The following is a 124,869-nucleotide window of genomic DNA, read 5'->3' on the forward strand; positions in this document are numbered from 1 at the left end:
TACAAATTAAAGAGATAAAAAGTGCTTAAAACTTAGCAAATAGTCCTTTTCAAAGCTACTAGGAGGGTTTTTTTATTTTTTCTTCTCCCGATGACCGGGTAAATAAACAAATAAAACTGTGTTTAACTTGCATATAATTCAATTATTGCGTTAAAATAAAAATTTCTTAGCGTTTGGAACAGTTATGTTACATTATCTTTTACTAATAATAAAACTGAAAGTCTGTGTATCGGGATCTCTGTATCTCTATTTGTTACGCGCATAGCGCTTAGACCGTTCGACCGATTATTATGGAATTTGGCACAAAATTAGTTCGTAGCATTGGGGTGAGCACCTAAAAGCGATTTTTTGAAAATTCGATTTTGTTCTTTTTCTATTCCAATTTTTAAGAATATTTTATCAAGCAAATTATCACAACATGGATGAGAAAATTTCCATAACGTGGACGAGCAAATTATCATAACTACCGTAATATGGGAGAGCAATAGCAAATTGGTGAGAAATTCATCATCCATTATTTGTAAATATACAGGCGAACCAAATGGCCTTTTAATTTCTTACTATTGTAAAAGCTGTACAGATACCACTAGTCACAAATAAAACAACATAATCTGAAGGAAAAAGTTGTTTGTTGGATTTTCTGTATAATTGCTCCCATAACTGGTCAATGTGATTTCATTTACAGTAGAACCGCCTTAATCCGGACTAATAGGGAATCCAGGTCGTTCGAATTAATAAGAGTGCGGATTAAACAAATTAACCTATATATTGAGCCAAGATACATAAAAAATACAACTGTACACATTAAATTGTATTTTAATTTCAAAAGAATGAAATATAAAACTGAGTAAGAGAAAATCAAGTATAGTAATTGCATAACCCAAACCTCCAAAAATACATTATTGTGCCAACTCGCCTGTTATTTATACAGTATGTACATCTAAACGCCTGTTTAAATTAAGCGAAATCCGATTTAATTGGATCCGGATTAATGGGGGTTTACTGTTTGCGCAAAGTTATTCAACTCGTGCCGACCATCAAATTTAACTTGTTGGTCGGGCTTCTTTGAGCTCTCTGTAAATGATGTTTTTCAACAATGGCACTTTCTCTGCACTGAAGCCTACTTTAGACATTCCACCGATCACTTGGCGATGTTGGTTGAAATCAGGCGTCCTAATTGTGGCTACACCTGCGGCCTTTTCATGATTATGATTATTATTATATTTTTATGATCGTCAAAGTTTTTCGTGATCTTTATTTTTCTTCATTTACCTCTGACCCGTGCACATGAAACTGTGCCAGCAAGGGAATGCCCAGTTTCCAAAAGCGATAAGAAATTTCTTTCGCTTATAGAATATTTCTTAGGTTTGCGCAAAATCTTTCGATTTCGCTTTTAACTTGTTGCCAAAAACAATGGAAGACAATAGTAATAATAAAAATGAATTTGTTAATAAAAATGACAAATTAATTTCAAGACTGGGGGCTAAACTAAGGGAAGCGTAGATTTGTGGATTTTAGGTTTTTGAAAGTTTTCAAATAATGCAGATTTTTAAATCTTTCTTTCGTTTAAGTCAAGTCATTAATTTAAAAACAGTTTTCAAAGTTTTTTTTTTAATTTATTTAGCTACACTTTAAATTTTATTGGTTGCTTTAGAATTAGCCTAAATATAAAGATATTCATATCAACTGCGTTTTTTGAGTGTTGTAATCAGGAAATTATATACTCATTTTATTTCATACTCTTGAATGCAAACCAAGCTTATAGGAATAGTCTTTAGATTTTAAAAATATTATATATATTTTACTATATGCTTGCTTACCAATTTGTCTATCATCACGTTACAGTTTTTCCCCTTTTATCATAGTAACGAGCATAAAATATCAGTTAGTGTAAAGAAAATTCAGATAAACTAAAAAGTCCCCAAAACCAATCAATCATCTAAGTTTTAAAATGTAAGTATAATGAGGTTGTTTCCTTCAGTCAAAAGTAGTACTTTTTGTCACTGAAATTAATAGAATAAGCAAAAAAAATAACATGGACCCAGAAAATTAAAATCGCGCTCTATGCTTGCTATCAACCATATCGTTGCCAATACACGTGAGTAGAGACGCGAATTAAATATTTTGCTCTGTGAATGGCAACACAGAATTGTATTTCATCATTTCTGAGCATAAACATTAAAAGTGCGCCAATGTGAGTATTTTTTAAAAAATATTTAACTTAAAAAAACTACTTAAAAAATGCTTAGATACTATGTTTTTAAGCATGCTCTTTCAGAAAAAAATAATTTTAAAATTTTGGAAACGACCCCGTTCTCAAACCAGACCAAACCATCAAAATATCCGATCAGTTAAGAAAAATATCAGTTGAAATTCAAGAAATATGCTTTATTTGTGAAACCCAATTCATAGTTTGTTTTAAAAGCCATTTAAGCAGTTATCTTAGAAAAAAGTGCATTTTGAGTGTTGTTTAGTTTTCTCGCTTTTTGTAATCTATTTTCTTCATTAAAATATTCAATTTTTTCATAAATATGCCTAAATTAGGTGCAGAAAGAAAGAGCGGAGAGTGAGATAAAGCGTGTGGATGAAATGGTAGTTCAGAATGTAAAAAAAAAAGAAAAGATAAAAGTTTCGCTTTTATCGTGTCTTTACGAAATAACATTTTTTTTTCCTTTTTTTTAAAGCATTTACTCGAAACAATATTAGAAGGACTGACTCTACTCCAACCATGACAAATGGAAAGTACAATTTTTTGAACAAAAGGATATCAATATGTGCATTTTACCTAAAACCTTCAGCCATGAAACTTTTCCCGCGGAAAGTTTGCCAATCTTATATTACAAAGAAGAAGAGAAATCCACTTTTAACGCTATCCTGACTCTTTCCCTGCGCTGAGTTCCCAAACCACGTGGTTTCGAATGACATCCATAACACGCATAGGGACATTTTCCCTTTGCTTTTATCATAAATAACCCTCCTATCAAAGATCATTACTCCACAGAAGAACAACAGTTAAAACAGAGCGATATAAGGGCTGGAAGATGGATTAAAAAAAGAATATACTGCTCTTTCAGCGCCCATTCGTCTTGCTTTTTAATGGCCCTTGTCAAAGGAGCCCAGATGCTGGGCGATATATTTCGCTTCAAAAGACGAATCGATAAGTAGGCCGCCGTTTTTAAGCGAGGATACTGTTTAATTTCCATAATTCTTTCAAACCGTATTTTGTCCGTCCCTGTCAGCGAATGAAATGATGTCACATTAATGTTCTATATAGCTCGTGATATAAAGAGTTATAGGGGTAGAATTCGTTTATTAAAAAGATATAAATAAAGCGGTTTTTTTTTTTTTTTTTTTTTTCAATATTTCAAACTTTAAGACTTTCTTGACACTTAGGTGAATCAACTTTTGAAAGGGCGGTTATCTGGATGCGTAACTAGGTGAAGAGAAGTTATCTCTTGGCATTCTTCACACCACAGTAAACTCGGCAGGCACAAGTGCCGCTACCATTCTCATCCCTATGAGTTGAATCAACTTTTTAGTTGATTCAACTTCTTGGGAGATTGCCGAGCGTTTACTCTACACATGACTTCGCAAGGCCTCCTTCACACGAGGCAACTTAGGTGAATCAACTTTTGAAAGGGCGGTTATCTGGATGCGTAACAAGGTAGAAAAGAGAAGGTATCTCTCGGCATTTTTCACACCACAGTAAACTCGGCAGTCACGAGTGCCGCTACCACTCTCATTCCTTATGAGTTGAATCAGTTTTTAGTTGATTCAACTCCTTGGGAGATTGCCAAGCATTCACTCTACACATGACTTCACAAGGCCTCCTTCACACGAGGCAACTTAGGTGAATCAACTTTTGAAAGGGCGGTTATCTGGATGCGTAACAAGGTAGAAAAGAGAAGGTATCTCTCGGCATTCTTCACACCACAGTAAACTCGGCAGGCACGAGTGCCGTTATCATTCTCATCCCTATGAGTTGAATCAGTTTTTAGTTGATTCAACTCCTTGGGAGATTGCCAAGCATTCACTCTACACATGATTTCACAAGGCCTCCTTCACACTAGGCAACTTAGGCGAATCAACTTTTGAAAGGGCGGTTATCTGGATGCGTAACAAGGTAGAAAAGAGAAGGTATCTCTCGGCATTTTTCACACCACAGTAAACTCGGCAGTCACGAGTGCCGCTACCATTCTCATTCCTTATGAGTTGAATCAGTTTTTAGTTGATTCAACTCCTTGGGAGATTGCCAAGCATTCACTCTACACATGATTTCACAAGGCCTCCTTCACACGAGGCAACTTAGGCGAATCAACTTTTGAAAGGGCGGTTATCTGGATGCGTAACAAGGTAGAAAAGAGAAGGTATCTCTCGGCATTTTTCACACCACAGTAAACTCGGCAGTCACGAGTGCCGCTACCATTCTCATTCCTTATGAGTTGAATCAGTTTTTAGTTGATTCAACTCCTTGGGAGATTGCCAAGCATTCACTCTACACATGACTTCACAAGGCCTCCTTCACACGAGGCAACTTAGGTGAATCAACTTTTGAAAGGGCGGTTATCTGGATGCGTAACAAGGTAGAAAAGAGAAGGTATCTCTCGGCATTCTTCACACCACAGTAAACTCGGCAGGCACGAGTGCCGTTATCATTCTCATCCCTATGAGTTGAATCAGTTTTTAGTTGATTCAACTCCTTGGGAGATTGCCAAGCATTCACTCTACACATGATTTCACAAGGCCTCCTTCACACTAGGCAACTTAGGCGAATCAACTTTTGAAAGGGCGGTTATCTGGATGCGTAACAAGGTAGAAAAGAGAAGGTATCTCTCGGCATTTTTCACACCACAGTAAACTCGGCAGTCACGAGTGCCGCTACCATTCTCATTCCTTATGAGTTGAATCAGTTTTTAGTTGATTCAACTCCTTGGGAGATTGCCAAGCATTCACTCTACACATGATTTCACAAGGCCTCCTTCACACGAGGCAACTTAGGCGAATCAACTTTTGAAAGGGCGGTTATCTGGATGCGTAACAAGGTAGAAAAGAGAAGGTATCTCTCGGCATTTTTCACACCACAGTAAACTCGGCAGTCACGAGTGCCGCTACCATTCTCATTCCTTATGAGTTGAATCAGTTTTTAGTTGATTCAACTCCTTGGGAGATTGCCAAGCGTTCGCTCTGCACATGAATAAACTAGTTGAGTCAACTCGCTTCAATTTTAACAGCATTCGTGGAGGGTCATTCCATACGAAATGAGCAAAATTCGCAAAAAAGTGGTGGCCGCATGGTAACAGATTTTGATGAAATTTGGTATACAAGTTCCTTTTATGCCTATATAAAAAGATCTAAAATATTTTTGCTTAAAATTTTTTATTTGAATAGTTACATGCGATTGAAAATTGGTCAAATTAAACAGCATTCTCATAAATGCTAAGTGTTGCATTTTTTCAGGCTTGTATCTTATTAACTGTTTAATGAAAACATAAAAGTTATATGTTGTTGCAATCTATGGAGTAGGGTAATTAATCTGATATCAGTAAAATTTTCAAAGTTATTATAGTTAACTTTTAACCGAGTTTCAAAAACTGAAAATATTTAAATTTTCTCATAATTAAGCATTTTATTTTTTAATCTCAATCTTTAAGGAATGCATTAGCTTTGATGAAATTAATATCCAATAATGTGCTAAGTATCATAAAAGAAATACCTTACTTTTGAAGTTGTATTTTAACTCTTGGTTGCATTCGGTTGTTTCTAAAGGGGTCTCTGCCCCTTTTTGGGGGGAAATCATTGTTAATTTCGATGTAAACTCAAGTGGTGTTATAATTTGGCGGACACTTGGCGATAAAGACCAGTCTTTTGCTCACAAAGTTTTGTCGCGAACTGTTTTTTTTTTTTTTTTTTTTTTTTTTAAATGTGTTCCAACTTGGCTACTGTTGGAGATATTTAGAGAGTAAACTTTTGAATCACATTAAAGTTGCCAGTAAAGGGGAAATGACATTAAACTGGAGTAAAAGAAAGTCATGTGATGCACACATCAGTTCGTTTTATTTTATGTTTCCATGGTTACGCTTTTTAAATCCATCTTTCTCTTTTTATTTTAATTTCTTGAAAGTGTTTTAATATCTGTTGTCATTGTTTGGAGGGGAAATTTTGCATGATGGTTTTTTTTTTTTTTTAAATTTAAACTTGATTGATGACCGATAAATGTACGTCACTTGACACAATTTTTATTTTCAAAGTAGACCAGGCAAAGCCGGGCAACGCAGCCAGTTAGTATTATTGAAATGACGATAAAAAATTTAGTGATCAGAATTTATTTTATGCAAAATGTAAAACAATATCTAAAATGTTCTGTAAATATTTCTTTCATTGCAAAAATGCAATTTGCGAGCAAGAACGAGCCATTGACGGCTTGAAAAAGAAAACAAAATTGTTACCTGTTCTTTTGTTGTAAATTATATCTATTACAGATTGTTAAAGTTCGATGATTTTCATTTGTTCTTTATTCTTCATTACAGTGTAAGATTACTAAAATGCCTTCATATATGCAGAATTAATTTAACTATGAAAAGGAGATTTTCTAAATCCACGATTGAACTCTGCTTTACAGTAGTAGAATTAATGAAAAACAAGCTGATGACATCACATGACTTCCATTTACTCCAGTTTAATGTCCTTTCCCCATAACTGGCAATTTTAATGTGATTCAATAGTTTACTCTCTAAATATCACCAACAGTGGCCAAATTGAAACAGATTATTTTTTTAAAAATCGCCAAATTTTTCGCCAAGTTGGCGACAAATTTGGCGATTTTTGGGCGACGGCGACCAAAAGACTGGCGATATATTGTCGTGTCCGCCAAATTATAACACCACTTGAGTTTACATCAAAATTAACAATGATTTCCCTCCAAAAAGGGGAAAAAGAACCCTTTAGAAACACCCGAATGCAACCAAAAGGGGAGGTGCATAATTAGACCCCACTAGGAGTCTACGTACCAAATTTCGACTTTCTAGGACTTACCGTTCTTGAGTTAGGCGGCAAACATACGCGCATACGCACATACGCACATACATACGTACAGACGTCCCGTGAAAATTCGTAGTAATTAACTCGGGAATTGTCATTATGCATATTTCGCTTGTCTATACGCTCTTAGGCACTTAACCACGTGTGGTCGAGTAGAAAAAAAAAACTCAATAATCATTCGGGGGTGAGTAAAATGGAAATTAAGGTCGATTTTTGAGTGAAATTCTTTTCGCAAATACAATACTTCCTTTTTTTTTTTTTGTAAAAGGAAGTAAAAATGCCAAATAATTCGAAACTTAATTTGAGATTGGCTTACGTGTTGACGAGCGTTGAGAGTGTTAAACGGCCAAATAAGATCTTTGGCCTTTGACTCGGCCTTTTTCTAGTACGACAACGCACATTTAAGGTAACTACTGATGAGACTTTCTTGTAGGTAGTGATGGGCCAATCCCTGGGTACGCCACTGACGATGCCATAATATCGTTGTTAATAACTAATTATAACGCAATCCTTACTTAAACAAAAGAAGCTGAAATAGTTTCCATCATCAACCTTCAAAGTGGCGAAGTCATTTAGTTCCCTATTCTACGCACCATGGCAATAAAACTCCAATAAAAACAGAGTAAATAACTTATAACGGCAGTTTACTCTTTAAACATTCTTTTCCAAACTTAAAAAATTAAGGAAGTTAAAAAGAGTTTAACTCATAGTAATTAAATCGACGAAGCGTCAGAAATGGAGTAAAAGGATTAACGCACTCGTTAATTAGAACAGATTTTTTTCCCGCCATTTCTGATCGTCAATCAGACTTAATGAACTCACTGATGAGACTCTGTAATGAGTATCGCAACAACTAATGAGCATTATCTTTGAAAGATAATTGAAAAGATGAGTTTGAGAGATACAACTGCATTTCAGACATGTTTATGGTTGGAATGAGTTTCTTTTTTTTTTTTTTTTTTTAATTATTTATATAAGTACTGAATCTAAGGGCAAACTTGGTTATTAATTTCTAGACTACGGTCTTACTAAAAAGTTTTCCGTCTCGCTTGAAGTGCTTGATGAGCCGATAAATAGCGCGTTGAGATGTTTGTGGTGCGTTACATTTTTGAAGTATTTATGGTTTAAAAAATGGAAAAATGAGTATCAGATGCAATAAAGAATATATTTCCTGCATAACTGAAAAAAATTTTTAAAAGAAAAAATAATTAATTTGAATTTTGACATCTTGAATTCAAATTATGTTTTCCGCAATCATGAGTGTGTGTATGTAGGCGTGTGTGTTTGTGTGTGGGGGGTATGTGTATGTGTGTGTAGACATATGTGTTTGTGTCTCTGTGCAGGCATGAATGTGTGGGTAGTTGTGTGTATGTGTGTGTATGTTTTTGTATGTGTGTATGTGTAGATGTCTGTATGCATGCGTGTATGGGTTTGTGTGTTTATGTGTTTGTGTATGTGTGTGTAGGTGTGTGTAGTTGTGTGTGTAGGTGTGTGTAGTTGTGTGTGTGTGTGTGTGTCTGTGTAGTTGTGTATGTAAGCGCGTGTGTGTAGGACATGGATGCAACATGGAGATAGTTTTCGCTACAGGAGCAGCATCGTGAGGAGCCGGTCGACGGTGGTGGTGCGGAGGAAGGTGGGGGGGAAATAAAATGATAGGACGTCAAAAACAGTCAAATAAAAGCAATAAGCAATCGTGATTGCTCAAAAAAAAAAAGGGAAAATGAAGAAGTGTAAATTGAATTGCATTAAATGCTAAATATGTAAATGTCAAGTGTAATTTTTGAAGAAATAAAGATTTGAACGAGAAGTCAATTTTTTTGCTGTCTTCTAAAAATATTAGGTGAGAGTGCCCCAAAGCGGGTAGGTCTTCCAAAGCGGGTAGGCCTTCGTATGCTCCCCCCCCCCTTATGGTGTGTAAGCGGCGATGCGCTGTTATGTCGTGTTTGCATAAACACCCCCGAGTTTTAATCAGTCCCTATGAACCAGCAGTGAAGCGGCATGGCGCAACCAAGCTTAAAATTAAAAAAAATGGTACATTTCTTTAAAAAATGAAGTTTTGTAACTTGTAATTAGTCGAATACCAGCTTTTTTTTATAGTCAACAATATTACGTTATTCTGACACTATCGACCTACAAACTACAAACTCATTTCGTTTGTTTCTTCTTTTAAATTTAAGGTTATAATTATTGAAATAAAGATTAGATTTTCTATTTCAATACGATAAGTATAATTTTTAAAAGTTATTTTTTGGATGGCAATAAGATAGTCTATTAATTTAATCAGTTATTTCTTTATGTTTTGTAAACAAATGTGCTGATTTTAAATTGGGTAAGTACAACTGTTTTACTTTTTTTTTTTTGGAACTACTTTGATATACCCCCCCCCCCCCCAAATCGGAAATTTGGCGACTTTTTTTGTTTTTGTTGACACAAAACTTTGTTGCCACAAAAATTGTTGCCACAAAACTTAAAAAAAAAACTCAAAAAATGGTACAAAATACAAGAAAATACTTAATTTGGCAACAGCAAAAACCTAAAAGCTGAAAAAACCTAAATTGGCAACACCAAAATAAGAAGCAGCAACCCTAAAAAGTCCGTAGGAAATGCCAGATTTGGCGCGTAATTTTTGGGGGTGTATATCAAAGTTATACCTTTTTTTTTTTTTTTTGTAATGGCAGTCAGCTAGTCAACTATTTTAATCATTTGTAACTTCATATTTGATTGGCAAATGTACCAAATCACATCTATTTAAGCTTACCCGCTTTGGGCTCCCTGGTAGGGCAAAGAGGGTTTTTCAAATGTTTGTAAAGTTTGATAATAAATAAATATTGTGTTTGAAATAATACAAAACTCACTTTTTATTTCTAAGTTTAAGAACCCTGCTAGGAAATAAAACCGAAATTGTTGCGATAAAAATTCAAAAACTATAATTTTCGAGCGTTCTTCGAAAACCTACTCGCTTTGGGCAAACCTCCCTTATTTCCTCTTTTACTATATGATCACCGACCATTTTTTTTCTGAATCCGTCTGGTACTTCCTGAGAGTTGGGATTTACGTTATATCTTAGAAAACTCCACCACCATCGCACGATTCATACCGAAATTTCGTTCGATTTCATTCAGTAGTTTTTAAGCTAATGTAGCCTCAAAAAACCAGTCACTCACAAACAGACACACACCGAGACAGGCAGACATATTCCAAAAATGGTCAAAATGGATTCAGTGCACGTCAAAACGTTTACATTCTTCGAAATTCAAAATTTTTCACAAATCCAATACTTTCTTCCATATATTAGATATAGGAGAAAGTAATAAGAGTTCAGAAGTTTAATTCCTAACACCTGTACATGAATTCACGCACTTTTTAAAAATAAAGCTTTAATTAAGCTTAAAATCGATTATAAACAACAAAGTTTCATGTTTTTTCAATACATTAAAGCATCAGTCGGAATGAGCTTGATATCAAAACATGATGAAGCACAAAGAAATATTTTTGCTTGCCAAAAAAACCAAAAATAAAACTAATTGTAGACGGAAAAACTACAGAAAAGAAACAAACCTTTAATGCCCCTTTTTCTACATATTTTCTTAAAATTTCATTAACTGGAAATCGGAGCTGTAGAAGTAAGTATGTTAGTAAAAATCGCGTGATGTGGCTTTACCCCTACTCTATGAAAAAGGATCCAAATTGTTTTTAAAAGGGCATTTTGCGTGATGTACAACCATTCAACATGCTTTTAACCTGGTAACAGAAATTAAAACATTCACCCGAGAAATTAAAAAATATTTTAGTTTGTAGTGCAAGAAAGTTCGCCGCTTACTTGCTGCATAGTAATCAATCCTCGTTTCTAAAACTAGAATCGAGCTTTTTTTGCGTTTAGGAGATTGTCTTAACCTTACCTGCACTTTCTAGGCTTAATTAACAAAGTTTAATGTAATTTTAAATCTTCTAAAGGCTTATTACATTAGAGATAATGACGGTGCTGTGTTTAATTGAAATTAAAATGTACATTTTATTGTTTTTTGGAAATTTTGCAATTGAAAATAATTAATGTATAAAGAAAAATTCGGGAAAAACAATCAAGTTCATCAATCATCGCGTTTCATAAATTTTATTTAAAAAAAAAAAAGTCACGTAAATATTAATTATCGTTGCAGTCAAGTTCCGTTCAAGAAAGAATGTTTAGGCTCAGATGCTTTAGGGCCAGAGCCTAATTTAAAGGAAACCCCGTGAAGTTCGGGCTTAGGGACCCCCCCCCCCCCCTCCAGCTTGGGGAGCGCTCAAAAATTACAAACAAAAAAAATCATAATGAATGTATTTATTTGTTCTGCACTATAAATTTTTTCGAAAGATTTTTTATTCAATTATAAGCTTAAAAATTAAATCGTTATTGCTGGCTCTATTTTAATAAGATTTAAGAGTTCAGCGGATGTTTATGAAAAAGAGCTGGTTAAGATATTCTTTTTAAAGTCATTAATTATTTTTATCTGCAGTTCTTTGTGGGGCATTAACACACATCCATGGTGACTCTCTTCATTTCCATGACGGGATCTTCTTCCACTTGCAAATCAGAAAGACCATGTGGCATTGTCAAGGAATGGTTCAAAATTTTCTGCATGAAAACTTTTGGTTGTTTGTCATATATATCGGTATCCTTATTGGTTTCGTTCTATTTTGCCACTTCTAAAAGCTCTTCTTGTAGTGAGCTCCGCATAAAACCTTTTAGAGGTTTTTAATTAATATCTTCGTTAATTAATGTCATTCAAAGATGCAACATAGCTAAAAACACTCTCGATCAACTCTCCTTTCGAACTATTTTTTTTATTTATATTTTTTTTCAAAATCGCCCCATCCGTTTAGGCGCTAGAGTGCCACAGACAGACAGACACACACACACAGAGATGCGTCAAACTTGTAACTCCCCCCCCCCCCCGCCTTTGTGTGTCGGGGGTTAAAAATAGGTTAAATGCACAAAATATAAATATTTAAACACAAAATCTAATTTTTTTTACAAGTTATATATAGTTTGTTTCTTATTTATATAATTTATTGTAACATTATAAAGGAAAAAAATAGCATTTTGGAAATAAAAACATAATATTGCATTTTCTCACTTTCCAAGAAATTGGGTGCTTCAATGTTCATGAATATCTGTTCTTAAAGAACCTCAAAACAGCTTAACAAACATCCAACATGAACAACAATAGCTTAGGCATGAAATTCTGATTTAGTGTCGAACTTAAGCGAACTCGAGATGAAACCTTAGAGCAGAAATTTGTAAATGGAGGGAGCTAGACCAATCATTGGCCAAGCAAAAGCTTGGGTATAGAGCTCCAGTCACGTGACTCAACAACGACGAATGGTTGACATGTTTTGCGTGAAACTAGCGAAGGAAATCTAATTTTTTCCAATGCTTTTCTTTAAAATCTATCATGTCATTTGAGGTCTTTCCTTCACGAATGAAAATCTTCACTCCCTCCATGTTATCTCTGCTGAATGAAGAAACCATCACGTCTTTATTCCCGGTGTATTTCACATCACGTCTTTCTTCGCCACAAACAGCTTCTGAAGACTCTGTTACCAATTTGAGACAGCATTCCGTCGCTTGGCTGTGACATAGGTATTTATGAATGTCGGAAATGCAAACTGCTTCTCCAAATTAATTTCTCCTTGAAGTAATGGCTTTAAGAAAGACTTAATGGCAGAAGGGTTTTTTTTTTTTTTTTTTTTTTTTTTTTTAGTTTTCAGGAATTATCGGTAAAGATATCAAAATCTGCGAAGCTCTACCAGTTGTGAACTTCGAAATAATATCGTTAGAGAATTTTCCTTCAAGTTTGACTGGAACAGATATTAGCTCAGATCAACAATATTTGTATGAAATTTGCCCAATCTTGCAATAAAAAACCTGATCCTGTATTACATTCTAGGTGGGTAACGACTGCTGCTCGACTATTGAGATTATGTTTCAACAATGAATCTGAATGAAAATATGGTTGCTTTGTGTACATACGTCAAGAAAGTTTACGCTCCTGTCTGCTTCTTCATAAAGACACACTCTTCCTGTTTAAAAGGTGCACATCGTATCTTTAGAATGATCGCATTTTCCAGATACTTGCCAAACAGCTTAAGAACGATCGTGGACAATGTAATTCTAAGTGATTCAATTTTTTGCTCGCGCAGAGAACATATTATTATCAATGCTGGCTGATAAAAGAAGAGATATTCAAGTTCTGGCCTACCGCAGGATTTTGTCAATAACAGACCAGCTAAGTGAACAGTCAGCTACACTAGTTAGACAGTTTGGCCCAAGTTAAACTACAATTATCGAGATTACACTGAACTCATAAACTGGCAAATAGAAAGATATGAGCCTCCACCAACGAAAAAAGTACCCACGTCTGCCATTAAGTCTTTCTTACAGAAATTACTTCAAGGTAAAACTAATTTGGAGGAACCAGTTTGCATTTCGGGCATTCATAAGTCCATGTCACAGCCAAGCGACGAAACGCTGCGTCAGATTGGTAACAGCTAGGTTTCAGAAGCTGTTTGTGGTGAAGAAAGACATGATGGTTTCATCCATAGGTGGATTTATGGGGGTGCACCACACCCCTAATATTTTTGGTTGGATTTTCCAAAAAAAAAAAAAATAATAATAATAAATGGAATATATTTTATCAGGAAAAAAAAAACAATTTTTTTCATCGGGAAGTTTTTTAATCTTATACTTTATACTTTTCTACAGCTACAATGCAAGTTAATTTACTTGAAAGCAAACCCAAAAATCCAAATATATACAGTTTATTGTGCGATTCGGTCACCGCACAGTGCTAGTGCAAGAGAAATTGTGCTGCATACTAAGAAGTATTTTTATCCATTTAAAAAAGATTGATAATAAATATTTGCATGCATCAAATAAATACCTTTCTTAAACTATTTATTATTCAGTGCTGTATTATAGAATAATTGTATGCTCTGTAATTGGATATTTAATGGTTACTCATTACAATTTCTTTTTCTTTGAAACAACCATAGGTAATAAAGTCAAAAAGTATGGTTGTTGTAATATACTTCCTCAAAAACAAAATAAACTGTTTGAAGTCCTTACACATTATACAGTAAACAGTGCTGTAAAATTGCTCTAAAATCAGCTAAAAACCAGCATTTGTACTGCAAATTTTCAAAATTTTCCGAAGGTAAGCCCCCGAAGACCCCATGCTTGTCCTCGAAAATACCCCCAGGGCTGCCACTGATTTCTGCTACTAAAAATAGTTGCTTTAGTAGTCTTTAATAATAAAAATAGTTACTAGATGCAAAAGATAATTTCTATAACAGTCTCACATTTTTTAAAAAAATAGCATTTACATCATATTTATGCAATGATGCTTCAATAAATAGACACCACTCACAGCAGTGGAATAGACCTATAAGTGGAGCAAATTTTTACTAAACAACCCTTGGAAAAGAAAACTTTTGAAAACATTTCCCAAACTTTAGTATAAATTTATTGAATAAACTCTAGAGAAACCAGCACTGACAAATCACCTCGGTGGGCACAAGGACCCTCGGAGAGAGATGTTAATTAAAGACAACAATAAAACACTGACTATAAAAAGAGCTCCAGTTTCGATAAACCTAACCTGGCAGCATTGTAAAGGCTATGCAGATTCTAATCACAGCATTACGACACTGTCAGGTTAGGTTTGCTCTTGCCCTGATAGAAGGGTCGCATTCGTGATATTTTCGATCGAGAGAAAATTAGCTATCATTTTCAAAAAATGAATGACTTGGATACAAGAAATTAGGAACCAAAAAACAGAAAAGAATTAGTAGAATTAATAGTGGAAACTTTTTTCTGAAATCGCGATTGCAAAAACGAAACTTTTTTCCAAAAATATAAACATAGCATTTCTGGTCGTGAATGATTTCTCATTTCATTTTAGCACTTTTTAAACATTTGATATTCCCACTATTTTAAACGATTGCTTTCAAAAAATAACGCAGTAAAATTTTCCTGGTCTTTTCCTAGTAAAGCGAATTTTATTTTATTTTATTTTATTTTAGTTATTTATTTTTTTTAATTTATTTATTTTTATTTTATTTATTTATTTTTATTTATTTATTTTATTTTATTTTATTTTTATTTTATTTTTTTTTAATTATTTATTTATTTTATTTATTTATTTATTTATTTATTTATTTTTTGGACTTTTTTTTTTCCCTCCCAGGAAGAAAAAAGACCCATCGTTTTTACGTATTTCAATTACATTTACTAAAATAGTCGCCGTTTGTTTACAATTGGATGCAAAATAGTCGGGTTTTTTCATATTTTGACAAAACTAGTCACCGATCCCCGATATTGTTGCACCCCCAGAATTCACAGCCTAAATCCGCCTATAGTTTCATCTTGAGCAAACTAGAATCTAGATCAAAAATGCCTAAGTTCGACACTAAATCAGACTTTCATGCCTAAGCTATTGTTGTTTGTATTGGGTGTTTGTTAAGCTGTTTTGAGGTAGTCCGAACCAGGGACGTAACTAGAGGGGGGCAAACGGGGCTTGTGCCCCGGGCGCCAGATTTTAGGGGCGCTAAACTGACAAAGCTAATGCTCAAATAAATTTTTGAAAAAAAGAAAGAAAAGAAAAAATTATTAGAGAAGTCCAAAAAAAAAAAAAACTCTCCGTGCGGCGGCAGGCAGAAAGCTTGCATGGTTTAATGTGGTTAAAGAATGTATTAATAGATCGAAATAGAGCGAGGAGGGCGCAGTAAACAGCATGAAAGTATTTTCTTTGAGTGACTAGTACTTGTTATATCTTATTTAAAGAACCTGCCTCTCGCAGAGGAGGAATATACGAACAAAGCTATGGGAAGTACAAAACAGCGGAAATGCTCAAATGTCATTTTTCTACAATTAAACATCATAAAGCTGCCAATATGATGTCTTCCTCTCGTTTACAATGACCGAGAGCTTGTCTACCCCACTGGCCCTAAGAGAAAATCGTTACACTGTTCCATTGACCTAGTTTAGTTTACAATTTTTCTCATTCTTGGTGAAAAATCTCGCACTATAATAATGGAGATTCACTTTAAAGTGCGAGAGGCTGCCCATTTTTCTTTAGAAAATACTAACGTTTTTAGAGATAAATTCAGCTGAAATGAGAAATTTTAGATTTAGTTTCTACATATTTTTGCCACCCACACAATATTTTAAATATGCTTAAATCATCTACTTCAATTAATGTGTTAGAAATCAACAATTTTTTACACCTCTCAAATTTTGCTTTGGTACTTTTGATGCATATTTATATTTACAGTAGAAACTCATTTATCTAGCTCCCGTTTCTCCAGATCTCCGGCTTCTCCGGATCAAATTCGTAGAGTTAAAAAATATATTCACTATAAACTGATAATTCTAAATTAATGATAGTAAGAACGAAACTATAAATGTGCCAAATATTCACTTATTTTGATTAAATACACAACTGCTATAACATGTATATAGGTCGTGCAATAAATAATAGTGATCTAATGAACTACGTGACGTATTTGGAGCGTCAGTCTGAGTCTGACCTGACATCACTGCAGCTGAACTATTAATGACCAAGTATTTGCGAGTAACAATCCTATGTAATTTTTCTGCAAAAGATCGTTTTTCCCTGCTAATAAAAGATAAGTCTTCTTATTTGCGAATTAATTACTGCTTATTATCCGTACTATCCGGATTTTCATTTATTCAAATTGTCTTTGGTCCAAGTTAGTCTAAATAAATACTGTTGTACTGTAAATGGAAATAAGCTGAAAAGAAACTCACTGAAAACATGCAATGTTAATATGTTTAAGATTTGTGTTTTTTAAAAAAGGTTAATAGAAAGAGTTTTGATATCAAGCACATTAGGTATCTGTTTTTCTAAAAAATGTTTTTCATACGTATGCTAAATACCAGAGGTGAGGAATGTGCGTCCTTTATTAAAAAAATAGCTCTTTTAATAATTAATATTTAACTATACAGATTATACGGCAATTTAAAATGTGTTGCATGTAAAATTTTCAAGGTAATGTTCAAATAAGAAAATCTGTTCGATTCGAGCTATTGTATGTTGTCGGATTAAAGTCTATATACTAAGTAGAAGCAATATTCAATTAATTTCACGAGAGAAACAAAAACACGTAGCCCACTAAATTTTTCATCGGAGTTAAAAAATTATTTCACACGTTATTGCGACATATGTTGAATACTGTTATTTTTCTTACAAATGTTTTCATAGTAGTATAATATAAATACTTAAAAATAAATAATTGAACACATTTCTGTTTTTGTTTTCATTTGAAGTCGTAATTTTAAATTCGCATCCCGATATATTAAAAAATAATAATAATAATAACGTCAAAGAAATTGTGAAAAGATGCCTGTGGCGGGCCTGCGTCCAGGAGACCTCAAAGCACCTACAGCCTTAAAATCTTGTACAAAATTACTTCGATCCCCAAGGATTTGAATCTGGGGTTATTTACTTTAAATTTCTAATTAGTTTTTTTTTTGTAATTAATTTTTAGGCTAAAATTTCACATAAATTGTTTTTAAAGGGATGAAAGATTTCTCACATCCCATCAAAAAATTAGCTCTTCACTTAAACTCTATTTTCTATGGGAGGGAGAGGGGAATTTTCACTTTGTTCGAAACGGAACTCGTAACGTGTTTTTCAATCTGATTCTTTCTCACAGACGATTAAAATCTTCGTGAATCAAATAAGGTTGTGAAGCAATCTTCGGGGGTTGGTATGAGTCAGCGAGCAGGGGGCAGAGCCACCTGATAAAAAAAATAATGCAACAAGTTGTTAATTACTCCCTTGTGAAAATACAAAATAGTTTCAGTTGAAAAAATTCGTATGTCAAATAATAAATAAAATATTTAACTAATTTTACCCACTATCGAAATTTTAAAAAACGCAATCCAGTGATAAAACTGTATAAAAACTTATAACTACGTAAAAGTCGCATTTATAGGCTTAACAATACATGCTGCCTCCTTATCACTGCCTAATTTATATTTCTAAAATAATAATTTTTTGATATTCATTTTTTATATAGGGGGGGCGCCAAAACGAGGTCTTGCCCCTGCTCGAAAATGACCTAGTTACGTCCCTGGTCCGAACTTAATTTTGGACGTTATACTTGGACTGAGCGGTTCAGTTTGGACTTTCTAACGGATGTTAAAATAACATTATATCTCTGGATTAGCAAACAGGACTTCATGCATTGGTCGTTGTAACGGAAAGGTTGTAGTAATGGAAGGTCGATCTGAAAAGCGTTGACTGTATTACATACAAATTATCCTACCTTTGCTGCTTCATCTTTTTAGCATTTTGTCCCAATGTATCTTTCTTTTACTCGCCATAATAAAAATTAGTTTGCTTGCGTGAAGTACAGAACTTCAACTATCTTACTATAATGCAGTTTAGATTGCAGAAAAGAAAAAATCCTTCTGGAATAGTTTAATGACCAATATCCGGTAGTAGACCACATCGGAAGTGTTTCCAGTACATTCAATTTTCCAGGATGGGGAACTAAAGCAATCTGCATAATGGTCCAAGTCATAAAGTTTGATTAGTACTCCTAATTGTACACCTGCATTTTTCTTTTGTCCGATTTTTTTTTCACACGGTCATCTGCTTATCCACTCCCAAATGCCAGTTCTTATCTCTTCTCATTGATTCTAGGAAACCGGCTCCGGCGGCCTGGATCAAAAGGCTGACCACTTGTGTACTCTTGAGTTTTGAGGGATCCTGTGGTGTTAAGCCGTTTGGCAGCAATAGCAATGGAGAGAGCGGGTTATGAAAGAAAGAAAGAAAGAAAGAAAGAAACAGTTGGGGCCTAAAATATATTTTGTTAGAATTTAGAAAAAGAACTTTTTTCAACTTTAAGATCGCTTGGAGCCCCTTGAAAGTCTCGGGGCCCTTAGGCACCCGCCTAAGTTGCCTATTTGGTAATCCGGCCCTTGATGACACGTTCTAGGAAGATTGGGCGCCGCAGATTGAGCGCCATCGATTGGGGGCTGCCAGTTGGGCGCCGGGAACATTGGGCGCCGGGCATATTGGGCGCCGAGCATTTTGGGCGCCGGGAACATTGCCACCGAGCATTTTCAGCACAGTGCACATTGGGCCCAATTTTCCCGTCACCCAATATGCTCGGCGCCCAAAGTGCTCAACGCCCAATGTTCCCGGTGCCCAAAGTGCTCGGCGCCCAAGCCCAAAGTTCCTGGCGCCCAAAGTGTTCGGCACCCAATGTTCCCGGTCCCCAATCTTCTCATTTCGGTTATGACAAGCTTAGGCCCATCATTTCGCTAGGGGGAGTGGGAGCAAAAGCAGTGGCGTGCAGATCAATATTTTTTAGGGGACTAGTTGGTTACGGTAAATTACGATACACAAAAGTAAAAAGATTTATAGATATATTATCTTCCCTATTATTATCAACTTCAGTGTTATGCTTCAAAGTTGATGAGCAACATTGCTCACTAAGATGAAAATCTATTCTAGTTTTACCAAAAGTTTTCAACTGAGTAATGACTTGGTAGTGTCCTTGGGTTTTTTCGTGACGAATCGTTGCCTTGTGGAAATTGCTCATATCTGAAAATCCATTGGCATTCAAGACGCCTTTTTCCTTTTCAAAAAGGACGCAGGGCCAGCAAAATAATTTTTTTCTTGACTTACAAGCAGTCAGTCATTTAACAGTCTCAAAGTAATCTTTCTTAAAATGCCGATTGTAATTTTTTAGCTTCGCAGATATTGCTAGGTCAGGATGAGTAGGCCTGCTCTGTGAAATTATTTGAGCTTTGTCTTGGTCAAGTCAAAGGTCCGAACGAACGGATTGCGAGAACGTCCAGCAGGCAGCAATTCTCTTCCGAGCTCCGGGACAGTCTGTGCTGTTGCGCATGCTCCTCAACTACGTCCAGTTGGGGACTTGTTTTTTCGACCGAGTCCCCTTCCATTACAAAAGAAAAACACAATGGACGCAGGAAAATAACTTTGACTGGTGAATTTGTTGTTTCCTGAAGCTCACATAGAAACCTGTACACTAGGTCCGTTGGTTTAAAAAATGCATGAAATAATCAAATAAGCTTTCGAGCGAACGCCAAGGATCTTAAAGCTATATGAGATCTGGGGAACAGGTTCTTAAGAGCTAGTCCCTCGGCAAGTCCATTTAAGACGTCGCACACAGGGGAGAAAGGGAGGGAGAGGCAGTAAAAGAAGTAGCGTTTTCTAATAAACTTGTTTTTCTGCTCACGTTTTTTCTTAATAAATTATTCTGCAAGGTAATTTTTTTGAAGGGGCAAATATTTAAGGGACCAGCCTAGTCCCTCTGGTACATGGGCGGCACGCCACTGAGCAAAAGTGAACCAAAAAAATGAAAATACCAGATTTTGCCTGACACCTGACGTCACTGCGGGTCAAAAACGTCGCTGCAGTGCATTATGGGAACTGTAGCAAACGAAAATCTCGTACTGCAGCGCATAAAAGAACTTGCTTTTATGCGGCTTATAAACACATCTTTCAATTTAAAAATGAGAGATTTTGGAAGTTTTTGATGAACGGTTCATTTTTATACGAAATACTCTATTATCGTATTTTCATGGATTTAAGCCTCTTTGATCCTTATCAGAAACAGGTAGCGCTTAATTTTTGTTCTATCTTCTATCATGAAAACTATCCCATTTTACATAAAACACCTTAAGAGGAGCTAAAAGCGATTTTTCTACCAACAAACGCTTGGCAAAGCATTTAACTTCTTCGCGACCAGCTGTTGTCAGGGTGTTCTTCTTCAAAGATGCTCCTATTTTAAAAAATAAAATATGTGATTCAAGCATGTTCTTCTGACAACAAAATAAAATTTAAAACTTTTGTAGATTGCGTTCGACGACTCTGACCGGTCAACCGGTAAGTAGCTTGTTCTAACCACAGCGTTCTATCATCTACCGGTAACATCATCGGTTACTATTTAAAGATGTTGATTGGTCGATTGAAGCACGTGATTTTTAGCTGTCACGTGATTGGTTAACCGGTAGCTACCGATTGAGATCGTCGAACGCAAGTGTAGAATCACCTCATTTCTTCTTACAGCTTTTGGCAACTCGAGATAGGGAAAGTGTAAATATTTATGTTTTCTCCAGGAAGGATGAACTGTTGGAAGTTTTAAGTTTCATGTTGAAAACAAAGATTTAATTTATAAGGAATCTAAAATGCTAAACTTATTTCTCTCCGCGTAAAATAAATTTTGTAGGCTCTATTTTGTGCTCTTTTTAATAGGTTGTAAATAAAAAAACATGACTGCAACCGAAGAACCACGAAAACGATTCAACTACATCTATAGTTGTAATATGGGTTCTAATTTTCGAATAAAAATGTAAGTATTATTGTTGCTATTATTATTTGGGACTCTGTTTGTGCTGTTTATTTTTCTTTTTTTCCCTTTGGTTATTTGTTTTGTACAAGAAATAGCAGTTTGTTCGAAAAATGTCAAAAGACAAGAAACCAACATTAAATTTCGTTCCGGCTTTCAAACGTTAATGAATAATTTTCTTTTTCCCTGTGACAGAGTATCTATGCTAGATATTTAGAAAATTTTCCAATTGTTTGTGCCTATTTATAAATTACAGTTTTGCTTTTAGACTAGGAATTACGAATTCATTAAAACTGTTTCTACAACAACATGTCTAAATTTGTTGGAACTTTATTCATCTGAGTGAAGCTGATAACTTGATTGCCATATATATCTTGAATCTTCAGGATCCCAATTCTGTATTACTTTATGGGTAGCCTGTGAATCAATCAATCTTCCATGTTGATGCTCCAGTTCTTTTTTTTTTTTTTTAATCAAAAGCAACAATCAATTAGGGAGAACAATCAGTTGAGATTTCAGACATTTGTAGATTTCAGATCAGCAGATTTGTGGTGCTCCTCTGTAATAATTTTTAAAACATTTAAATTGTAAAAGTCCTTGTGGCAGAAAGCTGCTGACACAGTGACATTGTCACAGAATGAGAAAGAGTTAGTGCAGAAAGATTTTGCACTAAGGGGGGAAAAAAGGAAAGGGAAAAAAAAAGTCAGCAATAAAACTATTCTGCAGAACAATACCAAAGGATCTGTTTCATGGTAAAAACATTTAACTGAACTATAAATTAAGGAAAAGTCCTGATTTTCTGTGAAAAACAAAATACAGTGAAATCTGTGTAAGTTGACCACTTGCGGTGCAGTACTGTGGTGGTCAATTTATAAAGAGTGGAAGCGATTTTTTAATTTTTTGTCATTTTTTGCTTCATGTTTTGATTTTTTGACTAATTGACACTTACTCTTTCTGTTTAACTCACTCTTATTGTTTAACATTACTTTGAAACAATAATTAAAAATGTTATTCAAATATTTTTGTTTTTACTATATTCGACACTAGTTTTAGAAATTCCATATGTGTCAGCTAATTTTCTCTGGCTTTCTCTCTTTTCCATTAATTTTTGTATTTCATACTTTTTATCAATCTTAAGTTCAACTAACTTCCTTTTTGAAGCCATTTTGTGTAAAACTTATAACACAAATCACAACAAGCCCAGTTCATAAAGGCAGCTGAAAATAGAAATGTCGTATCTCTTAATGCCTTGCACCAGAAATAAGTAACTTTACTCTTTAGCACAATTCCGAGTGCTGCCACAAAACATTCCAACTGGAAGAAAAGACTTTGCACTTTTCTACTGACACCTGTTTTCATTGAACAGCGAGTAAAAAAGGCTATCTCAAGTAGAACAACAAAAGAAAACCAAGTTTGGAGAATAAAGAGCAGCATATGCTGCTGTTTTATTTAGTTGGTAAAATGCTGGTCTGGCATCAAAGCAAAATTATTCTTGGAAAGCTATAAAAAAATAAATAAAATAATTTGCTTAGTTAAGTTTAAAAAAATTAACCAAGTGGTCAACTTACAAAGGTTTTTTTACTATACTCCAAACCAAATTTAGTGTATATTTGTGGTCAAGATATACAAGTGGTCAAGATAGAGAGGTTGTCAAGCTACAGAGGTTTTCCATAATTATATAAGATAGGACTAATTCTGTTCCAGACAAAAGTGGTCAACATAGGCAGGTGGTCAACTTATAAGAGTGGTCAACTTTACAGGTTTCACTGTATTTGCAACATTTTACAAAAAAAAAAAAAAAAAAAAAAACTTCGGTGAACACCAAATCGAGCAGTCATTGGTGACTGGTAGCCTGCAACATCGGAGATCGGGAGATATGGCATAGATGAAAGCCGGTTTAATCAGAACTTCTCCCCACGTGGAGCGATTTTAAAGCAACCTTGTGTTAATCTATAGCCTACGAGGATGCACGCTGTGGTTGGTCAAAGAAGAGTGTTTTCGCATTGGCTTCGCAACGCACATGTTTGTGTGAAAGACTTGTGCCGACCTATTTTCTTTTTGAGCTTTTTCTCGTCTCTGTTGAAAAATTGATTTAAGCTCTTAAAAAAATGGCTTATTTGCAGTGTCGTGGGTTGAAGCAACAGAAAACAGATGGAATATTTGATAAATTGTGTGGTATTTTGAGCTGACCAATTGTTATTCAGATAGGGGTGCTTATATGAATGAAAATCTTTTCTCTTTGGAGGAGTTATAGATTTTTTTAAAAAAATTCTTTTTTCTTCATATGGGAAAGAGAACTTTTGTTTGCTCCAGTACTTGATTTAAATTCTTTTTTTCCCATGAAGGAGAGGGCAGGGTGGGATTTCTTTTTTGCTTTAAATGCATTAATTTTTACTTTAAATGTTGCATTAAATTTTGCTTTAGTACTTTAATAAAATCCTATTTTCTTTTAGGGGATGGTTGAATTTTCGATTTGTTCTGACTAAAATGTGTTTTTCAATTAAATTTATTTTCCTTTTGGGGGGAGGGTGATACTTTGTTTATAATATTGTGTATTTCCCCCCCAAATCTCATGCATGTTTTAGTTAGGTTTTTTTTTTTTTCTTTTTCAAACTGTAATGCATATTTTAATTAAATTCGTTTTCCTTTTGGGGGAAGTTACTTTGTTATAATGGTGTAATGCATATTTTAATTTAGTTTTTTTTTATGGGAGGAGGAGGGGTGATCCTTATTTATTTTCGCTTGTTTGCGATGTTTTAGTTCATTCTTTTTTCTTTAGGGAAGAGTTTTTTCCCTCCGAACTGTAATGCATATTTTAATTAAAAATTGTTTTTTCTTCGGATCTTATTTCTTTGAATATTGAATAGGCGTTGCATCTGTATTTTTCTGGTATTAAGAACTGCAGATAAGTGCTAAGAGATTAAAACTGAAAACTTAAATATGACAGTGGTATCTCTGTTTAAGCAATCACCCCTGCTATAACATAATAATTTACATTTAGCATAACTTAAATTAGCATAATAATTTACATTGCTTTTGGTTAGATTTGATTTTTTTTCTCCACTTACCAATTGCTGTTATCATGGTGTTAATATTTTTAACCATATAGATTTAACTCAAGGTCCCCTTTTTTCTCTAGCAAAAATTTAAAATCTGTTGGAAGCCCTGATACTGAGCTTTAATGCTTTTTGTTTTTGTATAAATGAATTTACTTAAACAAGAAGTTGTGCAAAATTTGTTAATAAATAAATAAATTTTTCACTTTTGAAATGAATTGCAGTTTAGTTTGTCCATTGGTTCATTTTTCACTTCACGGAACCTTCTTGCAAAAAGAAATTTGGTTCAAAAAAATTTGTCGCAGAAAGTAAAATAAAATTCTGACAGAGGGGTAAGAGTAGGTACCTCAAAATTTTCCAAATAAAAAGTAGGGATAAAGGGAAGGATAGAGGAAATGTTTTGGGTAAGATCACGGGGACCTCCTGACCTTCCATGGGGTTCTCATAGTGTCCCTCATCATGTTACTCACATGTAATTATTTTTTCAAATCTTGTAGTTTGATTTGATTTAGAATGCCCAGTGGAACAACTTCATTGAAAAACATACTTTTTAAATGTAGGTAGCCATTACTTACATAACTTTTTAAAAATAGCTACCAAAACTGCAAAAGTAGCTACCGTTTTTTCTGTGACTTTACTAGTCAGAGACAGGACAAAGACAAGTTCCAACAGAACGAAGACGGCTCACTCTTCAAGAGCATAATTGGCTGTTTTAAAAAGGGAATATTTCCTATAACTTAAAACACTGGATTTGGAGTGTCTTGTCCACTCTCCCAATTTAGTCCCTCGTGATTATTTGTAAACTGTTTAGGTTTCTCTCATTATGAAAACCATCCAAGGACCCTACAAGCTCTGAAAGTTAACATTTGGACAGAAATTTCCAACTTACCTACTTCTATGTTAGAAGGGATCATGAGAAATTCCAGAAGTCAACTTAATCAGAGAACAGACAATAGGGGCTTCATCTACCTAATGTGAGATTCAAAACTGTGCAAAACAAAACTTTTAACTAAAATCTACACTGTTGAAAAAGTTATGATTAAAAAAATTGGTTTTATTGAGTTTGGAAATGAGGAAGCTATCTTGCCCAACCTGGACATTCAATAAATAATCAATGAAATAATATGGCCTTTTTGTCTTGTTTCTTACAATCTGATCTTAAGTTTGATGTTTCTTAAAGTTTTTTTTTTTTTTTTTTTTCATTTAGCTTTTTTTGTAATGCAATATTTATATTAATTTTATACAGTGGGACTCTTGAAGGCAAGCCTGAAAAGCCAAACTACAGGGCATTAATAAATGATCCTATTTTAAAATACTCAGGACTTTCGGAAGATAAATGTTCAGACCTTTATGTAACCTGTCAAGTATATGCAGATAACAAACCATTAGCTTTCCCTACACAAACTTCATATAAGCCCTTCACTACAAGGTGGAAGTAAGTTTTTTTTTTTTTTTTTAACAATATATAATTTTCTTGATCATTTTCCATCGTTTTGTTTTGACACTTAACATTAAGCATTATGAGTTCCTATTTTTTCATGAACTTTATATTCATCTTTGATAATTTTATCATGATATATTCAATATTTATTTCTTCAATTATGATATTTTCAATATTAAAATTATATTAAACATGGTAATATTCTCCGTGTGGTGACCGGAGAAGAATTGTCCCAACATAGTCCATGCGTGTCGTAAAAGGCGACTAAAATGGATACCCAATCTAAGGAGTGAGGGACCTTGCTGATGGATGGATGGCATCTGGGTTGTATGATGTCTAAACGGTACCCTCGAGGAACCGGGCGAAACCTCGTTTTAATTTGCCTTGAACTCATACAGGGTGGTTGTGCGGATGTTGACCTTTTACCACCGCCCAGTTCCTAGCTCCTTTGGAGCTGGATACCGGCTTGAAGGAGTGAACCAGCAACCTTGCTGCTGGAGAAGGTGAAGGGTGCAGATCTGCAACCCACCTCGACTGGTGAGGGGACATTTCTGCAACCCACTGACACTGCAGTAGGGGGGCAGGGGATGCTCATTTATGCACAGAAATGCAACAGGCGCAGGTAGGAGAGGAGAGGCTGTTACTGAAGGTGAAAGCCACTGGGCCAGCCATTCCTGAGAAGGTAGGAGAAACCAAACATCATCAATCGGAGGTTTCAACTCCTTCCCCTGCACAAGCTGCTGCATCTTAAAGAGTAAGGACTGGTCAACCACAGTCCTATGCTCAAACAGTGTGTACATTTAAGATGGCTGTTGTGAAAGAAACCTTTCAGTCGGAGAATTTATCTCCCGATGACATTGAATATATTCAGCTTGTCTTTCTAAGGAAGACAGACCTGATTCTCTCTGAGGATCACATGCCAGAAATGCAATAGGCTTCTTACCAAAAATAGTATTAGGAAGGCTTTTGATCTTCTTACTGGACTTTACACCTTAAAGAGTGGTACCTTGCTATAATAGGTGTCAGTACTGATTCAATTTGCAGAGGTTACCGCTTTAAGGAGGAAACTATTACTCACCCTGTGTGATTGTGAAGTATTTTCTGCCTATAGGTTTGAACACTTTGATCATCATTTGCTTGAACAATGCAAGATTCATGATATATCTATTAGGTGTTTGCTGAATACTGCTTCAGCTACTGGTCTGTTTTAAGACTTCTGTTTGGGGACTAGTACAATTGACCTTTGGTCGCAGTGCTTGGTTCGGTTGAGCCCCCCTTCCCTTCATTTCATTCTTCATTTCATTCATGGTAATATTGTTTATTTATAATTAAAAAGAAAAAGTTATGTGCTATATTTTTATTATGTATTAATCATTATTAATATAACAAAGTAGTAGAATCTTCCTTTTTAATTTTATTTTATATTCATAAAATTATTAGTAATGTAACAACTTTATTTCATAATAAAAAGGCCTAATTAAATATTAAATGTTGGTCAGAAAAAAAGAAATGTCTTATGAATGTGTGTGCGCCATCTTAATGCATATTTGTTATTTCTGACTCATATAACTATGTAAAAGTAGCAAATTGAAGGAAAATGAGTAAACAGCTAGTGCAAATAAACTCCATTAAAATTGGTAAAAATATAAAATGAAATATTAGATCAACTTAAGGTTTCTTTCATTATTTATAAGTCTGCACATTGTAATAATAATATAAGAAAATGAGTGATTTGAGGATGCATTTACTATTTTGAAAACTTTAGTTTGTGCTGATTGAAAATATCCAATTTATATCAAAATATCAGATGTTTTTGATATTTTCAAAAATATCATGATATTTTCGAACCCTGCCGTCATTAAAGATCAAAATTGGAAAAAAAATCTGGTTGCCAGTGGCAAATGGAAGCAAATTTATTAGACGCCATGTGTTTTTTTGTTTTGTACTCGCCACTTTTTTTGTGAATCAAAAAAGTTACAAATTTACTTTATTGTGCTACTAAAATATAAAAAAATATCGGTCTTACTTAAAGTTAATATAGAACTATATATAATACCATCATTGTCAATCAATAACTCAGATTAGGCTGGGGAAAGTGCCGAGAATGCTGATAAAATTTTAAATTGCAACTTGGCAAGTGGCTACTACCAATATTTATCTTTTCCAGTCATCCATTAAGTAACCTTACTTACAAAAAGATCTGATAATAAAATATGACTTTGAACAGTTTCACTATAAAGCAAAGCATATTTAAGGTAGTTTTTCTAACTTTAGTAACTTTTTCCTTTTGTTATTAAACTTTCTTTTGTTTTAATTTTTTCTATTATATGTGTATATATATGTAAATCTAATGTTAAATTCCTTTTTTTTATACCTTTGAATATTTTAGTTGGAATGAATGGTTAGTTTTACCCGTCAAATTCTGCGAGCTTCCAAGAAACGCTTTGTTGGCATTTACTGTATGGGACATATATGGACCAAATCAAAGTGTACCTGTTGGTGGTGCTACAGTGTCTGTGTTCGGAAAGTATGGGTAAGTCTCCCTTTCATGTTGAACATCTTTTTTTTAGTACACTCACTTGTAACAAGAGCGAAGGGACTGCGCTGTGTGCTCATTAATAACTGAGTGCTCGTAAAAAACGAGTTTGAAAAAATCATGAGTTCATCCACACTTGCTTATTATTATTATTTCTATATATCAATAGGCAAGGCGTTTTCTTTCGGTACCGATGTTTTCTCTGCTTGTGAACCGATATCCTTCATTATTTTTTTGTTCAGTAGCTATTGCCGAGTTTTGGTGTCATCAATAAAAATTTTTGAAATCGAACGCTAATTAATGGAGACATTAGTTAAAAACGCATTTTCGTCCTAAATGGGTCTTTTTACGAGAACGGATGGTCTAATTTTTTCAAATTTGATATGGTTGGAAAGGTCTTTAAAAAATACTCTTAACAAAGAAGTTGTCAGGACGAAAAAGGTCCAATAACCTAAATCCACTAGAAAAAAAGTTATAAGCATGTTTTAGTTAGCGAAACGTAAAAATTTTAATTTTATCTCTTTTCCATTGTTGAAATTCATTGTTGGAAGCTTGAAACAATAAATTCATTTTTTAAACCACTTTTTCTACACGAAAAATGTATTTTAGTGCTTCGAGTTTGGTATGGTTGGAAAGCTCGTGAAAAATATTTTGAAACATGTCCAACCCGGTTTTACTGTTCAAAAAGGCCAAGTGGCTAAATTGACTACAAGAAGTGCTAGAAGCGATTAAAAGTTAGTGAAAATTCATTTTTATTTGCTTTTTCACACGACATAATTAGCGTGAAGAAATTGCTGGATAATATTATGTGTTTCCATTTCTCGCATGCTTGAGAGTAAAGAAATGAAATTCTTGCATTTGGTTTCATTATTGAGGCTTTTGGGTAACTACGGGCATTTAAAATGTTTTCATTTTGATTATGTTTTTGCGATTTTACTATTTAAATAAATCATTTTCCGGAGTGAGGGAGGACTTTCAGTTTTGATTAAATCACCTTCTGAAAAAAAAAACAAGCTCCCAATAATACCTGCATTTGCTGTCACCACACACTAATCTCCAGGTGACGTCCAGCGCTTTTGCATGGACAATTATATGTTGCTGCAAGTAGAATTCATTCATTTGACTGTTGGAAATTTTATATTTCTAACGGCAAGGGTCATGCCTACTTTTACAAAGAATATTGTTTGTACAGAAGTTTTACGTATTAAAGAGTTTTGTGGCATCATTTCATTCAGGAAGACTTCCTTAATTGTGAAATTGGTGAACTTTATCCATTGGTGTCAAAGGTTTGGCACCAATGCCACGGCGAGAACTATATTTAGTTTGCATTCGTAAAAAAAAACTAGAGAAATGGCTATTTGCAAGGAGCTGACTACGAATGACGTCCCTCTTTAAGGTGGGATTCATTAAATTGTAATCGTTCGTGACAAGGGGGAGGAAATAAATGACAAGAGTGACATACAATGCGGGGAATGTGACGTCAAGCGTTCTTTTTTTGATAACGTTTATGATAAACAGTGTGACATGTGGCAAAGGGAAGAAGGGGTACGGTGCAGTGTGAAACTTTGTGACAAAGGGAAGAGGGATCAAACATTTTGCAAATTGCATTAGTCAGTAATCCCCTAAACCATAAACAAATTAAACACGATTTTTTAAAATAAAATTGCACTATTATTGCGACCTCCAGTGTTTTTGAATGGACAACTTTTAATGTAACATGTAAGATTCATTCACTTTACTATTTGAAATTTTATTTCTAATGGCGAAGGTCAAGGCAACTCAATAATATTAAACTTTTCAAAAGAAATATTGTTCATCCAGAAGTTTTACATATAATTTACTTTGATGTACTTTGCAGCATTATTTCATTCCGGAAGATTTCGATAATTGGGGAATTGGCACTCTTCATCTATTGGCATCAAAATTTTGGCACCAATTGCAGCGCAAGAAATGTTTTTTCTTTGTACATGTAAACAAAGAGTAGGGAAATATATATTTGCTTACGGTTACCACAAAACAGTTGCAGTCTATGAATGAAGTCCCGCTTCAAGGTGAGGTTCACGAAATAGTAACAGTTTGTGACAAGGGAGAGGAAAGAAATGACAAGAGGGGCATACATTGGGGAGATTTGTGACAACAAGCCTTTTTTTAATAGAAACGTTTATGAAAAACAGCATGACATGTGACAAAGGGAAGAGGGGGTATGGTGAAGTGCAAAACTTTGTGACAAATAGGGGAGAGGTTTGAAAATGTTGAATAGTGGGACATCAGTTATGCACCGCCCTTAACCATAAACAAACCACAAAGACGACCTTTTTTAAAAAATGTACTATTATTGTGACGTCCAGTATTTTGAAATAGACAGTAATATGTTGCCACGACTAGAGTTTGTTCATTTGTTACTTAGAAATTTAAATTTCTAATGACGAAAAAGCAACTTACTCAATAATAGTAGACGTTTTTTAACTAATATTGTTCACACAGAAGTTTTATGTATAAACTGAGTTTTGACTTCATTTTATGCAGAAGGATCCCAAAAAACTGGCAAATTGGCAATCTTTATCCATTGGCATGAAATTTTTATTTCCAATGCTAGCGTGAAAAATGTTTTTCCTTTGCATATGTAAACAAAGAGTAGTCAAATATCTATTTGCATAGGATTGGCACAAAGCAACAGGGCATACAAAATAAAATTATTCAAGCCAAGAATTTGACGACCACACTAACTTCTCAATAGGGTTGTTTCCTTCTGTCAAAACTACTAATTTTAGTCATTGAAATTGGTAAAATAAGTAAAAAAAAAATAAATAAATAAATAAAAATAACGTGGAGCCTGAAAAAGTTTTTATTTTCCCAACAGTTATTTTTTATTAATTTTTTTAAATGTCCAATTTTGGAAATAAGGCATGGTCTTTATGTTGTTACAAGTGATGTACTTTTTCATGCTACTTCATCGCCGCACTAAATGTTTACGCTTTGCTATCAACCACGTTTCCAGGTTACGATAATTTGCGATGTGCACTAATGGCATCAGTAAATGGCATTTCATTGCTTTTGATTCCATGTGCAGGAGGGTAAAAAATGAATTTAATCTGCACACCGATTAAAATAATTCTTAAAAAATATTAAAAGTTTTCAAATTATTTAAAAAATTGTTAAAACCCATGTTTTTAAGCATGCTCTTTCTGGAAAAAATGCTTTTAAAATTTTGGAAGCGACTCCATTACTGAAATATCCCTTTTCATCCATTTATTTTGAAATTAACGGACAAAAAGCAAAATTGGAATAAATTATTACTGTGTGGTATTGTGTGTGTATAAAAAAATTGTATGTTTCCAGATGTGCGGTAAACATGAGTAAGAGTAGAAATTAAAATGTTGGAAATAGTTGAATTCATGCAAGTTTTCCGAAATATTCATTTATGAAAATAGTCAAATTTCAACCACTGGGGGAATACTAGTTATTATTATTATTTCTAGTAAATTGGCTTTGAACTGCCTTATTGTCTCATTGTATCCATCTTTCTTGTGTTCCTGAAAAAATTGACCCTCAACTTCGAAAAGGAATTTGTTTTTCCGTACACCAAAAGCCAATGATATGAAGGTGGTTCAGTTTCAAATTCTTCATACTTAAGGCAGTGAGAAGCAAAGTGATGTAAGTGAACATTTTCATGTTTTGAGTAAAACGCATTTAAAGATAAGGTCCTAGGTAAGCTTTCATTGAAAAGTTTTTCTAAATGATGCTACTATACCTACCAAAAATACTAGTACTATCTCGTGCCCCAAGACTGAGCAGGGTTCACCTACCATTTATACTGGTTATCTCCAAATTTTTAATCTTGCCTCTTACATCCCTTTGCTTCTTGCTGCCTCATATGTTGTTATCGTCGCCACTTTCATTATTTTTCTTATCTGCATTTTCTTGAATTTAATCTGCAGTATCCTGGAAAGTATACCTTGGAAGTGATACCATATTTGTGTCAACAAATATTTATTATTCAAATGCTTCTCTATTGCGCGAAAAATTTGAAAGAAAAAAAAGGACCGTCATTACTTGTGCACTTGTTCTTTAGGATGTATGACTCATTTCTAACTTTCGGTTGATCCTAGAAATTATAAACTGAGCTGAAAGTCAATAAAAATATTATGAATCACAAAAATATTGCCCGCTTTAAGCGGAGGTTTGCTCGTTAAAAGCGGGTTATGCTCCCATAGACTTTACATTGTACCAACAAAATTTTCCTGATTTCCTCGCTAAATCCAGGTTTTCGTTAAATCATGGCTTGTTACAGTGCGTTGGACTGTATACTCTTTGTTTAAAGTGTCTATTATTTACGTTTTGTATTTAGGGCTCTTCGACAAGGTATGCATGATTTACGTCTCTGGAATAATGTTGAAGCTGATGGAAACTTGAACACAAAAACTCCTGGAAAGACTGATTGTGCCAAAGAACAGATGAATAAATTATCTAAGGTTTGAGTATTGCCTTTCATTAACAGATTGAATATATATATATATATATGTATGAAAAAAAAATTCTTTCAGTGTTTTTTTTTAATCATAATTAATTTCAATATTTTCTAAATCATATGTTGCTTTACCAATATGTTTCTAAATTGTATCTGTGTGAGCAGGGACATGCTTAGAGTTTTAGCGGTCCTGTGGGAAATTTTGTTTTAATAGTCGATTGCTAATCAGTTTTGTTATTTATGTATTATTTCCTGAAACATAACACATTTCATTAGCAGTTTTTTTTTTTTTTTTTTTTTTTTTTGAGGAACAGTGGCAGGATTTAGCCTTCCTGTGGCCCTAAGCTATTTCAGGTTTTAGGTCTCTTTTGTAGTCCGGACAACTTTTCTGTTGGTAGCAAAAAAATGCTATTTTTTTAAAGCCCCCTGCCCCCAACTATGTTGTAGTCTTTTTTCCTGTGATACATAAGGCCATGCCTGACTTTCTTGTGTCATTTTATTAATGCGCTGTTCTGTCCTTCTTGAATTGAACTTAAGGCTGCTCTTCAGTGAGGAAGGAAAACGACCTTGGTTGAAAGTGGTCTTTTTCTTTAAACGAGAGCAGTGTTCATCAATGAAGTGATTGACACTTCAACAACCAATAGAAGAAGCGGTGACCAATGAAAGTGTGGATCATGTGACCTTTTGATAAATTAGTCCTCAACTGGCTTCAAAATAAAACAACTTGAAGGTTTGTATGCATTTACAGTGATTGCGAAGTAATTGAATTGGTGGTGTTTGGAATCAACCACTTTAATCAAATCCTTAAAAGCAGAACAAAACCCAGCACTAACACTAAAAAGCTGCCCGATATCTGAATCAAACATGCCGCTTTAAAGAATCAAGTATACAGCACTAACCATTTGTCACAGCCATGTGGGGCAGTCATTGCAGTCTTTTTTTTTTTTTTCTTTGCCTTCTTTTAATATTTCCCCCCCCCCCTTTTTTTCCCATAAATGACAAAAGGAGTTGAGGCAGAGTGTTGCACACTTTTAGTGAGTTTTTGAGTCAAACAAAACCAAGCGACAGGACTTCTGCGCTCTAAGCTTAGTCACTGATAGCATTAACGTCAGAGTAAAGAGGTGTGACTTCTAAGAACTATATGTAGTTTTATGACATTGAAAACAGAGTGTGTAAATTAGTTACTCCCTATATGATTCATAAAAGCAGCAATCGCTGTATTTCGTTTTTAGTTACTTGATTCTTTTATTTATAGCTAACAAAGAAGCATCGAAATGGACACATGATAAAAGTGGATTGGCTAGACCGATTGACTTTTCGAGAAATTGAACTTATTAATGAAATGGAAAAACGCTCTTCAAATTTTATGTTCTTAATGATTGAATTTCCTACAATAACAGCTAATGGTGCAGAATATACAGTTGTATATTTTGAAGAAGTAAGTTATTTCTTAATTGTTTTTGTTTTGCTTTGTTCTCTAACTTTTGTGTTATTATAACCATTTTATACAATTATAATGATTAATTTCTTTAACTTCTGTTTATATTACTTTTTATTTGTGTCTATTTTATAGCCATTTATACCATTTATACACATTGATTAATTCATTCATTTTGAAGAAAAATTACTCACCTTAAAGTATAACATTTATGTCAGTTTCTGTACAAGATTAAAATAATTTACAAATGCAATTCACAATTAACAAACTAGCATTAGGTCACAGAAAAAGGAGAAGAGAAAAACATAAACGAAGAATTTAATATTTCCAACCATCTAGTTTTAAAATGAATGAGAAACATGTTAAGGGGTCATCTGTGAATCACATCACACTTTGAGAGGGAGGGGTTCATGAAAGTGAGAATTTAGGACAGGGGAGTAAGGGGGGGTAACAAGAAATCTCGAATGTATGCACCTCTCACTATTATTTTTTCCATTTCGTATTTGGCTGCACTAAATTAGAGAAATCTTTGGTTTCCCTAATGTTTAGCTTTTCCTTTTCTACTGAAAGAAATTGAGTCAACAATACTTTAAAACGAAAAGAAAAAAAAAACCTTGCCGAAATGTGCAAGTAGCTAATTGGTTTCAGAGATGTATTTGACTCACTTTATCAAGACGCCTTTTGATGTAAGGCAATGGAGCTGATTTCTTTCTCTTCGTTCATGCTTTTTGGGGAGAAAAAAAACACACACACACACACACAATTTTGACTTATAGAGTCACTTTAACAAAGGAACTTTGACGACAGTCGTGAAATAAAATTCAACTTATTGAATATTTTGACTCAACCAAATTCGGCTTATCGAAAATAAATTGCATTAATTCTCCATTCAGTTAGACAGGAATAAAGATTCAAGATTCACTTCAGCTTATCGAAGTTTTTGGCTCATCGAAGTTCGACTGACCGAAGTTTCACTGTATGCTGATTTTAAAAAAATTCCAAACTTCTATTTTACAACCAGCACAAATTGCCGTTACATTTTCTATTTTTAACCTTAAATATTGTGCTTTTTACAAAATGTTTAGTTGCATTTAACAAACATAGCATTTTTCTGTATGAAGATGATAAAAATGATTGTTTAATTAAAATATTGTTGATCTTTTTAATGCATTTAAAAGTTTTTATTTCATTGTAACTCATATGTTGCTAATACTCCTCATTAATAAAAGTTGAATAAGGGATACAAGAACAAAATTCATATGCCTTAATATCACTTAAACACATAAATTAATTTTCCCGTTGAGATAACTAATTTCTCTTGTATTCTAAGTTATGTATCAAAGATTTATTCTTGTGCCTTAATTAATAGGATGGAGATGATCCTTGTCAGGGCAACAAACAAGTCGAGATTGTGATGGTTCCAGATCCTGAAATTTCTACTGTAAGATTTTTTTTAATGCTCAAACAATTCCTTATATTCATAATTATCAAATTCAAAAGTCAAAATCAAATCAAATTGTATATAGTAGTTTGAATTAATTATAATATGGGTCAAATATGTCTTGGAATATAGTGGTGCAGTGAAACTTCTCTGGAGCGACCACTCTCCGTTCCTGAAAAAGTGGTTAATGGAGGTTGATCGCCCTTAGAGGTCATTTTTAAAAATGCAAAAAAAAAAAAAAAAAATAATAATAATAATTTTAATGGTTCCGATGCAGCTTCAACTTTCTTGAAAGGACGACACAGTTCTTGAGAAAAACACAGGAGCTTTATTTACACTACGTACAGGAAAGATCGTCAACAACTGCTAAATTAATCATCAGCAATTAAGCAAACATCAATCAACACCGTAAAATCAACCGTTACACACGTATTTAGATCCAAATACGAAAAACAACACAGCGAGATGCCTCGTAATAAACAGAGCTAATACACTCTCAATACAACTTCTCAATCGAGACTGACTTTTTATGCCACAGAGGCTATTTATAAGTCCTTGAAAAGTTTCCACAATGTTCCATTGAGAAGTTTCAATAACATTCTACAAATATCTCATACTTTCTTTTTATTCATTCACAAATTTTATCAATGAAAATAGGGGAACCGAATATTTTAGTCAAATGTTAGGGGGTTGTATATTCATTACAAGAAACTATTTACAGGTTACGTTACAACAATAATTTTGGATGAAAGATAATGGAATAAACGTCCAAATTTAGCTAGATTACGACAAATCAATCTCAAAAATAATTACTATTTACAGAATTTGTAACAAGAATAATAAATAAATAAACTAACTGCACCTACAGAAATTATTTATGTTCTGCTTACAGTATGTAAAGGATATTTAAATAGAGAAATTCGGTGCCAAGTTTTTTAATTTGCCGGTTGTTAGGAGAGGTTTCGATGGTCTCTTTCAGATAATTTTTAACATTGAGTGGATAGGGAGAAAAGTCTGTTTTTAAAAATTGGTCATTAATGAAGGTGGTTGCTAAATAGAGGTGGTCGCTAAATAGAGATGATCGCTCATAAAAGTTTCACTGGATTTCTTTTCTCATTTATGTGTTGGAGTGCATTCCATTTAATGTGATGGCATCTAATGTGATGACTCATGACCAATATTTTTAATTTGTCTTAACACTGAAACTTTTCCATTTTGTGATAAATATTTTGATTTATTGCTTTTACGTACTTTAAAAAAATTAGTTCATGTAAGACATATAGTCATAATTAATTTAAATATTTTCCTTCAAACATAACTTGCTTATACCTGTACACAGTATACAATCACTAACTTGCTAAGATTATAATTTTTCTGAAAACTTGATAGGGTTGACTGATTCTCAGTTCAATGCTCTATATAAAAAGGTTGTTTTAAGTTTTTTTTTAAATAATAATAATAATTCCTGTGTGCATTTTGAGTTAACTTTATAAAAATTTTATCAATCTTATAAAGTGCACTTCTTTGATAGTAAAAAAGTTTGAATAAATAATAAAATCAAATATCCAGTACAGTTTGAAGATAATTATTATAAATCCAATATAATGAAGGAAACTGTTATCGTGATTGATAATTGTAGATATTTAAGCTATTATTTTCATGCAAATGAATCCCAATAGTTTTGTGTGATCATGATTTTTGTGAAAAATCTGGTTGCGTTAAAAAGCTTTTCATGAAGTGAACTTTTCTGTGATAATAGATTTAATTATAGATATTGTGATGATAGAAATAAACTCTGATAGAAATGGTTCACTTTTTTGTGTATGAAAAGAACTTTAGAAGCTAAACAGTTAACCCTTTTAATTTATACAAGAAATTATAATTGCTGAAATTATTGCTTTGTTTACTTCACAACTGAATTTATTTTTCTACTGTAGTTTGAAATTTATTCACTTAACCCTGAATGTTATGCATCTTACATTACCTCACATATCTCAGATACCACCAATTTAAATCTACAGTATCACTTCGATTTAACGATACCTGATTTAACGATTTCTTCAATTTAACGATACATTTCACTGGTCCAGATTTAACTGCAGACTGTATCTTCACCTTGTTTTAAGAATAACTTTTTCCAGTCCCTTGACAATCGTTAAATCGAGGTTATACTGTATTTAAATAATTGTTTCAATGAAAGTATTTGCCTCATTTTGATTAGAATGTGTTTATTTGTATGTCCCCAAAAATGTTGTCAAAGTACATCAGTAAAATGTATACATTGCTGTTTTATGCAGCATAATTTAGTGGAAGCCAAACATCACAAATTAGCCAGAAGTATTCGAAGTGGGCCTAGTGATAAAGACTTGAAGCCAAATGCTGCCACGAGAGATCAGTTAAATGTAAGTGTATAGTATGTCCTTCCTTTATCGAATGCTTAAAAAGAAACAAAATTTGAATTGATTGCTGAAACTTTTTTTTTTTGCTTGTTGATGACTGTAATTTATGCATTGATGTTTTCTAATCATAGCATTAACATTGATATTCTTCATTAATGTAGAATGTTAATTATACAGCAATCAGTTTTTTTTTTTTTTTTTTTTTTTTGTAGTAAGTTACCGCTCTAAGCCAGGGCTAAGACAGAAACACATAAAATACACCTCCAGCTCAGTTATTCCATCTGAGAACTGCAGTTTCGTGCTTTTTAGCACTTAGCAGCCCGGAATAGGAAGTAACTTAGCTGTAAGCGGAAAATCTCTTAAAGGAGCCAAGAGAGCCAAACAAACTGGTAGCTAATGTAGAATTAGCACCCCAGACGAGTGACCGCAACAGTGGTGTGTTTCAACTCATTGATTGTGGCGGCGCGAGAGCAAAAGTAAACGTCGGCGATGCAGTTTTGCGAGGCCCTTTTAATCATAAAATATTGTGAGACAAATAATTGAATTCATAGAATTAGTTTTTGTACTAACTATTGGCACTTAGGGTTCCCAATTCACTTAATTGCTGGGACAAAAACATTTCGTGATTAGTAGCACAGTCAAAAAGAAGTTTTTTCGTGGTGGGGGGAGGAGCCGGCACTTTGACTGTGGAAAAAATTACTTGATAGAAACGGGGGTCTGGGGGTTCTCCCCCGGAAAGATTTCGAAATTTGTAGTTTAAAAACGCCATTTTGGGCTTTCTTTGCTGATGTTAAGGTAAAAAAGGTACAGGGGGTCTCGGTGGAAATTTCTAGAAATTGAAGCCTTAAAAATGCAATTATAGGCCATATTTATTGACTTTAGGGTCAGAGACTGTCCCAGATCGATTCTTTAAAAAAAAAAAAAAAGTCAAAACCAATTTCCTGCAAATTCTCGAAATTGAAGTTTCAAAAACGGAATTTTAGACAAACTTTGAAGATTTTACCGGAAGGAAGGGAGATCCCTCGAAAATTTTTGAAAATTATGGTCTTAAAAACTTAGGAATATTTTATATTCAGGAGCCATTCCACTTGAACTTTCTGTTAATGAAGTTTAAAAAGCCTAATTGCTTATGATATAAAAGAAAGGCGATATGGGGACCCTTGCCCGAATATTTTCTGAAATTCAATCCTTAAAAATGCGATCGTATTGCCATATTTTGTAATATTACGCTCGGTAATTTTTGAAATTCAAGCTAAAAAAACGCAATTTTAAGCGATTTTCGACGCTGTTGAGCATTTGGGAGCTTTAAGCTGGAAATATCGCGAAGTTTAAGATCTGGAAACAAAATTTCAGTTGCTCCATAATGCTTTCGGTGTGTGTGTGTGTGTGTGTGTGTGTGTGTGTGTGTGTGTGTGTGTGTGTGTGTGTGTGTGTGTGTGTGGAGGGGGAAGAGTTCGGAGGAGCAGCATTTTGGATATTTTCTTACTTTTAGATGAACTTAGGAAACAAAAGAAAAAAGAAAAGAACTGAAAAGAAGAGAAAAAAGAAAGGGGGGGGATAGAGTTAGCTGATCAATTAGCTGTTGCCAATGAATATTTTTAATTCAGGCCCCGACAGAATTGGGCCAAACATTTGCTAAGGCTGACTCTATGCAGTCTCTCCTGCACGCACTATTTTGATTACTTTTGCGTCTGTTATATTTAATGAGAGCTTCAATCGAAAACATGGAAATATCTTAAAACTTCTGAGAATTTTGCGAGGCCCTATCTGCGCGAGGCCGTCGGCAGTTGCCGACGTCGCCGACGCCTAGCGCCGCCACTGATTGAAGGCAAAGCTCAGTTACTCGGATGAAATAACTGAGCTGGCGGTGTATTTTATGAATCAGTTTGTTTGCTTTTTTATTATTTTTGTGGTTTACATTTATCATTCTACATTTTAAAATCACTTATCTACTTGAATTCAGGCAATTTTGCATTATCCACCAACAAAGTCTCTATCATCTGAAGAGCAAGATCTCATATGGAAGTTCCGTTTTTATTTAACCAGTCAGAAAAAGGTTTGTGTTTTTATTTATTATAAATGTTATTATTTTATTTATTTAGTTCCTGTTCCTGGTTTCCAAACATATCAAAGTTTTTTTGTTTTTTTTCAAAATTTAATGCGAGTTTGTCTATACTATCACAGCAGTGCCCACCTAGGTGGGGTCATGGCACAGATTGCGCCATTGAAATTTTTAGGGAGGTTGTTGGAGGAGAATTTGTCTCCTTTTTAGGGGGCCTCTTGCTTTTGGGGGATGGTCGCGATATTTAGGGGGGTTTGCCTTTGATCTTAGGGGGTTAGGTAGGTACCCTTGACTATCATGCCACAAAGCAATTTTCAGGAAAACTCTATCAATCAATTCAAAAACAACCACCAAACATCTGTTTTACTTTGAAACCAGATCAACCTATGCTTTTACTATTTCAGCAGGGTACAAACATTATTATAATAAATTGCATTAGCCTCATCGGATAACATTTATTGGTGGGGACCAACTTTAACACTGCTAATTTCAAGCTGCTTCAAAAAGAAAAAAAAAGTACAAGAAATGCATACATAGTAAAAATGGATTAGCATTGTCATTTAATACATAATATTAAAAACTGAACCATCTTGGATCAGCATATTTCACACAAAATAAAGAAACTTTTCCTAGCCAGTATAATGCCAGTAGTGTGATAAAAATAACTGTGTTTATTTTCCTCTCTAGGATTTTTTTCTAATGAAGTGTTAAGACAAGACAACAGGATTTAATCATTTTTGTGTATTTTGAGCTTAGTTAACCTACTGAAGCATAATTTTGACTCAGAAATGGGGGGTCCAGGGATTTCTTCCTCGGAAAATTTTTGAAATTATCAGGGTTCGTACGGGTCATGGAAATCCTGGAAAGTCATGGGAAAAAAATAAACGAATTTCAGACCTGGAAAAGTCATGGAAATTTATTTCAAGTCATGGAAAAATGTCCTGGACAAAGAGAAAGTATCAGTAACTAAAGGAGCATTAGAAATCTTGAGTGATTTAACAGTATAGCACATAAAAGCTATTATAAGTGGAAAATTGAACGATCCCAAAATTAAATCTGAATTTTGAAATCTCATTGCATCCACTTCTGTCGCAGTCGCTTGCCTTTTTTTGGATGTAACTTTACTGCTTGGGCATCACTTATTTTAAATTTACTGTTATTTTCGACACTTCTTATGTTTTATATTCTGTAGTAGCGAAATTTCACGTTCTTAGTTTTGCCACGCCTACTCAAAAAAAAAAAGCAATTCAATTGCATCCGAGTTCGATTTCATCACTTGTAAGAACTTTATTATTAAACTTATCAGAGTTTATCTTAATTTGTTGAAGATTTTAGAAAATAAAGATCTTTAGTCAGGCGATAGAATACAGAAAAAGAGAAATTCTAATACTTTAAAACATTAGTGCCCAACATACGACCCGCAAAACTAATCCATGCGACCCACTGCTACATTCAATGTGAGGAATCAAACATGTACTAAAATTTCTGCACCTATTAATTTATATGCATTTGAAAAAGTGCAAATAAGTAAACAAAACTAGTATGCTTTTGAATCAGAAGATTGACTCATTACTAAATGGTTTTTTCAAAAAAGATCTGATTTAGAAATATAAAAAACTATACTATGTGGCTTTACTTTAAAGAACCAAAATACTGTCAAGTAACATGGATGATTAAATGCACTGTCGACACTAAAAGGCAACTTTTGAAGAAAATTTATTAAAACTTAGTGATGACTCATTCAACCTTTGTCAAATTCAATATCATTCTGCCTGTTTATAAATAAAATATCAGACATTTAAGAATCATCATATTCGTTTCAATGCATTTTTACTTTACTTACATTTATATGATGAAGACAAATAAGAATAGTTTAGTTTTTTAAGTGTACAGTTATATATTTTCCATTACGAGTAAGTGCTTCAATGAAGCTGTGGCATTCATGTAGACGTTTTGCTAATGCTCATTTCCAAACATTATCAAGTTTGAGATTGAAAAGTGCTATTCTCTTCGAGTAACGAGGTCATGAAAATTTTCATTGAAGTCATGAAGAAGTCTTGGAAAAGTCATGGAATTTTTCCATCCAAATAGAGTATGAACCCTGAATTATTGTTTTATAAACTCAGTTTTAGACGATTTTTGGTGATGTTTGAGAGAAGAGAGATTCGGGGGCCGTCTCCGTATTTTTTCCGTAGTTTTAAAAACACAATTGTAGGCCATGTTTGGGAACAAAAAGTTTTTTGAAGTTGAAGATCTGAAAAGGTTGAATTTAGATTACTTTCGATAGTGTAGGGAAAAGGAATTTCAAGGCTGCTTTCCTAAACTTTTTTTGAAACTTTAGGTATAAACGCAACGTTTTAGATGCTCTTTGGTTAGGAAGAAAGGTTCAGGGATCTTAGAAATCTTTTCACTGTTGAAGCCCTGAAGACGAAAGTCAAGACGATCTCTGATAGTGGGGAGTGGGCGTTTTTCCAATATTACGGTGAGGGCCCTCTCCTGGTAGTTTTTCAACATTGAAATTGTAAATATGCAATTGCAGACTATTGTTGCTGACGTTAGGGGAAGAAATGGTATTTAGATACTCTCCCTTGCTTTCAAAATAAAAGTTTCAAAACACAATTTTAGGCGACCTCTTACAAAACTTTATACGCTGTAAATAATCTTTATGATAAGTGTGGTGGATGTCGACCATAAAATCTTTTGCTTTATTACTGGAAGGGATAAGGCTTGAAGAGAGTCTTTTTCATTTTCAAAACCATTTGTCTGCTTTGGTTTTCTATACAGAAATTTTCAATTTCCAGCCGGATATTTATTTGAAATACCTCTGCGACTTCAGTAAAAGCACTTTTAACATTTTGAACTAGTGCAATGTACTTAACACCAGTGACGTTGCTATTGGGGATGGGACGAGGCCATATCCTTTGGTCGTCACCCGTATGTTTGGTGAAACCCAAAGTGAAATGTAAAATTTCAAGTTTTTTAAAAATATGAAGGTAAAGTGCATTCTTAAGACCACAAATTTAAAACTTTTCCTGGGGAAAAACTCCCGGACCGCCCCTCCCCCTTTTCCTACTCCTCATCATGGAGTGAATACTATATTCAGGATTAGGTTCATGTTGTCAATACTTAAGCCTAGTCCATTTTTAGAATAGGTAATACTAGGCTTATCCATAAAAAAGAAATAGTGATTGGGATGCGGTAATAAAGCAAAAGATTTTATTACCGACATCCACCACACTTATCATAAAGATCATTTACAGCGTTTAAAGTTATTTTTATTTCTAATCAATCATGATGGGAAATAGTGATCTGGAGATTTTGTATTTAGATGAAGTTTTGATTTTTAAATTCATATAAGTTGATGTTTTACCTGAAAAAAATAATTTAACAAAACCCCTCCCCCACCCCCTTTTTTTTTAAAAAGTAAAATCTGCTTGAGTGAGGCCTTGAATAAACGCAAGCAATTTGTAACCATGGTTGCCTCTTAATAACCTCCATTTGACCTCTTAATAAATATTAAAACAATGAGTTAGCTTATTCTTGTCGTCATGGCAATCTGAAAGAGCAATCTCAACTTTTGTCAAGTGAGGATAGTAAGCAATTCATGATTACTTAAAAAATCTTTTGGGAAAAGGAAGTGAGCACAATTTGAAATGTTTTTTGTCTGTTCTGTAAAATTAAAAAAAGGATTGAGATCATTTTGATACTGAATGATTCAACTTTACTAATGGAAAATTTAACAAATGAGGCAGTGAGATGCAAAGGGGTTCAAGTGGACATTTTCACGTTTCGAGTAAAACGCGTTTAAAGATTAGCTCCTAGGTAGGCTTTCATTGAAATTTTTTTTTTCTGAATCATGCTATATAGCAGCAACTACCAGGGCTACTAGTACCATCTCTTGCCCCAAGACAGAGGTTGAGGTTCACCTACCATGTGTACTGGTTTTCTCCGAATTTTTAATTTTGACACTTATATCCCTTTTTCTCACTGCCTCCAATGTGAATCATCAATACTAGTTTTATTACACCTCAAAAAGTTGTAATCTTTTGAAATTTAGGTTGATATTTTTTTCTGTAAAACTTTGTAATATTATTTTTATTATACAACTTTTTGTTGGAATAAATTTACTATAAAATATTGCACCTCTTAGTTCGAATAATAGTTCATTTGGTTGTCTTATTTATGACCAAAATCCATTTACATTTAAAAGAATGCAAGTACTAAGCACACATTGAAGCATTATGGATGAAAAAAGAGAGATTTTAAAAGTAAAGTAAGTTTTATACAGTTTAGAAGTGATTTAAATTCTGATCAAATGAGCATTCAAAACTTAGCATTATAAAAACCTAGACTTTTTGGAACCTGAAAAAGTGTAAACAAGTTGATAACATAATTGTTGGCCCATTTTAAGTTAATTAACAACAAAAATTTCTAACTAGGTTATTTGGATAATCTCTGTTGGATTATGAAAGTTTTACTACCTTCAACATACCATTCACTGCACACTTAAAATCAGTGCTGTAGCTGAAAAAAAATTATTTGGGGAATGCACCTTTTTATATCTATTGAAAAAGAATTATTGGCATACTTAAAAGAAAAGGAAGATTTCTATTTTAAATGCATAGATAAATTTGCTACAAGGTCCTGAAGACTTAATTACATAAACAAATAAGAATTTGACGATATTTAATATTGTTTATGGTTTTTCACTTCAATTTTTGATTGAAATTTTAAATTTAAATTTTGAAAATAAATTTAGTTAAAAAATTAGAATAAATAAGTAATGGTTTTTTTCAAATTAACTGTGCAAATTTTCACATGTCAGTGAAGCATATGGTCTGGTTATATTAGTTTATGTTTCGGTAAGATAGCTATGACTGATGCAGTGTGTAACGCATTGCCACTGCTACATACTTACATTTTTTGTTGTTTGCTGCAGTAATTATGTCTGTATTTAGGCTCTAACAAAGTTTTTGAAATGTGTGAACTGGAAGATTCAGAGTGAAGAAAAGCAAGCTTTGGATTTGCTGGCTCGTTGGCAAGCGATGGACGTTGAGGATGCCTTGGAGCTACTGTCTCCTCAATACACTCATCCTCTTGTCAGAAAATATGCAGTTACTAGGCTTAATCAGGCCCCAGATGAGGTACATTTTGAAATTTTATAATGAGGTAATTTTTTAATTTGATGCTTGAGTGCAAAAAGAGCTGTAGGCCTAAAATTTAGTGTAAAAAAAGATGTTTGTCTGCATAATGTGTAATTTTTTTCCTTTAGTTTTGTCCTTCTATAAAAGAATTATTTAATGGCTGACAAGTTAACATTGCCTGATTGTAATTAATTATGTTTGTTTACAGTGTATTTTTGATTTGTTGCTGTTTTTCGTCATAAGCATTAGAAACATTTCTTGATTTCCTGATCTACTTTATATTTCTCATTATTAGGGTCATCAAAATTCATTTGATATTGTTCAACTCTTTTCAGTCTCAAAACTTGGTTCATGGCAACTAACATAGCAAGGAGTTCATTCCGAATTATAAAGCATTTAAATAAACTATGTACCTCTTTTTTTTTTTTAAAGTAGTCGAACCTTGTTAAACTGCTTCCTCAAAAAACTGCCACCCTCTTCGTTCGCCAAGAAAGGCGGTGAAAGAAAGATTCTGTATAGGAATGCAATACAAATTCCCTCCTTAAACCGCCAAACTGCTGTCTGCCAACCACCACTGATTTTCGATAGAAACTGCTTTCTCGGCGTGATAATATTACTGTTTAAACCGCCATCTTGAAAGACTATGCTAAATAATTCAAACTTGGATCCATTTAGGAGAGTGATGCTCATGAGGAGGCACAGAGGGAAGGCATGAAATGTCACATACACCTGCCACTAATGAGCATTGTTTCTCCATGAATTCTTAACTTGATCTTATCGGCTCCCCCCACCCCTTTCTTCCTTTTCATTTCGACATTTCTACTCGTCTATGAAAGCATTCATTCTTTACCCCCTTTTCTGTTCCGTGTGGGAGAGGGGATTGAGGCTTAACTTGTAATTGACATTGTATGTAAACTTAAAGGAACGACAGTTTGTATCATAATTCTGTAACAATGGTATTTTGCCTTTCTCTGCTTATGTGGAAAGTAATCGTAAGCATGCACAAAAAAAATTCTAATTTGTGAGTTTAAGAATAAAAATCAGTTTGCAAGCTATCAATTTATTGCTAATCATTCTCAATTTTTTTTCTTTTTTTTGGGACGGGAAGGGGGGGGGGGCGAAAGTTGCCAAAGAACCGTCAGTGACATACTGCAGGAAAATCAAATGCTGTTATTTTTCAAACTGCATTTGCAAAAGAAAATGCTTGTTTTTCATGAAAACATGCATTTATGCAAGATTGGGGAAAACTTGTTAAATCGCCACTCTTGATTTCCGTCAACTTTCAGCCCACCAATTAGGTTGGTGGTTTAACAAGATTCGACTGTGTTTCTTGCTTTTATTTCTGTCTCATTAGTTGATTCATAAAGTTTTTATCCTTGCAACAGTTCAGTGCAACTTCATATTAAAAGTAAATGTTAACTCACGCAACAATATTTTTACAAATCGTTTTTTTTTTTTTTTATTACTTTTGTTCTTCTTAATTATTTTGTTATGAGTATTTATTATTTTAAAAGTTACCTCAAAAAAAAAAATTCTTTTAATATTTAAATTTTATCATTTGCTTATAATTATATCAATACTTTACTTTAGTTTTCCTTAATATGCTCGATTGTGCAACAGTAACACACTCATTAAATTTCTTGCTTGAAACTTGTTTTGGATACAAATACAGTCGATTCATGCTTCAACGCTATTCGACTTACGGGAAATGGCTATAATACACTTTTTTCACGAATAAAGAATTTTTAGAGCTAATAGGAATTCCTCGCCCACATCACAAAAATCTTTGAAAGGGAATCAAGGGACTTATGCATCAGCTTTCTTATGGACTATTAAATATTGGTTTCATAAATGGGCTTTCTCTTAAGCATCATTTCAAACGGAAGTTTCCCAAACTGTACTATTCTAAACATTGCTTTGTTGGTGTAAACAAATGACCACTCCAGATCTTTTCTTTATTTATATTTTTTTCATTCTAAGTGTGAAGTTGATAAAATATAATTTTACCTAAGCACACTGTTTATATAAAGTTTGTGAAAACGGAAAAAAGAAAGTTTATGACAATTAAATAAAAGGCAAAGATTTTCGATATATTTGAACAACTTAAAATGCGTCAAAACTAATTACTGTATGTACTGTGCAGAACTATTATATATTATTATTACATACCATACATAGAATACTGTTACATTTTAATGCCTCTCTCTCCCCCCCCCCATTAATTCTATGCATCGTATCAGTATTTCATGTTAAACAGCAGCTTTTGTTTTTTAAACAGAATAAAGATTCAGTTCTTTGTAAAAAACGGTAATATGAAATTAATAACTTGGTTAAAACAGTTTGAAGGATGTTTACAAGTGTCAAAAATAATTGGATGTCTTATAAAAAAAATTCTTATACATGCCTTTTTCCACGATGCGAAATTTCGAGTTACTTGAGGGGTCTTGGAATGCATCCCTCATGTAAATTGAGACCCAACTGTAAAATGCGAAATATTTTGTATTATTTTAAATTTTGTGAAAAGGTTTAAAAGACCAGTGAGATCATTTGGCACTAACAAAATTTCATTATGCCAATATTATGAATGTTGATATTGTTTTTATGAATTTGGTGATTACCCAATTCTTCACTAAAATGAGAGTTTGCTAAAACAGAATTTCACTATTGCATCATTTCCTTTTTCTGCTAGAAAAGAATAAAATTCATTATAATAGTGCATGTGAAGAAGTTTTTAATGTCCCCCCCCCCCCCCACGCACACACAAATAGTGGGTAGGGAGCATTTCAGGTTTTTGCCATTTGCTCATTTTTAAGCATTTATTGAAATTATTAAACTTTGTTACTTAGTTTATCTATCTTTTATTTTTCAGGACTTATTGATGTATTTATTACAATTAGTTCAAGCACTAAAATATGAAAATTTTGCTGAAATTAGAAAAGGATTGTCACTTTACCATCCAGAGTCTGAAGATGAAATTGAGAGAGATAGGTGAAATATTCTTTTTTCTATTACAGTCAATTTTTATAAATGTCGACTCAAAAATTTCAAATTTCTTCCACTTTTAATAAAAAGTTCTAATCAATGCCCCCTTTATAAAATGCCCATAGCATTTGCTCTAAAAGTGAACTGCTCATATATGGATGCCTCAATTGCCAAATCGATTAACTCCACATTTTAAAAAATCCTCATTTTTGCTTTAATAGTGCTTTTCCAATGTTTAGCATGTGAATTTATATTAAAGTTTTGGCTCAATACATCTTCAAAACTCCTCCAATACTCCTTCATTCAGGAAATGTTTTTAAAGGGCCCTTCAAACTCCTTCATTTAATTCAGTAAGTTACCGCCCTATAGCCAGGGCTAAGGCAGAAACACATGAAATACACCGCCAGCTCAGTCAATTCCAGCCAAGGACTTCAGTTTCGTACTTATTAGCACTCATCAGCCCGGCATAGGAGTGACCGAGCTGGAGGTGGATAACCTCTTAAGGAAGCCTTGTTTGGCATTCTAGGCTTCCTTAAGAGGTTTTGCTAATAAGCATGGAACTGCAGTCCTCGGCTGGGATTGACTGAGCTGGCGGTGTATTTCATATCCTTCATTTTGTTTTTAACTCCTTCAAAACTCCTTTTTTTTTTTTTTTGTTCAAGACTACTTAATTTTCCTCTATGACAGTAACTTAAAATACTTTGATTGAGAACTTAACATTGTCATAAGGGCAAAGGTATAAGAATGATTTTGATGTTGTAATTTCGTATATTTATGTTTTTCAAAAGATGTGATTTACAAATTGATCATAGAAGTTGTAAAAGTTGAAGGTGAAAATATTATTAGATGACTAAGACTTTTCATAAGTGAAGTAAAACATTCTTAAATGGTACTTGTCTATTTTTTCAAGTTTTATGATTATTGCTTTTCCTTCCACGAAGCTTTCAGTAGCAAAAGTCAGTTTGTCTAATTATTATTCAAATATTTAAAATACATACGTGGATGTACTATACTGATGTGCTAAGCACAGATGTGGTATCTGCACATTTTATCAAAATTGAGTTATTGTCACCAGGTGGTCGTTAGTAATTTAATTTACCTAAATCTCAAGTTTTTTGGCAATTTGTAAACGCGAAATATTAAAAAAAGCTTTAAGAAAAAAATTGTAACCGCAAATCTGCTTAGTTTGCTATGGCAATTTGAGCCTAAGTGACAAATACTAAGCCTTTAAAGTGGTATCTGCGCAGTTACCACTTTTTTCCTTAGTAATTTGCAGATACGACTTTTATACCTTAGTAGAGCAGCATATTTAATAATGTAGCAGTTTATTGCAACAGAGTACTAAAACTAATTTATCGTTAAATAGTTGATATAGGTCGAAAATAAAAACATACTACTTTGGCTGAATGTTCAAGTAAATGTTCAGCTTCTTCTTTTCAAATTTTTATTTATATTATTTTATTCTTAAAAATGAAATGCATTAAAAATATTCTTATCCAATTCTTTCATGAAAATATGGAAAAAAAAGCATTTCATTCTACGACCAATTATATTTTTATTTAAGTATCATCTGCTGTCAAAATCATCTTCATGCTGGGCAAATTGAATCTAGAAAATAAAACATTATAAATGATAACATCAACACATTCTTTGAATATAAAAAACAGAAAATTATTATGGTTTACATTTTTTAATGTCCAAAATTTTGAAAAATGGTATTTTTCAAAAGGTAGATCCTGTTAGATTTGTATTAACAAAATAAAATGGAAGCTAAGTGCAACTAAAGCAGAGTATTATTTAAAGATACATTAAGTGCGTTTTACCTAAGCTATTTTTGTGGTATCTGTGCAGATACGCCTACAAATGCTTAAGTACTAGTCAGTTACGGTGAAATTAAACTACCATATGAAAAGGTTTTGAAGAGAAAATTTGTTGTAACTGCATTCATTAATTTTAAATTAAGACTTTTACAAAAATACGCTCTTATGTGGTTAGATAAGTTATTTGCCGAACAACTACCGCGAGTTTAACATTTAATTAAGTTACAAATCAAAGAAACGTGTTGTAAAACTTTAATCATGAATTTCTTCTTTTGAGCTCCACTGCAGATACCACTTTTGTGCTTAGCATGGCAGTATATTAAGTGATTGTGTTAAACAATTGCTTAGTAAATCGCAGTTATGATATTGTAAAAAGGGTCATCCACATCCACAAGGGATGTCATGCCTTGAGGGGGAGACAGGTTCATGAAATTGACAAGGGGAAGAGAGAGGGTGAAGAAAAGTGACATCACACAGTTATTATAATAATATGGCATGTGTCAACAGGAGTAGTAAGGTGAAGTGTGACACTTTGTGACAAAGGGGAAGGGAGTCAAATATGTTGAGAAAAAAAGTCTCACATCATTTAAGAATAGTCCATGAGTACTCCTTCAAAATCTCATTTTACTCCTTCAAAACTCTTCCAAAACTCCTTCATTTTATTTCTGAAGTTGAGTATGAACCTTGATTTCTGGCTATGCGATGGCAGAAAGTGTAACACGACGACCACCTTTTTACTCCTATGGATAACACCTTCTTCTTCATAACGACTCTCTATTTTTTGTTTTATGAGTTAGTCGAAATGGCAAGTTAGGCATCCATATAGTGCCATAAAATGGTCCAACTATAGGCCTTTTTTCGATGTTTTTAATGATAATTCCATATACATCTTTGATTTAGAAATTTGAAGACTTTAGCAATGGTGTAGCTACACATCTTTTAAAAAAAATCTAAGTTGGAAAGAAGAGGAAGGGGAATTTTTTCCCCACGGGTTCATAGATGTACCCCTACGAAGTACAACTATGGGCCACCTCATTTTAACTTAGAAAACACAGTAAAAACTTGATCTGGCCTATTGTTGTCTGAGACTACATGTTGTCCTTTGCTTGAAACTGTATAAAGAATATTTTAGTCCATCAATTACCTTTTTTTTTAAAAAATTTTTAAGACCTAATAATTACTTGTTTTGAGTGATTAACAAAGTTCAACATGGTAAACGTGGGTTTTTATTGTCTGGCTAGGTTTTGACATAGAAATATTTGAAAACTAGAAAAATCTCACCAACTAGAGGTTAAGTACCTATACATAGGTCTCAGAAAATACGTAGGTCAGATATATTTTAAACAAAATCAAAAAAAAATTGAAAACTAAAATGCAAAATCATGTTTCTTATTCCAAATCTAATCAAAATAATTTTTAAAAATTATCTCAGTTTGTATTTGGTCCAGAGTTCAGTCAGCACCTTCTTGAAAAACTCCTAGTACGGGCTCATGAGTACGAGTGATAGGGCGACCCCAAGCCTTCTTCTGCCTTTTCTTGCCATTATTTACAATAAATAACACAAAATATGACAAAAGCATCCCTACAGAGAATAAAATGAAGCTCCAAGTCACTAAAAACCGTGAAAAATAGGTGGCCCATTGATGTACCCCGACATTCCCATATTCAATAAATGTTGAGAGCTTGTGAAAACTACGAAATATTTTAAGTCAACAAGCGTCTTAATTCATAACTGACAAATTAGTAAAGCAAATCTGAATATACCAGATCTTGGAAAACAGTATTTATAAGTGGTCTGCCCAAAGGAGACTTTTGGCTCTTCCACGAGTAAGTCAAATAATGCACTAAGAACGACTGAGTTATCTAAGGCATACAAAAACAGTGGCAATCTCTGATGAAGCGTCTTTGACTACCTCGTACATCCCTGACTGCACTACATGGCCTACATGACTACACTACATGCGCCTTGACTACAATACATGGTGTTTTTTTTTTTTTTTTTTTTGAAGCTTGTAAGTTCAAAAACGAGGCCACTAGAGAGCAAAATCATTGCCATGGCAACAGTGGCCCATTGTTGCCTCCTTGACCCAAAGTTGTACTGTTTTACACAATAATGTGGTAAACAGCACTACCCAGCTTCAATCCAACTATTTCATTGTTATGACAATGGATGTTTTTTGTTTATATATGTTTTTCTCTCTCTTAAGGGCACTTTCGAGTAGCAGTTCCGAAAAAGGCGATACTTATGCAGATCATCTGAAAGGCATATCCTCTGTAAGCTCCGAGCCAAATTCTTTAGAGGAGCAATTTTCATCTTTAGGCGTAATTAGTGTAAGTTTTTTGTTGATATATTTAAATTTTCATATACTGTCAGCCCCGCTTAATCGGGTAATGGATAAACTAATACCCCCCTTATATGAATAAAACCTCCCAGAACCAAATATTTCCCCAAAGACGCAATGTTAAAGATCCCCACTTAATTAAATAGTTTCCCCATATAATCGAATAACATTAAGGAGCTTTCGCGAATATTTTTGCTGAGAAATGTTTTGAATAAATTAAGTACAAACAATTACTGACATTAAAATATAAATTAATATTTTTCTCCGACAATGGGCAAGAAAAACAACATTCATATTCCATCAAAACATTTCTAAGGTTCTACTAAATTTCTTTTGCCTCCGCCATTACAAAAAAAAAGCATTCGATAATTAAATTAAAAAACACAAAGAAATATACATTGATGAAAATATTCCGCGGATCCGCGATTTTCCGCTTTTTGTATTTTTTTCATTTCCCGGCTGCCGAGCATTTTCAAGCGATCGATCGCGATCGCGTTCTTCCTGTCAGGATTTTTGCTGACTCACATGTTCTTTCTAAGGTAGAAAGAAGAAAGGAACTTCGTTTCGTGACTTAGAAAGCGTCAGCGGTTATGCATTTCGAAATCCAATTGCATCCGCTTCCATAACACTCGCTCATTTTTGTCTACTATGCCATCCTATCACTTAAACCTTTATAACTTTGTGTAGACTACTATTTTCAACCCTTCTTGTATGTATTTTATTTTTTACTGAAGACTTTTATGCTCATTGTTTTGCCACGTCCATTTCACAGCTACTTTCTAGCGATCGCGCAAATCCCCCTCACCTCCCTTCTGCCCCGACCTTCCCAACAGGATTCTTGCTGAGGCACATGTTCTTTCTTGAGTAGAAAGAAGTACTTTTTGCTGTTGGTGAAGAGGGTGAAAGGAGTGAAGGGGGAAATGATGGAGAGTGGCGGTGTTGGGTGCAATCGTTAGATGTAGCTTTTGAAATCCGATTGCATCCGCTTCTGTAACACTCTCTCATTTGTATCTGCTATTAGTCCAGTCAAATTAGGTCATGACCCGGACATTCAAAAAAAAAGAATGTGCACCTATACCAAGTTGTTCAGTATCATGAGGAGATAACGTACCAAAAAGTCCCAAGAGTTTGAGCGTCGGGTTTGGGAGTTACAGGGGGGCAAAGAGGGGGCTCAAAATGCAGATTATTGCTTTATTTCAGCTGTATCTTCAACACTATTCCTTTTCATGAAAGGGTAATTGAATAAAAGTTGAATATGGTACATATAACTAATGTTACAAGTAATATTTTTTGCAAAGATCTGTCTTTGCCCCCCCTATTTTTGAGGTATACATTGTACAAATGAAAAAGTTTCCTTGCTCGTGTCTTATTGTTTTTAAAATAACTATTTCTGCCAAATATTATAACAGATTAAATTGAATTTTGGGAAGTTCTTTAAAAAACATGATCCAGATTTAGGTTTCTTGTGGTTTTTAGCTGTCTTGTTCCTCACCATGTGTTTCCGTAATTTGGACGATTTGCTCAAAAATGTTTAGTTTTGATAATTGAAATACTTTACTTCCTTATTATTCAGTCTTCAAAATTTCATAAAAGGTTTTAATTTCCTGGTTATTAATTGATTAAACCACATCTTTAACTCTTCATTGGCCGAGTTTATAAGACGCTGGATTTTGTATGAATGACATTTAACTTCTTAGTTAGAGTTTCATAATTTCAATAATGGGAATTATATACTTGAGACAAAAACACATTTAGTGTGTCACTTTTTTTCCGATTTTATATCACGTTCTACATTTTCTGCCATTTTAGCTAATTTTTCTTTTGCTAACATTATAGTCATACATTCGGGACAAATTTTTTAGGACCACGGAGGAATGTACCGCAATGCGGCTTTTTCAACAATTTAATTTTGTTCTTCAATTTCATTTGTAAGCAAAACTTTCACAGAAATACCTTAATTTGGAGACAAAAAATTTTTTTACATTCTTTTAAAATAGTACGTTAATGGAAATGCAAGTTCAAAAGTGAAAACCTACATTTTTCTTGAAGTAAACAGAAAATATATTTATGTTATGTCCCCAAGAAGAACAGAAACGGGTCGAATTGAAATGTAAAAAGATAGGAACAGACGTTAAACATACTTTGTCGAATTTTGACTGTACAAGCGATACCAGAATTGATTATTCATCAGCATTCTAATGATTGTTAGTCTGAAATACTGAAATATTATGAACGATCCCAATTAAAAACGTTAAGCGAAAATAGTAGACTGAATTTCCGTAAATGACCAAATCTAAGTGTCAAAAATTGATGGCTACTTTTAGAACCGAAGCAGCACCGCTAGTGACATACTTGTTAGTATTTCAACCAGAGGAAGGGAGGGGGGGGGGAGATTTGCAAGTATAATCGTTGCTCTTGCCAAGAAAAAAAAAAGGTTTAAAAAAAATCCTTTCCTTTTTTAAATTAAAGTAAAATGTTTGTAATTTTTTCTTAAACCTTTTCAGAAACATAACATATTATACATTTGGGAGCAAAAGTCTTAGTTTTTACTTTTAAAAATGTTCCAAGGAAAAAAGCAATTCAAACTTGAAAAATGCCAAAAACTACTCTTGAAAATCAAAACAAACATCATTTAAATGAGTTCTTTCATATGGTGCATTTATATTTTTTCTGCACTCAACAGAGGTTATAGAAATAGAAGCTGCAAATCTGCAAAGTGAAGAGAAAACACAAATTATTTTTACAAGACTTTAAGCAGGCCCCTCTCCTCCTACCCGACTGATAGAATTTTTGTAAATTACATACGTTTTCACTGAAATTCTAAACAGTAAAGGGTGGTTAGTTGCTGAAACATATTTGTCCTGTCACAAAATTGTTATGAAAGTGCATTGTAATAGTTCGGCCAAATTTGATCGAACCAGTTCTAATGCTTGCAGTACCTTTAAAAGCTGAATCTGGAATTTTTAAGCAGTTTTTCAGTAATTTTTGGACTCCCTGAAAATTATGAGGGGGAGCTCTAGCTTCCCGAGCCTTTTTGGTAATCAAGCCCTTCGCTTAAGGCGCAACGTCTTACCTTTCAGATTTTAGAAACTACCCCTTTTCTATACATTCAACATTCATTCCGACATCCGATTCACACTGAGACCTAAAAACAGACGTACAGAGCAGTACAATGCAAAACTGTGATCGTTAGACCACCAAATTTTCTTTCTGTTTTTGTCCTTCAGACTTTTAGAACCGATGTGTGTGTGTGCTTTCTTTCTATATTTTAAAACTTTGAGGATTCCTAATGATTATTTCTGTGCATAGTATATTATTTTATTATTAAAAAGAATATGTTTCAAATTCACAACTTGGTGACACCTGTTAAGCTATTTTTATTAATTAAGATTCGCTAAAGTTCATAAGTAATACTATGTATTGAGTTTCTATAGTTTCTCAAATTTTTACTAAAAAATTACACAAAACATTTTCAGCTTTTAAATTTGAAGTATTGGTTTTTATTTAGTTTCTTAAAGTTTTTTGGTTTCTTAGGCCATGGAACCACCTAAGCGATCTGAAACCCCCCCCCCCCAACAGAACCCCGCATTGTACATAGATTCGAGCCTGCTTACAGTAGAATTAAACCTCAATGCCATCTTTACGCCACTTTAACTTAAAACCGAAAAAAAAAAAAAAAAACTTTAAATATATTATTACTATTAAGTTTCTTAGTATAATATCCATCGGCATAAACGAATTTATGAAATTTCATATTCTATAGCACAGCTCTGAAAAATCCAAAGCGGATGCACTTTGGAATTTATTTCTTATTCGATGAACAAATAATTGTCAACGTTATTTTGAATTGAGATACGTATGATTAGGACCGTCATTTCATTTACTCATGGGAGGGGGGGGGGCAAAGGGAATACACTCGAAAATGTCATAAAAAACAATAAAATACCTGCAATGAAACTTTTGCATTTGTACAATGTATATATCTCAAAATCCGTAGGGGAGGTAAGGGGGGGGGGGGTCAATCCCCCCCCCCTTAATGATGGATGTGTGTAAAAATAGTACTTGCAGTGTTTGTAATTTGTTCCACATTTAACTTTTATTCAATTACCCTTTCATGAAAACGAATAGTGTTGGAAATACAGCTGAAATAAAGCAATAATCTGCATTTTGAGCCCCCTCTTTGCCCCCCTATAACGCCCAAACCCGACGCTCAAACTCTTGGGACTTTTTGGTACCTTATCTCCTCATGATACTGAACAATTTGGCATAGGTGCACATTCTTTTTTTTGAATGTCCTGGTTCGGCCCTTTTTCGACCTAGTTTGACTGGACTATATGCCATTCTACTGCTTAGACATTAATACCTTTTTGTAGACTAATATTTTCAACCCTTCTTATACTTTATTTATTTTTATTTTTTTTTATGAAAACTGCCATGCCCATTCAAAAATGTTTATCCTATTCCATTCGAGTTAATTTAAGCTAAAATCATTCTTCAAATCTAGTTTTAATGCTTATCAGGCTTACCAAAGATATAGCTCTTGAAGATCTTAAGAAATTCAAATTTATTTTAATTGTACTGTGCTATTTTATTATGACAGACATGTAAATATAGGAAGTTAAAGATGCTTATGTTCTCAAATCATGACATAGTGTTTCAAACTTTTTTATCATTTTAAAAATAATCATTTTTATTCTAGTGCCTAAAATGACAATCAAAGCTTAAAAAGTTTTAGATTGGGTTTAGTTTTTTAATGATTTTTATAGAATATATAAACCCAGCTGCTCCACAAAATTTCAAAATGCTCCTCAAATTGTTTCTCCAAGGTTAGCCACACTGATAATGTCATTTTGTAATTATGGTGTCCAGTGATTCAGCTTGTATTAAGTGTTAAATTATATGGAAGTTTTATAGCATTAGATGTCAAATTTTAAAGTTTTAATTTCACCTGATTTGTGGGCTATGGGAAATTGAAAGTGATAAATGGAATTGATATATCTGTTAAAATCTTAAATAAATGCAAGTTTACTCTATTTATTCATTTGTTAGCATTTCTACTAGTAAAAAAAAGCATTTATCTATTAATATTTAAAAAACAGTACGGTATCAATATAATTTCGCATAATGTAAAAAATATGCTCATACTCAAATTTTAAGTTTCGCAATTTTTCCTCTTTTTTGACTTTGGGCTGTTTTCATCCCTGAATATATACACATTTTAAATAATAATAAAGTGATAAATATTAAATGTAAAACACAGTAGAGTAGGAGGGGAAAAGGGAGTCAGAAAAGTGTTCCCAGAAGACCTTGAGCAAACAATTCACTATTATGGACTGTTGTAAGTTCTTTTGATAATTTTCATACGTACTTGTAATATACATACTAATTGTTAAACTATTTTGTTCTTCAACTTACTCCAAAAACCTTTTGCAGTATAACTTTAATTATTTCCTTTATATAGCTATTGATTTATTATTATTATGTTTTGAGACAAATGTTGTCAATATAGAAAGGTAAAGAAAATTTCCCCGCTTAATTGAATAAAATTTCTTGGAACCGACAATCTTTACTAATAATAAAGCTGAAAGTCTCTCTGTCTGGAGGATGTTTGGATCTCTGTGACGCACACAGCACCTAGACCGTTCGGCCGATTTTCATGAAATTTGACACACAATTAGTTTGAAGCAATCGTGTGCACCTCGAAGCAATTTTTCAGAAATTCGATTTTATTAATTTTCTATTAAAATTTTAAGCCCTTTTTCACATAATCTTTACTAATAATAAAGCTGAAAGTCTCTCTGTCCGGAGGATGTCTGGATGTCTGTAGGATGTCTGGATCTCTGTGACGCACATAGCGCCTAGACCGTTCGCCCGATTTTCATGAAATTTGGCACAAAGTTAATTTGTAGCATAGGGGTGTGCACCTCGAAGCGATTTTTCGAAAATTTGATGTGGTTCTTTTTCTATTCTGATTTGAGGAGCAAAATTAACATAAAATGGACGAGTAAACTACGAAATTACCATAACGTGCAACCATAACATGGGCATAGGCCAATTGGCGAGAAAATTCACCATAAATTATTTGTAAATATACAGGCAAACCAAAAGACCTTTTAATTATCTATTACGGGCAAAGACTTGCGGGTACCACTAGTGTTTAATAAAGTGGGGCCGACAGTACTTATTTGTTTTAAATGTTCAAATGACCAACTATGTACTAATGATAATTCAGCAGATTCTTCCTAAAATATATGTGGCCAAATTTTGATTTTTCTTACAATCTTCTTATAATATATCAACATAGCTGTAACAGAGCTGCTCCCTTCTCCTCTTCTCAGGGCCCAGCTTTAGCTGTGGCAATACCAACATGGCACCGTACTAATCCTGGGATTAAGAACTACGTATCCTTGACAATGCTGCCAGGTTTTTACCCCAACTATAGAACTTTTGAAGAGACTGGCAATGGGGCATTTACAGATTTGGTAGCCTATCACAAGGCATTTTTAAGAGGTTCCTTAAAGATGAATAGAACTATGTAAAATACTTTTCATGTGACGTTTTGGATCCCTTCTTGGGCCTGTGTGCCTTGGGGACCTCTCACAATTGTAGTATTTACAATATGATAAATCTGCCACTGGACGCTGGGCATTGTAATAGAAAGTATCAACTTTCTAAAAAACATTTTTGTATACAAAAAATAATTTGTGCTTGTTGGGTATAACTGTACAGTCACACCCACATCATGTACAAATCAATGTTTTCTTTACTAATAATAAAGCTGAAAGTCTCTTCGTCCGGATCTCTCTGTCTGTGAGGATCTCTCTCTGTCAGGATCTCTGTAATGTGCATAGCGCCTAGACTGTTCAGTGGATTTTCATGAAATTTGGCACAAAGTTAGTTTGTAGCATAGGAGTGTGCACCTTGAAGCGATTGTTCAAAAATTCGATGTGGTTCTTTTTCTATTTCAATTTTAAGAACAAAATTATCATAAGATGGACGAGTAAATTTCGAAATTATCATAACATGAAAATGAAACCGTAACATGGGCACAAGCCAATTGGCGAGATACGAAATTATCATAACGTGGAACTGTAATATGTGTACCAGCTAATTGGCGAGAAAATTCACCACACATTATTTGTAAATATACAGGCAAACCAAAAGACCTTTTAATTTTTCTATTACGGGCAAAGCCGTGTGGGTACTACTAGTTAAAGTATAAAAGAAAAACAAATGTTTTGCAAAGTTGATTATGATGCATAATGTTTTCTTTTATTCAAATATATACAGATTTAAAAGAGAAATATGTACGAAAAAATTTCACACCTGTGCAAATGGATTGAACAGTTTATATTTATGTATGTATGCATGTGTGTGTGCCTGTTTGTGCGACAAAAACACAAATTTGGTGTAAAGATTTTCAATTTAATTCTGACACTGTTTATTATACTTTTAACTGAGAATTAATTACTTAATGTGCCTTTTTCTTTCTGTTGTTATTTTGCTATTTAAACCTTAAGTTTTTTTAAAACTTTTTTTTTCTCTTTTTAGTGTGATCTTGCAACATTTTTGATAAATCGAGCTTGTGCTAACGAAACGTTAGCTAACTACTTCTATTGGTAAGAAAAGTTCAAGTCTGTTATTATAATTAAAATTTTTGTTCCAAATAAATATCCATTATCAAATTCCGTAAGGTTTTATCTTTATTTTTAACATTTAATGTACCTATAATATTAGAGTTCAACTTTTGTGCTCTAGTTTTTAAAAGTACTTTTATAGTATCCTTAAAATACGTCATTAACTATTTATGTTTGTTTGTCTGAGGAAAATTAATTTCATTTTTTTATTTATTCACTAGAGCAAAAATACCCGGCACCGCCTGGGTCAGTAATAATTGTGAGAAACAATCGCTACGTTCTTTCGTTTTCTGTTTTAACTGAAAGAACTCAAAACACACCGATTTGAAGTGATTAAAAATCGAGCTTCTTCTTTACCCATAAAAATAAAATAGCAATAAATATAAAGAACGGATGAGTATTCATTTAGAAACGAAAGCACGAATTGAAGCATATAAAAATTTGAAGAATTTCCAAAATATGAACTAACAAAAACAAAGATCACTAAAAAAAGCCGTGCGCTTTATTTAATTAAATAGTACACACACACAAAAAGAAAAAAAAAAGCTCTCTACTATGTTTTCCTAAGTGTGCAAAAAGTTACGAATTTTCGTTACAATGGGTTTTATATTTAATCATTTAAAAGAGAAATTACATGGCATTTACTGTTTTCCATCAAAACGCTTTTAAACTAAATTTTTTAGGAATAAATTATAGCCTAAGTTGCTCCCTGATAATGTAGCTATCTGTGGTGAAAAAATGGTTAAAATCAGTCCAGTAGTTTTGAAGATTACCACGGACATACATACATACAGAAGTGTGCGAATTAATGTGAACACAAATGAAAAAACGCATTTATCGTTTATATATTTCTTTAATCAAAAAACAATATTATGTATTTATTATTTTAATAGGAAATGTGTCCTTCCTTGACCTTAATAATATCTTGAACACGTTTTGGCATGGAATCAACAAGTTTCTTACAGTTTTCTGATATTTGCTGATCTCGAAACTCTATCTGGATAACAGCTTCTATCAATTTTGTTTGTGAGGTGCAGTCAATTTTGCAAAGCCTAGCTTTCACTATAGCCCACAAATTTTCTATACGATTAATATCCGGTGAATTTCCTGGCCATTTTAGGCATGAAATTTTTTTTCCTTGAAAAACTTCCACATGATCTTGGTCATGTGACACGGAGCCGAGTCTTGCTGAAAAATTGCTTCATTGCTTACATCAACACTTTCATTCTCTGGTCTAACAAGTCTCTATATTTTTGAGAGTTCATCATACCTTTGATTGGCACAAGGCATCCGGTACCTTTATAAGAAAAACTGCCCCAAAACATCTTCTTTGATGGATGTTTAACTGTTTGATCAACATGTGCCGCTGTGAGTTTTTCGTTGACACTTCTTCGGACATAACGAGATCTTTGCCCTTGTAAAAAAATGGCTCTCGTCTGAAAATAAAACTTTCCTCCAGTCGTCAACAGTCCAGCTAACATATTTTTTTGCCTAAGCAAATCGCTTTTTCATCATAGCAGCTATCAGTAACTGCTTCTTTTGAGGTCTAATTGATATTCTTCCACCTTCAATAAGACATTTCCTTACGATTGAATCGTGAGCAACAAATCCAGCATGTGCTAAATCTTGCTGAAGTTCCTGGCTGGTTTTACTAGGGTTTAATTTACTTTCTCTTATCAAAAAACCTTCATCCCTTGCTGTTGTTTTTCTTTTTCTCCCACATTTTCCTTTTCTGTTCACCTCAATCGTCCCAGTATCTCTTTTTTGCTTTAAAATTTTATTGACAGCTCCCAAACTCACATTACACTCCATGGCAATGTCTCTTTGAGTCATGTATCTGTGTTCATGCAAAGTAAGGATCTTAGTTCGCTTTTTTGGAGTAATATCCATTTTCAAAAGCAAGTTATAATGCGTCTGTGCAAATTAAAGTCACAAAAATCAATATTTTGCAAAAAAAAAAACTAAAATGCACGGCGTCCGTAGCATGATATGTCGTACCACTAACTGACTGACACATTGACAAAACAAAATGGCGGCTGTATTGACTTAAAAGTGTTGCCAATTACGAGACAAAAACAAAATTGTGTAATTTTTGTTCACATTAATTCGCACTCTACTGTACATACAGAAGTAGCCATTTAGGTATAAAGATTAATCTTCATGTTAAAATAATCACCTTCAAGTTGTATCAGTTATTGAGTACTACTGAGTATTCATTTAATCCTACGACTTAAAATTCCAAGTCCTATAAAACTTTCAGTCGTGTTTACAAAGACAATGGAAATACCGGCTAAGAACAGGTGGTTTTGTCCCCTTCAGAACTGGTTTCCACTACAAAACTACAATCCTTTCTTTCTTGCATAGGGAAATGGCCAGGGACAGGGTTGATTTAGAGGCACTTATAAGTCGGCTTTTGGTCAATATAAATGCACACATTAGTTTTATTTCAGTTTTTAAACATTGAATTGGCAGCTTTTGCTTAGCAAACATCATTTTGTGCCTATCAGCTTTAAAACTTATATTTGAAAATACTATTATTTTGCATCATAATTGAACAGGTTGCAATTTTATGGTTTCTTGTCCCTCCTCCTAAAGGGAATTTGTTCAGTTGTTTTTCATATTGTCTTTCTTGCTCTAATAATAAATATATGTCATTTTGTTTTTTTATTAATAATGAAACTTCTGTACTTTATTTATTTATTTATTGGAAAAATGCTTAGATTTCCTGCAGATTCTTAATAATTTTGACTTGTGTCTTTCACATTGCTTTGAATTGTATACTGTAAAGTTAGCAAGAATTTGTGATGGTGATATGATTTTTTAGAGGTGTTCTTTTGACACTATTAAGGCTTTGTTTATGTGTAAAATAATAGTACATTGAATGAGCATAAACAACAAATGATTGTAACACTTTAATCAGAATTTATACTTAATATATTTTGTAATTTAACTGTCCCTTTAGGTACCTTTTGATTGAAGTTGAAGAACCTGAAAATGCTGCCAAAGATGCACGTGCCAAAGAAATGTATGAAATTGTTATGAAGAGGTTTAATCTTGTCTTGCAAAATGTAAGTTCAAAACTAATTATTTCTTTTATTAGCTCCTTCTCTTAGCATTGAAAATTTCTCTGCTTTGTAATAAATGTTTTGAAATAAGGTTAGTCATTTCATTCCTTTGTAAACATAGGGAAGTGCTGAGTACAGGAAACGAAGACATTTATTGGTGAGAGGTCGAGAATTTGTGGAAAAATTGCTGAATCTTTTGAAGACTGTTGCAAGAGAAAGTGGTGGACGCCGTAAAAAGGTTTCATTTTACGTTATATAATGCCATATTTAAAGTTTTAAGTAATATTTTATTCTGACTCTGCCCTGTAATGAAGTTTTCTCATTATATTTTTACTTCTTGAAAGCATGCTTAAATGAAATGCTCTTAACTTGTGCTGGTGTATTTTGTGTGCAGTTGGATTTTGAATGCCTGCTATTTTGTTTTTGCTTCACACTTAAATTTTCACAATAGCTAACCAACAAGTGATTCATGCGAAGTGATGTATGAAGGTTTTGATTTTTGTTCACTTGAACCTTGGAGCAAAGGTGAAGTCTTTGTCTCTCTGGTGTACCGAATGCACCACACAGAAAAGTCTGATGTGGAGTATACAAAACAAAGTTCGAGAGAAAGTCGGAGACTTAACCACATACAACTCAAAGTGTTGTGCACATGCAACATATTTGTTTGCAGAGATCATTTCACAAAAGTTTTAATGTGCAAAAATATTACTTCACAGAACAAGGAAGAAAGCAACACTGAATAAATACTTAGTAAGGTTTTTGTATTTTAATTAATTAATAGTTGTTTAATGCCTAATTTTTTAAGTATTGTTCATTTATTGTAACACATGGTTTTTGTAATTGGTGATTTGTAACTAATCCTATAAAACATAAATATTTTTACCTAGAAATTTAGAATTATAGGCTGTAGTGTACAATATAAATTGCGGGACATTTTGCGTACGTGAATTGATGCAAGTAGTTATTCATTTGTCAATTACATTTTCTTCGGAAACTTAAGCAAAACTGCTCAAAATAATGGATTTTGATTGCAGTGTTTTATATATTGTTGTATAATATATATAAAACCTCATTATAGTGAATACCAATGCAATAAAGTATCCATTATAATGAAGTATAGGTTCAGTCTCATTTTAACAAAATAACAGTTTCTCAAAAATACACTACAACAAAATAATATGATATGACAAAAACTTTTAGTTGTACTATCATAGCTGCCAACTTGTAAAATTTAGCCTTATATTGTAAAACTTTTGGAGGTATTGTAAGTTTGTAAGATCTTATGGCATAACTGTAAGATAATTAGGTTTTAGATCTCTGGTATTGCTTTTTTTTTAATGAGTTTCCTGTTAAGTTGCTTCAGAAGAATAGAGAAACTGCAGATGAAGAGCCTAAGATAAGATCCAAAGTGAATTTCGCTCTGTACAAATAGATGATTTGCCCCATGTTGTGCTACAAAGGGAGAGGATGGATAAAAAAAAATAGGCTGCTTTGAAGAAATTAGTTGATGTCAATGGTTCATTGAAGTATGAAAGGCTCTCCTTTTATATGCTTTCCATTCTAGCCATACCTCACAGCAATGAAGAGTGCGAAAGAATATTCAGTAGTGTCAGAAAGGCGAGGACAGAGCTGTGCAGCTCTGTCTGATAATAACCTAGATAACATTTTAATCATTAAAAAATTGCAAAAAAAAAATGTTTTTAATAAGTTATTGAAATAAAATTTTTGAATGTTGCTAAGTCAGCAACTTATGAAAGCTTAAGTTCTAGTGAAAGTAGTTTTAGCAAAAGCAGCCGACTGCATTAATTTACGAAAGAAAAAGTAAGATAATGCAGCAAGTTATTAGTTTCTTCCAAAAGAATATTTTTAAAGATTAATATTAAATGATGCATCTTACAGAAAAATATTAGATAATATTTTAAAAGTGCACACTTGTATTCTTAAATTTTTAAATGCACAGGCCTGCCTTTTTGAAACTAACTGCTTGTTGTAATCCTATGTTTCTCTTTTGTGAATCCAGTTTTTTTTTTTTTTTTTCGTTTTTTTCTGTGCTGATTAATTACAAGTAAAGATTTGAAAATATAATGCTTTTAGTTTTAATGGTTTGTTGTGTGTTGGTTAAAAAAGTGTACAAATACACCCAAAGCATGCATTGTAAGATTTTTAAAGTTGATATGTTGACAGCTATGTACTATCTTTTTCACTAGGCTTTCTTTTTTCTGTTGACGATCTTTTCTTTTGATCCTAAAAGTAATAAAACTTATCTCAAAACCAGCACTTATTTCTTTTGTGAATTCTGCTAACAGAGGAAGTGATAAAAGGGAAGGTTGACATTTTCAATGAAAGTTATTTTTAATTCTTCATTAAATTCCATTACTACAAAATTCCCATTTCAACGAACAAAATTTGTGTTCCCTTAAAATTCATTGTACAGTAAAAGACCATTATAACGCACACCTTGGGACCAGAGCTTTTGCATTATACTGGTTTTTGCATTATGTAGATCATTTCACAAATTTTGAAACTAATATTCAGAATATATCTATTTATTAGCACTTCAGAATGATTTTTATCTGCAATGAGTATTAAAGCACCAATATTACAATTTGTCATTCACAAATAAATATGTTTCACAATCATAAGAAAGTGAATGATCCTGCACTTCTGCTAGCATCATAGTTTGCATAACAGCTGCATTTTCAAGAGCCATCTGATATTTTCTTTTTACTGTGAACACTAATTTTTATTTTAAAACTTTGAATTAAGATGGAAAGATGAAAAACTGTTTTAAAACTTAATTTGCCTAACAATTTTTATGTTTGCAAGATAAAATAGAGGGAGTTTTTTAACTTTAAAACCTATTGTTTACTTCTGAAAAGTTGTGCGGTTTATAGAGAATTGCATTATATAGGTCGACGTTATAATAATCTTCTACTGTAGCAAAATTTTACTGTATTTCTCATTTAACTTATAAGTTTACTTCACATTTTTCAATTTATCATTTTGTATTTCTACTTTTCAGATTGAGAAATTACAAGCATATCTGTATGACAAAGACATTCACAAAATAAACTTCTTGCAATTTGAACCTCTTCCTTTGCCTCTTGATCCTTGTGTCAAAGTTAAAGGTATCATTCCAGAAAAAACTACTTTGTTCAAAAGTGCTCTTATGCCTGCTCGCCTTACATTTTTGACGGTTGATGACAAGGAGTATGTAACCATTTTCAAGCTTGGGGATGATTTGAGACAAGATCAGTTAATATTGCAGACTATATCATTGATGGATAAGGTAATATTTTGTTTATTCCAAAGCTCTGTGTCCAATTTAAATCGCATTAAATTCTGCCATAAGTTTACCGTATTAAGACTGAAGCTTGCCTAAAACAGATGCATTTGAAAGTTTTTATGAATGGTAAATTACAATGTATTAAAAAAGTCTTAGCCATTATTTAGGCATAGATGATAGAACGTTTAGGGACCATCTGCTCCTCTCTTTTTCCGTGGGAAGTAAGAGCTTAATATATTAATAAGAAAATATGGAGAAAAGAATAAAAATAAATAATCAACAGTGAATCAATAATCCCTGACAAGAGGACGAAAATTAATTTCAACAAGAAAATGAAGTTTGATTTTTTTTTTTTTTTAAACATTTATCTTTTTTTGAAAAAAAAATTGTAGGTACATTTGTGTTAGTCCCTATCTTCTTTTTCTGTAACTGTAACAACATTTTTTATACTTTCTATTCTAGGAAAACTCGAAAATATTCTACTATAAATCTTATTGCTCATGAAAACTACAGTTTGTAACAGATCTTATTGCTTCATATTTTTTTTTTCTTTTTAATTCAAATTTGGATAGAAGTTTTAACAAGTCATCAGACCTTTAATTAAAAATTTTTGAAAACTATGTACAGTATACTCTCGATATCTTGAAAGCCTTGATATGACGAGAAATTATTTTTCCCCTTGATTTTAGGTATTTATCTAATGTTAATTTTCATTCTTATGTCAAAGAGTTGTTCAAAAAAAACTTGTTATGTTGAATATTTTTCGAAGTAAAGTATAATTTTTTCGGGAAAACTGCAGTTTATTGTCTTAAAGCAACTTGAGGAATGTTCCCAAAAATTTCTCACACCCTTCATTATTTTTCTCAAGAATTATAATAAGAATGAATCGGAGAAGTTTTTCTACTGTCACTTTCATTTTAGAGCCCGAGGATGTGCCAGAAAATGTAAGTCATGAGAAGCCTAAAAAACCTACCTAAAACTTTTCGCCCCCTTCTCACGCCATTTTATTGGACCTTTTGACAATTTTCACCTTTGTAAAAAGGGGAGATGAACGGAAAACCCCTTTAGAGACACAGGAATGGTGCAATCCTCTGTCCAACTTCTTTTGTTCTCTCGCAACGTGTTTGAAACCGTTCTGCAACTTGGTAATCCAAATCTTTGATAAGTTCAGTTGTGGTAAATCACTACATTTTGCTACTTCACAAGAGCGTTCTTTTTAATTCTTTGTTCTCTGTGATTTTTGGCTCATTTAAAAAAAATAAAATTTTGTTATTGTATTAAGACTTTTTTTTCAACTTTCTTTACATGTTTCCACTTATTTTTAACTATTGTGACTAATTTTTAGAATATTCTTTTTATTATGATTATGACCTTGTTATCTCAAAAACTCAGTATCTGGAATTTTTTTCACTCTCTTTGACTTCGTGATATCAAGAGTATACTGTACAAATAAATATCGAAGTACTTTTTGCAACTTCCTAAAATTTCAAAATAGAGCATGTGTTTTATTCATTCTGAAATTGAGACATTTTTCCTGGTTTGCATGCAAGGGGGAGGGAAAAAGGGGCACCCCCCCCCCCCCCCCCCCCCCCCGAGATTTCTAGAATGAGGGACGAAATATATGTAGGGACGTAGTCCAGTAGTAATAGCGTTTGGGGTCAAACAAATTGCAACAGTAATGATTCTTGTGGGAAATGGTAGGTAACATGCTCCTAATGAACATACTAAAAATATACATCCGTACTGTTGGGATAAATATGTCTTTTGGCCGCCGTTTTGAAAAATCACAGAAAAATTTTTAAATTAAAAAAAATCATTTGTGGGGTCAAATGATGGAAAATTTCCAGCTAAAAAGAAAGAAAATATGAGATAATAAAAGAGAAGTGAACATACTAAAACTATTCTCCCATTCTATCGCAAATAATGGTATTTTTTTAGCTGCCATCTTGAAAAATCATGAAAAACATTAAAAAATAAAAAAAAAAATCATGTGTGGTATCAAATGAAAGGAAATTTCAAGCTGAAAAGGATTTTTTTGAAGTGAAGTGAACATGGTAAAAATATACACCCGTGCTAACACGAAAAAGTGGGTTTTTTTTCGGCAGCCATCTTGAAAAATCATGAATCATTTCCAAAATTTAAAAAAAAAAATCATAGGTGGCGTCAAATAAAAATAAATTTCACACTGAAAAAGGAAACCATATTTTTGAAGCGAAGTGTTTTTTAAGAGGAAATGGATAGAAAATGGTAAAACAATTATGCTTACATGAACTTGTGTTAGCACCACAAGTGCTAATGCAATTCTTCAAAGACCATAATCTATTTGCTGTTCTCTCAAGTCGTTTATGGAACATTTTTAAAGGAATGATAGATAGCAAAAACAAAGTTACTGCCGAAAATTCTGATGTCATTAGAAGAAATATCCAAGATAAACTCATCGACAAAGGCTTTATTGCAGTTATATTCGCTGTAACGATGAGTAACGCGAGTACTGAAAAAGGGTCATCATTGCTGGTGAGAATCACTACGTAAATTCCCTTCTTTTAACACAGAGCATGCTAGCATGTATCTCCTTAGACAATAACGCTCAAGATGCTTGTGAATTTTTATACTACGCATTATCTACTTTGCAAACTACATTATTTGACCATAGTACTGAGCAAATGAGAAAAACAGATAAATCTTAATTGGCAAAATAGTTAGATACCTTGAATCTTGAATGAAAAAATCCATCTGCATGAGAGTACTTCCTACTCTCTTGATGGTGGCGCATTGGTTCATAAGTTACCCTGATCCACATCTAAAATATTTGGAGATATGAAAGTCAACACGAAGCATATGAAAGCAAAAGATTTGGAAAAGAGAGCATAGTATTCAATGGGTGTAAGAAACCAAATATAAAAGCATTTGACAAAAATTCACCTATAATTATTCCGAAAAACAATTTTCTTTCCAATTCTGTAAACAAACAACGTTTTGTCAACATACTAGCGAGTTATTTTCAAAGGAGAGGTCATTCTGTGATTCAAGCGGAAGGTGACGCAGACACAGTGATAGTGAAAGAAGCTGTAAAAATTGCCCAGGAAAAACTGTGTGATGATAGTTGCGGATGGTGCAGACATTTCAATTTTTTTACCTGTCAATGTAGGGACTCACCAGATGAATTATTTTAATACAGTTTGCCACACAATCTGATAAAGTTCGTGACATTCAAGCCATTCAGAAATCTATAGGTGGGAAAGCCTTGTTATGTTTTCTGAAAATGCCATAAGGAATATACAGTAATACTATTTCAACTATTATATTTATTAACACTTAATCCAACATCCGCATCCAAGTTAACCAATTATTAATACAACTGAATAATATCTGTTATCATGAGTATCCTTTGTTCTTAAAATTTGACTCTTAAGACTGTTGATCATGCCATTTCGGATCATCGAAAGATGTTACTTTGGAATATTTGGTTGAAATCGGTTGTAAGATTATTGTGTCACTATATGTAGGTAACATTGACACAAGCCACTTAAGTGTGCTGCGCTATAAGCTATATCTTTGGAAAAAGACTTCAGTTAAAAAAGAATTTGGCATAGCTGATTTGCCCCCAACACAAAATGCATCGAAATATCATCGAGTACATTTGCAGGGCTTTATTTGGGAAAACCTTGAATTAAAAATTCGTGATCCCACACTTTCTGGATGGCAGTTGGTAGATGGAGAATTTCAGCCAATATCCAGACCTGAGCCCAGCGCTAAATCAACTCTTACTTGCCAAAATATACCAGAACAACCATGTAACACTACAAAATGTATATGCTGTCGATATAAACTTCCATACACGGTAATTTGTAAAAACTGTTGTGGAAATAACTGCACAAATACAGGTGACATTTTGAATTTGGATGAAGATAAAAATGAGATTTTATTTTGAGAATGTAAATATTTTATTTTATAAAACTTCTTTGAATTCATGATTTTGGTTTTCCTTCCTACTTTGTTTTTTTTTTTAATGTATTTATTTAACCTTTTTGAAAAATGTCCTCGGACGCAAAGTTACCCACAGTTCTTATACCACTTTTATTAATAAATAATGTTTTTAACACAACAAGAGACTTCAGTGTTTCAGCTCCTATTTCATTATTTCCTTTCTTTTCAATCTAAAGCCAAATCATTTTCTCTTTGAGCGAGAAGTTTCCTTTCATTTGATACCACACATAATGTATTTTATTTTTGAAAATTTTCCATGATTTTTCAAAATGGCGACCAAAAAAACGCATTTCCCACTTCAGTGTGGATGTAAATCTTTATTCTGCCCACTTTACTTTAAATATCTCATTTTATATTCCTTTTCAGCATGAAGTTTCCTTTTATTTGATACCACACATGATTATAAAAAAAAATCTTATTTCAAGATGGCGGCCCAAAAAAAAAAAATGCATTTTTCACTACAATATAGATGCATGTTTTTAAGCATCTTCACTTCACTTTAAGTGTCCATATTATATTCCTTTCCAGGGTTAAATTTCCTTCCATTTGATATCGTACATGATTTTTTTTTAAATTTTTAAATTTTGTTATGAATTTTCAAGATGGCGGCCAAAAAACGCATTTGTCCCAACAGTACGGATGTATATTTTTAGTATGTTCATTAGGAGTTTGTTACCTACCATTTACTACAAGAATCATTTCCGTTTTAATTTATTTGACCCCAAAGTGTATTTTGGTCTATTTTTACTGCACAAATATAGTGGTAAACAATACAAGGTGGGGGAGAGCGTAAAATTCATTTGTGACACCCCAAAATTTCTGTGCACGCTCCTGTTTGCGTGCGGAAATTTACTCTAACTCAGTTTTACTATGGATGATCTTTTTTTTCTTTTGTTTATTAAATTACTGTTTCTTTTTTAGTTGCTAAGAAAAGAAAACCTTGATTTGAGGCTTACACCATACAGTGTCTTAGCATGCAGTAGCAAACATGGTAAACTATTTTCAGAATAGTTGTCCTTTTATTTGTTTACCTTTTTATTTATAATGTTTTCATAGTACATATTTATTTCTAAATATCTAGTATAAAAACATGTTTTTGACTTAAACAGTTACTAATTACAATATTATGTGTGTGTGTGTTCTTAATTCAATTTGCGAGAAACGTATTTTCCTTGAAATGTTAACTTCATCTTCAACTAAATGTTTGACTTTTTTTTCCAGCACAGTGAATCAAACCTTGCAGTGACAAATAAGTGTACTTGTTGAGTTTTTTTTTTTCCGGCACAGTTAATTAAATCATGCAGAAACAAATAGGTGTACTTATTGATTTTTTTATTACCATTATTGTATTTTAATTACGTTTTCACTAGCTATTCCATGTTTTCAAATCAATTTCAGTATAAAGAGAAAATGTGTTAATACTTTTTGCCCAATGTCAGGTTAGTGATATTTATAAACAGGGCACCTGTAAAGTCAGGGAAAGTTATGAATTTCAACTATGCTCCAAAATGGTCTTGGAAAATCATGATTTTCAGCAAAAAATGCTCAAAAGTCATGGAAACTGACAACTGGTCATGGGTTTTTAGTTCAAGAACATGCATTTTTATCGAATTGTATAGATTAGATGCAAAATTTTACGTACCTTAGCGGTTTCTTACGCTTTAACGCGTCTTTCTTGATTTTTGACGCATTTCAAAATCTGATTACATTTGCTTTTATAATACTCGCTCATTTTTCTTTACCATGTGATTCTACCATTTGGACACTTATAATTATTTGTTTAGCACTATTTTTAACCCTTTTTATATGTCTAATTGTGTAGTTAGGACTTGGACTTCTAGTTTTGCCGCTCTCATTCGACTCGAAAATTTTAAGTCATTTGTGTCCATGCTGGTTCAAGACACTCATAAAAATTACATTAATTTTCACCAGTGTCTTAAGTTAATGAAGATTTTTAAAAAAAAATTGGTCTAAAGAATTAATTAGAGACGTTTAGGACATGTCTGGTAAATTAATTACTAAGCACTTATGTGTTTAATTTCTTATGTGCACTTGTGTGCTTTTGAAAAAAATTTAATATTTTTTTCTGATTATTTATTTATTTTATTTGTTGTAAACTTAATTTAGTAATTACTCAATTATTGCTAGTCTCAGATTTTTTAGAATTTTAGTTTTGTTATCTATTAAAAAATAAAATATTTATTTTTAAATTTCAAAAGAAAAAAAAAATAAAAATTAAGCATAAATATTTCGTTATTCACCAGTAGTTTTACATTATTATTGCTGCATGTTTAAAGTTTCTTCTGTTTCGAGAAATCATTTTGTGATTAAAATTTTTTTTCAGTATTTTTAACAATTGAAAAATTATTGTGTATCATAAGGGATTTTTTGGAGAAAAATAATAAATTCGTTTACATGTAACTTCTTACCTCTATAAAAATTTTGTATAATTTATTGGAATCCAAAAAATATTTTCAAAAATTTTAAATTTCTAAATGTATGTCCTAGGTAGCATAACAATTAAGTAAAAACTCTGTAATTATTTCATGTGTATCACTAGTAGTTGGTGCATAAATTGGTTTTTTAGTTATAATAGTAGCTGAGCATTTCACTTTAATTTGAATTTTTAGAAACATATGTCCAAAGCATAGTTCAGATGGTTGAAATTGTATACTCGCAAAACACTAATTTAGATATTTGTGTAAAAAATTAATGTTTTTTTCTGGAAATATTGCATTACGTGAGTCATGGAAAATTGCAAGCAGAAGTCATGGAAAGCCAGTGAAAGTCATGAATTTCCAAACTCAAAATATAACAGATACCCTGTATAAAATGCCAGCTGTTTTTCAAACTTTGAAATGTTTAGTTAAGAGCTTTTCTGCTTTTCTAAAAGCAAGTTCCATTTCAATAATTTCACATTCAGTTTATTATACATCTATCTACCACTAGAATGAAATAAATTTTTTTCTGAGAAACCTCACCCCTATTTGAACACAAATATTCTGTCTTAATTTAAGTGATTTTGATTTATGCGGCATTTTCGTGGAATGTACCCCCGCATAAAACGAGGGTCCTCTGTATTTCATTGTTTAACAAACTGAAAATGGCAACAGATAAAATGTTTAATCACTATGCTTTTTCTCCTTGTCTGTCACTAGTCATTACAAATTGCATGAATAACGGGCTTATAGTTACATTTAAAATTTTCCTGGAAAGTTCCTCATTATAATTCCATATAACTTAAAAGTTTTAATCCAAATTTCACGTCTAACACAGACATGTCTAACTTATAACCCCCTTCCTTTTTTATGGGAGTTGGAAACAGAATCATTTAAAAAATACAGTGGTCGTTTATTAATCAATATTGTAATTTTTCTAATTAAAAAAATGGTGCTGCTAATGATGCACACTTAGATTGCACTTGACGACCTCAACCGATCGACCAGTGACTAACCGCAGCTTATTATGAGAGCTACCAGTTAACTGGTTGCTACCGATGTCGTTCTGTGAGCCTCACCGGTTGATCTACCAGTCGACCACAATTTAAGCTGGTTGATTGAACCACGTGACATTTTTAACCAATTATAAGTATTGTTCACCTGCGTGTTATTCATTTGCATAGTGATCAACCGAAAGCATTCGATGAAGCATTGGTTGGTGAACAACTAGTTAGTAACCTCTGACGTCATTAGCTGTCATGCGATTAACCAACTGGTAGCTACCGGTCGAGGTCTTCGAACGTAGGCTTGGAGTTTCCAAAACAAATCATCAACAATAATATGATGTAAGTAAAGCCTCAAGAAGCTCTATATAAATGATTTGCTGGAAGTTTCAAATAAATCAGGGAGAAATTTTGAATGCAGTGCCTCATGTTTACAGCCTTCATGAGGACTTCAAATTTGTGGACTACTTTAATATGTTTTGGTCAGGGGGAAACCTCCATCCTTAAATCATACAGCATCAATTATATTGTACTAAATTTATGTCTTTTTTTTTTTTTTATTTTTAGGGTACGTAACATGAACAAAAGTTCTTTTTGGGGTTTTGACGAATTGGTTAGTGAACAAAAAAGCACTGAAGGGGAATTCAAAACCCATAGCTTTTGATTTAAAATATTTTCCTTTAGAAAATACCTTAACATTATATAGAAAGTGAGAATTCTGAATTGTAAAGGACAAAAATTAGTAAAGGGTAGCCTGTTCAGCAATATTTAAAGGCATAGTTAATGAACGTCAGCTTTTTAATCAGACCAAAAGGACCATGCTTTTGATAACCTATTTTTTTTCTCTGGGAGTTTAACTCTTTCATTTATAAAAACAATTAAGTTTTTAAAGCAATTAAATATATTTTTTGTCAAGTTTATTAATGTTAATTTTAAAAACTAATTAAAAATAGTTTTTAAACTGAAAATTGAAGTAGTCTATCACTTTGTTCATTGGTTATACCAAATTTAATCCAAGTTAATATTTTGAAGCAATTTTGTTTTGTTGTTATATTTTTGGATCAAATGCTTGTTTCTTCATTTTGCTTGTAATATGTATGCCTATGTCAAGAAGTAATACTTCAGTTGAATTAATGGTTCATTTCAAAAATTGAAATTGTTGTGTTGAATTGAAAATAATAACTCAAACTGTGGGAAGAAAAAAAAACTTGGAAAAACTACTGTGCTTTAACCAGTTCGGGACGGCAGCTGTTACACGCGGACTGTGCGTACAGGTCAAGGCAATTTCTCCCGCTAAGCCTAATTGCAGTTTCGGAAAGTACGCATTACATAATAATGAATAAAATGTACACTTCGCATAGGAACGAAACCATTTTTTAATATATGATAAAATACATGCGTCATAATTTCAATCATAACAAAAAAATTTAATGAGCAATAAAAGAAATACAAAATATATTGTTTTTTACTGTGACTAAGATTATTAAAATTAGACAATATATTTTGCACAAAACAGGAAAAATATTTGCGCTTAATTTTTGTGAAATATTTGAAGAGTATTGTAACAATTCATATTTTAAAGCCGCATGAAAAATTTCAAAGCACCAAGCAATGCGCATTGCGCATTTTACACTCATAGGTAGTTTTAAGTCTTTTATTCTGCTTCGAGCAAACGACACATCTCCGCTTAAATTCTTTGCCTTCTTTTTCAGCGTATTATTTTAGAAAGTATCTACTGTATGAAGAACTAAAATAAAAATAATTTATAGTTGTTTCAATGTCGTCCGAAAGATCCATAGATTGATCAGTCGTAAATTTAGATTTTAGATTATTTTTCCTCCTCGTAAAGATGACGTGTTCACCATGGCTACACAAATGAATCTAAAAGTAAAACCCCTTTCTAGAATATGTCTCATGAAATCCCATTATAAATGGAATCGAAACTAGAAACATTCATTTCAAAATGAATATGCGTTTCCCTTTTCATTTGCTAGCACATGTTTATATATTTATTTATTTTTTTCACGAAATCTAATAAATCACAGACACTTGACGGACCTCATTTTGACGTCAGAGAGAGAAATACTAATGTTCTAGACCAATCATCTGGACGGAACATGGATAAGTAACGCCATCTGATAGTAAACATTGTGTTCTGAAATCGAGCCGCACACTAGCGTCGTTTGGATCCTTGAGTAGCATATGACGGCGGAACGCGAATAAGCGTGATCCGGACGGGACAAGCAGCCGCCACTGATGCAAACATGCGTCGTTCATCCCGAAACGGGTTAATAAATTAGTAATTACATTTTTCCTTTCAAAACTTATCTTAGGTAAATGACTAGTTTTGGGCAGCAAGCCAGTAATGGACAGGTTTATCTAATAAGCGTGATCCGGACGGGACAAGCAGCCGCCACTGATGCAAACATGCGTCGTTCATCCCGAAACGGGTTAATAAATTAGTAATTACATTTTTCCTTTCAAAACTTATCTTAGGTAAATGACTAGTTTTGGGCAGCAAGCCAGTAATGGACAGGTTTATCTAATAAGCGTGATCCGGACGGGACAAGCAGCCGCCACTGATGCAAACATGCGTCGTTCATCCCGAAACGGGTTAATAAATTAGTAATTACATTTTTCCTTTCAAAACTTATCTTAGGTAAATGACTAGTTTTGGGCAGCAAGCCAGTAATGGACAGGTTTATCTAATTATTGTATTATCAATATTGAGCTTGTATGCTTAGTTCCAGGCACACCAACAGTGGATTCTCAAAATAGCATATTTAAAGAACCACCACATTTTTTCCAAACAAAAGTTTTTATCAATAGTGTGATTTATTATGTTAATACTTCTCGGCGATTTTTCTGTGTTTTTAAGTTTTTGAAGTGTTTCTATTAAGAACCTGACACTTCTGTTTTTTTATCAGATCGCACTTTTATTGGTACCTACTCATTCCTTAACTTTTTTTGACCATATTTTGCCATTAATTATATATTTGGTATTGGTATATGTTAACCCGTAACAGGGAAGGTGAAAAAGTAGGACATAATGGGACGTGCGGTCTCAGAGACCGCTCTATTTTCAAATTTTTTAAAAATCATGTAATCCTGTAACTTCCTGTAGATGTTCTTTGAAGTTTTATTAGCACAGAAAAAAAATATTTTAGACTTTTTCATTGAAATATACCTTTTCCGAGGACACTTTACTAGAACCTTAAGATTTTTTGAGAAATTTCTTATGCTGCAGTACATAATTTACTACTTGCAATAAAAATTAAACTATTTTTATTGCTGATTTATTTTAGTTATTTAATATGCAAAGAATATTTTAGTACCCAAAAATTAATTATATCACATCACGGGAAAATTTTGACAGCACCTTAACTATTAGTATATACTGTCGTATTTCTGGGAATGATTCAGCTCTCATTGTCCTTAGAACATTCATTATGTAACTTTTGGAAACTTTTAAAACAAATCTCAACCTCATCTAGAATATTTTGCATCTCTTCCACATAAGGCGGATAAGATAAATGAACCTATATCTGCAATTCTAACGTGAAGAACCATGTCTACTACTGCCAAAAATTGTAACACTGAAGGAGGGTACGGTCTCACAGAACTGTCCTAAAGAATGCAATGAAATTTAAACCAGATGCACTTACGAAAAGATACTGATAAGCAAAGAAGGTGTTCAAGGTCACAAAACAAAAAGCTATTGAGGAAAAACCATTCAATCGGACTAAAAATGAAATAGGGGTGATGGGATGCACTTTTGAGCGGTCTGTGAGACCGCTCCCTTCCCTGTTACGGGTTAAGCTTCTTAGAAGCTAATATGTCTATAAACTAGTTTAAGTATTTAGTTAGGGGCACACATGACCATAATTAATTTTTTGGCTTTTATTGTTACTCAAAATCATTATTTAGGATTGATGATGAAATGTAAGCTACGTTTGGCAAACAATTTATGAAACATGCAGCAGCATACTAGTCATATTTAATTAATTTATTTATTTTTGTTGTTGTTGTTGTTGTTCAGGCAAGCCTCTTCAAAAGCAGTTGCCATGTATCCATTTTTTATTTCAAATGTTGCTGAAATTGGTAGTTTTTTTATTATCACTATAACTGAGTGAATGGGACCATAACTGGTCAAACCATTGTATTCCAATTTATTTTAAAATATGTGCACTCCAATCGTGGGGTGGATAGGGATCGCATAAAAAAATCGCAGTAAAAATGTTCGTTTTATAAAGAATTTTATTAACTGATTCCCGATCTGATTGAAATTTTCATATACCCCACAAAAAAAATGCATAAAAAACAGGTTTTGAGTGCAAATATAAATCATAATTCAAAATTATTGAAAGTATCACAACTTAAAAGTGCAATTTCTAAGTTGTAGCAATGCTAGAATTAATTTTTTCCATGAACATTTTCCCTTATTAGAAAATTTTATTTTAAAAACTGCTTTATTAGGTAAAAGTATAATTGAATTTTTTTCATGTGTTGGTAGGTTTTGTACGATACATCGAGTCTATGTCCATCAATTCAATCTTGGATGAGCATAAAGACATCCAAAGCTTTCTTCGTGAGCATGCCCCATCAGAAAATGGACCTTATTGGATTTCTCATGAAGTCATGGACACATATGTTAAATCATGTGGTATGTCTGTTAAGATTGTATATGCAGTATAACTTCGATTTACCAATACCTGATTTAACGATTTCCTCAATTTAGGTCCAGTTTTGACTGCATTGAATGTGTATTAGGGTGGAGTGAAAATGGGCATTTTTTTTTTTTTTTTTTTTGAATTTCTAATGGCTTCATATGTCAAAATATGCCATTTGATCACCCTAACATAATGTGAAATTTTCAAGAGTTTTGAAAAATATTGTGATATCCCTTTGCAGCCTTTTATTTTACAATATTTAGTGGCATTACGTAAAAAAAATCACAAACAGCTAAAGTCACCAGCTTTACATATCTTTCCACAGCTTGTGTGTGGTTTTGAATTTTCTGAAGATGATGTTTGGAGTCACCTCCATTGTGACGAGATAACCGAGTTCAGCATCTGTCATATCTTTGATTACGGGAAGTGATGAGATATGGCATGCACCCCAATAAATTGCGTCGCAATATTCAACATCGTCAAAGTGCAGCTTTTTGAGAACCTTAAAACTCTGTATTGGTCCACTTGGGTTCGCAGAAGCTCTGGCTTTCATAACCCGTCACAGGTTCAGTTCACGTACGTGTGACCGATGATACGTCATCATCGTTAGGAAAATATTCTCTGGGTGAGCAAAGAATGCATTGTGATGAATGACAGGGTCAACGATTTTTTCGTGTTTTGGGCTAAGGTATTGTGACATGACAAGCATCTGGTGAAGATGCCTAGGTCCATATTTGCATGACCACTGGGCTTTTACGGTAAATCATGTTGGAGCATACACACGAATAATGAATTTAACAAGCGTTTTCAAATTTTCTGACGGTTCGAGTACTGTGGCAGAAGTAAGAAGAACCTGGCTCTGCGACGATGCTGTGCTTTTATGTTCTTTGGTAAGAGATTTTCTGTGCTACTTGCAGTCATGCCGACAACTTGTGTCAAAGTTTGACTACCAAAATATATTCCCTCTATGTCACTATGAGCAGAATCAATCTGATCATCAATTTGCTGGAGTTCCTTACAAGTTTTACTTCATTATCTGTGGATCTTGCTTCGATCGATTACTTTAGATCTGTCGATTGGTGACACAAGATCAACATCGTGCGGAACTGATGTTGATAACATAGCAGCCGAATCTATCCGAGACTCCTATCTGATCGCAAGCTTTAGCAAGTGAAGGTAGAGAGTCTATCATTTTCTTACGTTTCATATTTTTATTTGCCTTAGTCTCAGTTGGTTTTTAATAATGTATGTACGCATCATCTGTCATGCTGTCCAACAATTGACAGTCATCTTCGACACTGCCGGTATCTGCAAAATTGGGTTGATTTTTTCTGTTTGATACTTAGCTTATTTACTCGACTGAGAATGGTTTCCTCTCTTTTAACTTTTCTCTGCAATTTTGCAGTAACCTCCTTATCTATACTGCCGATTATCATCTTGATCCGCTTTGATCTTGCAGAAAAATGCGTTCCTTTGCTGTAACTTTGAATTCCCTTGAGCATTTGCAATTTGAAATCATATCGAAACACTTATATTTGGTGATATCAAATAGAGGCTGCTGGCTTTGTTACGAAAGTCAGTTAGTCTCCATTTGTAGTTGAGATTATCTTTTATAATTTTGCCAACCTTCAGGATTGTACTGTATTTGTGATGGAATGATTTGAGTTTTTTCTATGGCGTGAAGTGACTAACCATTGGAAGTGAGGCCTTTGTCTAGATTTCTAATGATTCATAGCAAAGTTTGTGCAAGATGTTCAAAAATGATTGGCATTTTCCATTTCCCGTCTTGATATCTTTTCGTAATTGCATATATTCAGGGCTCACAGGGCTGGATTTAGATGAGGGAAGGCGGGGCTACTGCCCCGGGGCCTCCACAACAGAGGGGCCCCCACAATAAAATTTTTACAAAATGTCCTAACTTTCACTAGTCGAAAATATCGGATATATACATATACACTGCTCAAAACAATTAGGGGAGCACATGGTTTTAACAAAATTACGCAAAGATGCATACTAATAAGTAACATAAAATGTATGTACATATAAACATCCATAATTTTAAGCCTACCAGGAAACGGAAGAAGAAAACTTTATATGCCAATCAGTGTTCATGACGTCAAAAACCAGTAAAAGGCGATAAGAGCAGAAATCGAGATGTTGCAGAAACGTCCGTTTTATTTCCGTAACTGTGGAATTCGATTGCACAGTATTTTTTCTTGAGACAAGGTTACTTGAGAATGTCTCAACAGAGTGATTTACCGGAATCCATGACATGACATCTGATAGACAGACTGGAATCCGCGCAAACATAACGTAGTGCCGCGGACGCTGTTGGAGTCTCCAGAAGTGTTGTTGCAAGGCTTTGGAATCAATTCCAAGAGACAGGAAATGTTAGACGTCGACCAGGGCAAGGTCGGCCACATGCCACTGAAGCAACTGATAACCAGTATATACTGTTAATAGCCCGTCGAAACAGAACAAAGAATGCTACGCAGCTGCAAAGACAATTACTCTTGGCAACAGGACGAAGGATGTCCAGCCAAACAGTACGTAATCGGCTTCATGAGGGAGAGCTCTATGCACGTAGGCCAATGATCCTCATTCCGTTGACCCCACGCCACCGTGCTACCCGAAGATGATGGGATGTTGAACATCGAGATTGGGAGCAACATGACTGGAGCCAAGTGTTGTTTACAGATGAGTCCCAAATCAGCCTAGAGTGTGACATCCGACGCTTTCTGGCATGGAGGGACAGGGGCACTCGAAATAACCTCGCATTCATTCGTAAAAAGTCACAATACAGATGAGTTGGTTGGATGGTATGGGGTGGAATCAGCATAGGCGGACGTACGGACCTGCATATCATTCGGAATGGCACTTTGACTGGCCGAAGGTATGCATACGAGATACTGCGACCTCATGTCATCCCTTACTCTGGAGCCATTGGAGATTCCGTTGTTTTCCAGAATGATATTGCCCGACCGCATAGAGCTCGTCTGGTAGAGAACATGCTTGAAGCTGAAACAATACAGCGTATGGAATGACCAGCGTGCTCTCCTGACCTGAATCTAGTCGAGCATGTTTGGGACATGCTCGGACGACGCATTGCTGCGCGATCAAGGTCGCCTGTTACTGTTCGAGACTTGGAAATTGCACTTCTTGGGGAGTGGAACAGTATTCCCCAAAGTCAGATAGATAACCTCATCGCATTCATGGCAAACAGGTGTGCAGCAGCCTTAGGTGTTCGAGGAGCCCACACGCCCTATTAAAACTTATGAATCATATCTAAACAGTATCTTTTTTCATCATTTACATGTAACCAAATTCTTGCCCTAAATCATCTTTTTACGTTTTTTCCATACTTTCAAAGCATTAAAACTTAATTCCAATTTTTTTTACGTCTTTTTTTCTGTATTGCGCATTGTTACGCGTGTACTATCCATTGTATGCCAATACATAGCTGTCTCGCCCGGTTTTCTTCACGTTTTTGCTTGCTCCCCTAATTGTTTTGAGCAGTGTATATCAAAATATTCGGATATATATCAAAACATCGTATATTTTCGAAAATATGATTTTTTTTCAAACCGTGATTAGGGGCCACGACTCCTTCGTTCCGTTTCTTATGCGGTACTTTGTATATAGAATCTGTAAACAAGGTTTTTTTTTTTTTTTTTTTGGACTTTTACATTTTACTATAGTACAATACGATATCAAACAACTCCAATTTTTTAAACTTTAGATGCAGATTTTTGATGCCCTCAAACTTTGGTGCCCTGGGCCCGTGCATATATTTCTTCATAACATTGGTGTAAGTTGGGTGAATATTGGCCGTAAAGTTTTGTGGAGCGCCAAATATCACACATGATATTTTGTCATGTAACTTCCATTAATTTGATAGATGCAATATTTATTATTTAATAAATAATTTAGTATATATTTGATATTATTTTTCATGCAGTAGAAAACCTTTCTCGGCAAATCACATGTACGAATAACTAGATAAATGAAACTGAGTTTCAGCAAAAATAGTTTGATCCCATTCGAATCAAAACCCAAAATAGTTATGGTTTCGTACTGTAATATAATAAAACTAGTATAATAATATAATAAGCCATGCTAAATTCAGACTGAATCTGGCTCCAAAATCATACCTGATACACCCATTAAATCTATAGAAAGAAATAACCAATATCCACAACACTCACCGGATGGTTGCTGCAAAACTAATAATGATAGACGGGAAAAATATCCTTTCATTTTACCGATAACTACTAATGCCATCTAACAAAAAAAATGAAATGTTTAACAATATTAATTTTAATAACCATCAGCACAAAAAATGAACAAAATATTGTAGGGCATTCAAAGTGTCTTTTTATGCAGCATTTTGGCATAAAATCTCAAAACATCCATTTTTTAGTGAGGTCAAGGAAGATCAAAAAATTGTCAGAAAATATTGTGATTTTGCAGAATTGTTACGATATACAAAAGTCACGTTTTCCACATACAAGCTTATGAGATTTAAAAAAAAAATTTTCACTCCACCCTAATGTGCATGTTCCTCGATTTAACGATATCCTTGATTTAACGATAACTTTTTTGGTTCCTTTACAATCGTTAAATTAAGGTTATACTGTATATTATTGAATAACTAAGTCCTTTAGCAGCAAGTTATCGCCACTAAGCCAAGGCTAAGGCCCCAGAACTACATGCAATATACCAAGCAGCCCACTTATCACATTCTGAGAATAAATTCAGTTGATCTACCAGTTTGTTAGCACTCTCAGCTTCAGTGAGATGACATCTGCCTCCAGCTCAGTTGTTCACTATTCCTGACTGAGGAGTTCTAATTAGAATGAAACTACAGTCTCAGGATGTGATAACAGGGCTGTCTGATGTTTTGAAGTCTTTGCGTTTTTAATGGAAATGGTGTGGTTTTCTATAAATTAGAAAAAAAGGAAGCTCAAATATCTTTTTAAAACAGGAATAATTCTTAATTTAAAATAATAACTTAAAATTGTTTTTAAAGCTCCAAATTATAAGCATTACTCATAGATCATGTTATGTTATTATTATTACAAACCTATTTGAAATTTGTTTCAATAGCCATAAATGTTTTTTTTTTTTTTTTGAGCAATCACGATTGCTTATTGTTCTCATTTGACAGTCCTTGACGTTCCTTTGATTTTTCCCACCGCCACCTTCCGCACCATCACCGTGGACCGGCTGGCTCCTCACGATGCTGCTCCTATAGCGAAAGCCGTCTCCGGGTTGCATCCCTGTCCTACACACACACACGCATACATACACAACTACACACACACGCACACACACATAACATACCCCCCCCCCTCACAGACACAAACATACATGCCTACACACACATACACATAACCCGTACACACAAACACATACGCCGATCACACAAACACACACGCCTACATACACACACTCGTGATTGCGAAAAACATAATTTGAATTCAAGATGTCAAGATTCAAGTTATTATTATTATTTTTTTTTAATGTTGCATTTTTTCTATGCACTCATGAAAGTTATCTGCAGCAGTAAAATATTTCATTTTTTAAATTTATTTATATATTTTCTTTCTTTTTTTTGGAGTATTACTATTTATAAAATCATAGCACTTAAATGTTTTAGTTGCTTAAAGAACTTAGCAAATTGAACTTTTAAAACGGAATTGTGAAAAAAAAATTGTACATTTTGTGTCTTTTTTTAGCTGGATATTGTATTATAACTTATCTCCTTGGAGTTGGAGACCGGCATTTAGACAATCTTCTGATGACTAAAAATGGTAAGCAACAGTAAAAGTATTTTACTCAAGCATTAAATGATATGTGCATTGGTTTAAAAAACTAATTTGGTGTATCTTTTTTAATATGTCTCTATTTACTGCTTTATATGCCCATAATTTAAAAAATATTTTGGTTCCTTACAATTTTATGTCTTATTAAATCATTGTAACCATGGCTTGGCAAAAAGAATGCTGCTCCACCTGGACAAAAATTTAAAATACTGCTCTTTTTCCCAAAAAGAAAATGAGTATTTAGCGAAAAATGGCTTTTAGACGCAAATGCATAGAACTATAAAATGTGAACAGCTCATTTAAAAAGTTGTAACTGCAATTGCATTGCCACTTCTCTTCCTATAAAACTATTTACTAATAACTGTATTATAATTATAAACATAAAATATTTTTTTTATATATAAAATAAACTAAAAGAAAAACGAGGTTAATTAAAAAATAATAATAATGATAAATACAAACATTTTTCTGACATAATACTGCATGCTGCAATTTTTGTTACTTAAGTTTTTAAATGTAAATTTTCTGCTGATTTGTGTTAGATATACCGTGGAATCCCATTACGACGAAATTCAAAGGTCCACTAATTCTGTTCATTGTAACAGAATTTTGTTGCAATGGAAGTCACACACAAACACACAAGCAAAATGATAGCAATTAAAGCAGGAGTGAACATTAATTTCAATGAAATGGATGTTTCGTTGTATCAGTACTCGTACTCGCTGTAATGGGATTTCACTGTATTATTTAGCTAAACCATTTAGCTAATGCAAATGATAGGAGAAACACCAACAAGGACGCCGATATGGGGGCAAGTGGAGGCTCGTGCCCCCCCCCCCTTTGAAATTGGAACTTCCGTGCTCTTAGTACTTTTTTCTTTGCAAAAATGTAAAAACATTTCTTCTCCAGCAATTAATGAATAAGTTATTAAAAATGTCAAATTTTAATAACTCTCAACTGTACTAAAATTGGTTTCTATGGGGAAAATATCCTGCTAAACCATGGGGAAAACATCTGATCCCCCCCCCCTTTTTAATTTTGCATATGGGCACCCTTGAATACCAACCTGTTTAGTATGTTAGTGTAGTGCTGACAGATGCCGCTATGCGGAGGTATTTAGAAAATGATTCCAATGAAAGCTGAAAGTTTTAATATAGTTTTAACTTTCTACTTGTTTTACTTATGGCTAGAGACTCTCAATGTTCAGATTAAATGTGATTTGGCAAATCATTTGCCATTAAGTTGCTGTACTAAATTAATAGAATGTTAAGTATTCCTGTGTTATTTTATTGGTACTAAGTTGGTCATAATTCTTCCTTCTCCACTTAGTTCAATATTTAGCATCATCAGGTAATATTGACAGTCAAACTCGTTCTTAACGAACTTGAAGAACTGATATTTGTTCATTATAACTGAGTACTCACTAAAAATGGGTTTGTGAGAAAAATCACAAAAATTCATACTTGCTTGCTTTTTTTTTACTTTTTTTATACTGTTCTATTGTCTCTTTCTTGCATTATTTTTTTCAAGGTATACTCATGGCCCAAAAAATATTGTCATTTGCACTCCTGGTTTCAAAGAACAGTTGAAGTTTTTCTACACATCAAAACCCATTTTGTCTGTTGAGGGTAGTTCAACTTCATATTTGTCACTATCCTAGTCGCTTACCTTATTTTTTTTAACTGCCTGAGCTTGAATTTGAGCTATAACATTCTCGCTTGGAAGTAAGTATCTCGAAAGGCATCAACAAATATTTAATTTTCAAACTCTTCTATAATTTACAATTTAAAAAAAAAGTACCATCACTTGTTCTCAGAATCTATGACTCATGAGTAACTTTTGGCTGACAGCAGAATATTGAAGGAATTTTTCAAAGAGAAAATAAGGGAAGTCGATATGAATCGAAAAAATGTTGCTCACTTTAAGCAGGCTTTGCTAGATAAAAGCAACTTATGATCCTTATGACCCCTAGCACCAACCAAATATTTCTGGCTTCACTTCCTCATTAAATTAAAGTGAGTTCGCCTTTTTTTTTTTTTTTTTTTTTTTTTTTTTTTTTTTTTTTTTTTTTTTTTTTTTGTCCATGCAATGATGTTGCTTAAAGATTTCAAGTGACATTATTATATGCATAATAAATAGATCAGATGTAGTGGTATTCAACTGTTGTGCTATCATTGTCATGAAATCTTGATATTGTGATAGCATTGGGTTATGGAAATAGAATTTGGGTTATTAGGTTGAGTTGTGTGCTTTATTAAACAATGTTTAGATTTTTTTGTTTTTAATTGAGTTCATTTATCATCAAAAAGTTAAATCATTCTTTCTATATTTTCTACCTATTTTTATATCATTTAATGTACAGCCAATTTCTCAGTAAAACTATTTTTTCTGCAGGTAAGCTCTTCCATATTGATTTTGGATATATTCTTGGCAGAGATCCAAAACCTCTGCCGCCTCCTATGAAACTGAGTAAAGAAATGGTTGAAGCCATGGGTGGCATTCATTCTGAACATTATCAGGAATTCCGAAAGCAGTGTTACACTGCTTTTCTACATTTGCGCAGGTATTTCCTTGCAATTTCTCATGAATTATTGTTTTGCAATGGAGTTTGTTTTTTAAAGAAATGAAAGGATATGTAAAAAATATATATATTCTTTAAAAATCTGTGTCCAAAAAATCTAAATATCTTAATTTCCTGGGGGGCGGGGGGGAAGTTAAAATGTTTACCACCTTCACCAGCCTTTAATTTTTCAAAAATGTACATTACCATTATAAATAAATAAACAGTAGACTTTGCTTGATGTGATTGCAGTTTATGTTACCGTTTCTTGTTATAAAAATCACTCAGTCCGAGATTTTCTCTATTCATTTGTATGTTTTTCACTTTATGTGAGCATTACATCGTTAATATTATGAGTTTTTGAATCGAGGATTTGGTTTTTGCTGAAATGATCAGAAACTGCTTCGCATGCTCAAAATTTACCAGGAAACTAAAAATAGTAGAAAATCCATTAGATTTGAAGCCTCAAAAGTTCAAGATATGGATGGAAACCAATCAAAATGTTGCTACAGCTTCCACATTAGCATAATCAGAAGTTTGTCAGATTGATATAAGAAAGCAGATGGTTTTTAGTGCTGATGAGTCATATGAGAAATGAGGCATGCCTTGATGTTGAGCAACCTGCTACAAATTCTGAAATGAGAAATGCATTTATAGGGTAGACAACAATACCACTACAGTGACATTAAAAAAAACTTAATTGCTATCAATCCAGAAATGAGCTTCTGTAAAATTATAGATAATCAACAATTGATGATTAAAAAAATGTGTAATTTTGTTTATTTGATCAAAATATACAGTACATATATATAATATGAGTTCATTCATTGTGTTTTGAAACCTTGTGATTATCGCTTAAATTAGTTAATCTATCTAATTTTGTGATCCATTTATTGTTATTAACCTTTATTGTTATCTAAATCATTGTGTCCCAAAGTGAGCACATTAAGCGAATTTACTGTATACATCAAATTAAATGATTTAACTAGGCAGAAATTTACAATAACAACTATATTTTTAATTTACATTTTACATAAATTTTGCAATTGATGCAAATATAATCACTGTTTATCTATTTTTATTTGTTTAACCAGAGGGAGAAATCTGGAGGATTGCATATAGTATATGGCATGATGTGTGTGTGTGGTTATTTATAACGAAAAAAACAGTTTTTAGTTGCACCCCGGTAAAGTTCCATTAGGATACCTTTTTATGCTTTTTCCAATCCATTAATCATATTAAATATTGCCTGAATTTCAAAACATTCAAGCAGACTACAAAGAGCAATTTTGTGTTGCAAAATATGTTTAAAATTATGTAAAACTTAACATTGTAAAAAAATCAATTTTACTTTTAAATTCATTTCATTTATTTATTTTTCAAATTGAAGCCACTATTTAAATTTAAAACCCTTTTTTTAGGCACGCAAATCTGATTTTGAACTTGTTTTCACTCATGGTTGATGCTAGTGTTCCAGATATTGCATTGGAACCCGATAAAACAGTAAAGAAGGTAAGTGGAGGACCTTGATATTACTTGTACCTAAATATTACTCGTACTATTATTTCATTCAAATCTAATTAACTGCAAAAAAATCTGCTTTCATGTAATGAAACAATTTGTTTATGAAATTAGATATGAATTTGAAAATTAAGTTTCAAAGTTAGTTGAGTTAATTTATTAAGTTATTTGAAAATTAAAGTTTCACTGAAGCAGAATGTATTTAAATTGTTAAGTACTAAAATTATTGTTTCTAATTTTAGGCGTAGTGCTATCATAATCGTATATATTAGGGCTGTCCAACTGCAAAGAGCCAAGAATTTCAGTCACTGATCACCAGGCGGGCCTCAGTTTCAAAAAGTTGAACAATAACCTCTTACCTCTTATACAATAACAATTAATAGTTGAATTATTAATTATAAAACAATGAAACAAAAGGATTATAAAACAATCTGCTTACATTTTAATGGGAAAACTCGTCACAACCAGTCAGATCAATATCATCAACGGAAAAGAGCAGAGAGTTTGCGAAAGCAAGCTCTCAATTTCTATTTAGAAATCAACTAAGGCCATAGAGTCAGTGAGAGGGATCTTTATTTTTAACTAATTGCAGGCAGGTTTTGCTTATCTGAAATGTTTCTCTCTTCCCTCCCTGTTTCCTCTTGCCAGTGCGAGGCAATACTACTTCTAGGAATTCCTTTGAACACCAGCGTGCAGGGTAGGACTGCTTGACCTTGATCTGTAGATGTCCTATGCCTTTTTCTCCCAGTACTATAAGGAGTAAAAGAGCGTTCAAGAGGAAATTTCTGAGACCGCGGCTTGACCAAGAATGGTCAATGTGGACCAAGATGCTTCTTGATACCACAAAATGTCAAAAAAAGAAATATGCTGAATAAATCAATGCCCAAATATATAAACTACCAAACAATAATAATAATGATAGTTTAAAAGAAAAAATATAAATAAAACAAAAAATGGTGATTTTTACCAACCAAATTTTGCTGGGCTCCAACCAAATCCTGCATTCATCACTGCTAGGACACAAGAATTTTGAAAGGGACAAAATGTCCATTCACATTATTGTGACCATATTTTTTCAATTTCTAATTGTACTGACGAAACGTACAGTACGCGAAACACCAAAACACATACCCAAGATCACATTAATTACAATTATTTAAAGAAAGAAACAGCTTTATTCTTACTAGGTGGCATGGTTAAGATGCAGCATTATAACACAAATACAATTGCAAGAATAGTACTTTTAAAAGAATTTAAAACTACTCCTTGATCAAATACTAACTCTAAAATTAACCCCCAATAAAAGTTAAAATACATTAGTTATTACACGGCCAGAGTTTCCGCCTATACATATTTACAAAAGCACCAAGCCCAAATAACTCTCTGCTTAAAATTAACTAATATGAAATTTGCATTTTACACACATTAAAATAACATTAGCTTATAACAACATAATACCACAATTTGCACAAATTAAAAAGTTCTCATGTAATACATTAAAACATTACTTCACAGGGGTTGAATTCTACGACGAGGCATCAAACACTAAAAATCTCACACGCTGTACAAAAGGCACCAATTCGACCTTGCTTCAAAGATCTAGCGTAGGCTGAATGATTTGAGGATTCGCCCGCTGCCGGTAGCTCCGAACTCCAATTCCTGCTATTCATTTTCACGGGCCACAAGACTTATAATTTCCAACCATCCGATGCGTTCATTAGCTCCCAGGTCTGGTCCATGGGGCCTCCACTTCCGACACAGCGATGAATTTAGTCTGGCAGAAGACTCTGATAGATTCTTGGTTCACTTATGTGATGCCGAGACTTCACATCTTAGCGAGGAACATTTATCTGCACTTAACCTTGCAAAGGGCCATCCCCACATTCACCATTTTAACGAAACTCGAGAGGCTGTTTCAGCCACGCACGCAAGGCGAGATGATATGCGTAAAAAAAGGAAATTTTAGCTCTTTCGTACTGCCTTATATCAATTGCGTCATTTCCAACTGTTGCCACTACGCTTTTGGGCAGTACATAATCATTGTATAATACTGCCATTAAGCAAAAATTGACTATCTCACCACATTGAGTTACGTAAAATATGCACATACGCGCACACACACATATATATATGTGGGGGACACATAGGGGATAGCATGTTGTTTAGTTGGTGAAAAAGGGGATCGCGAGGTGAAAAAAGTTGGGAACCACTGATCTAGTTCTTTTAATTCTTGTAATTTCACATAAAACACACACAAAAAAAAATGATATTGTTCTGAATTTTATTTTAAGCTTGGAAATTGAAAACCAATTTTACATTTCTTCAATCAAATAGTAGAAATACTGCTCTATATTCTTGCAAAATTTGAAAGTTGTCTGAAATTTCCCTCATTTAAATGTTTGTGTCTATGTGAAGGGGAAAATCATCTTTTTACAAAATGTCACTAAGTTCAAAACTGATTTTGAAGACAAAAGGAGTTAAAATACAGCTTCAAAAGTAAGTTATTTCTTTTCTGACACTTAGAACCTTATTGGGTATTAATTTCAGCTAACCTAGTACATTGCTTAAAGTTTGAGATTTAAAAAAAAAAATGCTTAATTATGAAAAAACTGAAATATTTTCAGATTTTGAAACTCGGTTAAAAGTTAACTAAAATAACTTTGAAAAAGTTACCCAAAGCATATGAATTTCCCTACTCCATAGATTACAAAAATATGTAACTTTTATGTTTCTATCAAATCTTTACTAATAATAAAACTGAAAGTCTCTCTGGATCTTTGTGATGCGCAGCGCCTAGACCGTTCGGCCGATTTTCATGAAATTTGGCACAAAGTTAGTTAGTAGCATGGGGATGTGCACCTTGAAACGGTTTTTTGAAAATTTGATTTTGTTCTTTTTTTATTCTAATTTTAAGAAAATTTTACTGAGTAAATCATCACAACGTAGATGCGTTAAATTACGAAATTTTCATAACATGGAACTGTAACATTGTCGAGCAAATGAACATAGCAAATTGATGAGAAATTCACCAAATTTATTTGTAAATATACAGGCAAACCGAATGACCTTTTAATTTTCAATTACGGGCACTAGTAGTTAATAAAATACTAGCCTTCAAAACTGAAACATTTAGCACTTATCAAAATTCTGTTCAATTTGACCAATTTTCAATTGCATGTAACTACTAAAAAATATTAAAAATAAATAAATAATATAAAAAAAATTTTAAAAAATAAAAAATATTAGGCCAAAATATTGTAGATGTTTTTATATAGGCATGAAAGGAACCTGCATACGGAATTTCATAAAATTCTGTTACCGTGCGGCCACCACCTTTTTGTCATTTTTGCTCATTTTGTATGGAATGACCAAGTTGAGAAATTTCGTGGCTCTCAAAATTGGCATGCATAATTTTATTTTGTTAGCCGTGTTCAGTTACCCGATGTTAATTGATATTTCCCTGCTTTTTGTTTACGCCTGCAAAGAAAAACATTCCTCATGGAGGTGCTAGTTCCAAAAATTTAGCGCTAATGAATTAAGATCTCCAATTTCCCAACTATTGAAATGTTCCCGTTTTTGCAAATAGCAGAGTTTGTAGTAGCAAATATATGAGCGCTGATACGTCATAGTCAAGAATTCATAACCTAGATGTGGAAGAAAGTTTTGTAATGGCCACGGCGTACTTGTAATAGAGAAAAAATTAGAAAGAATAAATGGATTCCAATATCAAAAATCATTTGATATGTTTTAAAGACATACCAAATGGCAATGGCTATCTGTCTGACTTAAAAATGGTTCATATGGTTGCCTGACCTGGTGACTATAGCTTGATTTAGCTTCGTATTTGGCAGTACTTTTTTCTTTATAACTATTGTGTATGCAGTGCTGTAGTTAAAAACAAATGTTTTTTGAAACTCACCTTGGATTAGAGGGGAAGCACCAAAAGGAAACATGGTTTGAAACCAATTTATATTTGGGTAATTTTTCGAAATAAAAACCAAATATTTCAGGGGACGGGGGTATAGTCCCCCCTCCTCTTAACTACAGCACTGCTTGTAGAGTTACATCTTTGACTTGACATTTTTTCAGTTGGAAAAATACTTAAAAGCTTAGATAAAAGTCTAACTCTTGGTTGGTAAATTAAACTAAGATAATGATATTAATGTGTGGAATGTATTCTGGAATAGTACAAATTATCTTATTTGAAGAAAGGAAATTACATAAAGAAATGGTATATTTCTCACATAGCTATTTTTTATTGACTTTAAGTTTTGTTGATCTACGTTGTCTTTAAAGAATCATGTAAGGTAATGGCACCAGTTACAGACATGCTTAAGACATCACTCTCTGGTTACCTTAGTTTTCTGAGCCTTTTAATGTATTTAGACTTTTTAAACTATTTTTCTCTCATGTTATTACATCTCATCTAACATTTGGCTGCTTCCAGATCCTCTGAATTAGTTAATTCTATTTTTATTTGCTCAATTTCGAAAAAAGGTCCGACCCCCCAGTAACAGACACGGAACAATTTAATGACATCCTGTAACCAGAGAAAAAAATGAGTAATGGATAAAATTCCGTTTTTCTCTTCAAAATGTGCAAAACTTTATTTTTAGAGCTAAAACCTTTTTTAAATGAACATGAAACAACAGCTGACCTCGTCGCAGCTGTTCACAACCTTCCACTACTGCCTTGTAAATACCAACTGGCTTGCAAAATTCCCTCTGATAACACTAGATGGTTGCACTGTATTCATGGGCCACTGCAACATCAGTTTTAACCGCCAAAAATTCTTATTGTTTAAATCCAAACTTATGACTATCTGTTACTGGACCCTTGTCTGTTACTGGTGCAGTTACCCTACTCATAGTTAATGAAAAAAAATCATTTGATGTGATTCTTCTTAAGATCTTAAAATAAAAGGCAATTTAATTTAGCTGGGAAAGTATTAACAAATGTTTTTCTGATTTTTAGGCCATTAAAACTTAAAATTTCTTTCTTTTGAAATATTTTGTATAGGTACAGGATAAATTTCGTTTGGATTTACCAGATGAAGAAGCTGTTCACTTTATACAAAATATCATTGATGAAAGTGTTACTGCTGTCATGCCTGTAGTAGTTGAACAAATTCACAGGATAGCTCAAGTAAATATTCTATTTTTTGTCTTTGCATTTTTCCCCCCACTTAAAATTTTCACATTGTATAAGAAACTAGAGGACCTGACAGATGTTGTTCTGTTCAAACTTTGTAAATTGAAAAGTTAAAAAATTTCTATAAACTATCAAGTATTTGAACCGTTTTGTTGAAAAAAATAAGTAAAAAGAAAATGTTTCAAGCTGCTTGGTGTCAGAATGCGTATATTTATTACAGCTTGATTTATCTAATGCCTACTGAGCAGTTGTTTTATTAACTAGTTTTTCCCCGTACTTGATGGCTTGTTCCTTCAGCCATACTCAAAGATAAAAAGCGTCCTCAGATATTAAGTGTAAAAAACCAACTACCCATCTAGAACAAACGGGAAATCCCACTGCAACATCCCCCATATGAAAAAGAATAAAACAACCGAAAGGATATCGTTTAAAAAAAATTATAAAGGTAAAAACAGTTCTCTGAATAAGCGAAAATCACTCATCCGCCCCCCAACCCTCCCATGTAAAATTCAACTAAAATAACTAAAAACTCTTTAAAAACAAAAAACAATTATTTGCAATTCGAAATATTTCGCTAAACAAACAAAAAATACAATAAATTACATTAACAGTAGCTTTAAAATGTAAACAAGTGATCACGCCGCTATTGTTTATAGCCAAAGTTGCCAAGCCACCACGTTACTGTAATCCAGCCGATCAGTGAGCGAAGCTGACTCCGACCAATTAACGGTCCGATCTTTTGAATGAAAACTTTTAAAACTTCATATATTGTGTAATTTGATCTTTCCCACCAAAGATAAAGATCTTCCACTGCACTGATCTTTTGTGTACAGAACTACCCTGTTGTAATTTATCTGGACGAAAATAAAATTTGTTTTGTCTTTAAATTTTATCATCTTTTCCTTTAATAATGTATTGATTAGTAAGATAATCCTCAAAGTATTCTTGACATTGGTGCCAAAACTCAGATGAATTTGAGCCGAGAAACAAATGTTGCTAGTTAGGGTACTTTCTAATCGTTTAGTTAGAAAAATCTAAAGCACCGATCCGATCACATGGTTCAACTATGACGACAGAACACACGTTTTGCGTGAGCCTTCCAGTACTTTACTTTAAAATATATCTCGGGACCTAAAATCATTGCTTTCAAGAGAGAGAGAAAGAAAAATGAAGGCTTCTCTCTCTACGTTTTATCTATTCTCAATTGACATATCACAGTAGGAAATTTCTTCTTGTCCTTTGGCAGTGAGTTAAATATTTATTTCAGTTTTTGCTTATCAATAGGTTAAAATAAATTTTTATCTTTTGGGAGATATAACCATCCAATGTTTAAATTAATTAACAAAAATGTTTCCGATTCGACCCATCGCGCTTTGAAACCATGCTCGCCACAACTTAATTGCACACAAAAAATTTGATCTAAATCGGTCCAGCCATTTAAAAGCCTTATAGTGACAAACGTCCGCACAGAAGAATTTTATATATTAAGATTAATTACTTGAAATGACTACTTTTTGTATCACAGACCTGCCAACTCTCACATTTCTCATGGGAGCCTAGTTTTTTTTTCCATTTTTCCCGGTTTTATGTTTAAGTATCACTTTCTCCCATTTTCTTCAGATTTTTTAAAAATAATTATTTTACAGTAATTTATCGAGATTTATATTTGTAAAAGGAAAAGCATTTTTCTAATCCTGATTAAAGGGCACTGCTATTGCAAACCCAATTGCACCACGGTTCTGTACAGTATATGGTATGCATGGGGGTAGACCAGGGCGATTTCAGCACATAGCGAGTGATTGGGTAGCAATCTTTTAGCATCTGTTTCTGGTTTGTACTTTTTCTGATTATTTCCTGAATTGTGCAATGTCTATTGAGCTAAATTTCAAAGGTATTTTTGGCATCCCTAGTTTTCAGCTTGTACATATGTGTGCATATCTGTATTTTAACATTTGGCAAATTGAAGATTTCCGCCCTCCTAAGAATTTAACGGTGTACTATGGTCTCCTAAAAAATGAACAATGATATTTTGAAAATCTCTCTCTTACTGAAATTTCTCTTTTTCTTTTTTTTTTAAAGAGACTTTTGATATAGCTTTCATTTTTCACCATATTCAAAATATTTATAAAAAAAAAGATATTTCACTATTTCACGCAATTTCATATCTTGTTTTTTTTTTTTTTTTTTTTAATTTTTTCTTTTAACACAGAAATTGTTTTATGGTACCGTATTCGGCGATTTTTTTAAAACAGTTTTCTGAAATTAAATGAAATTACATACATAAATTTAAATACAGAAATTTAATACTCAGTCACATTTTGTGTTGTAACTACAGAAAATGTTTGTCCAAAAAAATATAATTGAAGTAAACAAAGGTCAAGCAGACAGTAATAAAGATGCAGCTTTAGTCTGGCCACCTTTCACGTGGACGCAAATCAGTGAAGACAAAACCAAGTGACTGAGTTCAGTAGAGGGAGAAAATATTCTTAGTCCATAAGAGTTAAAAAATGGTTCTGAAATTTGTAAGTTGGTTTTATGACAAATTACTAAAAAAAAAGAGAGAAATAGTTGGGACTAACAAAAAAATTGTAAGAATTTAATTTACAACATGATTAAAACTTGTGAAGATGAAGCTGGCATCTCTAAGAGCTAATAAATGCATCCACTTCTCCCTAGAAACTGGTTTTTCATGTTTATTGGATGGGTGATAGAAGAGAACAACCTCAAAAGTTGAGAGTTCTCAACTTCAGCAGTTGTTCTAAATAATTATTTTAAAAAAAAGCTCATATATTAATATTAATATTTTTTCTTACTTTAATGTATCTAATTAACATGCCTTGATGGTGCTGAATGCCTAATTTTATTTATTATTTTATTTTTAATCTAGCAGAGAACACTTTTGGTTGATTTTTGTGCATTTCAAAAGTACTTTTGATCATCTCTAACTTGAATAAGACTCCAAACCCCACCAATTTTATTGCATGAGTTTATACCACTTTTAATCTAGTTTCCGAGAATATTTTGGTTTTTGGAAGGCTAAAAATGCTATTTAGCACTTTCTGAGTACAAGTGAATGTCCGAAATTGAACTCAATTTCACTGTTTTAAGATTTTTTTTAGTTATTTTAACTGATTTAAATTTTAAATCTAATTATAAATTTGACTTTACAGTACAATACCGATCAGAATGCAAAAAAAATTAACTCTATCTCGAGAAATAAATATTTTACATTGAAAACTGCATATATATGTACGGTTGCTGGATATGCGATTTTTGCTGAACGACAAGTTTTTGGGAAATTTTTAAAGTGCTGCATTCAAAAAGTAATTGTCATATTAAGATTTAAAAAAAAATCCAGTTATTCTTTTATCCATGTATAGAACAGCCTCACGAAGTTTCATCAGAATCTAAAAACCTCAGGTGTCAAATCACATTTTTGCTGGATGATTTGACATGGAATGACCCCCCAGCAAATGAAAAGAGGTTGTCAATACTGAATTCAACATGGGGGAATAATAATATCACTTATATATTGATAATATCCCTTATTTGTTTCAAGGGCCCAGTCAAGGCAGCACTAGCTTCATTACTGGTTGTACTGATTGAATTTTTGCTTGTTGGGCCAATGTTATCTACAAAGGCCAAAGTTAACGGTACTCTAAACCAAGGGCGCCCATATGCAAAATTTTAAGGGGGGTCTCAGATATTTTCCCCATAGAAACCAATTTCAGTACAGATTAGAGTCATTAAAATTTGACATTTTTAATAACTTATTCATTAATTGCTGGAGAAGAAAGCAAAGAAAAAAGTACTAAAAGCAAGGAAGGTCTAATTTCAAAGGGGGGGGGGGGCTTGAGCCCCCCCTCCCCCATATTGGCGCCCTTGCTCCGAACTAAATCTTAAGTCTAAGGTTGTGCCAGTTTCTTTAACAAGCTAGTTTCTTTGACAAAAACATTCACAGAGCAACTTAAGTTTGTAGAATGATTATGAATGATCAATATTTTGTTGCAATAAAATTAATTTGACAAACATTTATTATGTGTACCTTCAGAAATGGTCTGCATCTGTAATTTTATTTTCAAAAAAGCATGCCTGAATTTTAGTGCAGAATAAGATGTCATGCATTTCTTTCCCCTCAATGTGAATTTTCAGATATTTTGTAAATATTGCACTTTTATGCTTGTTTATTATAACATTCTTTTTCTTATCTAGTATTGGAGAAGGTGAAAGAAGATAAAGAAGAGCCTTTTTATGGTATTTTGCATATCATTCATGATAAAATGAAGAATGTCAGTTTACTTCTCAAAATCAAGTTAAATTTATTTTTTTGCATTGTTCTTCTTATTGGAACTCCTATAGTCATATTCATGAGTGCACTCATAAAGTATCAAAGTAGAGATACATCCTCCATTTTGGTTTAAAAGTTTCAAACATTACGATGAGATTTGGTTTATATCATAATTTCATCATGATGATACAGTCAAATCCCTAGAACTTGATCCAATGCAAACCAAAAGGCGGCCAAGTTTGAAATTGCTCAGTTATTGAAAATCTGCACACAATAGGGTTTTTCCATCCTGCCAGGGTGTGTGGCCGAGTTTTTGACTCTGTGGCTGAATAAAGAGAAAATTTTCAACCAATAAAAGTACAGTGTATTTTAGCAAAATTTACAGGAAAAAAATAGTGATGTAGGGTAATGACACGAGTAACAGACAGTCATAAGTTTTGATTAAAATAAGAATTTTAAGCGGGTAAAATGGATGTTGCTGCGGGGCTCATAAATATGGTGCAACCATCTAATGTTATCAAAGTGAATTTTACGAGCCAGTTGGTGTTAACAAGGAAGTGGTGGAAGGTTATGAGCTTACACCATGAGGTTAGCTGGTGCTTCATGTTCATTTTAATTAAATAAAGGCTTTAGTTCTAAAACTAAAGAACTTATGCACATTTTGAAGAGAAAAGAGAATTTTGTCCATTACTCATCCTATCTGTTTCTGGGTATCATCAGATTTTTTGGTGTCTGTTACTGGGGGTTGGACCTTTTTTCGAAATTGAGCAAACAAAAATAGAATTAACTAATTCAGTGGATCCAGAAGCAGCCAAACGTTAGATGAGATGTAGTTGCATAAGAGAAAAATAGTTTAAAAATTCTAAATACATTAAAAGGCTTAGGAAATTGAGTTAATCTGAGAGCGATGTCTTAAGCATCTCTGTTACTGGTGCTGTTACTGTATTTATTATGAAGTGTTTAAATTGTTTGTTGTTAAATTTTTACATTTGAATTTATTTTAAACATTGAATGTTTCTGACAAATGGGAAAAAAATGTTATTAAGAATTACAGTCAGATTTTAAAATATTCTTTTTTAATTTGTTTAAAAAATTCTTATTTCTTTTGTTTAAATAAGTGCACGCTCTCAATGTACCTTAGCTTATAACATAAGCAATGTCAAAAAGCTGCGCAGTGGTAACCCTGCAGTATTTTCTTTGAGGGTACTATTCAACCCAAGAGTTAGAACTGTGCAATCAAAAGATACAAAAGAACAGACTTTAAGAGGATTGTTCTACAAATGTGACCTACCGTCCTAAAATTTCAAAATTAGATCCTGCATTTCTACTTGGAATTTGTCTTTCCCCTCAAAAATAATAACATCCATAATTAAATCAAAAGTGCAACTTTATCCTCTGTTCATCCTTAGTTTTCTGCAAAATACAAATTTGATTCTCTAAATTTGTGGGTCTTTGAAGGTCACTAACTGTCGATAAACGAAGAGTAAATTGGATTAGTTCATAAACAAAGTGAGCATATGCAAATCTTTCAAAAGCCACAAAGAAAGGTAATTAAAAACCGTCTGCTCAACCCGTGAACCAGGTTTTTGTGCTGAGGGGAAAATTATTCATGTTCTAAATGACGTGACGTCATGTTCTAAATGACGTGATTATATACTCTAAAAACTGGAAATATCTCAACTTTTCACCAATGCTACTATATTTTCTTTTCATTTATATAATTTTCAAATGTAAGTAATGTAAAATAAATAAATTAATTTGTAACTATATGTGAAAATTGTAAATACAAAAAATGTGATGTAATTTTGTTGAAATATATTTTGTACAATTGTTACCTTTTCTCTGCAGTCTTATTTTTACATATTATACACTCACTGCATAACCACCATGTGATCATAATGTTGTAATTATAGTACCTTAAAAATACTTTCTTAGCACAATGCTCCAAAATGTAGTTAATGATAGATTTATTTTGCAAAGTCTGAAGTTGTTAATAGACATAGCTACACTTAAAAAAAACCTTGAAAACTGCTATAAAACAGTTTCATTTTTAAATGCTTGAAAAACATCAAACTGTGTCTTTAGTCCTTAATTTATTCAAAAAAAGTACTTTTAAACGTGTGAAATATTTCTTTGCTCTTTTTTTCACGGAATTTCTCCAATTTTGTTTGTTTACTACTAAAATCCGATTTTTTTTGGAGAAATCCGTTTTTTTTTTGGGGGGGGGAAGTCTTTTTTTTTAAACAAGTGTCAAATTTAGGGCACTGAAAGAATTGGCTTATTTAAGACTTCTACTTTACTAAATTTTTACAATTAATAGAAAAATCTTATCTTTGGAACCTTGCCAACATTAAGCTTGCACTGTTTGAAATCTCAACCCTTTAGCATTTTGTTAAGTTTTTAACTATTTTAAAAGCTGGAAGCTATTTTAACAATGCTACCTTAAATCTGCTTACCTTATTTTTAATTTTTAACTATTTATTCATTTTTTTTATTAATTTGACTTAAATTATTAAATAATTGACCCAGAGCTTTCAGCACCATTATTGGCGAAGCTTCAGGTACAAATACAGGCACTCTGAATCGCATGCAATATGTTAGATGCCAAACTTAATGCACATCAAAAGTCATGGCTTGTATCAAGCGAACAAGCATTGCAGTAATTTTTAAATTACTTCTCTTTTTTTTTAACCCACTCATCAGCTATTTGTCTTTAATTTTTAAATGTTACCTTTTCATTGCTATAGGTCAGTGGTAGTCAATTTGATCCTTACAGCCTACACTATAAAAGATTGATTTTGAAGGTTTAATATTGTATAAAAGGTTCTAATACTGAAACTTTTATACAAACTGGAAGCAAAAACAACACTTATTACTTTATCATTGTAAAAAAGTTCATGATTTCAAAAAAGCTTTGAAGTTTTTATCCGTGAAAAACATATTTAGTTATGTGTGAACCATTTATAGGAGTAAAAAACACTTGATTCATAACTGCTAAACAGGGCATAATCATGATTTTTTTTTGAACAAATAAAAGAAAGTGATTTTTTTTTTTTTTTTTACCATAAGACTTTAGAAACTTTGGCTGTTAATTAATTTATGGGAATAAATGTAATTGAACTTGAAATTAACTTTTTTAAAAAATATAAAACCATTATATTTCAAGTACATTCACCTTAACACTACCATACTGTGATGTAAAAAATTTAATACAAATGTATATAACTCAAACCAAATTTAATTCATAATGACATAGTAGTACAATATAATTACAGAAAAGTAGGGGAAATAAACAAATTGGATATTGTACAAGATAAAAACCAAATGAGAGTTAGCTGAAAGAAAAAGAATTCAATTTAAATTGCTGAAGTTTTGATTCTGTTTCTTTAAATGAAAAAATAAGTTTTACTTTTTAAATGCACAGAAATGGAATCTTCAAATCAGACAACCATCTATTTTTATTTATTCACTTTCTTGCAAAATTATGCAAAAATATGCATGCATAATTACATTAAAAAATTCATTTTCATTAGATAAATATTTTTTAAATATCTTTGTTCTTAAAATGCATACGTATATGCATATGCTTCATTTTTTACAAGAACTCAAGGCAATATTAAACTTGTTTCCTCTTTTCTTCCTCATTTTGTACAAATATGCACTCATTATATCAACAGGCCCTTTTTTTTTACACCCACCTCTTAGCATAGTGCTTAAGGATTTCTTTAGTTTACTTTTTAAAAAAAAAAGTCCAAAATAGAGGGACTATTAATGAAAAAGTAGCGACTAATTTAAAGGTGTATCCTGTCACTGGCTAAAAATGGATTTTAAGTAAGTTGAGTAAAAATAGATAAAAATGGTCAATTGAGGAAAAATCCTAGGGATCAAGTCAATATTGTATTGCCGAAGAAAAAGCTAGAACTATTGAAATTTAGAATTTGTAGAGGGATTCCTAGGATTTAAGGTAAAAGATAATTTAAATCAATGATTTAGAAAAGAAATCATTTGAATTAAATCATTGACATCCTACTGCTAAATATTTGACACCGGATTCACAGTACAGTTAAACCTTAGAGCAGGAATGATTTAATGGAGGAAGCAAGTCCATTCCTTTGCTAAGCAAAAGCTGTGGCAAAACTCCCCAAGTCACATTGTTAAAAAACAATGAATGGTTGACACGTTTTGCGTGAAACTAGCAAAGGAAACCTGATTTCTTCCAAAGCTTTTCTTTTAAATCTATCACATGGTTTGGTGTCTTTACTTCATGAATGAGAGTCTTCATTCCCTCCATTTTACCTCTTCTCTGACACCAGATAAACACTATCCAAAAAACCTGGAAATTAAAGAGTTCTCTGGGAAAATTTAATTTGTTTAAAAAAATGTGGTCCATTTTATCTTTTTTCAATTAGTGAAACACTATTAAACGATGCCTCTGAATACTTCGGAATTTATTAAACAATACACATATTAGCAGCCAACGTAACTACACATGGTGTGTGCATGCATCTATATTATCTTGTTATGACTGTCGCTAATTTATAATTTCATCACGTTGTGGTCATATTATAAAGGATGTTTAAAATATGTCCCCAAAGCCTAGTGGTACAACAGAGTTCTACTGTACATGATTAATATTTAATTTTTACATGATTTTTTTTTTTTTACAATTCTTTTTAAAGTGCACAACCGATCTGATGATTAACGTTTGTCTCACAATCTCTGTTCCAACACTCAATTTGTTTCATGTGATGCTATACCTATTTCAAATGAATTTTCTATTACAGTCCAAGAGACAGTGCAAAGATAATTTATACCTAAGATTACTGATTCACTAATAAACCAATGGAGTATAAAGACTAAATTTAAGCTAATTAGAAACAAGGAACCCCTTTGTCTTGGAATCAAAGACAAGGATTAAATAGTTTTTCAAATGAAAACATTAGCTGAAAGAGGGACACAGAATGTAAACAAATGTTACAAGCAAAAAAAAAAAAAAATAGTCCATAGAAATTCAAACAAATTTTAAACTACAAAAAATGAAGAATACGAAACATGAACTAATACAAAGTCAATATAATCAACAGAATAATTATAATAATAAAGGACTTCACAAATACAGTAACCTCTCGTTACATTGCGCCTAGTTATATCCCTCATTCAGATATGTCACTCTTTTCCTTTGTATCCTGAAAAATATACTTTAAAAAATGTTACTTTACATTTTACTTCCCAGAGAAAAAAGTTATTTTTTCAAAAAAAGTTTTTTTTTTCCTTTTCAATCAATTAACAGAACTGATACCTTTTCCATGCATCTAAATTTGTTGTTGCTGCAACTTTCGATTCATATTTGTTATGCCTAACAATATTCATTCATAAGACAATATAAACGTTTCTCTTTTTTTTTTTTTTTTTCATTGCTGTTCTGTTAAAGGAGATTTTACAATTGGTAAACCAATTTTCTTTTGTTTTTATTAAGAAAATTGTTCCAATTTGATAATAAACATTTTTTTTTTTTTTTTTTTGCAGATGCACAAATCATTTGTACGTTAATTGTGTTTTCGGATATATCACGCTTTTTTGTTATCTCCTAACAAGTGCGATATAATGAAGGGTTATTGTATGTATGTACATTAGCAAAAAGCAAACTGAAGTTTAATTTTCCTTTAGAAAATAAAATGCAAAAAAGACATGATCCTGGAACTCTAGCATGATAGAATACATCTAAACAAACAATTTTTGTCACACAAGGTATGGACATAAAAAAAACTGTAAACTCTTAAAGTGTTGTGATTGAAAACATAAAGCGCTTCTTTGTTGCACTTATAGTCAATTCCAGTGTCAACGATTCAGGTGGGCGACCACCCCTGCACTTTTTTGATCATCAAAGATTGCCACAACATTAAGATTTTAATTTCAAAACATTCCGGGTGAGATTACCCGAACGTCACTCAATACTGTTTAAGATTTCAGTTTTAAAACTTCAATTTTGAATAATTTCCGGGAGAAAATCTCCGAGCACACTTTATTCTTCCTTTAAATTCAAAGATGACCTAAATTTGCTTTATAAAGACTTCAGTTTGAGGGGGGAAAATTCAGGAACAGAATGCAAAGCTGCGTTTTTAAGACTCTTATTTAGAAAAAAAATCCAGAGACCTTTTTCTGAAGTCCCCAACGGAAGTTAAAAACTGAGTTCTTAGGATTTCATCAGTTCAAAAACAAAAAATACTAGGAGAACCTCTGAACCCTTTTGTTCCACTTTAAGTCATTAAAAGAAAAGTCTGAAATAAGGTTTTAAATGTTGCAAAATTTCTGGAAGCAAACCCCAAACCCCTTGCTAAGTTTGCTAAAGATGGCTTTAATTTGAATCTTTAAGGCATCAGTTTAAGATTTTTTTTTCCCAGGAAAAGCCTTCCTTACCTTACATTATCAAAGACAGTTCAACCTTCTTTGTTTTTATTACTATTAATAGTAATTAGACTTTATTTTTAAAAAACATAATGGGGACAACCCTGGAAACTCCTTTCTGTTTTCCAAACGTTGAGAAAACTACTCAAACGGCATTTTTTGAACTACACATCCAAAACATTTACGCGAGAGAACATTAGAAGCCCCCCCCCCTCCCTCTCTAGACATTCAAGATTGCCTAAAATAGTTTTCAACTTCCTAGAAAAAAATTTACTCTCGCACTTATAAGACCCACTCGCCTTCTCTGGTCAATTTTAATTGTGAATTCAAGAATAGAGAACTGGAAAAGGTGGATATATAATTCATGCAGGGGTTATAGTGGACTCAAGTAAAATTTTCTGAAGACAGTGAAATTTTTAAAAGCTTGACCCCCCCCGCCCCCTTGCCCTTAAAACCCATTCAAATATGCATACAAAAATCATTGAAATAAACCATTTTAAAAGCTCTTTTTTTTTAAATCTTTAATACAGTAAATCCCTTCTAACAGACACTTCTCAAATGGGGACACCCCTCTTTTGCGAACAAATTTTAATTCCCCGATTCCAAGGCAAGCAACTTTATTAAACCCCTGTCCTGCAAACACCCCTCTATTACGGAGAAAAGAAAATTACCCATTAGTATCCACATTAGAGGGGTTTTACTGTATTTTTTTTCAGTTTTAGAATGCATTGTCAGCACAAAATTTTCGAAGATTTCGGATCACAAACACCCCATTTTATGTAAGGTCCTGTGGATCGGCTTTCCTTTTTTCATTCCCAATCTTAAACATCTGCAAGTTTTCAACCCTTCTACAATCTGGGGGGAGGGGGCGGGGAGCAGGACACAAGTTTTTATCCTCCCAATCTTTATTCTTGCATTAAAAAAAAATAAATGTCTTAAACAGTTTATAGTTAAATATTTACATTATTAAATTTGACTTCTAGTTTTTAATCAAAGCTATAAAGGCTAAATATCCTTTTTAAAAATAAGAAGCTTACACTGAATTCCAGGGATTTTCATTGGAGATTTATGACAACCCACTTTTAATTTCATTTTCCAGCCCTATGCACAGTGGTGTAGCTTTCAGTTTTCTTCTGAACAGTACAAATAAAATATTGTTCATTCTATCCCATAAATCAGTGGTGACCAATCAAAGAAAAAGTTCAGTGATGGTTAAGTGGAAAAATGATTATTGTCTTCAACAAGGCGGGGACTGCTACCAGTTTGGCAAAAGTTGTTTTGCAGTTGTTACAAGAAGCTCTAGAACGTGACTTTTCATTCGTAACATTGAAGAAAACGGGCCACATAGATCCACTTTGTGGGTGATATTTGGTCCCCGGGCCATAGGCTGGGCACCACTGCCATAAATGAATGAAAGGGAAAGCAATTTGTGTGTAGCAAAAGTGAGGTATTTACAAATTAATTGCAGAAAATATATTAAACAATGATTGTTCATTTTTGTATTAATCAACGTTTATGATACTGTTTTTTTCTTCACTAAATGTTAAATAAAATAAAAAATATAGGCATTTTTTATAAGCTGTCAAGCTGTACATTTTTCTCAACATCTTATTTCTTTCCTGTTTAAAAAAGTTATTCTGCTTAAGTAGTTTATCTCCTGATTCATTTGAAAAGTTCTTAAGCAGATTCCACTGTATAATTAATTAATCATTTTTTAACAGCGGTAAAAGTAAAAAACTGTGTTCCTCTTTAATAAATTCAATAAAAAGTGTGTCAATATTTTCATGACATCGAGTCATTTGATTGACAAAAGCCTGCTTTAGGTCATCTTTAGCCCCCTTATTAATACCTCTAGTAACAGCCCTCTGCTTACTGGCTTGAAAAGTTGATGAAGCTAAAATTTCTAAGTTTACACTACCACCAGCTGGAGTGCTCAAATAAGCAATTGCTTCTAAAATTTCAACATTGATTACATAATTAAAGAACTTTGGAAAACAAAAAGTTTTAGCTCTTTGAATAGTATCTACACAAGATTTTAATGTTTCATATTCATGTTCAAAATCATACTGCATCAATATAAGCTGATAACCTAATGCCATATCTTTGTAAGATTCATCAATCTTATCTTGAGTTTTGTATAGTTTCAACAATAGAGAAATGCAATACTGGAGAATTTCTCTGTTGTTATAACCCATGAAATAAAGATACCTAGCTGGGCACTTACTCAAAGTTTTTACCGAGTTTGTTGATGAACTGGGAGATAAACTCATAATAATATCGAACAAGATTTTTAATGAATGTTCAGATTCCACTAAATATTGATAGCAACTTGCTATTTGCAATGCAACTTTACTTTTGTAAGCAACATCCTTGGAATTATCTTGAATTCGTCCTAGATGGTCAATGGCTTCTCTGTGAGCTCTTTCATGCATTAGTACGCAAACATAAAACTCTTGGAATACAGGCCATGTTTCTAATTTCAGATTCTTACCAAGGAAATTAAACTCCTTCATCAAATGCTGGTGTCGGTGCAATAAAACCCAGCATTCTAATGCTACTGAAAAAGCATTCAACAATGTTTTGGCACTGTCTTGAGCTGCATATTTACTAACAGCTACAAACCCTTTATTAGTTCTTTTATAATCACTGCATATGGATTTGTCACATTCCTCTTGGGGGTAGGATATGCCTTCCATCATAACAAAATTAAAAGGTCCAGTCAGAGTGCTGGAGAAAATGTCTGGATGGATAAGTCTTCCAAAATGATGCAGGTAGTAAAAAAATGTCACCACTAAACAAAAATAGGCTTCTTCATAACCAGATGATTCCTCACTTCGATGTTTTTCACTTGTTAGACCAGACAATGTTTTATTCTTCCTTTTTAAAAGGGTTAAAAGTGTTCCCAAACTTAAATCATCAAACTTTGTAACAAACAATTCTGGATAATTCCACCGATAACGCAAAGCAACCGTTTCAAGAAGTTTTAACAGAGGTTTCCAGCCTTCTGCAGGATCATTATCAGATAATGGTATAACTTCTTTACGTACGGGATCATCTTGAGGGGTAGGAGGGCAAAACATACAACAAACATAAAATTCAACAGCCTTTTGCAACATTGGAAATATATGTGACTTAAGCTTATATTCAAATTGAGGCACCTTCAAAATTAAAGGTAAAGCATCAAAAACAAGCATTTTTCTAAACAAATTGATAGGAACGCTGATTCCAGGACCAGATTCCACCTTCAGTAAAGTTTCAACTATATCCTTGCCATGCTGTATGAGTCTCGCATTAGGCAGTCTTTTCAAAAAAAGCAACATCAGCTTACAATGTTCTTCAACAGTTTGAGAATTACGAGTTACAGCAAGCATCACTTCATACTTCACATCTTCAGATAATTTCTCAAAAATAAGTTTAAGAAAATTTCCATCTTCTGCATACAAAGCATCAGCAAGATTCCTAAGTTCTCGCACAAGTAGAGCTTCATTGGGAAATTGCTTGACTAAATCACTCAAACATATTGCGCATTCTTCGAGGTTCTCCTCCACATAGTCCATTTTATAACACTGGAACAACACAGGAAAGCTCTTTGGGAACACACTTTTCGCAAATATCATAAAAGATTTGGCGGTTGCTACATCACTCTTCATGTAACTCATCACCTGTGAGATCAAAAATTCTTCATCTGAAGACATGCTAATTTTTGTCTGAAAAGAAAAAAAAGTATATAAATACATATACTGCTGTGGGATGAGAAGTTAAAGGGCAGCATGTGTAGAAATGAGTTTTTGACATATTTGAAGAAATTCATTTTGGATTCTATATCAACAGGAGGAAAATGATTCAATTTTTTTTTTTCCCCATGCTTTATTTTCAGCAGAAATCAAATAAACAAGCAAGAACAATAAAGCTTAAGTCCCACAGAAGAGTGACAAAAAATGCAAAAAGAAAAATTTTCAGATACTGTCCTTTACCTTCCCACGGCAGTAATGTTTATAGTATTCTTGTTGAACAAGAAAAAATAATAAAGAAAGCAATGTTTGTAAGAGACTTAGCCACAACAAAGAAAACATATTAGAGCACAAACTAAATCACTTTTCCATTCAACTAAGTGGCAAAAGGAACAGGAATAAAGACAAATACAATATTAAAATGCTTTAAACAATGATGCACAAACTATGGTACTTTAGCTTGTGGGACTTTCAGAGAAACTGTTTCAACAAACAAAAAGGTACATTCATAAAAATAATGTAATAAAAACAATAATTTCATAAAAATATTATAAAGCTGGTATCTTTACAAAAATAATTTTAAATAACCACTGAAATACTTATAACTATTGCCACTTGCACAAGAAATCTGAATTTTAAATTAAAAAATTATTGCACAGCTTCAAAAAATAAAATAGTGTTAATCCATTTGAAATCACCGGAAAATAATAAAATTTGTTGCGACATTTTTGATTTTCCTAATTTTTTTACTATTTATTTTTCACTACTAAGTGAGCTCAAAGGTGTTGAAAGAAAATTTTTTAGGCTCATACTTTTTTACGCACCATTTTAAGTTAGTCTAGTAGCCGTTTTTGGACCAAAAGCAACTTTTACATAAATGCATCTAACTCGGTTAATTTTGCAGCTATCAAGACAAAATAAAATCTTACATCATCAGAATGATGCCCTACATATGAATTGCTTGCAAAATATTATTTAAATGGTGAGAAAGGTGAAGAAAAAAATTCACAACTACAAACTGAAAATTAGCATAAGATAAGAATTTAGTGCTGCAAAATTAGTAAAAGAGAGAGAGCCTCAGCTCTAATTTTTTTCCTTGTATAGATATAATATAGGACTACTTGTTGTAGAAATTTTAAATTTGAGAACTTTGTCTTTTTTTGTACAATTTTTCAAAAATTGCAAAACTCACACTTTGGCAAAGTTTAAAGTAAAATATCTCAAAATAGACTGAGTGAAAAATTTTGAAATTGATACAGGTAACGCCTTTTCATGATATAAACCTCTGATAGCAATTTTATGACTGAGACGCAACTGGAACTAGAGTTGTAGGGCATTAAATTTGATAAAATATTGCATTTTCGCAAAGTTTAAAATGAATTATTTAAAAAAGGATTGACTGAAAAATGATGAAATTAATACAGGTTAAACTTTTTTGTGATATGAACCCGTGATAACAATTTGGTGACTGAGATTCAACTGGTATCAGAGTTACAGTGCAGCAAAGTTGGTTAAATATTGCATTACACATACACAAAGTTAAACATTTAATTCATAGAAAAACTCCACTTTCCAAATCGTTTAAAAAATTTAGGGGTGCGATCGCCCCCTCTCGACCCCCTATTTGCCGCCCCTGCGGACGTCCTTGCACTTATGGAGGGCACGGCCCTGCTTAAGGGCGCTGTCTCGTTTAAAGTTTGAAGATGGAAGGAAGGAGAGAAAGTTTCTGACAAAATTAAAGAAAAGCTAAAGGTTATGTGCTTGAACAACTATAAAATATGTCGATGGTAGCATGACAATTAGGTATGAAAGAATTTTTCATACCTACAGTTAAAAAGCAAGAAAAGGAAATCCGTAAAAAATCACCAAGTAGTTTCTAAGCAAAATGCAAAAATTTTGAAAATGGAAGCTGCTCTTGTATTGGGAATTTAAGAAACCAGGAAAAGGGGTGTTGCCATAGATGGAAATGTTATAAAAGAACTAGTGAAGCAACTGTATTGTGTATTTAAAATTATATAAGAATGACGGTTTGATCATGCAGCATAAATCATCACTATCTGCGCTTTTTTAAGTTAAAAATCTCATTACTGGATCTATTGTACAGTAAACGGTCTTTGGTACAACTATAGTGCATTTGTTTTTCTTACTACATAATATATGTACCATAGTGGTTCGTTTTACGTCTTTCTTTCCCATTGATCATTGATTTTGTACATTGTAACAATTTTTTATGTTAAATAAAAAAAAATTTTTTTTTTTTTTTAATACAAATAAAAATTCAATTTTTTTATGTAAGAAACATTAATGTATAGTTAAGAAATGGTTTTTAACAGTTTCAGGTGGGGTTTACAAAGTATCTTTAAATATATGGGTATGTTTATAAAAGATTTTACGCGAATCCTTTTCCACAGCGCGAAATTTCGACTTACGCGAAGCGAAGGGTCTTGGAGCACATCCCTCGCATAAGTCCGGACTCGACTGTAGTTTTTTTAGGAAAATTTTTTTGATAAAAAAAGGTCAACTATTTTAAGTTCCCCCCCCCCCCTCCCCCAAGCAGTTGGCCCAGTCGAGGATCCCCACTAGCCATTAAATTAACTAGGCATAAAAAATTAAGAAAAATTCTATTTTTCTTGCAAATTGTACATCTGTCATTTGATTTTGCCCTGTACTAAATTGAGCACATCTGTTGGTTATCAACAGGGCATTTGTTAAAACACGTGAATAATGCAGCCAACGCATTTCGAGAATTCTTTAGCGTTCTCACTGTTTTTAATCTATTTTCTTCATTACAATAAACAATTTAGTTGTAAATATGCCTTCTAAGACAGGTGCAGAAAGAATAATGAGCAGGTCCTGAAGGAAAACTTGCAGGTGAAAACCACACATAATAGAACAATAATTGATAGAGTTTCCTTTTGAATTTAGAATAGAGTTTTCATTTCTTATTTTATTTATCATAAACTGATAATTTCTCTTCTTAGGAAGGAAGATGAGGCACAGTGACATATCTTTTTTTTTTTTTTTGTAATTTTATGTAAATAAAAGATAAACCTGCCATCCCAAGGGGATTGATGAAGGCTAAAAAAGCTTCACGTCTATCGTGTGACTTTAAAGACCCCTCCCCCCCCCCCCCCCGAAAAAAAAAGTGTTACACTAAAATTCGCTTGGCATTTAACTCACGACTGCATTAGGGTGAAATAAATAAAAGCTAGAGAATCACATGCGAAATCGCTTTGAAGACAGGCAAGTTTCCAAATGAAAACTTACTGATTTTGGAGAGGAGCGGAAAAGAGTTAAGAAGTACTGATTAAGTGTTCACAATTGACGTTCAACTCCTCTTGGGACAATCCTTCAGACATGCGATAAAACCATAACAGTTACAATGTCAATTTGGTATTCATTTCAGGTAACTAAAAAGGAATGCCCCGACACAGATCTTAAACAAATAAAATTAAGTTCTTAACTTCACGGCTTCACGCTCACGTTCCAGTGCGTTGTAAACAGTCTTACCACGATTACAGTTAATGAGACAATTAACGAAAAGCCGACATCTTAAGCGGAAAGAGAATACTGGAGTAATAAATCTCGAGAGAATGATAAAATAAATGTTGATAAATGTGTGATGTACGGATCATCATTATGTGGAGCAAGGATTGTCCGTGTCGGGATTTGAGCCACGGACCTTTGTGATGCAAACCCAGGGCTTTAATCACTGCACCAAGAAGACCTCAAGATTCGGGGCAAAGTTAGGTTATGTGTTCTCTGACGTACGCCACATTATAATAATAATGTCAAACATATATGAATAACGAACTAAAATTTTGTAATTTTACCCTTTACGGCAATTTTTTCTAATTAAAATCCCGAATGAACTGCCCGGTTCAGATCAGGAAGGAGGACAGGGCTCTTGCCCCGGGTAGTAAGTTTAAACGAAGATTCAAAAGGATGCCATGATCTCCTTGACGAGACTAGAGTCCCTATGTAGGGACTCTAGACGAGATTTAAGAAGGCTTAAAATTGCGTTTCTAGGACAATAATTTCGGAACATTTTACTGGTTGAACCACCGATCTTAAGGACCCAATTAAGTTTCTGATTCAGCACTTCCACCTTAACTTAACCAGACATAGTCTAAAAATGTTGGCTCCAAAATCTAAAATGTGTTTTTAGAGAACAGCCTTTCCTAATGTTATCAAAAATAGCTTAATGACATTCTTCGGATTTCTTTTTCGAAATTTTTGCGATGGACTGTTTGCAATTACTACCAAAGACAGTCTCAATTAGCGTCTTTAGAGAAGCCCCTAATCCCCCTCTCACTTATTTTATTGAAAAAGAAACTAAAATTGCCTTTTTCAGACAGTTTCAAGACCTTTCGGGGTAGGACCGCGGATCCCCCTTTTCTCCAATGCAATCACTATACCTCAAAATTTCGATTTTAGACGGTTCCGTGGAGCCACAGAACCCTTCCTGATTAAACTAGCCTGCAATTGACTTCAGTTTCTAAAAACAGTTCGTGTGCACGCTGAACCCCCGCCCGCTCTTAGTCCCATCGTTATCAAACAATGCCTAAAATTCCTTTTTTGGGACTTTTCTCCGCGCTAGTGCATACCCATCAATCGTCGAGGTGAGGTGGACAATAGTCTATAGTTGTATTTTTCAGATATTAATATCGAAAAATATCCGTAAGATCCGCGGAAGCTTCCCAGTATCGTTAACATCACCAAAGATAGTGTAAAATTGCGTTTTTAGAAACATCCGCTTGGAGCCTCAGAACCCTTCTTTTTAAAAAAAAATAGCCCATAATGGATTTTAGTTCTGAAAAATATTTCGTTTCGTAATATTTTCACGTTTCCCCTATCGTTTTCAATTGTAGTCAAAAATGGGTTTTTGAAACAATAGTGCCGAGAAATTACCGGAGGAAAGCCGCCAGATTTCCTACCATCACCAAAGACAGCAAAAATTTGAGTTTTAAACTTCAATTTCGAAAACCTTCGATGGGAGACGATTGAATCTCCCTTCCTCTAGAAACGTCAACAAAGGTAACCCAAAATTGCGTGTTTAAAACTTCACTTTCGGAAAATTTTCTGGAAGAGCGCCGATCCTTCCTACGCTACGGTCACAAAAAATAGCTTCAAAACGATTTCAATTTGGAAAGAATTTTAGGAAAAGAACACCAACATTACTATCTCCTGAAGTCTCGAAAAAGTTAATAAAATTGCGATATTTTACGTCAATTTCGAAAATTTCTCCATGCACCTTGAGTATACCCGACTCTTTTGTCTTTGCAACCGAACACAACCAAAGATTATCTTAAACTATTTTTCATACGCCAATTTCGATAATTTTCTCAGAGTAATCCCCCCTAATCCGTCCTTCCTCTGATGTCACCAAAGACAGACTATAAAATGCGTTTTTAAGACTACTTGCGTTTTTACTACTTTCTTCTACTATGTCTATTTTTACTACTTTCTACTATGCGTTTTTTACTACTTTCTTCAAAGATATAAATTGTACCTAAGGAGTTTCTTACTATAAAACTTTTCTTCCTTTTTATAAGTTCATCATGGGTTGCATTCGGAAACGCGGATCGGTCGCCTCGGTGCAACCGCAAGCGTTCGGAAACGCTTGCGGTGGAACCGCTGACGTCACTTAACCGCGTTCGGAAACACTGCGGTTGTTTTCTGGCGGACGACTTGGTAGCAACCTGTGGCACCGCTGTCAGGAAGCGGTTAGCGAGATCACAAACGTCACAAAGTCTGTGTTGGCCAATCCGGTCGTGTTTCATGTTTTGATCGTAACGCACGTGACTTGCCTATTATGAAAGTTACGCGTTGATTGGAGTGTCGTTTGCTGCTGAACTAGAACTACCGCGGTTTAACCACGAGCGTTCGGAAACACAGCTGTTCTACCGGAATTCCTAGAGAAATTCCAAATACGTCATAACCACACCGGACTAACCATGCGGTGTAACCGGTGGTGGAAAGAGGACAATCTCCTTGGAGAGGATTATAAATCACTAAGATCGACAAGTAGGCAGGGGCGGACTGTGTCCCCCAAGAGGGCGCCAACCTTAATTACCAAAGGGCACGTAAGAACTGGGGTTCAAGAGCGCAAAAGTTTTAAAGGTGTAAAAATAAACGTAAGCGCACAGGTTTAATCGCGTGAAAAAACGAAGGCGCACAAGTTCAAGGGCGCCAAAAATAAATAAATAAAGTAAACGAAGTTACACAGGTTTGAGGGAGCAAAAAAAAAAAAAAAAAGAAAAAGAAAAAAAAAACGAAGGCACACAGAGGACGTTCGAGGGCGCATCGGCCAGCAGACCAGTCCGCCCCAGCAAGCAGTAACTGCCTTAACTAACGTGATTGCGCCTCCACGTGTTTCCCTTGACGGGACTAAAAAAACCCTATGCGCCCTCTGTTTTTTTTTTCTGCGCCCTTGTTCCTTAGCTCGTTTTTTTTTTTTTTTTCGCTCACAAACCTGAGCACTTTTTTTTTTTTTTTTTGGCGCCATTGAACCGTTTTTTTTTTTTTTTCATTTTATTTGTGCCATCAAGCGTGTGCGCCTTCGGTTTTTTTCTTTTAAATCTTGCTGCTTCAAACCTGAACGCCTTCTCTCTTTTTTTGCATCCTTGAACACGTGCGCCTTCGTTTTTTTTTTTTTTTTTTAATTTTTATTTTATTTTATTTGTGCCCTCGAACCTGTGTGCACGTTTATTTTTGCTCCCTCAAACCTGTGCGACTTTTTTAAATTTTTGTTTGGCCCTTTGAACTTGTGCACCTTTGCGTCCTTTTTTTCCGGCACTTTATTAGTATTTATATTTATTTTTAGTATTTTTTTTTTGTCAACCTGAAGCTAAACTTTTTTTTTTGACATGGGGATCATAGAAGTGAAGCCGATACTTGGATTTTACATCGAAAAGTAAATGATTGCACATCAAAAAATACAATCGAAAACAAACTGTGAAAAAAAAAAGAAAAAACAGTTCGTTTTGATGATTTTTTAAATATTTTAGGGGGGAGTACCACCCTGAGAGTTCCTCCTTGCTACAAATGCTCATCTTTTTAAACTTTTCTTTTCTCTAGTATCTCAGAAGAATGTTAACGATCAATATAATGCTCCATCCCACTCCAAATAAAAATATTGGCTTTGAAAAAATTGGGAGGGGGAGGAGGTTACTCTCCAGAATTCCAAAACGGGGTGGGTAATAGCGGGGAAACAGTGGTCATATTTGCAGGTCCAGATCTATAAATTTTGGATCCTCTGCAACTAATACTTAAGGGTCTCTCCCCAGAGGTGAGCAGTGTATATTTGCGACTTTAATAAGTCTTAGTGCTAGTTTATTTATTTTTTCAGTTTCTTGGGAAGAACCCCCCCCCCCCCTTCGTGCCCTCCCCCCGCACTGCTGGGTCTGCGGGTACGCAGATCCGGGCCAGCATATTTGGATTCAGGGGGTCATTTTGAAAAACGACATTTCATACAACATTTTACAGAAAAGACTGATACAATCGATATTGATAGTGTTGTTAAAGAATATCCGTTGATGAAAAGTAGAAAATTAAAATTTTAGGTTGAGATGAAAAAATCTTTTCAAGTATAAAAAAAAATGTATCGATCAGGTAATTTATAACCATATTTTTTTCTTCTTCTTTTCAATAAAAGGTTTAAGAAATATTACCAGTATACACAATTTTAGATCATGTTTTAGATGTTTTTATATATATCTAGGGAAAATCTCTCTTAATGCAATAATTTTTGGAAAAGATTTATTAGAATTTTTCGATCAACAGTATTTCTTGTTGAAGTAAGATTATATTAAAAATGTAAAACATGTAGTGAAACATAATGAAATCTTGTTTTTGTTCTGTAAAATGTTAAGTATGTTGTTTTGTTGTTGTTGTGTGTGGGGTGGGGTATATAGCAGGAGAATGTAAGAGGGGCGGCAGAAACCTACGCTACGCCGCTGCGACTATATGGTTTGTATATGTATATATAGAGAGAGTAAAAGAGAGAAAGATCTGTTGCAAAATCAAAAAAGTAGGAGGTGTAAGGAACTGGCGCAAGTCTGTATCCAGAATATTTTTTCGGGAGGGGCCCGGCTTCGCTAATTGCCCACGCACACACACAGACACATATACACGCATAAAAATACTCAACATAGAAGTACAAGTTCTAAACTCACTTACAGAACCGTTTATGTCTTTTTTATTAACACAGCTCTCATGTTTTTGCCTCGTTTTTTTAATGCTCTCGCTGCTTTTATTTTTATTTTATTTATTTATATTTTATTCACTTTGTATTTGGAAGGATAGCAAGAGAATTTTTGAAAAATAGATATTAAAATCTGTATTTTGAGGCCGTATATGGGGATAATTCATACTACAAAAAAAAAAAAAAATAAATAAATAAATAAATAAATAAAGAAAAATAGGCAAACAAAACCTTTTAAAAGTTATGCATTCTTTCGCTAGTCAAGACCAATCAAATTATAAATTGCTTGTTCGACAAATCGTTGACATTAATCGACAGAAAGGAAAAGTGAAGGAGGAGAAAAGGGAAGCGCGTTGTCACTTGCTCATATCGGCTTTTAGTGTTATTTGTTTTTGTTTGATTCACCCCCCCCCCCCCCATTTCATCAAATGTCCTTTTGCAAAAATTGTACAAAATGCTTCAAAAGAAATAGTGAAGAGATTCAGAAAATAAGTAACAAAAGAGTAATAATCTGGCCATTCGGACTATTCATACTTTATTTTCTTGTAAATTATCTAACGTCTATTAGTCTTCTTTGGCTTAACAAAATCGGTCAACAATGACAGCTACCATGTACCCTAGAAAAAAGGAGGTGCATTCCCATAATTATATTTTCCCAACTACAGCAATGCCTATATCGTTGCCACAGATCAACAGCAGGATTCTGGACTGTTATGCAAAAGCCTTGACGTCTTACTGTTGCTCTGAGGCGACAATAAATACATTCAAACAATAATAAAAATCTTCTCAAACAACATTCACACAATTCCCTGCCTAAATAGATTGAATCCCCAATCTGATGTACAAATTCTAAATTGAGGAAATCAAAACTTGATATTACACCAAAATGCACTTCTTTAACCAGCATGGCTTCTCATATGTCTCTTCAGGTCACATTGTTGAGAATACGCCTTCAAACAATACTCGCACGAAAATGGTTTTTCGCCAGTATGAACTCTTCTATGCTCTTTTAAGTAAGAAGCTTGCGCAAATGCCTTTGAGCAAAGGTCGCACCAAAATGGTTTTTCGCCAGTATGAACTCTCATATGTTGTCTCAAGTTCTCTGCAGCAGCAAAAGACTTTGAGCATTGTTTACAAGAATATGGTTTTTCGCCAGTATGAAGTCTCATGTGAGTTTTCAAGTTCTCTTTAAGAGAAAATGACTTTGAGCAAAGTTCACAGGAATACTTCTTTTCCCCAGTGTGGACAATCATATGTCGCTTTAAGTGTCCAGCAGTGGAAAACGCCTTGGAGCACTGATCACAGGAATGTGGTTTTTCACCCGTATGGACTCTCATATGGACTCCTAAAGATGAAAGCAGTGAAAACGCTTTTGAACAACACGCACACGAATACGGTTTTTCGCCAGTATGAACTCTCATGTGCTTCTTTAAAACTGAAGCATACGGAAACGCCTTTGAACAATTGTCGCACGCATATGGTTTTTCCCCTGTATGGATAAGCATATGTCTCTTGAGGTTTCCGGCTCGATTGAATGCTTTAGTACAGTAATCACACAAATGTGGTCTTTCGCCCGAATGGACACTCATATGTTGCTTCAAGTGATAGGCATCTAAAAATTTCATTGAACAAGTCTCACAGGAATACGGTTTTTCACCAGTATGCACTTTCATGTGATGCTTTAGGGCTGAAGCAAAGCAATATGTCTTTGAACAAGATTCACAGGGATACTGTTTCTTAATGTGGGCACCATAATGCGCCTTTAAATGGTTAGGGTCAGAAAACGCCTTCGGACAATTTTTACACGAATATGGCCTTTCACTGGTATGGATATTCATATGAGTCTTAAGGGTTGAAGCAGATGTAAAGGTTTTTGTACAGAAGGCACAGGAAAATGGTTTTTCGCCTGAGTGAGTGCTCATATGTCGCTTTAAATTTTTAGAATGAATAAAGACTTTTGAACAAATGTCACACGAATACGGTTTTTCACCAGTATGTACTCTCAAGTGCACTTTTAAGTTTTGACGTTGGCAAAATGCTTTATCACAATAATCACATGAAAATGCTTTGTCGCCAGTATGTACTCTTAAATGTTCCTTTAATGTAGGAGAATGAGAAAACACTTTATCACAATAGTCACACGAAAATGGTTTTTCACCAGTATGTACTCTCAAGTGTTCCTTCAATGACTTAGAATGAGAAAATGCTTTATCACAATAATCACAGGAACATGGTTTTTCGCCAGTATGGACTCGAATATGTTGTTTTAAATGCGCTGATTGAGCAAAAGCCTTTGGACAAAATTCACACGCATAGGGTTTTTTACCAGTATGAATTCTCATATGCAGCTTTAATTCTGTAACTTTGCAAAATTCTTTTAAACAATGCTCACACAAATAATGTTTTTTACTGACACATCTTTGAATGCCTTGCCATTGTTGAGCAGTATGACACCGCCTATGCACAATTTTTTTTAATGACTTTTTTGCAGAGATAGATCTTTAAATGTCCTCTCAGTCATTAAGAGTTTGAAATGACTTTCAATCAGACACAAGAGTACATGTCTTTTTTTCTCTTTATTTGATGACACACAATGCCAAAAACATTCACTGTGTTAACACTATAAAAATGTTACAAGCATGATTCAGTCAATCATGGTAAGTCAGTAGAAAGTTTAAAAAATGTAGAAAGGTCAATAAAACACACTAAACCTTTTTCCTGTGGCTATTTTGAGATGAATTTGTAAACGTTAAGCTAGTAGCAAGACAGCAAGAGTCATAACAATTATCAATTTGGCCATTTTGTGTGCTTCCACACGCGATACTAATGAAAGTGTACACACAAACTTTTTTAAGGATGCAGTTTCAATCGTGAAGGTATTCTATGGGTTCCCTATAAAAGTTTTTGTACACGCAGAAGTATCTACACAATTTTTTCCACTTTTTGTGAAAAGCTTATGTCAATTTAGAAATCAGGACATAGCAATTTTTTAAATGGACAATTCTAGATACATAAAATAATGTACTGAGAATTAATACAACTGAATGTTTCTTTCAGTTTCATTAAAGCTGTTTTTTTTTATTGATGATAATTGCAAAATTATTATGTAATTTAAATTTGCACACGAGCGTCTTAACAAAGAGAAAAAAACATGGGCAACCAAAAAAAATCTTCACTGAACTAGCACTGACTAAGGACAATTTTATAGTGTTATAAATTACCTCAATAAATAAGTCTCTTTCAATAACATTCACTTGAATGTATCCTTTTGCAAGCAAGAATGACCACTTATTTAAGACTTAGAAGGAAGTATTGTTTGACATAATTGCTGTGAAACTTAAGAGTTATGGATTTGAACTTGTAGTATTCCCTATTTTTGCACAATCATTCTCTCCACTATTTTAGCAGAGCGGCTTTGCTTAGTAAGATACAACTCTTCTTCAGATGCATCTTTTCGCTTTTATTTTGACAAATTCAGACAGAAAATGCAAAGAAATAAAAACAAAGTGGTGTACATAGTTAGAGTCTAAAATCATGCTTTAAATCCAGTGTCATCCTGATCACTCCTGCAAACAAATAAAAATGCTTTAAATGCATTGAAAAATAACAATTTTCAACACAAGAGCTAAACTACATTTATGTTGCACACCTAAAAAAGTATGTTGTTAATAATAATAAAAAAAAGCATGATGCAGGGCCAGACTGGACCGTTGAAATGGCCCAGGCGAATACACATACCTAGCCTTTAGCTCGGGGGTAAATCCCCCCCCCCATGTGCACAATTTTGCAAGTTTAAGCGTTATTTAAAAATGGAAGAAGAAAAGAGTAATAAAACGAACGCAGGGCCATCGCAAGGTCAAAAACTCGGAATGTGTGTATAAGTTTGGCGACCTTCAATTTTTAACACATTTTAACAGAGTAAGAATGATTTTAGCTTTTGGTTCAAGAGGGTGTCATTACAAGATTGAAGTGTTAGCAATATAAACCAAATTGTAAGCGCAATGCTCTTTTCGATACAGGGAGTCCTGGGGTTTCTGTCCTGGAAAGTTTATGAAATTGTAGTTTTATAAACGCCATTTTAGACAAACTTTAGTAGTGTTAGGGGGGGGGAGAGAAGTTTGATGGTCCTCGCCGGGTAATTTTTCGAAGTTGAAACTTAAAAAATAGTATTTCTAAAAACGCAGTTTTCGACGATCTTTGTTGGTGTTGGGGTAAAAGAGATATGGAGGCCCTTCCCCAAATCATGGTGTATAAGAAAAACTCTAATGTTTCAAAATTTAATTCTTAAAGGATCTCGAAATTGAATGGAGGAGCTTTTTGAGCGTTTCTTCCCAGAATTAGCCGAAAGTGTAGTTTTGATAGTGCAGTTTTAGACTAGGATTGGTGCTGTTCGTAAGAGGAGAGGTTTTTGGGGCCCGACAATTTTTCGAACATTAAATTAAAGAAACACAGTTGTAGATGATGTTCAATGATGTTATGAGAAGAGGGGGTTCAAGGGCTCTCCCTCATAAATTGTTTAGAAATGATGCCCATAAACGAAAGTTTAGACGATCTTTAATGATGGGGAGGGGGTGTTTCTAAGGGTTGGGGGGAAGGGGTGCTGTTTGATTAGGGGTTTTAATTGTGGGGTTCAGGAATTCTCCCCTAGAATTCTTTCTAAATCAAAGTTTCAAATAATGACGAGGAGGGGGAGTTTCTAGTCTTCTTTATCGAAATTGAATTCCTTTATAGTTGGTTGCAATTGTGAGGTTTGGAAGCTCTCCCCCGGAATTCTTCCAAAATCAAAGTTTTAAGTAAATTAACCATAGCCATTGGACTGCTTTGGATGATTTGTACATCATAGCATTGTTATCTATTTGGAACAAAGTTGTCTACGGCCCCAATAAAAAATTCTTTTAACATTTTGCACTGATGTGGTGTACTTTTCAGTGATATCTTAGATCTGTTTTCCTTTTTTTTTTAATTCTAAGTATCATATACAGTGAAACCTGTCTATAACAATAAACCCATCTATAACAATATTTTCCTTGGTACTAGCAAAAATGTCAGCATAAATAATCAAACTGTCTATAACGATAACCTGCCTACAACAATATTTTTTTAGGTCCCAGTATTGTTGTAGACAGATTTTACTGTACCTCCTGAATCTCTTGACAAAGTTTTTATTTTGATATTCAAACACTTAGAGCAACTGTGTGCATAATCATTGCAATATTTTAAAACTCTCCCACTGTATTTCAAAATTTGTTTGTTTTTCTATTCAAAACATATTTGTGTGGCTCCTGTCTTTTTCTCCATTTATAAGTGATTTTTATGCAGATATTTTATGCAAACAATTAAAGATGAAAATATGTCAGTGGTTCCCTATGAAGATATCAATTTTATTTCTTCATGCTTTTTTTTTTTTAAATTGAAGCTTGCCGCGACTTTACATTGTATACTAATTTATTTTCCATTGAAAAAAGTTTGAAACGAACATTTAGTAACTCTTATTTAGATAATTTTAATATTACAGAATTTTGGATGATTCTATTTTAGGATTACAGATTATCTTTTGAATTTTGGCAGAACAAATAGTTTTTGTTACTTTTATTCAATTTGTTCACTTATCATGATTATTTTAATTTTATAAGAAGACTGCAAAGGCCTTTTTTGTGCATTGCTAAAATATAATTGGAGTGTAATTCTAAAAAAGGGTGGAGGTTAGCTCCCTCTATATCCCTATGAAGAAGGCTCTGAAGTATACTCGGGGCCGATGAGAGGCCATATCAGCCCAGTTGGAAACTAGGGGCAGGCCTCGGAATCGTAGTCGTATAAGTTTTATAGGTTCAATGAGGATGTTGGGTTCGAAAACCAACAGACAGGTGGCACCGCCTTGGCACTCAGCAGCCCTGAGTACACTAAATGAATGACTCCTGGGCATTCCTGATATTTAGTCTACAGCGGCTATATATACAGGCCGACGCATCAGCTTAAGTTCAGCCAATTTGGATCGGATTTTTTATTTTTGAAATGATAGGGTTACCACAGCGAAGTTTCGGGTTTTGTCGAACTGGCCAAAAATATTTTATTAATAAACAATTCACGTGCCGATAATAATTGATCGCAGTGAAAAATCAACAAACGGGATAACTTGCCATAAAAGACAACCACTTAAACATGCCCTTTGATCCAAAATGGCTGATCTTAAGTTGATGCATCGGCTTGTATTATATAGGAGCCTTAATTAAGCCTACATCCAGTGCCTGATTGCCTCCAAATCCTCTATTAAACATTGGCCTAGCGCAGGCGCTACCAAATTTGATGATCCTTCAAACTTGTATTCATTAAAAGTGCTGCAAGTATGGGTGCAACATCGATGTTGATGTTTTGGAAACATCGATGTTTTTGTTAAAACATTGATGTTGATGTTATTGCATTTTAATGGAAAATTTTCATGAAATTTGCTCCAATTTTCTCACTAGGTAATTAAGTTTACATATGAAGTTGACAAAAAAAAAATAATAATAATGATAATTTTTTGCACCATTTTATAAGATCAATTTTTCTGTGTAGAGGATGATTTTTGGGAAGATCACTACAATATAGTAGAAGATTAACTAGAGAATGAGGAAGAGGTCAAAGCTATTGCAAGAACCTGACACTGGTAGTCTGGTGCCAGAATTTAGTCTATTTCAAGGCTCCAGTTCTTAAACTAAAGGAAAATCCTATATGTTACTTCGGTGAAAATTATAACTTTAAAAATTCAGAGCTAGTAGAAGTTGCTTTAAAGTATTTGATAGTAATGGCAACTTCTGTTCCATCGGAAAGAGAGATGTTTCTCCGACTGGTGGGATAGTCTGCGAAAAGAGAAATGCGCTTCAGGGGGGGGGGGGGAGACAAAGTAAACAAACTTCTTTTTCTCCAAACTGTCAACACCAATATTTGGGGTTACTGTTCGGTTTCCCCCAATAAGTCAGCCCTCAATTACTTACAATTTGTGTTTAATTATTAACTAGCAGTACGACACATATTTCTTGCTCTTAAAAATAATTGTTAGAATTAATTTTGTATTTTAAAAATAATTAGCATAACTTTTTCTCATCATTCAACTGACAGTAAGTGCTATGATACATTTTTTCTTAGATTCTTTTTGATGTAAATTTACATTTGGTTTCATTCAGTTTGAAAATATTTCCTTATTACTATAACTAGTTTGTATTAATCGGTGCTTGTCTTATTATTAATTTTTGTCCTACTATAATACAAGATGTTGCGAAATTATTGTTATTAAATTATATTCCTGATTTGAGGCTCAATATTTTCAATATATTCGTCTGGTACGTATTCTTTTGAATTGCTTAAATTAGTGTTGTATATTCAAAAATGTATGTTACACATTGATAGAAAGATCGATGTTTTAAAACATTGATGTTTTTTGATCGATGTATCAATACCATCGATGTTTTAATTTCTAACATCGATGTTTTCCCATCAATGTCGCATCTCTAGTTGCAAGTAAAAAAAAGGAGTTTAACCACAAATTGCAACTGGCCACGTGACCCAATGGCCCGTCGGGCGATTGCCTGTCTCCCCAATTGTCCAGTCCAGCCCTGGCATGTGAATGCAGAGGGTGTTTACACATTTTTAAAGCAATTTCGGAGCCATTTGTTTAATGTTTAAAAGGCAAAGTAATTTATTTTCTAAACGTTTGATCTAATAACCTTGCTTTTGGACTACATATACAAGGTGCGTTCGAAAAGTTCAGTGATTGGTCTCATAATTAAAAAAAACCACGCCGGTTAGGATCTTGCACTCACACAGACGCAGTGGAAGAAATCATCTAGAGCCATCTAACGGTCATTTTACGACAGATAAGAGGAAGCGCATGCTATGAGCAGTTTAACACAGTTAGTGTCAGTAAGACAAGGAGCAACGCATAAACATCAAGTTTTGCTTCAAGTTAGGAAAAACGACGATGAATGAAATGTTACTGAAGGTTTAAAATCATCTTTTTTGTCCGTGGGTACAACACCACGTTAATCTTACGGACAGTGGCCTTTGTACCCATGGACATATAAAAAAATAATAAATAAATAGGTCTGAGGAACTCAATTATACTCAATACATTTTCATAAGTCATTTTATATTGAAAGACTTGAAACATCCATTGAAAATAATGTTAAACAAAAAATCCAACAGAAATCAAACTTTCAAAATTAACCGATTTTTGGTTAATTTTCACCAGGGTTCATGATTTTTTTAATTTAAATCATATTTTTTTGATTTTTTAAAAATGTTCAAAAATTAGTAGCTATTAATTACTTTACATTTATAAACATAATATATTTCATACAATAGATGAATCCATCCAACTTACTTTTAAAATTAAGATAAGTTCTCTAACTATTCAATATTTTAAGATTTATAAATATGTTATAATGCTTCGATAAGATGTGATTTTGTTTTATGCTTTGCTTAAAGATAAGATTTCCATTATCATGTATGTTTTTAGTGTAAAATAATATGTTGAACAATTACTTTTCATTATTTTTATGAAC

The 124,869-nt window shown here is 33.3% G+C and overlaps 3 protein-coding genes across 3 annotated transcripts; 1 reads left to right on the plus strand and 2 right to left on the minus strand.

Annotated features, from left to right (window-relative positions):
- Nucleotides 1-21,345: 21,345 nt before the first annotated feature.
- LOC129223770 (phosphatidylinositol 3-kinase catalytic subunit type 3-like) lies at nt 21,346-99,803 on the plus strand. The gene is made up of 22 exons (XM_054858130.1): nt 21,346-21,429; nt 25,729-25,917; nt 28,313-28,456; nt 32,808-32,931; nt 34,183-34,365; nt 35,735-35,806; nt 38,104-38,208; nt 40,169-40,261; nt 45,226-45,411; nt 48,281-48,399; nt 52,421-52,544; nt 60,107-60,174; nt 63,155-63,260; nt 63,379-63,495; nt 66,280-66,546; nt 71,452-71,521; nt 78,486-78,635; nt 84,381-84,455; nt 86,862-87,030; nt 88,449-88,539; nt 93,568-93,693; nt 97,912-99,803. The coding sequence occupies exons 1-22, from the start codon at nt 21,350-21,352 to the stop codon at nt 97,924-97,926; spliced, it is 2,673 nt and encodes an 890-aa protein (XP_054714105.1). The 5' UTR covers nt 21,346-21,349; the 3' UTR covers nt 97,927-99,803.
- Nucleotides 99,804-106,095: 6,292 nt separating this feature from the next.
- On the minus strand, nt 106,096-111,460 carry LOC129224269 (integrator complex subunit 10-like). The gene is made up of 2 exons (XM_054858696.1): nt 111,391-111,460; nt 106,096-108,099 (listed from the first exon to the last, which is right to left on the minus strand). Exon 2 carries the CDS (start codon nt 108,085-108,087, stop codon nt 106,096-106,098), a length of 1,992 nt encoding a protein of 663 aa, XP_054714671.1. The 5' UTR covers nt 108,088-108,099; nt 111,391-111,460.
- A 5,765-nt stretch (nt 111,461-117,225) lies between these two features.
- Nucleotides 117,226-117,924, minus strand: LOC129224271 (zinc finger protein 724-like). The gene has a single exon (XM_054858698.1). The coding sequence runs from the start codon at nt 117,916-117,918 to the stop codon at nt 117,226-117,228; it is 693 nt and encodes a 230-aa protein (XP_054714673.1). The 5' UTR covers nt 117,919-117,924.
- Nucleotides 117,925-124,869: the final 6,945 nt, after the last annotated feature.

The sequence above is a fragment of the Uloborus diversus genome, chromosome 6, assembly GCF_026930045.1.
Source record: "Uloborus diversus isolate 005 chromosome 6, Udiv.v.3.1, whole genome shotgun sequence".
NCBI classification, from domain to species: Eukaryota; Metazoa; Arthropoda; class Arachnida; order Araneae; family Uloboridae; genus Uloborus; species Uloborus diversus.

Excerpts from the sequence above, each read along its gene's own strand:
- LOC129223770 (XM_054858130.1), top strand. The coding sequence starts at position 21,350 with ATGACTGCAACCGAAGAACCACGAAAACGATTCAACTACATCTATAGT. Across the intron at positions 63,261-63,378 it reads TTAATCTTGTCTTGCAAAAT|GGAAGTGCTGAGTACAGGAA; the intron begins GTAAGTTCAAAA and ends TTGTAAACATAG. Across the intron at positions 63,496-66,279 it reads GTGGTGGACGCCGTAAAAAG|ATTGAGAAATTACAAGCATA; the intron begins GTTTCATTTTAC and ends TCTACTTTTCAG.
- LOC129224269 (XM_054858696.1), bottom strand. The coding sequence starts at position 108,087 with ATGTCTTCAGATGAAGAATTTTTGATCTCACAGGTGATGAGTTACATG.
- LOC129224271 (XM_054858698.1), bottom strand. The coding sequence starts at position 117,918 with ATGAGTGTCCATTCGGGCGAAAGACCACATTTGTGTGATTACTGTACT.